General features: G+C 34.0%; 1 protein-coding gene and 3 long non-coding RNA genes across 5 annotated transcripts; 1 reads left to right on the top strand and 3 right to left on the bottom strand.

Moving 5' to 3' along the window:
• Positions 1-51,294: 51,294 nt before the first annotated feature.
• On the bottom strand, positions 51,295-57,423 carry LOC118203596 (uncharacterized). Its single transcript, XR_015043941.1, has 3 exons — positions 57,274-57,423; positions 57,083-57,129; positions 51,295-51,939 (listed from the first exon to the last, which is right to left on the bottom strand). It is a non-coding gene; the product is annotated as an uncharacterized LOC118203596 (long non-coding RNA).
• A 5,642-nt stretch (positions 57,424-63,065) lies between these two features.
• On the top strand, positions 63,066-140,104 carry LOC118187478 (uncharacterized). Its single transcript, XM_085826282.1, has 2 exons — positions 63,066-65,356; positions 138,626-140,104. Exons 1-2 carry the CDS (start codon positions 64,058-64,060, stop codon positions 139,922-139,924), a joined length of 2,598 nt encoding a protein of 865 aa, XP_085682408.1. The 5' UTR covers positions 63,066-64,057; the 3' UTR covers positions 139,925-140,104.
• LOC146993944 (uncharacterized) lies at positions 85,580-87,077 on the bottom strand. Its single transcript, XR_015043940.1, has 2 exons — positions 86,701-87,077; positions 85,580-86,578 (listed from the first exon to the last, which is right to left on the bottom strand). It is a non-coding gene; the product is annotated as an uncharacterized LOC146993944 (long non-coding RNA).
• Positions 93,394-105,507, bottom strand: LOC118188816 (uncharacterized). Of its 2 annotated transcripts, XR_015043938.1 has the most exons (4): positions 104,906-105,507; positions 104,741-104,808; positions 103,343-103,420; positions 93,394-93,568 (listed from the first exon to the last, which is right to left on the bottom strand). It is a non-coding gene; the product is annotated as an uncharacterized LOC118188816 (long non-coding RNA). The 2 variants fall into 2 exon arrangements; XR_015043939.1 differs by lacking the exons at positions 103,343-103,420; positions 104,741-104,808; positions 104,906-105,507 and adding an exon at positions 103,040-103,115.
• Positions 140,105-144,179: the final 4,075 nt, after the last annotated feature.

The raw sequence follows: 144,179 nt of genomic DNA, 5'->3' as shown, positions 1-144,179 counted from the left end.
AAAAAACCTGACTCAAACGAAACTAAACAAGAAATAGAAATTATTGACAAATCAATTAACAAGAAGATCCGGACCGAAGAAAATGCCAAAGATACTGAAATTATTGACAAATCCATTACCAAGAAGATCCGTACCGATGCAAATGCCAAAGAATCTACTGATTGTCCGCGCTTTGTTGTTGTTTCCAGTGCCTCTGGAGAATTGCAAAATATGTCTCCTTTCCTGGTCAGCAAATACATTCATTCCTGCGTAGGTGAGCCAAGGAACATAAAGCGTCTCCGTTCTGGAGACTTGCTTATTGATAGATACCCTTTCAGCCACCCAGTCTGCTTCACTTTTACGTCAAACCAAACTTGGACAAGTAGCTGTAACTGTGTCAGCACACAAAACACTTAATACCTGTAGAGGTGTGATCTCTGAGATCGACCTTCTGTGTGTTTCAGAAGAAGAGTTCTTCTCCGAGTTAGCTGACCAAAATGTCTGTGGTGCTAGGCGGATCAAGATGCGAAAGGAAGGCCAGTTGATTGACACGAAACACGTGATCCTGACCTTCAAATCGCCTGATCTGCCGAAGAATATAAAGGCTGGGTATCTTAACTGTCCCGTAAGACCATATATTCCCAACCCAATGCGATGCTTCCAATGCCAGCGGTTTGGTCGCTCTAAGACATCCTGTCGTGGCACTCTTACGTGCGCCAGATGCTCGTTGGTTGGCCACGATAGTGAGAATTGCACCGCTGCGCCATTGTGTGTTAACTGCAAAGCTGATCACCCAGCATTTTCTCGCTCTCGTCCAAAATGGAAATCTGAAAAGGAAGTGCAGGCGACAAAAGTAAATGTGTCTGTAATAGTAAGTAAATGTAAAAGACACCGAAATGTGTCTTATGCTGAAGCCCGGAAAATAGTATAAAGCTCACAAGTGCGCCCAAATTTATCTTTTGCCAATGCTGTTAAGTCCACAAGATCAGTTGCTATCCAAACATCTTTCATTTCATCAACAAAAAGCCAAGAGCCTCAAACTAATAAATAACAAAAACAAGAAAGACCCACATCACACAATCCAGAAGAAAGAAATAGAAATTCAAAAAAATCCAAAAACAAGCCTACAAAACACAGCTAACAAAAACCGAAATCTGAGCAGTAGTTCAATTGACGATTTAATATCTGACACCCCGGACTCGGATAATATGGAAATAGAAGAAGGAATGGAAATCCCGAAACACCTTCCTAGAAATACAAAAAAGGAGCACCGAAAAATAAACAGGAGACATAATGGCCACTCTTATCTCTTGGAATTGTCGCGGTTTCCACCACAATTTGCTTGACATCAAAGCTATAATCAATACCTATAATCCCGTGTACTTAGCAATACAAGAAACAAATCTGAAACAGGAACAACAAGCAAAACTTCGGAGGTTTTCTATTGTCAGGAAGGATAACCTTGCAGGTGCAGGTGAGCGTGCCAGTGGTGGTGTAGGCCTCCTCACCTCACTGGATTATCCATCAAATGCACTTCCTTTGACGACATCCATCCAAGTTTTCGCAACTCAAGCAAAATTTCATACTGCTGTCTCAGTCGTTTCTCTGTATTTGCCTCCAAATGAGCGCATTGATCAGCAAGATTTAAATGGTCTCATAGAGCAGCTGCCTCACCCCTTTATCATAATAGGAGACTTTAACGGCCATAGTCTGCTCTGGGGTAGTAAAGATACAAACTGCCGAGGAAGACAAATTCAGCAGATGATCGAAGATTCATTGTTCAGCCTTTGTCTCCTGAACAATGGGCAGGATACGTACTTCCATGAGCCTTCAAGAACATTCCACGCTCTCGACCTTGCCATCTGTTCACAATCTCTGTTGCCATTTTCACTTTTAGTGTGGGAAATGATCTTTACAACAGCGATCACTATCCCATTCTTATATCTCTTGCACAAAGAGGAGCAAACCCCATGTCCAGATCCCCTCGATTCATACTCGATAGGGCAGACTGGGAACTCTTCTCTTCCACAGCAGAGGTCACAGAGAACATGGTAGAAGATGAGCACATCGATGATGCTGTTGAAGCTGTTACTAATAATATTATTGCGGCAGCTATGCTTTCCATTCCTAGAACATCAGGAAAAATAAGAAAATATACGAAACCATCCCGACTGTCATGAAGCACTGAAAAAACAGAAAAAAGCAGTGGGAATTTTTCGTAGAGCCAAAGCGAATGCGTGAAAAGTAAGAAGCCAGTGGGATTCCTGGATTTCATATGTGTCATCAATAACATCCTCTACGCCTAGTAAACGGGTTTGGGAAAGAGTTAAAAAAGCATGTGGAAAATACAAAAACCACTCACTTTCCTTTCTGGAAAAAGATGGCCGAGTGATTAGCTCCATAGAAGAAATTGCGAATACTATTGGTGAGACATTTGCTGCCGTTTCTTCCAGCAGAAATTACTCTCCTGCATTTCTTTCTATCAAGCAGCGCTCTGAGAGAAATCCAATCGCTTTTAACACTTCCAACCTTGAGCCTTATAATAGAGACTTTACTGTGCTAGAGCTAAAGAGAGCTTTGTTACAGACTCATAGGTCTTGTCCGGGTCTGGATGGCGTGTATTATGAAATGCTGAAGCATCTGTCCTGTAAGTCACTGACTGCCCTTCTCACTCTTTACAATAGGGTGTGGAAGGAGCGTTCCTTCCCCAGTGCATGGAGGAGAGCTGTTGTCATTCCTATTGTTAAGCCAGGGAAAGACCCGAGGAATCCCTGCAACTATCGGCCAATTGCCCTTACCAGTTGTGTTTGCAAACTGTTTGAAAAGATGGTAAACAGCCGCTTAGTCTACTTGTTGGAAAAGAATAATATTATGTCGCCTTTTCAAAGCGGTTTTCGAAAGGGAAGAATGACTGTAGATAATATTCTTCTTTTAGAGACATTTATTCGAAAAGCCTTTGTCAGAAGAAGTCACCTTGTCTCAATATTCTTTGACATTGAGAAAGCTTACGATAAGGCATGGAGATACGGTATACGTACTTCGCGATCTTCACGAGAGTGGCTTGCGCGGCAACCTACCAATTTTCATTCAGAACTTCTTGAATACTAGGAGTTTTCAGGTAAGAATTTTCTCTGTTTTGTCAGATGTTTTTGAACAGGAAGAGGGTGTGCCTCAAGGCTGTGTGCTAAGTGTAACCCTGTTCATTTTAAAAATAAACTCTGTACTAAAAGAACTTCCTCGCACCATCTTAGGATCTCTATATGTTAATGATTTGCAGATTAGCTCTCGAGGGGCAGACATGAGATACGTAGAGAAGCAAATGCGATGGCTCTGAATAAAATCTAGGACTGGTCAGACAAACAGGGATTTACTTTTTCCAAACAAAAACTTTGTACGTGCACTTTTGTAGAAAGCGAGGTCTCCATCCTGAGCCTGAATTATACCTCAATGGGTCTGTGATTCCAGTTTCGCCCGAAGTAAAATTTTTAGGAGTGACGTTCGACCAGAAATTGACTTTCCGTTCTCATGTTTTAACCTGAGAAAGAAGTGTTTAAAAACATTAAATATTTTAAAAGTGTTGGCGAACACCTCCTGGGGTGCAGAGCGTTGCTGTATGCTTCGCATTAACAGAGCGCTTGTTCGCTCTAGACTGGACTATGTCTCAGTTGTTTATGGATCCGCTCGGTCATCAGTTTTGTTAAAAGTAGATCCTGTTCACCATCACGCTCTGCGGATTTGTTCAGGAGCTTTCAGGACTTCTCCTGTTCAGAGCCTATATGTTGACTCTAAGGAACCATGACTTTATCTGAGGCGTGATCAATTGTCCCTTTTGCAATATTTTCATATTCTATCCCAACCTGAACATCCCAATAAGCTGTGCTTACTTGATAATGTGTGTAACACATTATTTGAAACACGTCCATCCTGTGTTCCTACCTTTCTTTTAAGAGTTTGCCCTGTCATTGAGGAACTTTCCCTCTCTGATACGCACCCCTAAGCAGTACAGAATTTTGAAATCCCACCTTGGGAAAATGTACGGATTCAGCTTCTTAAGGTTTTTAAGCATCATGCGAAGGCCAAACACTAACGAGATCATTTACAGACAACTCTTCGCTGAGCACAGGCACAAATATAACAGTTATCTTCCAGTCTTATACAGATGGTTCAAGTCAAAAGATCATGTCGGAATGGCATTTGTAATTGAAGATCACATGGAGGGCAGACGCTTGAACCATGCTTTCTCTGTCTTAACATCCGAACTAACTGCGATATATTATATTCTTTTGTACATCTCAAGGCTCTGTTACAAAAAGTTTATAGTTTATACAGACTCCTGTAGTGCGCTTAAATCATTAGAAGCTTTTTCCCATACTCAGAATCCAGTCATAGTGGATATTCTGAAGTTACATATAAACTTAACGAGTCGTGGATATGATATCCTGTACTGCTGGGTTCCCGGGCATGTGGGAATAAAAGGGAATGAGCTGGCAGATATCACAGCGAAATGTGCTGTTGATCTGTCCAGTCGCCTCATCCCTTTTGGAGACATCTGTTGTGTAGTCAAAGAGAAGATCCGAAAAAAATGGCAGCAACTTTGGGATGTTCAGCTTCAAAACAAGTTAAGACATGCAAAGCCTAGAATTGAGCATTGGGAATTAACTAGAAATCGTAAGGAGGATGTTCTTTTGACTCGCCTCAGAATTGGTCACACTAGAATGACACACAACTACCTTTTAAAAGCTGAGAATGAGTCTGTTTGTTCAAATTGTAATGTTTGTCTATCTGTTCGTCATATTTTAATTGAGTGTCCCTGTTTTAACAGTCTTCGTCGGAAATATTTATATAGCTGTGAATTACCTCTCGACCGTTTAATCGGAAGAGAGGTCAATTGTAATTTATTTTATTATTTAAATGAGACTGGCTTTTATTATTTAATGTAATCTGTTCAGCAGATTTTGTTTTGTATTTTAATGTGTACTTTTACCAGGTTATTTAAATGACTCCATCTTCTGGATTTGGTACATGTAGCTTTTTAATAATTTTTATTAATAAGTATTTTAGTTCTAAATTAGGTCATCCCAACATTTGTTTGGCGCATCATAATCATCATTGGTTTTTGCGCCAAGAAACTCACTCACTCACTCACTCTCTCACTCACTCTTAAATCTCAGCTGCTCACCAAAGATGACACGTAGATATTTAGCAAAGATTCAGTTTGAGAGAACTTTAAAAATTACTTTTAAAGACAGCATCAATGTTTTGCCCCCCCCCAAGTGTTTGAAGTTTTTTTTTTCCTTTATTGGACTTAATATCGTCATTTTTCCTATTGCAAAGATTTCTGAGCATGATATTTGTTGATATCCAAATTATCAGTTTGCTTATACTTTCACTTGTATGATCATTATCACAAATAATATCATCAAAGAGCATTTCTTTTAATTCTAAAATTTTAAAAGTTGAATTTGCTACAATTTTGCTCTGATTTTGTTGCAACAAAAATTCTTCATATTGGCTTATTTACAATTAAATAATACACACCTTATTTACAATTAAATGATTATACATGATTATATTTACAATAATTGTTTTGGCGACCTGAGTCCACCACGATCAAGATTCTTTATAAGATCATATATTTGATCATGATTAACTGTGGAATTTAGTGTAATGTTTTGTTTGCAGCTACAGCATTTCACTTCTTTTAAAACTGCATGACAACAGTAACCATTGAAATAAGTCAGAACTGGCAAATGGCTACTAATGCCCTTTACATGACGCTCCGTAATATTTAATGATGGGTAATATGCTGTATTATCTAATTCTATAATATCATGAAGATTATCATCATATTCAAATGATGTTAAAGGGACAGTAGTATTAACAATCAATTCTAACTTAATACTTGATTGTATTCTTAATTTTTTTTCACATTCTAATAACTGTCTCATTGAAATATGATACTGAGAACCAGAAAGTTGTCTGTATTTACCAAACCGGGCTTCAAGAGCATCAGTCTGAATTTTTCCTGGAAGTATATATTTCATTCCAAGCTCTTCAACACAATATCTAGTCATCTCCAGTATACCATAAGTAGTTTGTTTGAGAGCTGTATGAGTTTTTTTTTTTTTTTTTTTTTTTTTTTTTTTTTTTTTGTTGTTGTTGTTTTTGTAAGCATGCCTGTTGAACATTTCATTGATTCCCATGCATCCAATCAGTTAAGAAACTGATTGAGAAAAATAACTTTTGGATCAGAATCATCTGCTGTTAATGGATTCATAAATTCACTTTTTTGATGTATACCTATAAACATAGTTTTAACATTCTTAATATCCCACCATTTGCATATTATGGCTATAAACTCAGATGTATCTGAATAGTGTGGTATTTCATGCAAAGGACCCAAATGAGTCAGACCTTCAATAGTAAATTTATTGAAAATCTTAAGAACCAGTTTAATGTTTTGTTTCTCTAAATTAGAAGGTGAAAGACTTTCTAGAGTTAAACCATTAGAAAATGTACTCAGTTTGGTCATTTTTCAATTCCATGCAGCTTTCTTAAAGACATAAACGAAGCAGTGCTTCCTTGAAAGATCTTCAATATTTGGAAAAAACCATACATGTACCAGGAGTTTTCTGGTTCAGCCAATTTTGTTCTTTATATTTTTTTTAAAAATGAACTGCATCTATTATATAGAAAAGAGGCCTATTCCCATTCATTGGATGTTTGTAAATAAATGAATTACGTGGTGGATTTGAAAACAAACTCATGGCTTTTCTCTTTATTGCATTGTTGTCTGTAATAACACAAGTAACAATATTTCCATATTTTCAAGACCTCTAATCACTTTTTTTTATTACATAATGTAATGTTTCAAAATTTATCGTGTTAACAGGCATAATATGTACTACCTCTTTGAATGAAGATTCCAAACTGGATATCATGAAAGCAAATGCACTGGTTGCCGGACTGGAAGAATCAAATGCAACCCCAACGACAGAGCCTCTTTTATAATCAAAATATGGCTGAACATAAATTTGATCTACCAACAGAATTACTTTTCTTTCTCGATCCTCAAGGAAAGTTACACGATTTTTTATATATTTTTAAAAATTTTCATGAATAGTTTCATTACATGGTGACAATAATAAATTGCTACAAATTTTTTTAAAGTCGAAGGATGAGGCATAATAATACTGCCACTATCCCTTAAAAATTTATATGCATGTGGTGATATAGTATTTAACAAGCATGCTAACACTAGTACATCAGGATTGTATCTAAAATTATTTTTAGGGCAAAGTAAAAGATTCATCTGGTCTTGCAAAAATTTAATAATGCTCTCATTTTTGTCGTTAGAGATAGTTTGCAGTAATTCATTAATTATATCAATTGTTATGGTTAATTTTGAATTGAACTCTTTGGTTTGAAGATTAGCCAATTTATCTAAAACAGTCCTGATTTCATTAAAATTTGTAACTTTATGTGGGAATGTGTAAGGAGATAATTGCATAATAGATTTTTCTTTAATAAATACAGACATTTCTTGATTGTCATTCACAACTACAGAATAATCAATTGATGGCCCAAGACTAAAAACAATATGAATAAAGCAAACAGTTGAGGTATCTGGAACTGTGTATACATGCCAAAATGCTGATATTCCATAGCGATCAATACATGACAAAATATCATTAGAACAATTAATTTTCAAATCATTATTATACATTTCATATTCTTTAAGGCTTTCACGCAATGCTTTCTGTAAATTATGGCACTCGCGGGCAGTTTTTTTTTTGCATCAGGATCTTCTCGTACAATGGTACTACTTTTTGAACTGTATACAGATGGATAGTCCTTAAATATTGATGGCACTGTATTTTCTTTTAATCTACGCACCTGAAGTGGAGCAGAAATTAAAATTCCATTCTTAGAATCAAATGCTGAAGCTTCAACTTTAAAATCACTTTCCTTGAAATGCAATTCACAAACCTTTAGAGAAAATTAAAAAAAAAAAAAAAAAAAAAAAAACAACTTATGTTAATAGTAATAGTTTAAAAATCAGAGGGTTCATTCTGAGCATTTGTAGTAAAGAATATTCATTTCACAGATAGAACCAGAGAATATTTGCAGTGATTAAAGCTCTATTTCAATCCTTTATTTCTGTATATCCTGGTTTATGTAACAAAATATTATCATTTAAAAATTTCTGAATGAACCCTTATATGTAATTAGAATCTACACTGTTAATTAGTAACTCTACTTTACTTACCTTTGAACTCTTTTTGGGTGAAAAGTCTTTCCGTTGGATTGCAGAAAGCCACTCTCTCTTCAAATCTTCATTTTTAGGAAAGGAGAATACAGACACTTTTGGTCCTGTTGGGGTAGTTTTCTTTACATAATGGTACACAGCATCTACCCGGTGTTTTAATAACTGAAATGTTTCATATTTAAATTAATATATAAAAAGGAGTAAATAGTGTATAGTTAATGGCGTGTAAAATTTTAAGAATAAGCTGTGTTAGCTTGTATTTATAACATCAAATTTATACAGGTCCATAAAAAAAAACATTTATTTTGAAACAGATCAGGTTATATCATATAACTATTCAAAGCCCATTTGTTCTACGATGGGCTGACACAACATTATTCAAAAAGAAATTGTACATAGCACAGCAGCCTTGTCTCTACCAGAAATAACACATGTCTACTAGAATATACGCCTAAAAACGTTGATATAATTAGAAAAATAAAAATTTACAGAAGTAAAGTAATGTATTCTTACTTCTCTAAAACGCATCCAACCTTAAAACCACAAAAAATCAACGTATTCTGTTTCAGCGTTCGCACAACGTAAGAAGCTTCAGCAAAGAGCCACTTCATGCGTTCCGAAGTTTGTTATGACCAGAAGTCGTGATGTCACAGGAATTTTCGAACCACGCGCTTAGAGACATCTGCTGTGTACCGAAATAAATGGCAGCAAATTTGGGACGTTCAGCATTACAACAAGTTGAGGAATTTCAAGCCTAGAATTGAGCATTGGGATTTTGCTGGTAATCATAAAAAGAAAGTTCTTTTGACACGCCTCAGAATTGGTCACACTAGAGTGACACATAACTACCTTTTGAAAGCTGAGAATAAGCCTGTTTGTTCAAATTGTAATGTCTGTTTATCTGTTCGTCATATTTTAATTGAGTGTCCATATTTTAATAGTCTTCGTCGGAAATATTTTAATAGCTATGACTTACCTCTCGACCGTTTAATCGGAAGAGAGGCTAATTGTAATTTATTTTATTATTTAAAAGAGACTGCCTTTTACTACCTAATGTAATTTGTTTTGAAGATTGTGTCTTGGATTTTAACATGTGCCTTGTTTTTATATGACTTCATCCTCTGGATTTGGTACGTTTGTCCACCTGTTTTTTAGTTATTGTATTTTAATTTCAGAAATTTTGATCCTCTCACCTTGTGTTTGGCGCATCATAATCATCTTTGGTTTTGCGCCAAAAACCTCACTCACTCTTTTCTCGAACGTATCTTTCAGCATTTTTACGCAGTTGTCATAATTATCGTTAGGTAATTCGAATCCTAAAAGAACATTGACAGCTTGACCAGTTAAAAAGGTTTTAAAATACGCCAATTTTTCAACTTTAGAAATGCTTTCATTTTTATCAATCATACATTCGAAGCTATTCCAAAAATTTTGCCAATGTTTCGGATCTCCAGAAAATCTTTCATTTACTAACTTTGGCAATTTAACTGAACATTGATTTCTTAAATTCTTAAATTTTCACTTAAAGAGACATTCGTACTTTGATTATGCGAATCACTTGAAGCTGACTCAATCTTAGTTTTTCTTTCAAGGTAACGTAATATTCTACTTTAGTATTTCAAGCATTTCGCTTTATATTCCTGACTCGCCGTAACCTCTTTTTCCATTTGATCAACTGCAATGGAAGTTTCGATTTCACTGTAGAGAGCTTTCAGTTCGTTACTTCTTTCTATTAAGAGCTCGTAATCGTTTCTTAAATCTTGCTTATCGAGCTCCTCTCCTGACTTTAATTTAGCATCAATTTTGTTAATTAACTGGATTGTTAATTTTCAAACTGCTGTTCTTTTAGCTTTTGCTAGTTCTAACGCTGCCATTTTCTTAACACAGTACAACAGAAATACATCCAAGGATCGAAAATAAATACAAAATGAGAGCCTACCTTTTATTTCCTCCCGAGCGGGATTGGGTAATCCAAAATATAATGGCCTAATAGTCTCTGAATTCTCTCGCTGACGATTCACCATGTGGCGCTTTTTTCTAATCCAAAACTTGTAACTATCTTAGTGGTTCAGTTTGTACGTAATAGGCGATGAAAGGCTCAGTTTTGAACACAACAACAAATAAATTTATTTACAAGATTACTGAAATAAAGTGTAGTACTAATTGTGCCGTTAATTATTAGGGCCGGCGACTCCCTTACAAGCATTCTTACTCATTAATTAAGCAATTCTACACTGAAAAACCAGGCGGGTTACAGCGCCTTCTATAGGCGTTTCTCAACAAGAGTGCAGCATGTAAAAGTACGCAACAGCTGGACACTCAAGATACCATGATTAAATATTTTTAATTCATTGTACTTGCCATATGTAAATACTTTTTATACATTTTGTCAAAAAGCACTTAATGAATATGAAATAAAAATGTAACTAATCATTAAGAATTTTTAAAAAAAATTTGGGCGCTCCGATCTCAGGAAAGTACACGGGCAGCCAATGGCCTAGGGACAGGTTTGAAAATGTTAGACTATAGGAATCTGCAGGAAAGGGGGAAATGAACGCTTGCCTACTCCTCCAGAATTGAGTAAAAAATATATTTTTGCATTAATATAATGTATATTTCATAATCTGCTATAAAACTTTCAAATTAAGTAGTTAAATAACAATGTGTTGATTTGATTGTTGGAACAGGAATATGGCAAAGATCATGTGGGGGAAGAAATACCTTCATGGAAGACTTTTTAAGCAAAACTATTTGTTGGTTTGGTTTATTTTATTATTTCAAAGCACTTGATGGCTATATGCCTAAGGGGAGTGATGCCTTTGGGGAGAACATTTGAAGGGAAACTGGCTCGTACAAATTACACATGGAGAAAATAATGGAATTGCTCATGCAACCAGCCCGTTTGTGGAATTTGAAACTCTTACCAAACTACCAGTGTTCAGCGACTTTACCGCTCGGCTGATTGTGAGCCAAAACTAGCTTGTATTCATAAATACTTTGGGTGTTAACTGACATACTTTATCTTTCAGATGTGCAAAGAAAACAGACAAAACTTAATGGTCAGTTCTGTTTGTAATAATAAATGCATACGGAAAGCCGTGAAGCAAAGCATCAAGTACAAGCAGTGCGACTAGTTCAATTCCGTAAACTGTTCAACCTAAGTGTACCATTTATACATATACAGTTTGATCCCAACTTCTGTAGAAAGTGCCTCTGGGAGACATTCATTTTCATTAATACCAAATCATCATTTAAAATTCAGGATAACTTTCTAAAATTCTATTTTGAAGCTTGTAAAATAAAATACAGTTGTGTCCTCACTAGTCATTTCGTTAACCCCAGGCTCCTACATTTATACAATATTTTTTATGCCTTACAGCATTTGATTGTAGATTATAAGAATTTTCGGTACTTCTGTTACTCGGAACAGGTTCAGAAATGTATGTAAGTATGTATGTGCATATAGCATGTGTGTATACACACACACATACATTTATATATATATACACATATAGTATACGCATACATGAACACATCCATCAGCCATACATGCATACATTTCTGAATCTGGTTCTGATAAGAGAAGAGTACCGAATTTTCAATATTCCGTAAATCATTCTTTGTCAAAACATGTAATCTCTCAAGCCCAGTATCATATACAGAATCTTGAATTTTATCTAAAATTGCATCAAAAGGGGCTTTTCCAGCAATTTAAGTTACATAAATTACATTAGAACGGCATAACTGCCGTTCTAATTTTGTGAGAGACAGTGCCCTATACCCTTTCTATTGCCTACATGGGTTTTTCTATAAAAGAAGTACATTTTCCATTATTTAAACTGTCTTACTTTTATAGAGGCTGAGCAATAAGCATTAATTTTGTTACTCCCTTGTAATTTTTAAATGTCGCATACCTTCCACTTAAGTTATATAATGTTCTGAATGATGGCATAGAAAATAAATATCTTTTACATGTAATTGGTCATGTTCCTTTTATAAATTTAAAAGAAAAATTACATTATGTTTTTATTTTAAAATTCTCCTTCCAGAGCATAAAATCATTAAACACAGAGAATTCTCTCTCGCTCTGTTCTTTATCAATGGTTATTTCATGTTCCATTTGCAAATGTAATGAAAAGTTTACGTTTGGGAAACATTCATAATGGGCATTTATATAATTTTTTTTATGATGGCTCAAGGGCAGTGAATGCACTATCTGCTTGTGAAAATAGTTAATTTTTATTATTGTTGAACTGACGACTATATAAACTTCATTTAAATTGGAAATCTTTACTTTTACTGGCTTTGAGTACTGTTGCTTGTTGTGACATATGTAATTGCATGCAGTGACATTTTAGATTGCTGTTGTTTGAGAAATATTTTTTGGAATCAGGGCAGTTAAAAGTTTTTTAAAGTTATACTGGATTTTGAAGCAAAAGTATATGAAATCGAATTACCATTAACGACTTCATGAATGCACGATCTGAATAGGAGTTAGATATTTCAGCAGTAGAAATATGCTTTTTATTGGAAAGTATGTTCTTCAAATGATGCTATAAATTGGTGGCATTTGAAAAACACTTTTTGCAAATAAAACAGTTGAAAGACTTTGAAATTATAGTTTTCTGAAAGATGTTACCAATCGTAATCAAAGCGGAACTGTGAATTTCAGATCCATTGTTGTGAATGATCATTCGCATCATCATCCAGCTCATTTAAATTGGTGTTATATATTCTAATATTCAGAATCTTCACAATATTTCTAAGTATTTGGCCATGAGAAGGGCCTTATATTGAAAGATTCTTCACTCATTATAAATATATGATATTATCGAAGCATAAAATTCAGATATTATCGAAGCATAAAACGAAGTCAAGTAATGCAAAATGTAAACAGACACATTTCTGACATATCATGAACCTTATAAGACATAGACTAACCAAAACGTGTTTTGTCCCTCGTCCTGAGGCGTTGCCGGCTTTCAACTTGATCACATCCGAAGGAATAGGGACGACTTGCAAAAATTTAACAGTGGTTGCCTATTGCAGCGTGTATAATTGTCAAGAAAACGCTGGTTGTAGCGCCTCATTTCGCAAAATAGAATTTCTACATATTTTTATTTTTGAAATTGAGACTTATTTTTAAAAATTTAGCATATTTATGAAGCATAATTAACGTTCCAAATAAAGCTATTGCATGCTTTCAGGACTGGATATTTTTTAGCTTTCCCTATGCTGTAAGGAAATTTGTAACTACTTCTTTTAGAAAATAATATTTTAAATCTGAACTAATAGAAAATTTCAAACAAGCAATTTTCTCTTGCAATTTTTTGCTTTTTATTGGTGTAAATAAATAAAAAATACTAAATTATTTAAAAACGAATTTTCGAAAGTTTTGTTTAAAATTCTTAATTGTGATGATTTTTTAAAATATAGATGAGTATTATAGATTAATTTCTATAAAGGAACTTTATTTGAATTATATTTCATAATACATCATAGTGATAAAAACGTTTGACTTCTTAAAAATTTTTATACATTTAATTCTAATATTAAAATTGTATTTAACCGTAATAAATAATTTTCCTTGTATTTTATAGTGGTTATTTTTTTTAATTTAATTTTTAGTTCTGCATAAGATTTTTTTTTTATTTACTGTTAATTTAATTTATTAGCCCAAAGCGGCGGTATCCTAGAAAGGCTGTTAGTTTCGAAGCGGCATTTTGCGTTGTTTTACTATAAATGTCCGTGTCTCCTTGCAAATTGTTGTTACCAAATATTATCGCCCTGTATTATACGTAAAGAAATTAAATAATGAAGAATCTGCATGAATACATGTATGTTTCTCGCACTGTGACAAAAATGAGAGTATCTAGAGCCATCAAAATTTGAATAATGTAATCCTCCACCCGAACATGGGCAACTGGACGGCCGAATTTCGAATTTGTTTTAATCTATTTCATATTTTGTAAAACTTTAACGAATTTTTGATTAACAAACTCAACGAGTTCAGAGAGAGCACTGTACGGAAAATAACAGTTTTATCTCCAGTGCTGAAATTCTAAAGATATACTGTTTTCAAATGTATGTGGTTTACGGGCGAAAAACATGATATTCAATAAGTATAGGTAAAGCACAAAACGTTAAAAAAAAGGTTCCTTTTGGGCGTAATATAAAATCTGAGTGCTTCCATATTTTATTTTACCTTTTTTTCCTTTCATTACACTGAGAAAATTTTATAAATTACTAAAATAAATATTCCAATTTAATGTTAATAAGTTAATGATGATATAATCAAATAAATGATTGTTTTGTAATGTTATTATAGTTTTGAAAATCACTGCCTGAAAATGGCAATTATTAAATTAAATCAGATCTTCAAAATCGTAAAAAACAACCTTATATTTAGCGTAGGTATAATGAAACACTCAATCGATTTCGAGGGCAGCTAAAGGTCCCTCCTCATCAAGAGAAAGAAATACATAGAAAGAAGAAAATAGGAATCACAGAAACACGTGGTGCTTATCAGCACTGCACGTGGTTATAACTAGATTTTTAATCAGAGTTGCACTGGCCGCCTACTTTTACTGAGCCAGGCTGTCTGATCAAGCATAAAGAAATATTAGCGAAGTTAAAATAGGGAGCGAGGGGCAAATGCACATTACGCTCAAAATCTGAACTAAAAAAAAAAAAAGTTCAGATTTTGAGCGTAATGTGCATTTGCCCCTCGCTCCCTATTTTAACTTCGCTAATATTTCTTTATGCTTGATCAGACAGCCTGGCTCAGTAAAAGTAGGCGGCCAGTGCAACTCTGATTAAAAATCTAGTTATAACCACGTGCAGTGCTGATAAGCACCACGTGTTTCTGTGATTCCTATTTTCTTCTTTCTATGTATTTCTTTCTCCTGATGAGGAGGGACCTTTAGCTGCCCTCGAAATCGATTGAGTGTTTCATTATACCTACGCTAAATATAAGGTTGTTTTTTACGATTTTGATTGTCACATTAGCGTGTTTCTCTTCTAGTCTAAATCAGATCTTGTTTAATTTTACCTTATTTATTTCAAAGCATCACGTACTATCAATCGTATTTAATTTTACTTTATTTGTATGCAAAATTAAGTTCATAAATTTTGTGCTTAGAGTTTTTACCGTTTTACCAAGAATTACGCGTGAAAAGTAAAGATATGTGTACAAGAAATTACGCGTAAAAAAAAATGCGCGAAATGCAGTAAAAAATATTTAATGAGATATATTAAATCCTCTTTGGAAGAAATTGTGGCTTTCATAATCTCATCACTATACAACGTATCACATTTAATATTTAAAAACAGTTATGTGATACAAACGCCATAGGTTTCAGTGTTAAAGTAAACCAGATCGTCCCTACTCTTTCTTGCCGACATGAAGGTGACGCGCGCCCCGTCCACTGGGTTAGTTTATCTCTTATAAGGTCCATGGTGCTCATGACCCCTTCTACGCTTTAGCTATCTTGCACCGCCCAGCTCACGCATTTCTTTACTTTCAGCGCGCCTCGTATTATGACTGCCGGAACACAACACGTAATTCTAAGTGCTAATCGCGGCATAAAGTGGAACACGGAACTGCAAGAATCCCTGAACGGCAGATGCGCTACACCTGCTGTTTACTTCATGATTTCTCTGGACATTGAAATCTTACTGAGACAAAGTGTCTCAAATTTCTGGCATACACGTTCGCGTTTCGAGCGCGGGGTTCAACATTCTACTCGTATTTCTACACTTGTTGTAAAAAGGTCTTTTTCAATGTAAAATGACTTTTATTTACCATTGAATTTATCACAGGTTTGTCAACCTGCAACATTTGAAGTTGCAGGTAACCGTTAATTTTTATTTTGTATTTTTTTTTATCCACCACCTTTTAGAATAATATCTTCTTTAATTATATACTAAAACGCTCCTTCTGTCATAAATTCACATATTAAGGATCCCATTATTATAAACGCGACGCATACTGAAGAATGCAAGTTTTTCTGGCCGTTGCAAGCATCAAATTAAGCTCTGAGGTGGCACTGCAGTTCCTTTTTCTTTAGTGTGTATATACTTCTACCTGTATTGTCTAATAATACCGTCCATGAGTAACGAAAATCTTTTCGACAAAATTGAGATCATTGAATATAAGAAAGAGGTGTAATCCTCATGTATCTTCAAATTAAAAACCATTTCATTTATTTTCTGCTACGGATGAAACTCCGAATAGATAGATCATAACTCATTAAAAGGGAATCGGAATCATCACTTAGCAGTTGGTCTCTACCACCTATCTTATCTAATAATTTGACTCAGAAAAATATTCTTAGCTTTCGGATAACGCAAGAAAAGCGTTTTATTATTCAGTGTGGAAAACTCATGTGAAATCAACTTTTCTTAATTTTCATATCTCACCTTTAATTTCGAACAATCATGCTTTTGTTTATTTTGAAATACTATTATTGAACAACAAGTGCAAGAAACACTCCTCATTAAATTAAATGGAAAAAGCACAATCATTTGAAAAGTTTCAAATTATTTTTATCATTAAAATTTTATTATTACCATTAGAAAAGTTTCAAGTTATTTAAAATGTAGATAGCTATTCTTTTCCGTGGACAAACTAACTCTCGAAAGTGGATTCATTTTTCACTAAGACCTACCCCGTAGGGTTAGTAATCTCAGATTAAGACTAAAATACTCTCAATTCATCAATTCACGTATGTCTCATAAGGGGCGTGACTATGTGGATGATATGGAATATGAAAACGAAATCTGTTTTCAGTTTATTCATATTGATAGGCACAGTATTATTTAGTTTATTATTCAGTAATGATGCGTTTCTAACATTTTGGTCTGCATCTATAAGAAATTAGATAAATTTGATTTAAAATGAATATTTACTCTGAAAGGGGTGTGCGTAACCTGAAGACGGGGCGTGCCAAATCCGAACGAATGTAGATTATATACTATATATTTATAAAATCAACACATAATATTTTATTCTTACAAATTCTTTGCGATTCAATAACGGCTCTTATTATTAAAATACTAATTACTCAAGTTAGTATTCTTCGGTTATTTTACAGACCGCCATCTAAGAGATTCGAACAATTAAACTACGGTCAGTACCAGAAGAGGGTGGGCATTGCGTCCCAGAATAATTCCACCTCAATACTAATATTTAGAGTATTCTAACCTCTTGTTCTATTGCTGTATTTAATTATACATGCTGTTTTAAGCAGAAAAAAAAAAAAAAAAAAACTAGTGTTTCTATTTCATGAAGCCACATGCTTTTGTTTGCTGTTCCGAGCACCGTACGGAAAATAATAGTTTTATCTCCAGTGCGGAAATTCTAAAGATATGCTGTTTTCAAATGTATGTGGTTTACGGCGAGGAACATGATATTCAATAAATATAGGTAACACACAAAACTTTAAAAAAAGATTCCTTTTGGGCGTAATATAAAATCTGAGTGCTTCTAGATTTTATTTTACCTTTTTTCTTTCCCTTCATTACGCTCAGAAAATTTTATGCTCCGAAATTTATGAATTATTAAAATAACTAATCCACTTTAATGTTAATAATTTAATTATCATATAATCAAATAAATATGATCGTTTCGTAATGTTATTATAGTTTGGAAAATCACTGCCTGAAAATGTTCATTAAATTTTTTTAAAAAATTATCAGATCTTTTTTAATTTTACCTTATTTATTTCAAAGCATCACGTACTATCAATCTTATTTAATTTTAGTTTATTTGTACGCAAAATTAAGTTAAAAAATTTTGTGCTTAGAGGTTTTACCGTTTTACCAAAGTAAAGGTAAGAATTACTCTTGATAAAAATGTGCGAAATGCAGTAATTGCTCTTGAAATTTTGGAAAAGCTCTTGAAAGTTTCGAATCGGAATTGAAATCGGAAAGCTCTTGAAATTTTGGAAAGTCGAGCATATAAAAAATGAAATACTGTCATAAGTGAATGGAAGAATAAACTACTAGTCTAAAATCATAAAAACAGTTCATCTTATTTGTATCAACTTGACTATCAAAAGCAAATATTTAATATTGTGCACAATTTTGAAAAAAATGTATGCTGCTGATCTTTGAAATGTGATAACGGGTGATTTTTAGAATGGTTGTTATGTGGATTAAGACTGCAAATATGAATAATAGTAATCTGAAAATTTGGAGTAGTAATTTTATATCCAATAATCTCTGCCAAATAACTTCCATGTTTTAAGTAATTAAAATATATCTTTTTAACCACTTGTTATTAATTTTATAAAGTACATTCTATAATTTCAATTTTATTTACTTTCATCTATTTTAATGTTTGCCGTTATAAATTTCATACTACTTTTTAAGATTTCATAGTTGCTAATTAAACTTCCTTTACAATTTATTTAGTTATTTTATACATACATTCATATTTTATGTAAGAAAGGGATTTGTGTGCAATAGATATACAGCGAAAATCATTTAACACAAAACTGAGGGGACTGAAATATTTTTTCGTGTTAAAGAATATTGAAAAAAAAAAAAAAAAAAAAAAAAAAAAAAAAACATATATTCAACAAAATTAAGCTTACTAGAGTACATTTTATTTACATAGATATGTATATATGCATGTATTTCATAAAAATCAATGAAACAAAAACCTTCACAAGAATTAATTACAAAATTTTCAAGTTTTTTTAAATACAAAGCATTTATCGAGTTTTGGGAAAATAATCTGATATTTTTCTTTGCATTGTCTTTTTTAGCATCAAATTGTTAACAAATTGTTCAATGTCTAACATTTTGTTATTCATTTCACCATTGGAATGTGCGTCTAAATAACTGTCCATACTTTTTATGATGTTCCTCATTTCGGATGACGTGGGAACAGGAAATGCATTATTCATTTTACTTTCGTCATCAGAATCTGTATCAATGATATCTTTTTAGCTTTGAACAAACTCCAAAATAACTTTATCCGCCATAATTGGGCTGTACACACATTATCATAAACTACTCCAACGAATTCTTCCGATTGTACAGTAGGACAGTTCATTAATACAGAAACTTTCTCAACATTTTATTAATTGTCAGCTCAGTTTCAATATCCTACTTCTCTATTTCTTTTGCCATCAAAGAATCTGATACTTTTGAGAATCGTGTGTAATGAAAATAATTTTCATTCATCCTTGCAGTCACTGAATTCCATGCAGTGAAATGAGCCATTATGAGCCAAACTCACTAATTTTTACTCACACAGCCATGTATTCGTCACCGAATTCCAAAGCTAACTGATGAGAGATGAAATGTTTGTGTGGCGTTTGTAGAGGTGGAAATGCGAAAGTAGCGTAGATAAACAAAACTGGCTCGTGTCACAGGCTATTCCAAGGGTATTTCAAAGGCAAATTAGCCTCTTTTTTATGAAACATGTCAAACCACCTCTCTTTCATTTCACAACCCGCTTAAATCTCGCCTGCGATGCCAGCGTTCTTTGTATTTTGTTCATTTCCAGAAAGGATATCTTTTCGTGTTAAGAGAAACAAAATGCATGAAAATACATAGTAGTTTCTCGGGACCGTTGCATTATTTCGTGTTAACCGATATTTCACCTTAAAAGCTTTTGCGTTAACGTATTCCACTGCATACAGATGTGTTTGGACTATGTATATACAAATAATTTTTCAAAACAAAAATTTATAATCCTTCCAAAAATTTCTGTGCATTATGCTGTTAAAAATTGATCAGTAAATATATTGTAGAGTCGCGCGCCTCCAACCTGCACGCAACCAAGAGCTGACTGTTGAAACTGGAGTTTAGACAGAGTCTTGCTAAGGGTTTAAGTTCCTTTTTATTCAACTTAAGAAATTACAATTGCGTGCTCTTGACGCTCACAAACTACGCCGACCCGGCGGTAAAATAAAAATAAGAACCTGAAAAGAAATAATAACAAGACTCTAACTACGAGGCTCTCTAAACGTAACTAACCTCACCGCGTTTTACAATACCGCTGCTAACTCAGCAAACTTTGAATATCACGTTGAACGATTAACAATTCTCTGAGGCAAGCACACAGGCCGAAACGCGGGGTTCTTCAATTTCTGGCTAACTACCTCCGCGCTCGTGAAGTAAGAACAGCACACTTCGAACTCGTTTCCTTTCTATTTAACTCAGAATACTTCCGCTGATAATTTGAATCCTTGCGCGTTCTACTAAAATTTACATACTCTGGCATTGGCAGTTCCAGGGGAAAGTAAGGCTTGACAGGAAAGATAGTTTAAATTTAAAACAAATGTTAGTTAAAATAAATATAAACCCTACATTTGCCGCTGCCAGAATTTGGAAAACTTGGAAGCAGGTCCTACAAACGACCTGTTGTAAAGTTTCTACAATTCTGAACTAACTCTTAAGAGCCTCGTTTACACAAAAAAATCTTATGTAACAAAAGGTATACTAAATTTCTGCAGATACTTATATAAATCTCTATTCTTACAGCAACTTTTCCTGGACTTCAGCAATCAATCTTGTTCTTTTCCTTCCAGCATCTGGAAGGAATAAGTATCAGTATCTTTCTAAATACATTATAATTTACACTTTCTTGACACTGAATAAATTTTTGTTTTTAAATGATTCGTTTTCCTTAGTTACTGCTTACTTCACATTCATTCAATTATTCAAACATTAATTTAACTTTACCCTGGCTCTCCACCATGTGTGGTGTCAAACGGAAATATTCGTGTTTTTGTATTACAACACTTCCCCTAACCACCATGATTTGTTAGAATTCAACGACCTAATAGACACACCTTACTCGACATTCTACAACTCGATCAGCTATTTTAGCATTCTTAAAAATTCAAGTATAGGTGGAGAACCCTACAAAACACATTCATTCTAACTTCCCCCTCATTCATCTTTAGACATGCAGGCTTTCGCTCTAAAGCATGATTTTATCTACAGTTTAATACTTAAATTCGAATTCATTGCTTTTAAGCATTTACTTTTAGCATCTAAAATTTTATGCTTCTAGACTAAATTCTACTTTTACATAATTTTCAAGTATTTACGTATATTTACAAAATTTTAATACATATGATTTTTACAATTTACCATAAAATGAATAAGAGAAAATAAATTTTTACTTTACTCATTCTTCGCCAAGCTGGCGGCACTGAAACTAAAATTCTTATTAATACAAGAATACGAAGTTATTTTTATCTTCGGCCAAATTTTGGCTTTAACATAACAGAATTAGTCTTTCGACCAACAGAAAATGCTTGTTCTTAGATTTTGTACTTAAAGAAAATAATACTTTTGCCTTAGCTAAATAAAGTAAAACAAAACTAAGTCTCAACCGAAACATATTGACTTTCGTCAAAACATAGAACTTCGTACTTACGCATAACATTTCGGAACAAAAGAAAAAAATTTTTATAGAAGATTTTAACTTATCTTTGAGTTTTCGATGATTGAAACTCCGTCATTCTTTTCTGGCAAAACTGTTCCCACGTTATAGGTTTCATGGACGTCAATCTTCTCCTTACTGACCTCCGAGTGTCGACATTAGTTTTTCTTTTGCGTCCTCTGCATGCTAGCCTCTTGGCGTAGCAATCGTCGGGTTGCTGTCTTTTTCGTTTTTCCCTTGGACGGCTGGTCTTGACGTCCTCCGGTCTGGAGTCCTTCTTGAATTTCTTCTGTTGTTGCTGGTCTTTTCGTTCCTCCTGCTGTCTTTTTAGTTTCCGGAAAGGCGGCCTTGTTTGCACCTGACTCTCTGGCCCTGGGAGCGTTCTCCTTGATGTATAATTTCTACTGCGATACGTTGTAGGTGGTGTTTTCCTCTCTACCAAGGTTTCTTTACGCGGTGGCTTTGCATTCTTGTTTTCCTTAAATGCTGGAGTCTGAAAATTTTCGTTTTTTCTTTTCCGTACCGTCGCCTGGGTTGTAGAAGGGCTGTCTCTCAGTTCTCTGCTTCTTGGGTGGTGGAACGGTTGTCGTTATTTCTGGACCTTCTACTTCTTTTAGGCTTGAGTCCTGCAAGAAACTTTTAAGGATTTCAAAATCATTTTGATTATAGTATTTTTTCACCTGGTCGGGACTTGCTTTACAGATTTCCCCTTTCTCGTTCTTAAGGTACAATACGACTCCTTTGATTTCCTGAATTACATAGGGGCCTTCAAATTTTGGAGCTAACTTTGCAGTAAAATTGTCTGGGGCACTTGATAAAGAAAATTTCCGCTTCAATACTTTATCCCGAACTTTAAAATCTGCTTCACGGCGTTTTCTATTGTAATATATTGTTTGCTTATTTCTTGCCGTATCCGAGCTTTTAAGCGCCTGATCAATAAGTTTTTGCACATCTTTCTGTTTAAACTCTTGCTCTCTTTGTTGCACAAAGAATAATTTATCTAAAGGCGTAATTAACTTTCGGCCTAAAAGTAATTCTGCTGGGGTTTTTCCCGTAGTATCGTGATTTGCCGTTCTTAAAGCATAAGCTAATTCATTTATGTAGCCATCCCAGCGCTTGTGATGTGTGCTAACGTAACTGCGAATTATTTTTAGAATGTTTTTATTCACTCTTTCTGCTATGTTTGCCTGTGGTCTATACGGAACCATTCTGATATGGCGTATGCCAAGTCCAGTGCATATGTTTTCAAATATTTGACTAATGAATTGTTTTCCGTTATCGCTAATGACTTTTATCGGTGCACCGTATTTTAAAATGTATCTGTGTAAGAATGCATCTGCGACTGTTTTGGCTGACGCGAGTTTAAGTGGAACAATTTCTGTCCATTTTGAAAAGTGATCTACAATTACTAAAAGAAAACGATTTTTACCTAACTCGCTCTGGGGGAAGGGACCAAGAAGATCTATGCCTAAAATTTCATTCGGAAATGTAGCGCGAATGCTATTTAAGTACCCAGCCGGGCTGTAATTAATATAATTTATTAACTGACATTGATTGCAGGACCTGACATACGCAGTTACTATTTTGTATAATTGCGGGAAATATACCGCCTCGCGTACCCTTTTTAAAGTCTTTCTGACCCCTAAATGTCCCGCTGTTTTCGCGTCGTGTAATTCCTTCAAAATGCTTAATCGAAGCGAGGCTGGGATGACTGGTTTGTACTCGAGATTTTCGTTTGTTGTTTTCGTATAAAATAATAAATTATCTATTATTTCATAGTTTTCTGCTCTATTTCTTATCGCATCGATATCTGTGTGCTCAAAGCTTTCGGGATCTTTCAACAATGCATAGATATTTCCAAATTCAGGATCAGCTTTCAGTTCAGTGATAATTGTATCTCTAGAATCTAAAATTTTTGAAGTCAACACAGCGCATTTAAGTTCATTTCCTTCATCGTCCAGTTTTATACGAGAAAGTGCGTCAGCTACATTGTTTTCCTTACCCGGTTTATATTTTATTATTAGATTATATTCTTGGAGTTTTAAAGCCCATCTTATTAACCTGGGCGTTAGTTTTTACCCGAGTAAAGTCTACCAACAGCCGCATGATCCGAAAAGACTGTTACTGGCGCTTTGCCGAAATAAACTCGAAATTTGTGTACAGCCATTAATACGGCTAGTGTTTCTCTCTCTGTAGCTGTATAATTCCTTTGTGTCTGATTCAACGTTTTACTAAAAAATGCCAGAGGATGGCTATTTTGCATAAGAACCGCACTCACCGCATAGTCCGACGCATCTGCTGCAATTTCTAGGTTTTCGTCCCCCTCCGGGAATTTCAAAACAGGGGCATTGATGAGCGCTTCTTTTTATTTTCCAATGCGGTATTTGCTTCCGCTGTCCTCGTAAATTTACTTTTCTTTCTTTTAATTACTAACAGTGGTTCAACAATATTAGCGAAATCTTTTATGAAAGACCGATAGTAAGAACATAACCCAAGGAAAGAAGAAAGTTTCTTGGCAGTGTTGGGCGGTGGGAAATCCTTGATGGCTTTTATTTTTGAATCTTGCGTTTCTATACCCTTTTGCGAAATTTTATAACCGAGATATTTAAGTTCTTTAGTTGCGAACTTGCATTTTGAGGCGTTAATTGTAAGACCGGCCTCTTTTAATAATTTAAAAACTTGTTCTAGATCATTAATGTGTTGTTCCAACGTACTACTCGTTATAATTATATCATCTAGATAGATTAAAGTCGATTTTCCTAGGACAGGCTTTAGAACAATGTCCATAGCTCTCTGGAATGTTGATGGGGCCCCACACAACCCAAAAGGCATGCGTAAAAATGCATAAGTGCCCGATTTTGTTATAAACGCGGTTTTATGTATGTCTTCAGGTTTCATAGCTATTTGATAGTAGCCAGACGTTAAGTCCAAAGTAGTCATATATCTAGTAGATTTGATCTTTCTAATAATTTCCTCTATAACCGGCAAAGGGTAAACTGGGAATTTAGTAATACTATTCAGTTTTCTGTAATCGATAACAAACCTCCAAGCCCTTTTATCCGAAGGAGGAAACTCATTCTTTTTCCTACATAGTACGACTGGACTCGCGTACTCACTATTTATGGGCGTTATTATTTTATTCTTTAACATCTCCTGAATATGTTCTTCGATGATTAGGTCTTTTTGTTTATCATAACGATACGGTTTAGTCCTACAGGGTTTTTCGGCAGTCAACTGTATCTGATGCGTAACTATTTGACAGCTACCAGGCTTTTCTGAGAACAAGTTAGAAAAATTACTCACCACTTGCTGGATGGCTTGACTTTCATGGTCATTCAAATGGCTAAGGTCAACTTGCGGTTGTTCCACAGGTTCCACCACCCTCTAGTCCATCTCCAGCACAACAGAACTGTCTTGAAAATTCAGTTTGGCCCTCGCGGCCCTTAAAAACTCCATACCTAAAATAAGAGGATTTTGCAGATTCTTCACTACAAAAATTAATACTTTGAGGCTTTCGTCTTTTACCTGTATGCTTAATGATAATTTCCCGATGCAGTAATAGGTTATCCCTGCGCCGCTATAATTTCCGTATTTTTGTTTTTAAATAATCGTAACCTATAAAAATTCTTTTTGAAGAATGTTTCGCTCATAAAATTACCTTCTGCTCCTGTATCGATGAGGGCTTCTACTGGTACATCGCCAACCAGGACTTGTATAATTGGTAGATGTGAGTTTTTTACGATGACCGTATTTAAATGTCTTTTTGAGGGTTTTTTTAAAACTTCCGGGGTCTGGACCCTCGCTTTCACAGGCCCCTCTACTCGTTTAAAGCTTTCCTTTCAACTTCTGCCTTCTGGGTACACGGATGTTTGTTTTCGAATTTCCTTTTTGGGCCTTGACCTTCGGGGTTCGATGAGTTAGCTTGATAGCTCTTTCCCCCATAAGAGCGGTTTGCATTTCTGGTTTGCTCATTTGAAGATTGCCTTCGGGTACTTTGAGAATACGATGCCTCTCTAGCTTTTTCCGCTATTCTGCGATTTTGAAACTTCACCGCCAATTCGAAAAGCTCCTGCAATGTGCTTGGGTTTCTAATTTCGAAGTAGTCTTGAACAGCAGGTAACAATCTTGGTAAGATTATTTCAATAATCTCCACGTCGGGTTTCTTCCCATACAGCATATCCGTCAGCTTAATTTTTCGCAGAATAAAGTCCGTCAACTCTTCTATATACCGTTGATAGAAATTATATAGTTCGGCTTCCAGCCTTGCTCGATCTTTCACTATGGGAAAGGCCTATAATAACGATTTTTTGAAGTTTTCAAATGTATATATCTGGCTTCTAAATTTCCCTAATAAAAATTTGCCTATATTCTTCCACCATAGCGCGGCCTGTCCTCTTAGTGCATATGTGGCGATGGCAACTTTTTGTCTTTCAGGCACAGGGTAGAGCTGAAAGTGATTTTCTATGCCTTCTAGAAATATCGCCACCGAATTTTTTCCGTCGAAATTGACGTTTGGCTTGATTGACGCTCTCAAAGTCTGGACCAGGTATCCAAATCCTTCCAATTTGCTTGCCATTTCTAGTTGTTGTCCCGCGGCTTCCATCCGATTTTCGGCCATTTCAGTTCGACAAGTGTTCGGGCGCCAATGTAGAGTCGCGCGCCTCCAACCTGCACGCAACTAAGAGGTGACTGTTGAAACTCGAGTTTAGACAGAGTCATGCTAAGGGTTTAAGTCCCTTTTTATTCAACTTAAGAAATTACAATTGCGTGCTCTTGACGCTCACAAACTACGCCGACCCTGCGGTAAAATAAAAATAAGAACCTGAAAAGAAATAATAACAAGACTCTAACTACGAGGCTCTCTAAACGTAACTAACCTCACCGCGTTTTACAATACCGCTCCTAATTCAGCAAACTTTGAATATCACGTTGAACGATTAACAATTCTCCGAGGCAAGCACACAGGCCGAAACGCGGGGTTCTTCAATTTCTGGCTAACTACCTCCGCGCTCGTGAAGTAAGAACAGAACACTTCGAACTCGTTTCCTTTCTTTCTATTTAACTCAGAATACTTCCGCTGATAATTTGAATCCTTGCGCGTTCTACTAAAATTTACATACTCTGGCATTGGCAGTTCCAGGGGAAAGTAAGGCTTGACAGGAAAGATAGTTTAAACTTAAAATAAATGTTAGTTAAAATAAATATAAACCCTACAATATAAAGAAAGAAATTAGAACCAATTTTTCAGAAAGAATAAAAATTGAAATTAAAATGAACTTGATAAAATCCTGTAAATGTAGAATATCAAATATTTTTTTTAGACTAGTAAAATCTCTTTAAATTGGAAGATATTTTTAATGATTTTACTTCCCCCTCCTCATTTTCCTTTGCTACTGCTGTTTGATAAGAGGTTTCATTTTTTTTTAAAAGATTCTTTTTAGATTAGAAAAATATTTTTAAATTGGAAGATTATTTTTTCGTTCGCTTTAATGATTTTCCTTCGCTTTCAGGAGGACTAAAATTTTTGGATGAACTATTAAGATAAAAATATATTGAAATGGTTCATCATCTGATTCTGGATACAGAAGAGCAAGGATTTTGTTTTAGAAGGGGAAATGTAATTAAATTCGACATACCTCCTCTTGACGATATTATGTTGAAGTTGGTTGGATTCCCCGCCTTTTTTGTTCTTTTATACTATTTTTTGGTTTTTCTTGTGATGGTTTATTTTAACATGTTGACTGCCGTGGGGGTCACCGGTGACCAACACTCGACTTGGCTACAGCGCCGTGGGTGCCACCGGCAATGCGATCAATAGTAAAATACATAATTAGAATAAATATTGATATTGATAAATTTTTAAATAGTACCATTGTTACTATAATGATTTGAAGAATAACAAATCATAAAAAATTTTAATTACAAATCGCAAAAATGGTCTACAGATGTTTGGGGCTTGCCGGTGACCCCCAGCATGAAAAATGCATTAAGCACGATTATATATAACATTATGCTCTGCAGATAATATTTCAACATAATATATATCGCATAATAAAAATTTCGAGTTGGCGTCATGGGTCAAATCACGTAAAATGTGCACTGCAGTCAACGTGTTAATTTTTACATTTTAAAGTATTCTTATTCTACATTTAAAGGATTTTATGAAGATCATTTGAACTTCAATTTTTTAGTCTTTGTGAAAAGTTGGTTCTAAATTTCTTTATATATATATATATATATATATATAAACTCCTACACTCCTAGAAAAAACTAATTTATATATTTATTTATCTCACATTTTCATTTTGAAACATTTTAATACATGCTTTTCCTCAATATTTTAAAAGTTGATTTTTTGTTGAACTGAAATATGTAATATGGAAAAATTCTATCAAAAAACATAATTCAACTCAGAATTGAAAACAGGAGATAAATAGAGATATTAATAATGTGGGGTATTTGATCCTCTTCCCCTAATAGTCATTTGAAACATTTTAGCGTGTTTTTCCATTCAGCTGAAACAGTAAAAATATAGAAAAATTCTATCAAAAAACATAATTCGGCTGAGAAACAAAACAGGCAAAAAAAAAAAAGGGTTGGCGTCAAGAAAGTGATGGTCTAAAACAGGGCTTCTTAAACTTTTTTTTCAGTCGTGACCCTTTTTTATCATAGATTTTTTTTCACGACCCCAAAATATTTACGAAAATTTTGTGGGACCCCATAAGCATTGCGAAAATCCGACACGCGTGTGAGTGAAACTGTCAATTTTTTCACTTATACTGTACGATAATATTGCAGTTTTAAGTCATTATCTTTAATTTCTCATTTTAAGACATAAAACTATGTGAAAATTTTAAGTAACGGACGAAATGACAGCGTCACCTGCAAAGCAAATAAAATGAACATTTATATTATAAAAAGAATGCATTGAAACATTTTTTTTCTCTTTGTCTGTATTGTCTTATCTTTACCTATTTTCAGATACATTGTGTAAAAATATTGGGTAGTTGTAAAATTATATTAAGTTTACGAAATACCAAAACTAAAATTTTTTGCGACCCGCTGCTATAGATGGGGGTTGCGATCCAGAGTTTAAGAAAGTCTGGTCTATAATAACGTTACAATATTTGACTTTGCTAGAACATTTGATAACTGAGGCCATAGCCAGTGTGGTTATGGCAGGTGTGGAAAATTTTGGAATTTACAGAAATATCAAGTAGCAAAATTTTTGGAATTTAGGAGTGGAAAAGTTTTTAGAATTGAGGACCCACAGAGATTGTATAGCACAGCAAAATGTACCTGCTGAAGCTATGACTCTAGTGCATGGTTATAGTCTTAATAACCATGCATAATAAGGAGTGTATGCTTGAATGCAGAAATGCATTATGAGTCATCATCACTAGGTCACCAGCCTACACAGCATTGTGTGTTACGTCATTCATGTAAATAAGGAATAAAATTGAATGCACTTTAGTTAAATAACCTAACTCATTCCTTGTAAGTATTATGCGAGATAAATCATTATCTGTAATTGTTGAATAATAATACAACACTTGCTTTCTGTTCATCTGAAATGAGATAGATCTGATAGCAGTTATTCCGGCAGAAGCTTAAAAAAACGGATCATTCTGTATTTATTTAGATAATCAAAATACACAAGCTAAGGTCATAACATATTAAACCGTAATTCACTTTTCACATAAGACAGCCAATGTTTATCCATTTTCACATAAGTCGTAATTCTGAAAATACTCTATTGCATGCTGTTCTGTTGAAGACAAGTCTGAAATAATTTTTTTTTCAAAATGCAATTGATAATTTGTATTGATTTTTACAAAATTTAAACCTGGGAGTCATGAACAAATTTGTGTTGGGTCACCAAATTCAAAGAAATTTATTTGACAAATAAAAGATATACGGAATTTCAAGAGAATTTTGGATGTTTTTTAACATTTGCCAAGAACTTTAAATTAAACATTTCCATATTTTAATTTTGATTTTATTGCTTTCCACTTGATTTGTGTGTTATGATTGATGATTTCCAAACAGCTCGAATCGAATTTCAAAACAATTGCATACGCACAGCTAAGATGTAGTTTCTTTCGGCTATCTTAGTAGTATCTTGCATGCAATTTGTAATTGCAATACGCATCGTTTATAAACTATGTTTCTTATTTCTAATCAAATTTGTTGTCAAATAAGCACATAACATTTCCTAAGTATTGGAAAATTCAGTAGTGTCTCGAAGGATAATAAAACAAATTTTGTTTTATTTGCAATTTTGTTCATGATGGTTAAATGGCCCAAAATAGATACCCAATGTTCACAAGAGAAACGGGATGGATGGACCAACATCAAATAAAGAGAAAAACTATTTATGAAGAGTTTATTTGATATACTGTTTTACATGTTGCATTATCAATGGCAAATGAATATCCATTGTGTGTTAAATGCAGTGAAAACTTGGCACATGGAAAGTGTGAAAACTTGGCACATGGAAAGCATGAAACCTGTGAAATTAAAAATACATTTAGGAACAAACGGTACTTTTCTGTTTGGTCAGCACAATCGATAAAGTCGCCAACAATGATACAACTGATGCCAAACGGAATAGCTTCTCTGGTTACCTTTTACGCCTCATTTTCAAAACAAGTCACATCCATTTCTTATCAGATTGGTTGTTTCTTTCAATACTGGCATACAATTACATAGAACTTTTACAAGATAGTTAAGAACATTCGCAGTAATTAAGTCAATCAGAATGCAATCACACCGCTCACCCAAAGGTGAAAATATAGAAAAGGCAAAATCAAGGGTTAAATTCATCAATTCTAATGAGAATGCACTAGTGAAGTAAAGCACTGCGGTTTTACATAATTTCTGAGTAAGCTATTTGTACGAATTGAAATAATTCTTGCATTTAAACTTGTATTCCAAATTAAGATTTAAGTTGAAATTAATGTATATGTTACTGTGAAAGACCGAAATTGGAGAATGTCAACTATCACCGGAGAATGTCAACATTCACCAAATACGTCGGTGAAAGATCGAATATTTCTTTACATTCTTGTACATTCGGACCCTCACCGGTGTATGTCGACAATCACAGATATGCTCTGGTGTAGGTCGAAAAGAGAGGAGTATATGTACACGCTGCCATTCCAAAAGGAAGTGTTCCACAAATAAATGCAGTTGTAAAAGCAAGGGCCTCTAGTGCAATTCAAAGTGTCATAATAGTTTAAGTTGTTGCAATAAATAAGATTTGAATCACATAATTTGGTAAGTTTATAACTTCTATTATTTTCCTTTCTCATTTTGAATGTACTGTGTGTTTTAAGTTCTTATATTCTTATTCTGAGTCTCAAGTGCGTTTTTTCGCGAATGAATTACGGAGAAGGAAATATAATATTCTTATATGTTCAACATTCACCATTAGTGCATGGAGAATGTCGACATTCACCGGTGTAAGTGAGAAATAAGAGTATTTGGAAAATATTTCGGACATACACCAAGCGACTATGTGAATGTTGACACTCACTGGTGAAAATCGACATTCTCCAGATTTCGGTGTTTCACCGTAACATGTATAACTGCTGAGAGAATTAGATTTTTGTAGTGTAGTTTACGTGAGATGAGGTCACGTGATACGAACCGGCGAATCAGGATGTTGAACCATGAAAGCATAGTAAATTCTCAATGTCTTTTTACAAATTTATTGGCTTTTTACAAAATTTTAAACCATATTAAAATTTTTATGCCTTCAAAATAAAAAATTCTTAGAACTAATGTTTCTTAACATTTTTCATATGTATATTGTAGCCAACAAAGTCTGCTTGGTGAGATTTGCACCAGCCAAACAGAAAAGTAGCTCAGAAACTAAACATAAAGATTTAGTAAATAAACCAGAAGAATTTTTTGTAAGGAATGAGCTGAGAGCATGGAAAATTAAAATGTATTTTTGAAAAAATATACAACAGTTCCTGAGAAGGCTTTACAGGCATCCAAGTTTCATATTTAGCAAAAAATTTAAAACCTAATACAATTGGAGAATCGCTCCTTCTTCCTTCAGGAATTAAAATGACATCATTTATGCATTCAGAAAAATATAGTAATGATTTAAAAACAATAGAATTATTAAAAGATACCGTTTCTCACCAAATTTCTATCATATCCAACACTATAGAATACAAAATCCTGTCTTTACTATACAACTTGATGAAACTACCGACATTACTAAAATGTCTTAAGTCATCGTTTATCTGAGATACGTTTTTCAATACGATGCAGTAGAATATTTTTTATGTTATAATATTTGGGAAGGAAAAGCAACTGGAGAGAAAATGTTTGAAATTGTTAACAGATATTTTGAAACGCATAATCTTGCCTAGACACACTGTATCGCAGTTTGTGCTGATTATGCTGCAGGTAATTATAAAGGACTAAGAGGGTTAATAATAAAAATTGCTCCCCATATAATATTACATCTTTGTGAAGAATTGCACAATATATTGCTGGGTTATTACTGCAATTAATTACATTAAAAGACAAGATCCTAAACAGTTCTGTGTATTAGACATTATTACCAAAGTCAGTTGGCTTTCACAAAGAAAAATACTGAATCATATTTTCGATTTGAGAAATACAGTTTACATATTTTTGGAAGAAAAGAAACATACATCAGCAAGTTCATTCATTAATAATGATTAGTTAGGAAAACTTAGTTTCATAGCACACATTTTCTAAAAACTAAACATTTTAATACTGAGCACCAATATTGAAGCTTTTAAAACTAAGCCTAATACTTTGGCAAGAAGAAATGAACAAAAACAACAGAAACATGTTTTCAGAATTTACTAGAGAAAATAATACAGATTTCTTGTTTAAAACAATGTATAATAAAATTGACAGAAAACGTTTTGAAAAATTTCCAAATAAGGAATTAAATTGGATCCGTGACCCATTTTTCCTTTGGTATTTTCAATTCCAATGTATCTCTACATGAAAAAGAACAATTAATTGATATTTTAAGTGACGGAATACTGTGTGTTCAAGTTAAGTCTCTAACTTGCCAAAAATTTTAGTTACCTATTGGAAAAGAATATGCAAATTTAAAAGGAATGAAACTAAATTTTTTAGTTTCTCTCATAAAATTGTATAATAAACCTTTAACTTATATTTAAAACTTCCAAAGGCTTATGTTACATTTTTCCATCATATAAGCATTGAAAGCGGATTTCTCACTAAAATAGAAATAATTTTGCTATTGAATTAACATATAGAACTTTTTTATTGAAATATTTTTCCTCTGTGCCATTTAACTGCATCTACTACAAACTAAAGATTAAAGAATTGTTTTCAAAACATTTTGAATTTGTTTTCATATTGATCTACAAAGCACTAGATTAGTGAGTTTTTATTACATTATTGACAAATATAGTTTAAACAAACAAAAAATTTTCAGCGGAGATAAATATTTGTCATATATAAATGTGTTTTCAAAGCGAAAATAAATAATAAGTGATAAAAAGAGAACCCGGTTAGAACATTCATATCTCTAATTACTCTAAAACAAAGTAATTTGCTTTGATTTAATCTTTATAATATAATATATTTTATAATGATAAGGAAAAATCCAATGTGAAAGGTTATGTGAAGATTACAATAGTATCTACAGTATTCAGCATTTCGTATAATCCTATAACCAGATAATAATATTAAAATAAATTTTATCTGAATGAAGTTTTCTTATTACAGAAACAGTCAAATTGTGCCATTACATAAACGAATGCACTTTGAAACTATATCCTTTAATACTGTTTACAAACGCAAGCCAAAGTTCTGTTTACGTTACTCCTCGCCCTTCAGCGCATGCTCAAGAATTACCATCCAGGCGAAACTAGTCGATTTGTCCATGACGTCAAAAATTCGAAAAGTGGGGTAGGGTTGCATGTTCCTAAAACGTACTCGCCGTACCCCCTGCTGTGACAATGCTGAATGACTATTGGCTGACCGACTTGCTACGTAAAAAACGTTAGTTGTTTGGTCACGTGACAAGCCGATTGCATGGATTCTGAAGTGTTGTGAAAGTGTAATTTGTAGTTTGCTGTATAAAACGAAATAAATTTTGTATGCATATACAATTCTGAATTAATAATAAACCACTAAAAGGTACAGCTGGTAAAGAATATAGAACACAAACCTCTTCAAACATAACGCTTGAAGTATTTTATTTGGACGGCATAAGATATGTTTACTAGGAAGACAAATTTCGGCAAACAAAATATATAATTATGCAAAAGAAATTTCGTTACCGGAGCATAAAAGTATCTATTATTGTACTTTAGATTTTCAAATATCAGAGGTTGTGAAATAATGTAAGAGAATTTTGATTTAACATAAGAGATTCAATTTTGAGGGATTTGGAGCTTGGCATGAAGGGATTTTTTATTTATTTTATAATAAAACAAGATTAGTTTTGTATTTTTGAAAATTTTTGGCAGAAGAACAGTTTAATCTTTTAATATTTCATTGGTATGTTAATATTTTCTGGAACTAAAATAAAAAATGGAGGACTGTTAATATTTGCAGTAATAAATATAGAGCAACTTCTGACGATGTCCGTCTTTTAAAAAGGTACAAAAAGGCAAACTAGAACACTACTTTGTCATTGTCACCAGTTATGTATCAAAAAACATTGTTTCAGTTTTGGATGTGGGTATTCAGTTGAATACTAATTTATGTGAATCACAGCAAAGAAATAGGCATTCAAAAACTTAGAAACAGTCATTATGGTATTTCTAGGCAGAGTTTGGCATGATGAATTAATAATTTCAAAAAGTTGTGTAGTGGATTTGTCATTCGGAAAGCACTTTGTAAGGTTGGAATGTGCTCAGAATAGCATGGTATGCCTTGAATGATAATAAGAAATGCTTACCAGCAAGGGTCAGAATTCATTAGAGCCAGGATTGTTGCCTATAGAGAGTGTGGATAATCATTCTGTGATATCGCCCGTTGCACTAGTCGACATCCAACTACTGTTAAGCGAATATGGCATGTATGGAATGCTGAGGATTATACTGAACGGCATGCAGGATCTCAATGCCGTCCCATGATTAATACCCGAGACGACAGGCATATTGTGAGGTCAGCCCTCCAAATTTACAACCACATCACAGACCATTAGTCAGAAAATGGGCATGTTTGCAGCATGCTCAGTATCTGCTCGTACGGTGTGTCAACGTTTGCATCAGCATAAACTATCAGCACAGTGTCCATTACTTTAGCTTTCCTTGACAATGCAGCACATAGAGAGATGGCTACTGTGGTGTGTCCAACAACAAAGCTGGATATAGGAGGGGCACAATGTCGTCTTTTCAGACGAGTCCCGTTTCTGTGTGCATTATTCTAATGGTCGTATAAGTGTCTAGAGGCTCCAAGGAGACCGCACATCGCCTGGTTGCATTCAGTGATTAAATTGTTTTGGTTAACATTAATATAAATAACTGTTGTAATCATAAAACACTGACAGCCATTAGAAGCATAACATTACAGAAGACAGTAGGTAAAATCATATTTATTATACAGATAACTTTTAATACATGACTTAACTGTACATGTGTAAGCAAATCAGTTAGACTTGAAGTATATGGTTTAGAAAACAGACTTTGAATATACAACCTTGTACAGCCATTGCATAATACTGCTGCATGAAGATAAACAGATACTGGATGTGCACCTAGAATATGTGAGAAAATGAGATTTCAATTATTAGTGTTCAGCTGATGTAGCCATGGGTAGCCTGTGGTGTGCTAGTTTTCTATAATCATAGGCCTGATATATTCAGTACATAACAGATCTAATAAAATCATAGATCAAGGGAAAAATAGATAAATTAAAAAATGGTGGGAATTTAGGAGTTGTTCTCTGTTATGTGCCAGACATTCCTTGTTGATCACTAATTCTAGACAGCAGTAAGCTTGGAAAACCTCAGAGCAATAATAAATGATTCAGATTTTAAAACACTGCTTTTTTATTAGTATACATATAATAATCAATTTATGAAATGAACTAGAAACTAAAAAATTACCTTGTATGCTACAAACATTTTATGAATGTTGATCACATAGCACACTTTTAAATGGTTATTGATTTCACATTTTTTGTACCCTGAGTTTTCATACTGCATCATCTAATACATTTGAAGTCTTCCATTGGGCAAACGTTAAGGAGTTTTTGTGCATACCTGATGCTCGCATAACATACATAGCAAAACATTTGTTGTACGTAAAGAAAATCTGGATAACTTCTCATTCTTTACTTGGATTCAATCATTATAATATGTGTAATATTTTCAATATTAGAATTTTTAAATCTGATAAATCATTTACAGTAGCCCTAAACAATGGTGACTGTTCAACTGCACATTAAACATGGAGGCTCTTTTTTGGCGGGGACCGGGTTATTTGATTACAGTATTATTTGATTACAGTGTAGTAACTTGGCTAAGGGTATAGATACTTTCAAAGAGAAATTAGCTTATATCTATTTCATATATGACGAAAACTACGAAAACACACATGCAGCCAACCCGTTCGAAAGGATGGGAACCCACGTCGAATCATCAGTATTCAACTACTTTACTGCTTGGCTGTTAACGAAGCCAGAGCTAGACATTTTATTACCTAATGCAATAACTGCTGCTTGCAAATTATGCCGTCCAATGCCTGCCTAAATTCTAAAAATTTTGACGCTCCTATGTCCTGCCACCCATTGCAGTCATACAGGTTGCCATGGCTACCGATGAGCATTAAACATGAAGGCAACTGGAATGTAATGGCACCATACGATTACACTTGGTTTCATACCCGTATGGGGATGCATAATGCGTGACATAATGTGCCATTTTGTTGATGCAGGCCCATGGATGTGATCCTTGATGGTGTTGATGTATTAAGATTTATCTGGAAAAATGAATTTATATTATATATATCCTTCTATTTGCAAAGTTCTATGCATAACTATAGCTGTAGTCACTTATAATGTTCTAACAAGGGTTTGGTTAGGTTATTCGAATATGGCACAGCACACGAGGGCTGCTTATTTTTTCTAACAAAGGTAGCTGAAACAATGGTCACTTTAAAAAACTCCTTGATGATGCAGATAACAATGACCAGTACATATGACGACTAGTTGCTCTGTAGCACCCCCTTAGTTCTGAGCTGCAAAATAATATAACTGTAACAGCCATACATATAGATGTATGTTATCTTAATCAATGAGTCAAACTAGTAAGTTCATTGCTTAAGCATTCACCAGCTTTAGGAAAACAAGATCAAGTAGGGTAGTGCTATTTTTTTAATAAAGAATCAATGTGCTTTAAAAATGATACTTCAAATTGTCACTAAGGTATCTATTGATTATTTACTATATCTCAAATTTTTAGAAGTAGCTATTTCCCAGCAATACTGCCTACGTGTTTTTTTTGGTGGTAAAGTGCCAATAAATATTTAACTGTAACAGTCATGCATAATCATAACTGACTTCTGATAATTGTATACTTAGTTTTATATTTCATTTTTGTTAGCCATGTTCTCCTTTTATAAATATGGGTCTCTTTGATTTACTAAAATAATGAAAATAGAAAACTGTTCGTTTTTTCTGGTTTCAGATTGCTATGTCATCTGATCGTAAAAGTCTCATAGAATGAAATTATGATCATTCCAAAAGCATATTGCAATAGTAAAGTTCTGATATATGCAGCTAAATCATTATGTGGAAAAAGTAAAGTGGTTTGAGAGAAGCACAGCATATTAATTTTTTTTCATCACAATTCACAAAGTGTATTACTTACTCAAAATAATTCTAAAATGATGAATTTTGGTACTTTCTAATTATCTGAACCTAACCCAAATGCTGTGAAAAAGTACTGATGTCTACGCCATGTTGCGAAAAAGAATTTATGTGGCTACACATGTCACTAAAAAGCATTTATGTGGCAACTCAAGTATACACGTAACATTCTCTCAGATATCACTTCCCCAGATATTTTCACCAGTGTGGTTGCAAATTATGATACTTCCTATGGGAATTTCAGCATTGGGGTGGACCACATACTGCAGTTTCTGTTGTCTCAGGTGAAATCTTTGGCAACATAGCTTTCTCCATGCACACAGCATAAAAGGCATCACATGCGTCTCTTTCCTTTCTCATTTAGGATTCTAATGCTAAAATTTTGCAATTTCCTGATTTTTGTTTTAAGAAAAGTTTATACGGAGAACAACGGTGAAACAAACCCTAGAATTATGTGTATCTTGTATGGAAAAAGAAGAATGTAAAACAATAGGTGGTGGTGGATGCATCGTTGAAATAAATTTAAAGATTATGCGAACAAATATTCCTCTCCTAACTCACCAACGAGTTTGCAAATGCCCTTCAACATTGCCAATGAGTTCACAACTTTTCAGTGGGTCTGTAGTAAAAAATCTAAATTCCATATATCTTACAGCTCTTGTTAAAGATGGAATTAAACACAGTCATTTTAATTTAAACGTAGGAATTTAAATTTAATAACTTAATATATTTAAACACAAAAACCTATCGCTATGTTTCCATTAATGAAACAGCAATCATCACCAAACAAAAATATTGGTGCAAAATGTATTCTAAAATATTAATGGTAAATTTAAGATACATTCAAATTGCAATTTGTAACAGTTCCAGATAATCCCCATCTTAAAAAAAAAAATAATAAATAAATAAAAAAAAATAAATAAATAAAATAAAATAAAAATAAAAAAGAAGTAGAAATAGGTAATGGAAATGACCTGTATTTTAAAATATAAATGAAAATTTAGGATAATCCATGCCATGTTTATATGTCTAAAGAGTATATTCCTTACTACCTTATGCATACTAAAGGTTACTGACAGATTTAACTGACAACAGTTACTTTTGAAAGAAGAATATTATGAGAGATTCATAGGTTATATTTAATGGATAATAATTATATGCCTACATTGCTGTACCTATGAATGCATCCATTAAATCTAGGTTATTAATGGATACATTTTCATAGGTACATCAACGTAGGCATATATATTTTGCTGTAAATTGTTTGGCAAATGTTATCCAGTAAAGGAAAAGACCCCACGTGTGTTTTCTCTATATCACTACTTTGATCCTAGTCAATCATTAATAAAATCTTCGGATTCCCAGGGTGAAATCTAAGATAAATTTAGGTGTATAATTGTAAGCTTTGTAATCTTGTTCTAAAAAATGTAGTTGTATCATGATAAAACATTTAATAAACTATATTAAATATTGTTTTTCGAATATTCCATTAGCAAAATAGCTATAAAATATGGTATAACCTATAACCCATTTTCCTTCCTTTTTAATGATCCGCTATTTGTCATGTATGTATTGCATAAAGTATAAATATATATTAATATATGAATTAATTCAGGTGTACATAAAATCACCTCATGACTTCTTAACTGACTTTTTTAAAGGATTAAAATGTTACCGCTGTAGGCCATAAAGCGTTTTTTATTAGAAGGGTTAGACATGCTACTTTGAACGAGAATCTTAACATGTATGTAACCAAGGTTGGTTGATCTTTACAATATGGTAACTGGTAGTTTGGCGACATTTTGGAGGCGATAAAGGTTACTACCTGGGACTTTGGTAATAATGTGAGCAGTACTCAGTTCCGATTACGCATTATTTTGTGTGAGGGAAATGAGAGATCATGGGATATGTCATGTGATATTAATGGACGAATTACGGTTCTTGAATCGGAAAAGGGGGGGAATCGGGAAAAAATCTGGAAATTTTGTATTTGGCTTTATTCTGTGTTGTGTGAAACAGTGTTCGTGAATTTTTGGATCCCATGGCCGTAACTAAAGTGAATTCTAAATGGGTATTTATGTATGTATTAATTTAATGTATGTCCTCATTTATATTTTAAGTAGTGTTTTTGAATTTAATTATATTTTAATTAAATGATAGTTATTTTGTGAATTTTATGTTTGTAGGAATTTGGTATACGTTTTAGTTGAAGTAAACGTGCATGGAAATAATTTAAATATCTGACACTAAGTACGTATTTGTAATGGTTGCAGTATGAATTCGTTGGTGACGTGTATAATGTAATAGATGATTTAGAGGTAAAAGTTTTTGGATACTTTATTTATTTTATATGTGGAAATGTTCATTACTTTTTCGCGATCAGGTAATTTCATATATGTTCTTTTTACCGGGTTTAAAGATTGAGAAAATTGTTATGTATTTTCGTGAAATTTTTCTAATTTATGAGAAAAAAGCAGTGTACATGGATATAGTGAAGAGTGTGCGCAATGCCATTTTTGTGCAATTCTGGGATGTTTTTTTAAGTAAAAATAAGTCGGCGTGCACATGGTTTAATGATATTTTAATTAAATGATAGTTATTTTGTGAATTTTATGTTTGTAGGAATTTGGTATACGTTTAAGTTGAAGTAAACGTGCATGGAAATAATTTAAATATTTGATACTATGTATTTGTAATGCTTGCGGTATGAATTCGTTGGTGACGTGTACAATGTAATAGATGATTTAGAGGTAAAAGTTTTTGGATATTTTATTTATTTTATATGTGGAAATGTTCATATTTGGAAAGGGTAAATACTTTTTCGCGATCAGGTAATTTCATATATGTTCTTTTTACCGGATTTAAAGATTGAGAAAATTGTCATGTATTTTCGTGAAATTTTTCTAATTTATGAGAAAAAAGCAGTGTACATGGATATAGTGAAGAGTGTGCGCAATGCCATTTTTGTGCAATTCTGGGATGTTTTTTTAAGTAAAAATAAGTCGGCGTGTATATGGTTTATGTGTATGTGTTATTTTGAAAAACGCGTAAGGAGTATGGTATTGTGCACTTTTTCCCAATTTTGCAGTGAATATTTGTCATGATTAAGCAGTTTTGTTAGATAAAATTTCTAGCATAAGTGTAATTCAGCTAGTAGATTGTTGGAAGAAGTGTTCAGTAGATAAAAAGAAAAGAAACATGTCTTTACTTCGTGAAGACAAAATGGCGGCGGGAAAAAAAAATAGAGGGTTGCTGTAGGAGAGTTGGTCGCTAAATTTTTGCCAAAAAACGCCAAGTTACCATAATGTAAAGATCAACCCCTAGGTTCTTTAATATACTAAGATTAGGCCAGGAACGGAAAAAGAGTGCCATTTGTTGCTGGTAGTTTCCTGCTCATTTTCTGAGAGCTACGTAATTTTCTACGAGAAGCAGCAAGTTCAGTAAAAATAATTTTCTTTTGCATTTTCAATTGACTGCACAACATATTTAATCTCTTATTTTCCTTTTCTAAGATTTGCACACGCTCAACTAAATGAGATGTGTCACTGGATGTAAACTGAGTTGCACAGTCTATCTTATCAGCTTGTAGCTTTTTTTTGGGGGGGGAAGGGAAGCTAAATTTTCCAATGCTCGTTTCCTTGTTCCCCGAGCCTGACATCTGCTTGCTCTATCCCTTTTTAGCATAAATTTAGATGACTCATTCATGTTAGAAAACGTTCTCTCCAGGTTAGGTTCAGTTTTTGAAGCACAACATATATACTTTATTGATGAGTTATTTTCACACGTCAATCACATATATTTATGTTTGTTTACATTTGTGTTGATTATCGGAAGGGTGAATTGCTTTTCCGTGTAGTGCCAGAATGACAAGAAAAAGTTATTTTTTATTTCGTTCATTACTATCATTCTTTGATAGATATCTAAAACTTTATATAAAATAAAGAACTTTAAATATATCTGAATATTATTCTTGTTTTAAATTGCTAATGTTTGACCATTTTATACAGATACGGAGTTTACACAAATAATCAGAATTTCTTGTAATTTTTATCAACAGATTTAGATAAATCATGCATGCAAGCAGTAAAATCACATTCTTATGAAACGAAATTGAAAAATCGTCTTAAATAAATTTAGATGACTCATTCATGTTAGAAACCTTGTGTAACTTTTCTTATCATGCGTAGATAAATATTTCTATAAAATTGCATACAGAAGCATTTATATGCATAAAGATTGTGGGCTTTAGTGTACAATTGGGTGCCCCTTCGTTTGGCGACATTTTGTTTTTAAATTTTGGCGATGAAACCTCACTTCTGATTACCACGATAATTTTAAATTTGTTTTAGCCTCCCGATTTTATTTAAATGAAAATAGATTGATGTGTATATGGACATATTTAAGGCAGTGCGCAATGCCTAGTTTGTGCAATTCTAGGATGTTTTTTTAAGTAAAAACAGATCGATGTGTACATGGACACAGATCTTATGCAATTCTTTGACTTCTTATTTTGGTTTTGTGTAGCGGCCATCTTGAAATTGTGACTTCCTGGCGCCGATCTTGGCGTCAAGAAAGAATCGCCAATAAACAAGGGGCACCCAATTGTAAACTTTTAGTGTGTACAAACGTTTGTGTGTGTGTGCACAGATATACATGCATACATACATTTTTGAGTCTGGTCTCGAAAAAAGTCTTGCTGAAAAAGAATGTAAACAAACCACCCAGCTCCTTAAAAAAAATTTAGAAATTTTTTATCATAATTTTGGTTTCTACAGCAAATTTTTGTGTGTGGGTTTGTTTTAAACTCTTAGAAGAACTCAAATTTTAATATAAAGACGTGAAAATTTTTGACCTTTTGATAGTGTACCTGATGATTTATTAAAAATACAATTGACTCTCTTATATTTAATATTACAAAATTATAATAAAGATAATTCTAAGGTATTTTTTATAAATATATGTGACTGATTACACACTCTGAATATAGAAAATAATTGCTTACAAATGACTTATGCAGTATTTGTTTTATTATCATATCCTGCCCCCATAAGCTCAAAAATAAAACTTTATACAGGAAAGTCATTTTACCTCCAAATATATTTTATGGTATTGAAGTATGATAACGGATGATTATTTTTGTTAGAAAAATTATAATGTTATGAATATTTTCTAAAAAATATTTTCCTGAAAATAATTATACATTATATTCAAGCATATTTATATATTAATATATATATATATATATTATATTCAAGTAATAGATGACATATTTATATATTCTATTTAAGAAATAAATGGCAGCACTATGTCTTGTCATTAACTTTATCAAAAGAACTTATAGGTTCAAAGCACCTACTTTCTAGTATAAGAACTGTACTTCGAATGTCCTTTTCTTTCCTCCTTCTTCTTTTTTTTTTTTTTTTTTCTTCCCTGTAAGATTTTTGCTTTATACTATTTATAGATGTGACATCTAAAAATGCTTGGCCCTTTTTATCCAAATACCTAAATATGGAAGTCTGAAATAATGCAATATATTTGTATGTATATAGAGTAAAATATTAGTAAATTCTTCATAAGTACATTATTATTATAAGATAATGTATTTAAAAATATTCAGTTTAATGCAAATATGTGAATCAATTTATACATATAAATTTTAAGTGCATGACTTCTGTTGGATGTTTTAAGTAAACAATCAAAAAAATTAACCTTTTTATCAACTTATCTTGCACATATATACATTATTACTCTTTTTTCCTATAAGAATAAGCTTAATCTAATATAATAATCTAAAAATAAATAATACACAACATCTATTAAGGCAGACCATTTTTAGTACAGTAACAAATAATACAAGCAATATAATTTAATACTTCCAGTCGTCAGAGAATGAAGTGAGTTTTGTGAAGCTATTTAATGAACAAATCTGAAAACAATTTTTGATGGTTCTAAAATACAAGTTCTAAAAGAATTAAAATATGTACATGAGAAAAATGCCGTTCTTTTTGTTTTGACCCCTTTGAATAAATTTTAACCAATTTTATACATTTTTTACTTCTTTTCAAAACCTTGAAATACACGAGAAACTGATTTCAGGACCAACACATTTCAAGAAATATTGCTAACTTCAATGAATCAGCACACATGTATGACTTCATCAGAACCATCAGAATGTCTTGTATTACCTTTATTTATTTATTTAAATTTACTAATGGATTTATATCTAGAAGAGCTGAGATTTCTAATACAGTTAACACACTGGCATTTTTAATGATCTTTCCACTAATAATTTGAAATATATATATATATATATTTATTATTATTCAAATGAAAAGTTTTTGTTCATTTGTTTCCAAAATAAAAGCTACTTCCTTAGTTCAATTATTATTTTTTTAACTGGTTTGTCTGGTGAACTCCTGTGAATTTTTTTTTTTTTTTTTTTTTTTTTTTTTTTTTTTTTGTGTGTGTGTGTGTGTGTGTGTGTGTGAATACCTTAATTCTGTAATTTTTTGTTTTCAGTTTTTAATTTCTCTTTTGAAAATTTTTCTGCAGTTTAACTTAATAGCCTTGAAACTTATGATCAACATTCAAAATCTAACTTTCATTTTAAATTTCAATGTTTACCTGGATTCATAACAAGTGTATTATTTTTAAATTATTCAGACAACTTAAGAGCTCTGTGTCTTACATCTTCATAATGGTAGAAAATTTCATTGTACAGCCTATGTACATTTTAGTTATGTCATGTCATGCCATTTGTGAAATATTCCTTCTCTCTGCTTAATTTTATTCCATATATAGAGATATTCAGTAAGTTTAAGCATAATAAATTTGTAGAAGATAAATGTCTAAAATTCCATTCTCAGTTTCCTATGCAGACTTAAATGCATTTAGTATAGCAATCAATTACGCATTGAATTCCAATATAAAAATATTTTTTATCACAGCCTTCAGATCATTCCTGAACATCATTCAAATCATCATCAGACTGCAGAATGAAATATACAAATACTTCTTCTGTTTTTGAAACAAAAAAAGAAATCATTTGATGACAAGGTCTGGTGAACCTTGTGCATAGGGTATAAGCTGAAATTATCATTCCTGGAACAGCAATCTGGCAAATTTTAGTCTTGTGTGCGAAGCGTTTTTATGCAAAGCGGAATTTTACTGCTGAGTTTGCTACACAGTTTTATAGTTAATAGGAATTGTATTGTATTATTAAGTCAAAAAAATGTGAGAACTATCTGTCTAAGAGAAGATATGCCTTTTCAAAGAAATAATATAAGGGAAACTGGCTCTGATTCACTTTATACACGAGGAAAACAGCAAAATCTCCTCTGCAGCCAACCTATTCGTCAAGATTAAACTCTGAGCGAATTACTAGCATTCAGCGGATTTCCCTCTCAGCCGCTGGTGGGCTTTGTACAAGTTGAGTCAACAGGTTAGCGTAATAAACACCTCTTATCATGATATTATGTGACCTATAATCTATAAGCAATGCTCTTCATAAAAAATGTTAATTCTGTTTGCTTTCTGGATTCTGAAATTAGCTCTGGTTTATCTATTCTCTTGTTTTGAGATCTGCTCATCAAAACAGAGCAGCAGGTCAATTAAAAAGGATATGCATGCAGTGCAATCATCTTCAGTGCAATCTCAAGTCATAGTCACGTCTTTAATCCACCTAAAGTCCAGTCCCAGTACTTTTCACTCTTTGAGCAAAAGTATAATTCCAGTTGGTGTCTAAATTAAGATGAGTTCCGGTATTTCAATTTTCTACTGAACTATTTTCATTAATTAAATTGAATTATCTAATTTTATTTATTAATTTACATTTTATTTTTATTTTTTTCTTTATTTTATCTTTGCTGACGACAAAATTGAACAGGCACTCGTATAATCCTATGGCAAACATTCCACACTTGCTAGATAATGTGTTTCACATTGAGGACATCGAAGCAACTGAGCCTACGCAGGCCAGATAGAGCTTAAGTCACATTATTTTGATCACTGCAAAGCACGCAAGGGCTTTCTGCCTAAAAACAGGGATGCTTTTGTGGAGCACTTTTTAAAGGTTCGATTTGGTTTGTTTGATTTTAGAAAAGCAATTGAGGGCTATTTGCCTAAGAAGAGCAAAGATTCTTGATGGCATCATGATGGACTTTTCGAAGAAAACTTGCTAGCATTCACATTGCAGAAGAGAAAACATCAAAAACTCCCATGCGATCAGCCCATTCGCTGGAATTTCAAACCAGTCGAACTAACAGTATTCACCAAACCAATTTTACTGGTAGGTTTATGCTCAATAGGGAACATATTTGTGGAGCAGGTAGGTCATATAAGTGTCAGCAAATGACGTAGCCAGTCTTGGGCAATAAGCTATGAGTGGCGTTCATTATCCTACTGAAATATCGTACTTGGATTCTTTGTCAGGTATTGGTGTATATTGGTAGAGACAGACAGATTTTCACATGTTAAGTCTCGTGTTCAATCAGTAATTAGAATAGTGCAAAGCATAGTATAACATCGTCAACGTATTAGACAATGAGAAATGTGACAACACTGACTAAGAAAGGAATGCAAAGGATACAAAAGCAGATTCGAAGTACATCTGTATTCTGCTCAAATCAGAAGGTGAAAGCTCATATGATAAGGGTAACACAAATGCAATTATCACTAGGGGTATGCTACTTAATTATGATCCAGTCTCTCTACTGTACATTCATGTTCTGTACGAGATCGTCCATGAATTTCTGAGAAATTATGTTCAATTCTTCTTGCAGGGCTGATTACAGCTATGAAAGCATTGAAAGGCACTGGCGACGGGCTGTCAAAAGTCCCCAGACCATACACCATATATTAAGCTGGAGCATACGACAGCCTTCAGAATGCCTACGCTAAGACAGGTGCTATATCTTCACTCCTTAACAAGCTAGCGACAGTTTGTATATCATGAGGTGTAGCACTATTTTTCGCGAAGAATCTTGGAAAAGATGCACGTGAGGAGAAGAACATTAGCACAAACGCAGTCAGTAGTGAATTAATCTTCTTCAGATGTATGGAGCTTCACATAGCGACCAAGCATTTCACTTCCACAAACGAAAATTTGAGCACTTCAAAACTGTTTCCCTTCGATGATGTTAGAGGGACGACTGCGTAATCTCTGCTTTATCTAGATATTTAGACGTCCAGAATAGCTAGATAATCTAAATATTGGAAGATTAAAGCTGTTATCTTATTCTTGAACCTGGATGATAACCCCTCATATAATATTGCAGCGGCTGCTCTATTGTCCTAGAAAACTGGATGACACCCCCTTTCCCTGTTTAGTCTTGCCAGCGACTGATGCTATCCTTAAAACTCAACTTCATTGCTGAGCTACTCAGTGGCGTAAAGGGGGTGTATGATGCCCCGGGCACCGTTCGCAGAGGGGCGCCAAATGGTCTCCAAACAAGATTTTCATCATATCACTGTGTTTGTTTCGGGGAAGGGGGCCGCCAAAAAGGTATTTTGCTCCGGGCGCCAGTTATGCTCGCCACTCCACTGGAGCTACTCAGATCTTTTGTTTGCAACACTACAGAAGACACTGCCTCCGACGAGAAGGCATGAAAGTCCGCAAAGCGATCAAAACACCATCAGATTGTTTCGTAGTGATATCAGAGGTATAGCTAGAGACGGGCGAGGGTGGACAACTGTCCCTGGGAGTAGTATCAAGGAAATACCATATTGACGAAGTTTTAGAATGAAACAGTTTCCATACTTAGAAAACAGAAGGGTGTACGGAATCTGCAGTTGTCTTTAGGCGCTGAAAACTGTAGCCAAGTCTTTAGCCATATTGGATGTCCAGTAATAGACTGCATGCATCTTAGGAATTCACCCACTGTCACCACCACCAGATGATGGGGGTAATTAGCATAGATCTCGCATCATCTAAAGACGGCTCTCTAGTGGTCGAGTGGTAAAGCCGATGAACTCGGGCCGGGGTTCGAATCCCGGTGAGCAGATTGGCTGCTAATTAAGCGTTTTTATTGTTTCCATATGTGTAACCTATATACAGTCCAATTTCCCTTGGAAAGTCTTTCACGAAGGCATCCCTTCCCTTAGATAGGTAGCCCTCGAATGCTTTGCCATAACTAAATAAACTGAACCCAACTCATCATCTGTAAGAGAAGATATCAGTTCTTCATATCCTGCCGTGGTTCTTTGTAGAAAACCACTACCAGAGTTGGATTAGCCATCAAGGAACGTAAGCACGTGCTTAAGGCATCAGGTAAAGGCGGCGTTACAAAAAGGTGCTTCAATATTCAAAGAAAGAGTGTAAAGGCACCACAAAAAAATATCACTGCAGGTTTTAGATGGGAATACGTAGTGCAGTTAATCCAAGGCCGGAAGGAGGGAATGATGAGAAAGAGGCGTTATACTGTAGATGTATGTGGAGGCAGTAAAATCTTTGAAGTGCTACGGGCTTATAAAAGTCTAATTTGGCAATGAGCATTACTAAACCTTCAGATAGCTGCTCCCTTTGTTCGAAACGTAATCCAAACTACTGACATGATGTGTATAGTCGCACTCTGGCCTTCTTTCAAACTTCCAGACAAGGTCGTCCAGATATTGTCTATAGAACTGTCACACTGAGACCACAAATCGATGTTGTTAAAATCGAATGTACCGTGCAGTAGCTTCCGTTTATGTTTTGAGCATACACCATTATCATGCTTTATATCCTCTCCTACACCCCATAGATGTCGTGCTACGTACATGTACATGCTGTACAATACCGGACCCTAAGTGATCTTTTTGTTACATCTTCTTGTTTGTACTACCGTTACATTAATTTCTCCATTTCATTTTTAATTTTTATTATTTATATAATTGTAGAACTGATTAGCTATTGTGGATGACTTCTTAAATCGCAATATTTTACAGGAGCGGAAGCACGCTGTCCACTAGGAAGGTTAGGATTTATGCTACTGACCGGGAAATTCGCCTAGCCACAGATGGGAACTGTGTGTAGCCAAAATTAAATAAGATATTAAGTCACTAATTTTCTCTTTCTTTACCGCTTGCCTTCGTGTTCTAATTAGAAGCACATTCGGCTGGCAATTGGGAAGTCTAGAATGCAAATCCTGGGGCGGTCATTCGCTGATATTTTCTGTTCCAAATAAATACCTAAAGGCTCAACCAACTAACCAAGTGGTTCCCAAACTAAAATGTGGTAGACGATAATTCTTCACCACCAGCAGGTGGTGATTAGGTTACCACTTCCCCAACTGCCCTTTAAATGGGGAAGAATGTACGAAATTTTCTTTTTTCTCAACGCATGCTTTCATGTTGTAATTGGAAGCACTTCTGGATGGCAGTTTTTAAGCCCAGGTTTCGAATCCGGAATAGGTCATTTCTAATTTTTTTTCTCCTAAACAAACCTAATACTATATATCACCATTCTATGGTGTTCTATACTCATCTACAGTAGCACAATCGCAGATAGAGCTACCAGTGCTTTAATATCGAGATTGGCGTACATCGTGACTCTGAAATTGCAGTTTCGATGGTAATGGTTCAGAGGCACACGTTCTACTGTAACGTGGATTAGGTTAACATAATCCATATATAACTGGCTCACAATCGTATAATTTTTAGAGATGTCTTTCTGGAGCTGTTTCCAAAGCAGAAGGGTGCTGACCATTCTACAGATTTAAGGCGAATGATAAGACCTTTACCGAAGCTTATAAGTTGGGTAAATCAATGTCTACCTGATATTTTTCTGATTACATACTTTTTGTTTTGTGTCATATGGGGATAAACTGTATACTAGTTTTTATACCTGCTTTGAATCAGACACTAATTTATGGTGTCAGCACCACTATAGGGTTTGCAGTCATACCCTGTTACGCGACACTTGAACCATTAGCATCTATGTTCACATATTGCTCAATTGTTTTATTAGTTATAGTATATACGCATACATTTCTTTGTCATATGTGTATGTATTTTAATATGAATCTTTTGTAAAAAATAAATTATACTTGCATATATGCATAGGCAAGCTAGTTTGCTATACGAAAAGAAAATAAAATTAAAAACCCTGTTCCTTACGACCATTTCAACTGGCTGTTTACCCAAGTCACATATATTTCTATAGCACCTGAGGTGAAATTTAAATCGACCACTTCATTTGAAAGTTATAAAATGGACATCTGTATACTATGTTATCTTTTAGTACATGCTCAGCTGTTGAATTTTTATGGCAAAGGTCCTGAGGGCTATCTGCTTAAAAGAAGAGATGCCCTTTTTTGAGCACTTTTTGAATGAAACTGACTTGTATTCGTATTAAACATAGGGAAAACTGTAAAAACAGAGATGCAGCTAACCCATTTGATAGAATTCTAACCTAAATTGTATCACCAGTATTCTGTGGTCTTATTTATTCGAGAACCAAAACCGGTGGGATTCTTCTAAAGCAAGATGTTTATGTTTGCATATAGATATCACTTATGCAGCAGATCATTATCAGACATATAAAATATAGTGATATCAGTGAATGAAATTTAAAAAATAATAAGAATTCCATTTTGCTACAAACTTCATACACAGAAAACAAGAGAAATAATGCTTTGAATTTTGCTCATCAGAAGAAGCATTAAATAATACAGCACTTTTGATGCGCACAGTTAATTGGTGTGTATATGTATTTTAATCAGTGAGCTGTTCTAAAAGATTTTTCTTGGAATGGTCAGACTTTCTTAATTTCTCAATCAGATTAGCAGCGTTGTTCATCTGACATGAGACAAGCTTAAATTAAGCTATACATAATTTTTAAATTTCTATATAAATTATATTTTATGTTAGCCACTATATAGAAAACTGGCTAAATAAACCGAAAATCTGTAAAAAATACAGCCTCCTATTTCACAAACAAAAAAAGGACAAATAATCTTAAAATGAACTCAATGATTGCAGACTATAATAGTAATTTATTCAAAATGAATGTAGATGCAATATTTTACTTTCAAATATGTCAAGAAACTCATAGTGATCATCCAGCTAATTCAGTTTTCTTTTAAAAAAGTGTGAACTGAAATAAAAAAATAAAATAAAATAAAAAAACAAGAATTTAAAGAAAAAAGAACAAGAGCTTTTCATTATTAAAAACTGTTATGACCTAGAAGAAATCTAATCACATCCTTTCACATTACCATCCATGCACACCAATCACATAATCATCCAGCTAGTTGGAGAAAAATGGTTTTAGGTAATGAATGTATTTTGCTTTTTTAATTCCCCTGATATGAAACTCAGCCAGATCAGATTCGTGAATTTAATTGTAAAATACGGGTAATGAGAAGCAACTGTCATTGTCGAAGGGCTTGGGCATATTGTAGATGACAGTAGGAATCTGCCCATGAGCTGGCCCATAGTTATCCCTAAGGGACGGATGGATAGAGAACTAATGTCAATTTCAAAAATATGTCTCTGCAATAATATTTTATTAAATTAATTATGTGAGGTTTGTTTGTTGCATTATGAAAAATAAGCACTATTTATGAACAACTTAAGATACTTAACAGTAATTTATCATCACATACATCACAAAAAAGAAATGTATCTCTTTGAGTGTGCATATAGTGAGCTTGGATATATATATATATATATATATAAGTATATTTTATTTAGTATTATAATATATTATTCTTTTTCTTATTTTTATGTTAAATGATAATTCTTAAATAGATAAGAATGAATGAATTTACAAAAACAATCATCTCAACCTTCATAATTAATGACACCTAAAGGTTTTCTCAAAATTTAATACAGTTATTCCCATACATGTTGATTTGGCATCCATAGTTGTTATGGCCAAACTATTATAATGCAAATAACAGAAGAAAAAAATACAAAATGCATTTTAAATGAAAACAGGCCACATTATGCCAAAATAATTTGTACTAAAATTCCAATGATAAGCACAAATATACAAGTATAAAATAAAAAAATAAAAAATATTGTTCTGACATCAAATACAATACTGCTTACTTTGCTTATAGTACTTAACATTTTATTCAGGGTTAAATTAAAACATCAAAATTCTCCACATTAGAGATACAGAAAATATATTAAAAATGTATATGATATAGTATACAATCCCAGCATGCACAATTTATCAATTAAATTTGACTTCATTTATATATATTTTTCAAATCATGAGAAACAGTTTTTGACTGATTTTTGTGATGAAACACTAGAAGATATTTTCCAGGAAGGGATGCTTTAAGGCAAATTGGCTTGCATTCATATTACACGTGGAAAAATCATGACGACGCTTATGCAGGCAGTCCATTCACCAGGATTCAAGCTATTGGTGTTCTGCTTCTCACCAGCTTGTCCACTGGCACACAACAGCCTCTTGTAATACATTATCTGCAGACATGAAATCCTTCTGTATTTATATGAAAAGAAAAAGTTATACATTCAATATTAATTACAAAACCCATTTTCATACATGCCTACTGACAAATTATAAGTAATCCTCAACTCATGATGAGTATTGTTCCAATAGTTCCATCATAAGTTCATACTGATGTAACTCAGGGTCTTAATAAAATTATACCTTGGTATGTTTGATTATATTGTTATGAATAAGGCTTGTGTTTCACATGAAAATGGTTTAAGGAGGTATAAACTTATGTGACATTTATAAACAATTTATTTGCATACATTCACATGAATTTTATAAAATTAATACATATACATCCCTTTCATTACTTGACAAGAACAAAAATATATACAAAATTCTTTTAATTAAAATAATGGATGAGTAACTGTTACTCATTCGAGAGAATTATTTACAACTTAGTGAAAAATTATTATTCAGGTATGATCAGAATCCTATAAAAACAATGCATGCATGCATAAGCTGTTTATATTTTTCTGTAAAATAAACATTTGATCTGGACAACTGCATACTTTTATTTCAAGATGCTTTTTTAGTTAGGACTACCTAATATACACTAATGTTTGCGAAAATCACAACCATGAAGGAATTATGCACTTTGAACCAAACTTACATGAAATGTAAAGTGAGGTAAGACATACAAATAATTAGAATTACAAAGGGATTACGCATGCATGAAATGAGAACTGGCAGTTGTAAAGGACTGTAAAGTTGTGCTGAAATCTTTTTATCATCCTCTGTCTGCAGTGAACATTTAATTTATGCTCAGTATGCCTCGTCAACAGCGGAGGATGCCATACCAACAAGTTTGAACAAGGCCACATCGTCTGTATGCAAGAGGGTGGACTTTCATATCAAACAATCACAGCCCGCAAGCAGCACAATGCCACAACAGTGATGCATGTTTGGAAGAAATGGACAGCGAGAACCAAACAAGGTGAAATCCTGGCAATGGGGCACACAATAGCACAGGACGACAAACACCTCATCTGCATGGCTGTGATGGATAATAGAGCATCCTCTCGTATGTTAGCACAATATTGGAGCACGGTTACAAGTGTTCGTCGCTGTCTGCTGCAACATGAACTGCATGCAAGGATTCCTCTACACATGATTGCCCTGTCGTTGAGTAACATATGCCTCCGACTTCAGTGAGCACTGCAACGCAGTGCGTGGCGTGCTCTATGGCAACAAGTTGGTTTCTCCGACAAATCTTGCTACAATCTGGAGTATAATGATGACAGAGTATGCATTATTCGATGCATTCCAGGCACTATATTTTAGAAAAAAAAAAGCCCATGCACAAGACTTCTCTAGGGTACAGCAGGTTTTGCTTCCAGATATGTTGCTCAATCAGCATGCCTAGGATTTCATCGGTCAGCGACTCGCATGTACAACTAGTGGGGCACACACTGAAACTGAACTTTCACATCAAGTCAAAGCCATTCCCCAGGATTACATTCAGAACCTATACGATTCAATGCCACGATGTGTACAGGTTCTCGCTCAGCATGACAGAAACCCAAAGTACTGATTTTCCAACTTTCGTTTTTTTTCCTTTGTAAATGCGATCGTTTACTTGTATCGCTATTGGTAATATGTGGAATAAATTTCATTCATTTCCGCCAATTCCTTCATGGTGTTGCATTTTTCACAAACATTAGTGTGTCTACAGCTTCCAGTGCCTGTTCAGCATCCTCTCGTATGTTACTGAAGATAAATGACTAACTGAAGACAATTTAATCCCATATGATCTTTAAATTCTTTCAAAGCTTTCCTCATGCCTAGTCTTGTACAATGCAATCATAAAATGCTTGTTGAAATTCTACTCAGTATCAAATATAATCTCCAAATGGGGCTTTATGAATTTGTGTCTATCATCTATACAAATTACACTGACCAAAAAAGAAAAGCATTATCTAATGTCCCAATCACATTATCTTTCGGCTATGCAAGGAAAGGGGCAATTCTCAGAACCTGCACATTTCCAGGAAACCCACGTAGCTAGGTTAGCATTTTCACTTACTAGAAAGACAACGCCAAACAATAATCGATTATCGCTCAGATTGGGATCACGTGATTCTTCAGAAGCAGAACTTTCATCTCATTGGTTGATTTCTACCCGGGACAGAGTTTCAGATGAGACATTTTTGGCGAGGTTTGAAAAATATCACATAGCCGCTACATTGTTTCTGTAGCTAGGTGGGATTCTTTTTTTCCTAAGAATCCTCCCATTTAAACCAGTGCTACCAAAATCTTGTTTCTCAGGAAAGTCCCGTCTAGCAGGGGCTGTTGCTAAGAAGTAATAACCGCTTTAATCAACACTCACCAATAGTATAGTAAAATCACGATGACCAAAATTAGCCTCGATCCACTACGTCTAATCCGTTTTCAAAACACGTTTCGCTTTTATGATAAGAGGAGAGTGGAATGTGAAAATTAACATGAGCTCAGCATAAGAGCGTATAGGTAGTGATCACTTTAGGTTTTCTACAAACGACATTCAGTGGATGAGTTGAATGTTGTCTTTTTTTCCCTCCGAGATAGCTAGATGGTGTTACTAGGCGGCTTAAAGTACAGTCAAAAGTCTTTAATCCGAAATGATCTATAATCCGGACCTCAAAGCTACAAACTTTCTGTACATGCTTAAATGCATAATGCGTTTACGAATGTATAATGTATAACGCATGTTTAATGTATAATGGATGGTATAAGCTAAGCTAAAATTATCTATTTCAGTTAATGTTGCATATTGCGTTGTTCCTTAATCTTCTAATTGGATTCGGCTTATTATTTTTTGCAGACTGTTAGAGCAATTTAATAAAAAGTAAGCTTGAACTTTCAATTATGTCAAAAAGAGTTTCCGATTCTAGAGATACCAAAGGATTTACAAAGCAAAAGCATGTTTCGATGTCAAACAAAAGTGGAATTGCTGCAAAAAATGGTTAAAGGCATGAGGAAAGTGACAGAGAGGTGATTTGTTTCTCTAACCATTCCGAAATCTGTTTATCAATTTCGCGCTGCTCTGCGGGAAGGGGGTACGTCACTGCGCGCAATGAACTTAAAGTTGATCTGTCAGCACTATCCTCATCTTCAGGCCAGATGTTTTTATTTTATTCGGCTTATAATTCTTTACTAAATGTAGTATTTCATCTCGATGTATTCCGTCTTTGATATGATTTAAATCAAATCCCTCGTCATTATAAATATCACGAATACACATCAAATAGTTTTCTGGTTGCAATTTTCTAATTTCGACTATGCGTAATGTATGCTTTACGCATGTGCACATTGAAAGAAATGTTTAATAAAGTAAACAAATAAATATTAAGCTTTTTTTGTAAATTTTGATACCCTTATATCATAATTGTTCTTTATTTCATAAATTACGGTTTCATATTTTTAATTTTACGATTTCTGCATGCCATCTTACCAGATTTAAGCTGATGATCTATAATCCGGAATCGCCGAAGTCCCGACGAGTCCAGATTAAAGACTTTTCACTGTTTATGATAACCAAATGAGCAACACAACATTTAATGGGTTAATATATGATATAATTACACAGATTAGGATTTGCTAGCAAGTTTGCCCTTGAAACTGAAAAGCAAATTTAAAATCCTGCTCCAGAGGACATTCCAGCTGGCAACTTTACCAAATTTATATACTACTGTTACAAAATAATTTGATCCAGTCTTGTGAAATTAACATAATATATGGCATTAATGAACTACACAATCATCTGATGCATATTTTAACTTTGAATGTCAAAACAGAATGAGCAAGGTTTTTTTTGCACTGCGACTGATTCTTACCTTTAGTTATAAAGATGATGTGATCTCTTATTACTATGCATGTTGCTTTATCCAAGACCTGCCAATGATGGATTACTATATTCGCCCCACTTTACAGTGCTGAAATTTATTAAAAATATTCCCCTCATTTTCCACTTTTTTCAATACATTATTAGAACGAGCTTTCCTAGAGTTTAAAATGTATTTGTTGACGTGGTAATCATTGTCTTACTTATAAAGACAAAATCCCATAAATACATACAAAGGTTACATTGAACCTTTCTTCTCCTTGTAATTTTTTACCTTAATGCCAACTTAACACAAGAACTGTTGAACCACAGTGAAGCAAACACAAAACTGACTTTCATTCTATGATTTCAGCTGCATACTCAACTTCTCGCATACGACTCTGCATTTGGGAGACAAATGATGATGTTAGGCATGTCCACATTGACTTACACACTACACCAACAATGTTGTGAATTACATGCATAACTAACTACCTGTAGTTCCACACACATGCAATTACAAAAATGCAACTATAATATTTGACATGGCATTGTGTCAAGAGATGGCAAAATCTCTCGCCACACTATCTTATTTAAACTGAAAATAATCACAGCTGCAAATGGAATTTTGTTGTATAACTTTTTCAGGAGATAATTTAATGATCTCGTCTAACATTTCTCTATCTTCAGTCATTAAAAAATTAGCAGTCTACGTATGAAGCAATAAAAAATGCAGCAATCATACAAAATTCATTAATTTGTATTAATACTGACAGAACAAGCACATCGCAGTGAAAGCCACTGTTTTTTGCCTCAATTTTGTGCATTCGTCACTTAATTTCGTTACAAATAACAGAATAATAATACTAGCATTGTTTACAACAAAACATACAACATTTCTGATTTTAATATTACACGCTCTGGCTCGGTTGAGGACACAATGTTGATGTTTCTGGGTAAACATGCTCAATTAGAAGCATTATTAAAGGTGATATCTAATAATAAATGGTGCATGCTGAGCAGGATAGTTTACAGAATATTTTATTTATGTGCTCAGCCAGATAATTAACATTACTGTTCCTCTGATACAACAGAAATCATACAAAAAAATAGGTGTATATTTGTTCAAGAGAGCACAGAAATACAAAGATATATCACATTTCGCAATATTTAATAAGAAAATTGGGTGCATAAGTACATAAACGACACGATTTTTTTCCCCTTTCAACTGCCCACACAAACCGATAAATTATATAAAATTTAATAAATAATTTTGTATTCAAAGTTAATTAAATATCTACAAAATCAAAAATTATTCTTACCTACACATTCAGAAATTTAGCAGAGAACGATTTATGGCGAATAATTGCCCTCTGTGCAAGAAAAAAAAATAATATTGATTAAAATTAATTGAAAAGACTATTAAATTAAAACAAGCTATTTATTTAAGTGGAAAAGAATTAGAATTTTAACTTCAAATTAAAATTAGGAACAATAGATATCGGTCGTATACTCACCGCCACACCATCCGACCACGTTCGAGAACAAAATGGCGCTGGATTCGCATGGCACATTGAAGGCATGATCATGCGCAGATGGTCTCTCCGCAACTAGTCGTACGTTTAGCATTTTTACCATGTTTGAGCTAACCGTCCGACGTAAGGCTCCTCTAAACCAGGCTGAATCACCAACGTTTCTCTCTTGGCGAGGGAGTGAACGCGCTGCCAATTTTGGCGCGTTTATCGCACACGCTGGCTGAATGTCTGCTGTTTTTTTAAAGATTTATTTTATAGACGCGCGGTATTCAGCGCATATAAACTTTTCGGATAATTTATTAATTCTCGAATAGTATATAGACGTTTTCACTTAAATAAAAATTTCGCGTATATTTTGTAAACATATTCAAAATAACTTATTCTTTAGATGTTTCAGTTTCGTTAGCAGACTATAATAAATAAGATATGAATAAAAACTTTCAATAGTGTCAAATGGGGAAATAGTTAAAGCGTAGAGTGTGCAAATAAATTTATCTTAATGACATTTTAACAAAAATTTCCATAAAAACACTGTAAATTCATACTAAAAAAATAACTTAAGAATATGTTGTCATTTAAGTCTGAGGTACATGGAAATAATTGTGCAAGATTCTGAAGAAACACTTTCTTTTAAATGTGGGAAATATTTCATAACATAATATGGAAGAAGAAAGTACAGCATTCTGTGTTTTGGATGCTTTTCATCAAATGTAATATAAATACGAACTAGAAACCGTAATAAAAAGTCCTTCCTCTTCAATCAGATCACCTTTGTGTTGCATTGTATTTGTAATACTTCTAAAAATCCAGTTTTTACCTAAATTAAAAAAACAGTTATTCCATAAAAGATAATAACTTTGAACGTATATAGAATGAATTTTGTAATTTGAGTTATATTACAAAATAATTCATAGTTTATATATTTTATACTAATAATTTAGATAAAACCTGTCCAATTTAAGAATGTGTGTTAACCACATTCTTAAATTGTAAAAGGACGACTTAACCACATGTAATTCATTTCAAAGCATAAAAGAAAGCTTATTTTTTATTTTACACAGCAACAGCATTTTCATGCAGTCAAGTTTTTTTAACTGCTAGTTATTATACATAATACTTAATTTTAAACCCATTCTTATTAGAAAGCATAACTAAGAAACTTCTTTTTAAAGCACCACAGTGATTGCAAAGAATGTCGTTAAATTTACAAAAGTATTGAAGATATATTGAACAGCATTATAACAAGAAAGTACTGTACAAAATATGTAAATTTAGCATAACTTCTTTTTTAATATTTGCATAGTTTCCTTCAAATGAACCTTAATGGGAAGTTATCTTGCGAAAATTTAAAAGTATTAAAATGGCCTCTATTTAAGATGTAACTGCATTTATAATTATTTTGTAATTGCGAATAGATTATATTATTGCAATTAGATTATGCACTTACAACATAATTGCATAAAGTAATGAAATTAAGAGTTCACAGATACAATGTAATATAATTACAATGCAATTACCTAAATTGTAATTATAATCACTTATTTCATACCACAATATTATTACAATCACAATGTAATTTAAATTGGGTACTATATTTGCATACCCTCCACTCAAAAGGAGGTACTGATAAGCCTGGAAGTTATTATCAACAAAAAGCCTGTTCAGGACAGTTTGATGACAATTTCCACCGGGCGAAAAGTACATTCTTAAGCCCAGGCAAATCATGACAATAAAAATCATTTAGTCGAATTCTGCACCAAATTATTTACCTATATTTTAACATACTTTATGAATTATTAGAAGCGATATGGCAAATATCTTCTAAAAATAACTGTAAAATATTTGTATCCATTAATTGATTCAGATAGACACTTTTATTATTTAAGTATATCAAAATAACAGTTTCATGTTCCTGAAATACAAAAATTATGGAAAAAGTTAAAGTAATATTCTTAGAAGCATATGATATTAGTCACCAGATGCAAAATTATAGTTAATTTTTTGCCCTAAATACAATTTTATTACACAGTAGTCAAATGTGTAACTTAATAACATGTTATATAAAAAATTAATGATAATAAGTTTATCAGAAATGAATTAATTCTGCAAATAAACTTTCTGCACTTGAAAATTTTCTACACCTGAGGGGAGGGAGAGATCTAGTAAAATTAGATTTATTATAACTTCAGTTGGACCAAACACCTTCTCTCTATATATATGCATCACTAAAGAAATAAATAAAATTATCATGCTTAAAAAACAGATATACCATACCAGTTTTTTTTCCCCTTGTTACACTTTACATTGAGAAATAACAAACCGTACAACACTGAAAAATACTATCCTTGAAATTTTGTTTAAATGAAGAAACACACACCATCTTTTTATTTAAGCATTACACTTCAAAAACAGATACACATACCAATTTATTTTCACTAGCCTTTATACTGATAACATGCCATATAAAAATGAAAAGAATTATCCTTGAAATTTAGATAAAATGAAGTAACACAATGGGAAAATTTATGCACACGGACATCTTTTTTCTATTGCATGTTGTCTGACATGATCCACAAGTGCCTAAAAATGTACCCAAAGAAACGCATTTCAATATTAACAAAAAATTGTTTACAGATTAAAATTCATTCATTTCATACCAGTATTATAAAGATCATGCATGAAACAAATCTGCTTTCCCATACTTTTAAGTAAAACTTTTATACTGGAAAATAGACTATATTTCTATAATTAGAAACAAGAAAATACTAATTTGAATGTTCTGCATTCATTTCTAAATCTTTACTCCATTGCCAAATTGTATGATACTGTGATTATAAATAAACTTGCACAATCCTTGCAATTATTGAAGTCAGATTATATATATTTTGTCTCACACTATTCAATTTATTCTATTGACTTCAGATGTCAATGTCAAAATTCTGGAAGTTATTTTAACCAAGAAACAGTAGTGGGCACCGTGCATAAACAACTCATCTAACTTTTTAACAATAGTGATTATAAAATAAAGAAAAAATTATATATCATTCCAACGATATTGCAACTATAGTATAATGTTACATATATCTTTAGCAAACATTGAGATTTTATCTTGACTTTCCAAATTATTATTTATTTTTTAATAAATTTCAATATGCTAATGATTTTCATGTTACATTAGTATAAATTCCACAATTAGCACAGGAAAACAAAATCCGCGCTTTATATTAGAAGAGAAATTTCTTTTCCGTATTCAAAACATCTACATTGGCGATGTTTGGCGACGGGTACATTAACCCTAGACTAATTTAATTATAGCTATTATTACAGAAATTAGCAGATACTCAGGTTATTGTACACAAGAATTTCACTTTACTTGCACATTATAAACATCAGAGAAGATATAAACTCTAAATGAAGGCGTAATTAACATTATACTTACTAAGCAAAGTTCAGCGCCTGGACCAGGTTTCCAATTGTCTCTTCGGCAATTATTTACCCATATTTTTCTTCTTTCTTCATTTTTAGGAAATTTTACCAATGTATGACCTTTCCGTGAATGATTTGAACAATTAATAGCTGTACATCCGCCCATTTTACACAAAAAATTGTTGCACCTTAACCACTCAGCCGCCATTAAATCTCCCACTTGGGAGCGCGAATGCCTAATGATTCAGCCTGGTTTATAGGAGCCTTAGTCCGACGTCGTACGGGTAGACACTTCCGAAAGTCTGGGCCACAGAGTATAAAGAAGGAGGGAAAACTGGTATTACAACTTTTCCCAAAAATGTTCCACTTTTGTCGCATTATTTATAGAGGGCGCTGCAATCGTTAGCTTTTCTACCTTTCGTAGGATTTGACATACGCAGCAATACAGAAAATATTGATTTGATATCAATTTCCATCATGAGTAATTCTTGTAATGCAACCTGCTTCGTCCCTGGATACTACAGTGGTTATACATCTGTTAGGCAGAAGAATAAAAGCTTGGGAATCAAGAATCCAAGTATATTTAGAGCTCCAAAGGTGAGCAACACTTATATCATGCCTGATCACAGTCAGACGAATTTATATAACTTTACAGAACGTCTGGATTGCTAGTAAATAAGAGGGTATTTAAAAGGTAATAGATTGGAAATTAGTTAAGTATTTCACAGAACTTTAAATTGGAAATTAGTTAAATATTTCACATAACTTATGTGCATTTGCATTTCGTGCATGAAAGCAGGCGATCCTGAGATTTTAACGTTAAATAAATTTCTGGAATTACTCAAGAATGATGGAATATTTGCTTCTTTATTTCATTTACAGAAAAGAAGATTAACTCATTTCCCCTTTTTTTCCGTTTGAAGTAGGTTTTTATAATAAATGGAAATGAACACTGTGCTGCTTAAAATTAACTTTACTTGCATGGTTAAGTGAAAACATAACAGCAGATAAGTGTAATGAAAAATTGATTTTCCATGAGATAAATTCAGCATATTAAATAAGTTATGAATATTATAAAATCATGCCACCTAATCACATAATTGAATGGCTGACCATGTAGCCAGCCTGTTGGCGGTATTCGAACCCAGGACCAAACTAGCAGTATATGGTGACTTTTGCTGTTCAGCTTCTGGTGGGAAAGAACAAGGTTCTTGCAAATTGAACATTGAACACAAATTTAACGAATCACTCTAGCCTCCTATAGCTCACCCTTGTGTAACAATATAAAACAATACTGCTGAGATTGTTTCGGGATTATATAATTACTGTTACATTTTTATTAAATTTTTGTTATTTAATTGAACTTGTTTCTTTCACTGCGAGTCTTTAATCGTTGAAAAAGGGATATTAAATTGAGAATAAAAAAAGTAAATAATTACTGCAAGAGAAAACAGACTTTAGTTTTATATACTTAATGATATTTTTTAAATACCGCAGCAAGCATACATTAGATGTTCTGGTATTAAACTGGTAGTTTTGCAACAAATGTAATTAGAGTCTATTAGTAAATGATCAGTTCAATAAATGAAAATAAAAAATAGGGGGTCTTTTCCAGTAAAACATAACACATGCAAAGCATTTTTTTCAAGAAAGCTACATGTATCAATTTGAAACTTAACAGCGAGAAAATATCATCTCATTATAACTGTGATAAAATTTTTCTGAAGATAAGAAACTCATTTTTTAGGCTATTGAATGGGATAGAATTTTTCTCCTTTGGAAAGAAAAGAGGACATGTAATTTTAAAATAAGAAAGATCTGCATTATATTTTTAGTTAAAATACTGCATTTATTGGTTAGAAGTTAGTTCAAGTAGGACAAAATTAAAGATAGATTGAATTAGTCAATATTTTTTACTCTTTATATTTAATTATGAATAATATAGTTCAACATAACCAAGCGTTTAGAATACTTAACTGAATTCAAATTCAAATTCTATTTTAAAATCTTTTGAAATCAATTTGAAACATACTTCTCAAATAACAAAGATATGGAAATTTTTAACAGAAAACTATAAAAATATCAAAATCAAAACTGACATCTGATTCATAAAAAAGAATAACTTATTATGATAGTAAAGAACATTTACTGACTGAAGCAAAAAATTCTATAAGCTTCATTATAATTTCGCCACAGTTTATATCAAGCTGTGTATCTAAGCATTTTACAAAATGAGAGACGCGAAGAAACTATCTTCTAATTAAATTTAACATATATACAGCAAGTATTATTACTAGTAATATAATTATTTTTCTAAGGGGGAGGGCCTGAAAAATAATCATTCATAAATCTTCATTCATAAATAATTCTTAATCATTCATAAAAAGTACTACAAGCCTTACAGCATGAAAGCTGTAAATTAATTTTATAATTTGAGGAATAAAATACAATCATTAGTGAGCAGAATATTATAACGTTGATAATAACGCAGTCCATGACATTAAAAACATAAACATTTTCTCATTCGGTAGTAAGCTTTGCCGCCTGGCTACTCAATAAATGTTTACATTTGAAACTACTAAGATGGAACAACAGCGCCATCTAGTGAACACGACATTTTAGAACCGTTTTTCTACTAGACAGTTTCACCTCCTTCATTATACTCCGTCGTCTGGGCCGTCTGAAAAAGCGGCGACCTCAGATCATGATCCCAAAAGTCGCCTTTTCTCTGTAGGCGCATGTTTTTGTAACGTCCATGCCTTTCTGAGTATACCAGGTTTCATCCTGAAATTGTAACATCGTAAAATGCCATGAATAAGTGTTCAGTTCTAGATTATATTTCCAAAGTGACTCTCTCAGGTTTTCCAATATATGTGAGTACAAAGTGTATTGGAAAATGTCTTGCGGAGAAAGAAACTTCTTAAAAGAACGCGAATTACCGAAAAGAAAATTCTCCTGTATTCGAGGTGCGTAAACCTCATTTAGACGGAAGCATGAAATAAATCTGCATTTGCTTCTTATTGCAGGATGTGATGTTATCATAATGTGAGGTTTTATAATAAATGATTTGCCGACAACTCCAGTTTCAATGTACATATGCTTGACAAATGTTCCGTGTATTTATCTTGTGTATGCCGTGTGTAACAAGTCATTTAGACTAAAGAATTATTTAAACAAATGTATAGTTATTGCCACAAGAAACAAACCTCGTGTATCAGGTATGCAAGAAGTCATTTAGATAGTATGGTTTTTTATACAAACATCTGCATATACATACAGGAGAAAATAACTTGTGTGTAACGCATGTAAGAATTCATTTGGACGAAAGAGCACCTTAAACATGAATATCTTTATACATGCAGGAAAGAAACCTTATGTGTGTGTGATATGTAATAAGTCATTTGCTGTAAAAGGTCATTTAAAGAAACATGTGCTACTTCACACAGGAGAGAGACCTCATGTGTGTGAGGTATGTAACAAGTCATTTGCTGAAAAATATTGTTTAAACAGACATATACTTATTCATACAGGAAAGAAACCTTATGTGTGTGAGGTATGTGCAAAGTCATTTACTCAAAAATGTGATTTAAACAGACATATACTTCTTCATACAGGAAAGAAACCTCATGTGTGTGAGGTATGTAACAAGTCATTTGCTCAAAAATGTGATTTAAGCAGACATATACTTATTCATACAGGAAAGAAACCTTATGTGTGTGTGATATGTAATAAGTCATTTGCTGCAAAAGGAAATTTAAAGAAGCATATGCTACTTCACACAGGAGAGAGACCTCATGTGTGTGAGGTATGTAACAAGTCATTTCCTCAAAAATGTGGTTTAAACAGACATATACTTATTCATACAGGAAAGAAATCTTATGTGTGTGAGGTATGTGCAAAGTCATTTACTCAAAAATCTTATTTAAAGAAGCATATACTTAATCATACAGGAGAGAAACTTCATATGTGTGAGGTATGTAGCAAGTCATTTGCTCGAAAAAGTCATTTAAACAGGCATATGCTACTTCACACAGGAGAGAAACCTCATGTATGCAAGGTATGTAACATGTCATTTGCTCGAAAAAGTAATTTAAATGGGCATATGCTACTTTACACAGGAGAGAAACCTCATGTGTGTGAGGTATGTAACAAATCATTTGCTCGAAAAAGTAATTTAAACGGGCATATGCTACTTTACACAAGAGAGAAACCTCATGTGTGTGAGGTATGTAACAAGTCATTTGCTCAAAAATATGGTTTAAACAGACATATACGTATTCATACAGAAAATAAAACTTATGTGTGTGAGGTATGTGCAGAGTCATTTACTCAAAAATCTGATTTAAAGAAGCATGTACTTAATCACAGAGGAGAGAAACCTCATGTGTGTGAGGTATGTAACAAGTCATTTGCTCAAAAATGTGATTTAAACAGACATATACGTATTCATACAGGAGAGAAACCTCATGTGTGTGAAGTATGTAACATGTCATTTGCTCAAAAATGTCATTTAAATGAGCATATGCTACTTCACACAGGAGAGAAACCTCATGTATGCGAGGTATGTAACAAGTCATTTGCTCAAAAATCTAGTTTAAGAAAGCATCTACTTATTCACACCAGAGAGAAATTCCATAAGGTACATGTGTAACCACTTGGGATATAGAAAAATTCGAAATCTGATGTCAAACATAAGAAGGCTATTGTTTTTTGTGGAAAATTTAGATTAATAAGAACCTTTGTTTGTGTGTGCAATAAAGACCTGTCCGTGCTATAAAGAAATGTCTTTGGTGTGTTCAACTTGTCATTTCATTTTCAATTCTAATTAAATCATTTATTTGTTTCCATAAGAGAAAAACCTGATGATTGCAAGATAAGTCACAAGTAATTTTACAGTGCTCCTGATTTAAAGCAACATTTTCTTATATCAATGAGTAATGTATGTGTGTGATTATGGCAAAGCCTCGAGGGCTATCTGCCTAAGAGGAGGGATGCCTTTTGGAGGACTTTCTAAGGGAAACTGGCTCGTATACACATTACACATGGGGAAAACCACAAAAACGCCCATGCAGCCAGCCCGTTCGCGGGACTCGAACCTTGGACTGAACACCAGTGTTCAGCGACTTTACCGCTCGGCCGCTGGTGGGCCCCAATGAGTAATGAAAGTTTCAAACAGCATATTTGAACATTGAAAAATTAGACACTGATTATACTGTTCTGAATAAGAAAACTTTATTGATGTCGCATTCCTCCCTTTCAGGTAATGTCATGCATTGTTTAAAACCTTGTAATCTTGGAACATTTTCATTTAAATGGAAATTTGATTCACATTTTGCACTGTAATCAACTTTTCAATACATTTTTCTAAAAAGTATAAAATATATATTTTTGTGGTATCTGTAGTGGATTTAAGTATTTTTCTACATCTCATTAGTTTTTTTTAATGTTGAGAATGCTTAGAATTTAGATTTTTGCAACCTTATGTGTTCCGTATCGGATGTTTAAAAAATTATTTGTGAACTATTTTCTTGATGCCACTCTGCAGCTTGTAGTGTCTTTGAAAGAAATTGAAATTTCATTAGGAAGTAAAGTTTCATTTTGGGCTATTGACAAGTTGATGCAGACTCATTGATACAAGTAGCTGTATTTTCAGTATATGCCCAACTCTGGCAACATTGTGCATATCCACCCTTCTAGCAATCATGCTTATAATAATTCTTCAATCAAGCACTTCTGCCATTTTTGTTGTATTCCAAAGTCCATCTGTTTTTAGAAACATATCATGATATTTTTCGCCGTACTTTTAAAATATGGCCTTGCAGAATTTGCGAGCAGTTTTTTCATAATTTTGCAAAAACACAGAATTTTGATGAAAATTTTATAAATGAAATGCTTTTTCTCATTACCCGAGTGCTGCATGAACTCGATTTTTCCATTTGTTTTGGCAAAAGCAGATAGCTCTGTATGTGGCATTGAAAAAAGTGTAAAATTATAACAGAAAGATTTGAAAAAGAATGCATTTTTTTTTTTTTTTAAATTCATTACATAATCTTTATTTTGTAATTCAAATATCTATTCTCGAGTATATTTTCTTATGATATATTGATAATTTTTACCAATTTATAATAAATACCAACAGTTTGGGAATTTTTCTGAAATAAAGGCTTGAAAACCACCAATTTACACCTGATAAGTAACTTTTCATCTGTAAGAAATCAAAGAATTGTGTTAAGGCTTTCACATAGATATACAAATATATATACTTTTTTTCTTCCTCATGGGTCCATGCAAGTGTTTCAGATACGTTTTAGTTATATGTCCCTGTCTATTGTCTGTTATTAAGTATTCAGCTTTGACATCTGGTTCCTGTGGAGTATGCTGACTTTCATGTAACCACCTTCAATTTCTTCTTGCTGTGAAATTCTGAAGTATGCTTAAATAGTTCATCACCATATGCATGCTGTAGCTTGCAAGTGCATTTTATTTCATTTAAATCCGGGCGCCTAAGTCAGAGCACTATCCCATTGTAACATTTTACTCTATTTTACGAGCGTTGAGTATGGCATGGGAATAGCAGAAGTAGTAGAAAAACTTGTGAGGAGGTTGAAGACAATAGAAGTTCGAATGATTGTAAGGAGTTAGCAGAGGTGATAGGCAGAACTTGTGAAGAGTGAGGGCGAAAAAATGAAGGAGTGCGAGACAAGATGTATCAATAAAAATTCCGGAGTGTAGCAAATTACATGTGTCCCTATCTAGTGAGTGCCATGAGAACTTCAGAGTAAAAATGCATTATGGCTTAGTTTTCAGTTTCCGCAAATTCAAGAGTTAACTTCACGCTTTCGAAGGCTATGGCTAATTTTTCGGTGCTGGGTTTTGAGTGTTTGATTCTTTCGGCTATATTGTTCATCTCTCTAATGAAATTAAAAACTTCAGGGTCTATAACGATTTGGAAAATATTCTCAACTTCTTTATCTGGAATTTTCTGCTGGTTAAAGACGTCGCTGAACGGGATGTTTTTTTTAATTTTTTGAATTTCTGCTTCATTTTTAGATTTTAGGGGTGGAAAATCTTCTTGAGTGGGTAGTTGCTGAATTTTTTTTACTTGGGGGGGGGGCTAAAATCTCTTTTTGTAGAACGGACGTCCACGGTAAGAAATTGCGTGTTCACCTCGGCAAAGGTAACAGATGGGCTTTTCTTCTAGTTTTAGAGGACATGATTTTGAACAATGGTTCTTGAAGCACTTGCAGCAAATATCTTTCTTAAAACAATTGGTTTGGCAATGTCCATGGGCTTGACACTTAACACTGTACAGGTCTTCTGGTTTTCTGAGCATATTTCTCTATTGTAACGTTAAAGTTAAAAAATATTGCTAACATTATGGGTCGCTTCTCCAGCTTTGTTTCTTTCGAGTTCTATGAAATAAATTGGCAGTTTGATGTAATCATTCTCTATTTTCTTTATAAACTGTTTGACTTTTATCATGGGGAATTTTCTATTTCTGAGATCTTCAAGGATTGTATTTTTCGGGAATATTTCTTGCCATATTTTTTAGTGTAACTTTAATAGTTGGGTTAATCTTTGGATTATGGTAACTTGGCGAAAATTTGGCGACCAAGAATGCTACAGCAACCTGCTAGTTTTGTTATGGGCACCATTTTGTTTCCACTTGTGAAGTAAAGGCATGTTTTTTTTTTTAACTCAACATTTTTGGCTAATCTTTGGAATATGGTAACAGGTAGTTTGGCGACATTTTAGTAAGGCGATAAAGGTTACTACCTAGGACTTGGATATAGCTAGCAGTGTACGTGGATATAGTCAAGAGTGTGCACAATGCCATTTTTGTGCAATTCTGGGATGTTTTTTTAAGTGAAAATAGGTCGACGTGTACATGGATGATACCATGTATGTGCAATTCGTAAAAACGTGGCAAGCAGTGGGCGATTCTGCACTTTGTCATAACTTCACACCTAATCTTCATCATGATTAAGCACTTTTATTCCATAAAAGTTCTAGCATAAGCGTAATTTGGCTAGCAGATTGTTGGAAAAAAATGTTCGAAATGTTGAGTAAAAAAAAACATCCCTTTACTTCGTGAAAACAAAATGGCGTCCAAACAAAAACTAGCAGGGTTGGTCGCCAAATATTTGGCAAAAAATCACCAAGTTACCATAATCCAAAGATTAACCACATTTTTTTCCAACAATCTGCTAGCGGAATTATGCTTATGCTAGAACTTTTATGGAACAAAAGTGCTTAATCATGACAAATATTAGGTGCGAAATTGGGAGAAAGTGCAGAATCGCCCACTGCTTGCCACGTTTTTAAGAATTGCACATACTCGGTATCATACATGTACACATCGACCTATTTTCGCTTAAACAAACATCCCAGAATGGCACAAAAATGGCATTGCGCACACTCTTGACTTTATCCATGTACACTGCTAAAGTCCTAGCTAGTAACCTTTATCGCATTACCAAAATGTCGCCAAACTACTTGTTACCATATTCCAAAGATTAGCCATAGATTGATAATTAAATTGATAGGTATGAAATTCAATGCTCGCCTTTTTTAGGAATTCTGCTGCATTTGCATGGTTCTCTTCAGTGCTGGTAATTAGATAAACTTTGCGTGCCTTCATCTGTGTTTCATACTCATGCTTTAAAATTTGGGCACTCAAGACTTTTTGTAGATCGATCCAGTCTAAGTCTGCTTGGGTGATTACAATTGGGGGAATTTTGTTCTCAATGTTTTCATTCTTTTCTGCTGCGTTATTTATGGGTTCATAAAGATTTGCCTGTTTTATTTCTTTTATATCTGTAGAGTATCTTTTATATCGGGTTTACAGGTTTTATAGGGGAGTTTCCATTCTGGTTCCTTATTATTTTTAGCTGCATCTGCGACTATTTTCTTTTAGAGTTCTTTCCTAGCTTCGCTGATGATTTTAGAAATTCTGTTATGGTCTGCTATGCTATCTAAATAATATTGCTCGTTTTCTTTTCTGAAGCGAAAGATATTGCTTTGTTCTACCATTCCATCATGGGAGCTACCTAAAATTTCCTCGAAAAGTGCCTCTCGTTTTTCTTAATTGATTTTGGCTAATCTTTGGAATATGGTAACAGGTAGTTTGGTGACATTTCGGTAAGGCGATAAAGGTTACTAGCTAGGACTTTAGCAGTGTACATGGATAAAGTCAATGCCATTTTTGTGCAATTTTAGAATGTTTTTTTAAGTGAAAATAGGTTGATGTGTACATGGATGCCGTGTATGTGCAATTCTTAAAAACGCGGCAAGCAGTTTGCGATTCTGCACTTTCTCCCAATTTGGCACCTAATCTTCATCATGATTAAGCACTTTCGTTCTATAAAAGTTTTAGCATAAGCGTAATTCGGCTAGCACATTGTTGGAAAAAAACGTTGAGTAAAAAAAAAAAAAAAAAAAAAATGCCTTTACTCTGTGAAAACAAAATGGTGTCCAAACAAACCTAGCAGTTTGCTGTAGCAGGATTTGTCACCAAATTTTCGCCAAAAAATCGTCAAGTTACCATAATCCAAAGATTAACCTTGATTTTATAATTTTCTTCTTCCATTATTCCTTGAAATAAGTTAGGCAAAATGTTTTTATATTTTTCCATAATGGCTTCAAATTTTTTAGTCCTGGGGGTCCCTTTCTCAATTTTCTCTGTGCCGGTTTTAGCTCTTTTGCTGGGTTTTACTATTTTCGGCTGGGCTGGTTTTGTTAGCTGTTCTCAGAGGACGTCGAGCAATCCGATTCATGGTCCATTTCACTATTGCTATCAGGCCTACTCCAAAGACGGTCAGGTGGATTTTTGGCTGACATAATGCAAAAAGTAAAGGATACTTACGAGAGTTCAAGAAGCACGACCTTCACATATGAAAGCTCACCTTGGAATCTAAATATAGTTCTGTGCAGGGCCGTACGTAGCGGGCCGTGTAGCACGTAAAATTATGCGGGCAGCCGGACTCTGCCAACAACACATTTCAATATTATTAATTCATTCTAAATATTTTTCATATGTAAGTACTTTCTATACACTTTCTCATATATAAGTACGTAGTGAGTATGAAATATAAATTTATTTTAATGATTGAGCTTTTTTGCTTTAAATTTGGGGACAGCAACCTTGAGAAAGTATGTGAAGAAAGTGGCAGAGAAGTTATTGAAAATGAAAAAAGTTCGATTGACTAGTTAGTCGGTATTCTCAAGACAGCAATCACAGGATTTGAACAGTAGAACTTTGTAACTTAACAAGAAATTATGTCTGTTTATAGAAGAGAGAATTAAAGAGAAAGTATTAGCACAAGAAACGAAGCAACTTAAACAACTTACATTGAGAGAAATATTTAATAAAGTAAACAAATCAATATTAAACTTTTTTTTTTGTGTGTAAATTTTGATACCCTGATCATAATTGCTCTTTATTTCATAAATTACGGTTGCATATTTTTAATTGTATAATTTCTGCATGCCATTTTACCAGATTTAAATTGATGATCTATAATCCTGAAAAACCCTAATCCGGAATCACCGAAGTCCCAAAGAGTCTGGATTATGGACTTTGTACTGTATTTCCTGCTTTGTTTTGGAGGTACTTGTGCGGATCTACATTAAGAGAAATGAGAGCCTAAATTTATGTAGAAATTCACTGAGGGAGCATGATAAAATATTTCTTTTATAATGCAACTTAAGAATAGAAAAGAATCTGAAAAATTTCATACTTTATTGTCTCTATTGTTATTGTTAAGAGATATTCTGTGTAAAAATTATATTCTATTGATGTTTGCAAACAGAACTCCGATTCATGGTCCATTTCACTATTGCTATCAGGCCTAGTCCAAAGATGGTCAGGTGGTTTTTTGGCTGACATAATACAAAATGTAAAGGATACTTATGAGAGTTCAAGAAGCACAACCTTCATGTATGAAAGCTCACCTCAGAATCTAAATATAGTTCTGTGCAGGGCCGTACCTGGGGGGGGGGGGCGTGTAGCACGTAAAATCATGCGGGCGGCCGGACTCTGCCGATAACACATTTCAATATTATTAATTCATTCTAAGTATTTTTCATATGTAAGTACTTTCTATACAATTTCTCATATATAAGTACTTAGTGAGTATGAAATATAAATTTATTTTAATGATTGAGCTTTTTTGCTTTAAATTTGGGGACGGCAACTTTGAGAAAGTATGTGGACAGTCAATGGTCTAGGAATGGTCCTGGTTCTGTGATTAGGCATAAAAAAATATGTTTTTTAACTTCAATAATCTTTCAATCACTTTTTGCATATATCAGTGCTGTAGAAAACCCATGTGCATAAATATGTAAAAAGGCATTTGGAAAATATCTTTTCCATAAATGTAAGAAACAGTTATTTACTAAATATGTCTTTGTGAAACATTTTGTTTTTATATTGCCAGAAGAAAAATATAATTTTAAATTTCCAAGCACACAAACTGGCTTTCCATATGCATTAACCCTGTATGGATGTACCAAAGTAGAGTCTCATATTTATATTATACAGTACAAAGTCCGTAATCCGGACGTCCATTATCCGGAATGATCTATAATCTGGACCTCAAAGCCACAAACTTGCGCATGGACGTAAAGTGTTTACACATGTGAACTTCTGATATTGAAGAAAGTGGCAGAGAGGTTATTGAAAATGAAAAAGTTTCGATCATAATTTCTCTTTATTTCATAAATTACGGTTGCATATTTTTAATTGTATAATTTCTGCATGCCATTATACCAGATTTAAATTGATGATCTATAATCTGGGATTGCTGAAGTCCCAACGAGTCTGGATTATGGATTTCCTGCTTTGTTTTGGAGGTACTTGTGCAGATCTATATTAAGAGAAACGAGAGCCTAAATTTATTTTGAAATTCACTGAGGGAGCTGTGTTGTATTTTATATGTATTGGGTATGTGCTCAGTGATGATTACAAGATGTACACAAACATCGTTTATTCTACATTGCTCATCCACTATTCTATATTACAGTTATGATTAAAGATAATAATAGATACAGTTACAGTTACATATATAACATCTCCCTTTTTTATAAAAAATAATAATAGTAGTAAAATTAAACATATTCTTTTAAATAATAAGGTTTCTTAACAGTCCTACCAGATTGAGTAACGTAGTTATGTTTATTTGAAAAATCTGATGATACTATAATACCTCTTTTGCTATTTGGTGACACAACACTTCTGTTAGGTTTTGAAGGACTTACAGGCACATCTAAATTTGTAGTGCTCCTACTATTTTCATGTATCTCAGGTTCATCTATAACTTCATTCTCATAGTTGTTTTGTATTGCAAACTTTCCTGATTAGTTCCTTTAAGAAGGTCTCTTCTGTTTCTTTCTACAATTCTTCCATCTGTTCTTATAATCCTATATGAACGCGGTCTTTCTGCTTCTTCTATAATTTTCCCTCTTTCATTTAGTTTTCTCCCTTTCTGTTTTATGTAAACATGATCTCCTGTTTTCAGTGGTTTTAACGGTCTTGCATTCCTATCATAATAACTTTTTTGTAAGGTTTGTCTCTTCAGTAAATGTTGTTTATGGTCTTCATATCGTTTAGCTTGGACAAAATTCTCTTTTATAGGCATCAATCCATTTACTTTTCTTCCAAACATCAATTCTGAAGGTGACTTAATTTCATCTGAAATAGGAGAGTTAAGATATTCCAGTAATACTAAATATGGATCCTTGTTGTCAACTACAGCTTTTTTTAACATTCGCTTGACAGTTTGAATATGTTTTCCAATCATTCCATTAGACTGTGGGCAATTTGGACTTGAAATTCTGGTTTCAAAATTCCATCTTCTTGCAAAATCTTTAAATTTTCTGCAATTATACTGTGGACCATTATCCGAATATACTATTTTCGGAATATCATGTCTTGCAAAAATTGATTTCAATTGCTTTATCACTGCTACACTTGACAAATCTTCCAAATGTCCAATTTCAACATATTTGCTAAAATAATCTATAACCATTAGATAATCCCTTCCTTGAAAGTAAAAGAGGTCTGTTCCCAATACTTCCCATGGATCATTAGGTATTTCTTTAGATATCATTGGTTCTTTAGTATTAGCTTTTTGTAAACTTAAACATGTTTGACAATTCAGTACCAAATCTTCAATTTCTTTCAACATTCCTGGCCAATATAATATTTCTCTTGCTTTGATCTTGCATTTTACTACTCCTAAATAACCATAATGAATTCTGCTTAACATATCTTTTCGTAAACTTCTTGGTACAACAACACAGGAACTTTTAAATATTAATAATCCATTTGTTTCTGATAGTTCTTCTCTGAAGTTAAAATATGGTTTTGCCAATTCTGGAACCATTTTTCATCTGGCCATCCAGTTTTAATTAATTTTTTTAAAACTTGTAGTTCTTCATCCTTTTCTGTTTCCAGTTGAAAAACTTCTATTTTACCATTACACATTGGTATACATTCTACAACTAGTCCCACATGACCTTCTATACAGTCAAAGGTCTTTAATCCGGACTCGTCGGGACTTCGGCGATTCCGGATTATCGATTTTTCCGGATTATAGATCATCAGTTTAAATCTGGTAAGATGGCATGCAGAAATTATAAAATTAAAAATATGAAACTGTAATTTATAAAATAATGAGCAATAAGATCTAAAGGGTATCAAAATTTACCAAAAAAGAAGCCTAATATTTATTTGTTTACTTTATTAAACATTTCTTTTAACGCGCGAATGCGTAAAGCATACCTTACGCATAGCCGAAATTAGAAAATTGCAACCAGAAAACTATTTGATTTGTATTCGTGATATTTATAATGAATTTGATTTAAATCATATCAAAGACGAAGTACATCGAAATTAAATACTACATTTAGTAAGGAATTATAAGCCGAATAAAATAAAAACATCTGCCCTGAAGATAACGATAGTGTTGACAAATCAACTTCCAGTTCATTGCGCGCCGTGACGTCCCCCCCCCCCGCAGAGCTGCGTGAAATTGATAAACAGATTTCGGAACGGTTAGATAAACAAAGGATATGCCTTTATCTATTTTTTGTAGCAATTCGTTTTTTGTTTGATGGACATCGAAACATACTTTCGTTTTCTAGATCCTTTGGGAGCTCCAGCATCGGAAATTCTATTTGACATAATCGAAAGTTCCAACTTACTTTTATGAAATTGCTCTAACAATCTGCAAAAAATAATAAGCCGGATCCAATTCGAAGATTAAGGAACAACGCAATCATCAACATTAACTGAAATAGATAATTAGATAATTTTAGCTTATACCGTCCGTTATACATTAAACGCGCACGCGAAAACGTATTCTGCATTTGCGCAGACGCATATGCGCAGTCGTAAATGTCTTGGGCGCACGATTAAAACGCCTATGCTCATGCGTCAATGTGGCGCATGCGCAGAAAGATTTTAGCTTTGAGGTCCGGATTATGGGTGTCCGAATTAATGACTTTTGACTGTATCTCCTTCAAAGAAATCAGATACTTCATCATTGAATGATCTTGATAATGCATCTGCTATAAAAAGTTCTTTTCCTGGTTTATATTTTATCTCAAACTGATATGTCTGTAATCTTATACGCATTCTTTGTAGTCTTACAGGGCATTTATTTAATGGCTTTTTAAAAATTGATTCCAGTGGTTTATGATCACTTTCCACAGTAATATTTTTTCCAAATATATACTAGTGAAATTTCTCACACACAATTACAATAGCTAAAGTTTCCTTTTCAATTTGAGCATAATTCTTCTGTGTATCTGTTAATGCCTTAGATGCATATGCCACTGATAAATTATTCTGCAGTAAGACTGCTCCTAGTCCTTCTTGAGATGCATCTACAGATAAAACTACTGGCATGTTTATATCATAATACTGTAAAACTGGTTAATTTACTAAGACATCTTTTAGTCTTCTAAATGCTTTTTCATGTGTTGCATTCCAGTTGCAGATAACTTGTTTTTTCAACAAATATCTTAAGCATGATGTCAATTCTGATACATTAGGTATAAATCTAGAAACATATGTAATCATTCCTAGGAAAGTTTCTAATTCTTTTACATTTTTTGGTGGTTTTATACCTAGAATAGCCTTAATTTTGTCTTCATCTGGTTTTAAACCATCTTTAGAAAATATATGTCCCATATATTTCACTTAATTCAGCCCAAATTTACATTTATTTAAATTAAATTTAACATTCTTTTCTCTGGCTCTGTCCAACAACTTCTTTAATCTTGAATCATGTTCTTTTTTATCTTTACCCCAAACTAATAAGTCATCTATATATATTTGAACTCCTTCTAAATCACTAAAAATTTCAGAAAAACTTCTGTGGAAAACTTCTGGTGATGAACTCAGTCCATATGGCAACCTTAAAAAACAATATCTACCAAACAGAGTGTTAAATGTAGTAAATTCACAACTTGAATCTGACAGTTTAATTTGCCAAAATGCTTTGTTTGCATCTAAAATACTAAAGACCTTTGCATTTGTCATTTGAGATGAAATTTCTTCAAAAGTTGGTATGTGATAATGTTCTCTCAGTATATTTTGGTTAAGGTGCTGAGGATCTAAACACACTCTTAAATTTCCATCCTTTTTCCTTACTACCACTAATGAATTCACAAATTCTGTTGGTTGGTTACCTTTCTTTATAATACCATCTTTTTCCATTCTTGCTAATTCCTTTTTTAATAGATTTAATAAGTTATGTGGAATTTTCCTGCAGGGTTCTATTTTACCAACAGCTCCTGGTTTTAATTTAATATGATATGTATATCCAGTTAAATTCCCAGTTCCTTTAAACAAATTTTGATATCCTTTTAAAGATTCTGGTAACTTTTCATTGGAATCAGGATTTACTGTACAAATCCTTTGTATTAGGTTTAATTTTTGCAATGTAGGTAAACCTAAAATAGCTGGAACAGTTTTATCACATGCTACAACTTGAAATTCTATTTCATCCTTGTCCCCTTTCGATGTTTCACATAATAATTTACATTTTCCAACTACATCAATTGTAGTACCATTGTAATTATTTAAAGTGACTTTTGATTCAGCCAAACATTTATCTCTTAAATTTAATTGTTTAAATTTAGGCAATGGTAGCACATTACACTGAGCTTCAGTATCCAACTTAACAAATAACTATTTAGATATGTTTACTTTTAGTTTTTCAAACCATTCGGTTTTATTTTTAGAAAATGAATTTGTATCTTCTACTGAACCTAAAATATATTCATTACCATTATTATGTAACTCATGCTCTAAATTATTCTGTATAACATTAACATTTTTATAAGTGCACATTTTGGAAAAGTGATTTTTCTTTTTACAGTACAAGCAAATCTTATTATAAGCAGGACAGTTGTATAACTTATGAAAAGTTGCACATTTTCTACATGGTTTTGGATTATTGTACTTATTTCCTTGATAGTTTGAAGAAGATTTAGTACTTTGTTGCTTTTGTTTTACATGATAGTCTTTCTTACAAGGCTGACTTTTTTCCTCTGAAGGTCGAAATTTATTACGTTTGATCGCTTCTATTTTATTTTCTTCAGTTAAAGTTTTCAGCTGAAGTTCTGCTAATTCAGAAGCTTTACACATTCTTCTCCAATGTTAACTGATCTTCCCTTTTTTATTTAGAATTCCACTTACTATTCTATCTCTTATTAAACTATGTTTTAATTCTCCAAATCCACAGTTGCTACTTAATTTCCTTAAATCGGTTAAAAAATCATCAAACGATTCACCTACATGTTGTGTTCGACAGGAAAATATATGTCTATCAACACTTTCGTTTGCTTTCGGTATGCAAAAATTTTCGAAAGCTTCAATTACTTTGTCAACATCCTTGTTATCTTCTTCACTTAAATTAAAAGTATTAAATTTTTCAAGTGCTTCTTCACCAAAAATATGCAATAAAATAGCTACTTTAATTTCAGGTGATTTAGTAATACCACCAGACGCTAACATATAAATTTGGAATTTTTGTTTCCATTTCTTCCAATTTTCGCGTATATTACCTTCGAAACTTAGATTACTTGGTGGCTTTAATCCATCCATATTTAATTTAGTACTTTAAATAGTTTATATATACGTATTTTTAGCCACTTCCAATAAAAATAAACAACGCACTTACCAGCGATATAAGTTTGGATTTCACAGTAAACAACTTCCCATGATGTTTTTGTTTAGGATATCGTTACGGAAGCTGCATGGTTCTTGAAAAAAGATTTTCTTGGAAGCACTTCCGCAGAGAACCCGGTAAATGTAAACATCGCCAACTTTGGCGATAATAGTTCAAAACTGGTAACCCAGCGGATTTATCTTATTCGCTTGTACGAAGTTTGCAACCATTCCTCTTGCGTTCATTTTGTTGAATTATCACTGTTGTTGTTCGCATTTGCAGATTTATGTTATTCTTCTCTTATTTATTATTATTTTTTCTGAATTTTTTAACCACGAATAGATAGAAATATTTTCGTAGAGAGATGCCGGTTCTCGGTTCGAGATGAAAGGAAGAAAATACGGGGGAAGGGGTGAATGCTAATTTGTAACACGGCCGTTCACGTTGTGTTCTTAATTATTAACAGCTCTAAGAATCAGCAATTTAAATAATTAAGTAATGCTTTTATTTTTATTATTGGTTATTGTCATCTAAAATTATGAGAATAAATCAATTTTTGTGGCGTAAATTTTAACAAGGTAATATATTGTTAATGCTTTTCTAACAATAACCTTTCAGAGGATGGCAGGTGTGACATAAATAGATGATTAAATTGAAATAAAGAATATTATTGATTATCTAAGATGACAGAATAGTTTGATGCATCACCATGGTCATCAAAATCAGCAAACCACTGCTGGTGTAAGGAATATATTGTTTTCTGTGTTAACTGGAATTTAAGACAAATTTTTTTCGTTTATCACGTTTAACCGGTTAATTTCAGTACATTAATACTAATTTCTATTTTTTAAATGAATTTTTTTGCGTTATAAATGCTTATAATATTGTCTTATACTTAATATATTCTTTTCTGTGCTAACTTGAATTTAATACAAATTAATTTTCGTATATCACGTTTAACCAGTTAGTTTTACATCTACATGCTTATTCTCTGTGAATTTTTACTACCATATGCTTAATATATTGTTTTGTCTGCTAACTTGAATTTACATGCACTAAAAATAACGTTTACAAAATCTCACGTTTGCGGCTCGGCTCACCGTCGATGAACCGCGAGCTTGGCGAGTAAAAATGCAACGGCGCCAACAGGTTCTCTGCGGATGAAAACCCATTTTCTTTTTTAATCAACGACGGGCTGCGCCATGTGTTGTATTTTATATGTGTTGGGTACGTGCTCAGTGATGATTACAAGATTTACACAAACATCGTTTATTCTACATTGCTCATCCACTACAGTTATGATTAAAGATAATAATAGATACAGTTACAGTTACATATATAACAGGAGCATGATAAAATATTTCTTTTATAATACAACTTAAGAATAAGAAAGAATCTGAAAAATTTCATACTTTATTGTCTCTATTGTTATTGTTAACTCAAGAGATATTCTGTGTAAAAATTATATTCTATTGATGTTCGCAAACAGAACTCCTCTAACAGAAATAAGAATTCTGATCTCCGATCATTATAATTTTATTTCATGGGATTAATTGAAGTAACTTTGCATCTGCTTTACTCTGCTTGTTTTATTTAATAAATCTTTTACTTATTGCAATAAGTGGGTTTTTTTTTTTTTTTTTTTAATTATTTACAGCCTAAGCTATAGAATCAAATGTACTGAATTTAAGGAGATATTTAAATATAAGAATTCTAAAATATGTATTGTGAAAGTTTGCAAATGTGTGTTTTAAATATGTTTTCCATATTATCCGAAAAGATTTTTAACTTAAATCAAATAAATATTAACTAATATGTGCATAAGAGGTAAAGTATGAAATGAGTGTTGGCAGTGCCACTTGATACTTAAAAATTAACTTTTCCTGAAATAGCTTTATATTATTAATTTTTTTAATACATAGAACATCAAGCATAAGTGTAAAAGTACAGAATTTAGTGGTAATCTCTAAAGGGAATAATGAGTTTGGTAGATAGCCAGTGTTACACTATGGTGAGTCTATGATGTCTTTCTGAGGCAACACAGATTGCTGTATTGCTTGGGGCGTAAAATAGCAGAAAAGAATTCCAGAAGGATTTGGAGACAAATGTAAATGTTTCATTCTCTTAATGTATCACGTCATCTTTATTTGATAATTGAAATTTATATTTTCATTTGCTGAGGTATATTCTTTTTTTGTGTGTTTTTTTGCGAACTTACGAGAAATATTGCTAATTTCAGAATATTTCTAAAAAAAATGTATGAAAACCCCCACCTTCCAGCTGATAAGTGATGTTTACCTTTTAAGCTATTAAAAAGAAAGTGCACCAAAGTGGTGTTGTTTATATGGGAGTACCAAAATTTGTTTAAATGTCTTGTGTATTTCTTAAGTAATCATAGTTTAATAATCATACAGCATTCACTGGAATTAATGTGTGTTGCTATGCAATAAGCTTTTTTGTAGAAATGTCCATGCCTTTGATACTCAAAATAATACATAAAAGTTTGTCAACAAATGCTTACAGTGCAGGTTTATTCATATGCAAATATATAGTAGAACAAAGATGTGAACATGCTATCTCCTTCAGACAAACACAATATTTATATTTATGTATGAATTTTTGCAACAGTATTTAAGTATTTAATGTTATTTGGAAGATAAACCTAACCATGCAATTAAAAATAACTCATTGCTAATGTTAATTACATATTTCATTATTTTTGTTAGTTCTAATAGAGACTGTAATACTGAACAGCTACCTTTAATACCTTTAAGACTTTTAAGACCTTTAAGCTTAATGTCTACCAGATAAATTACTTTAGTGCAAATACATCAATTTGACATAGGTAGAAAATACTTGTATTAGAATGTGTTTTATATTTAAAGTAGCAAGTTAATCACAAAATTATAAAAAGTTTGAATATTAATTATAAAATTTATTGGTCATGCTGGTTATATTCACTAATTAAATGTAACAAAATAACTATCAGATAAATATGTTTGCGTATAGAATTGTGAATGCATATCTAATTATGAATTTAAATATTTAATTTGCCATTTGATTAAGTATTTGTGTGAGATAAAATTAATGTACATGGTACATGATTTCTTCCACATCCTATGCTTTAAAACAAATTTTCCTAACATCCTATGCTAAAGTCAAAATTTGCCACCTTTTCCCCTTTTTCTTTACAGGTATAATAACAACTTGGTTAAGATTCCAGTCCCTAAACATACTTTTCTCATTTCCATTTATAGCTAGTAGTTAATGGATCGAAAATGATGTGAAGTATCATCTCAAATGAAGAGGAGAAAATTACTTTAGTTAAGGTGCACTTCAAGGAAGAATCTTGATAAACTGTTACTTCGAGATCCATTTCTATGGTTAAAAAATATGTCACTTACTGGGACAGATATCAAGTTCATACCAAATATCAGTTTTGGATGTTGGCATGTAACATGCCCAAAGAACCAGGCAAATAAAAGAGATACATGCAAGTACATAATTTTCATCTACTAAATATATATTACATATAAATTAATAAATTTAAATCTAAATAAATGATTTAAATACTACATGTAAATATAAATTACAGTTTACAAAATAGTTAATCGAAATATTGTATGTGATTTTATTTATGATTCCTAGCAGTTTCATTCTAAGCTGCTACGGAATTATACTAAATACGAGGGCTATCCAGAAAGTAGATTACGTTTTGGAATAAAAAAATAAACAAAGTATAGGAAACAAATTTTATTATATACAGATGAAAGCCACACTCAAATACTACTTTTCTACATAGTCACCATACAAATTAAGGCATTTATCGTAGCGATGTACGAGCTTGGAAATTCCTTCGTCGAAAAATTCGGCCGCCTGCGCCTTCAACCACTTCTTCTTGCAGCTGTGCGTCGTCATCAAAACGCTGCATAGCCAGCCACTTCTTCATTGCTGGGAATAGGGAATAGGTCACCCATGTTTCGTCACCAGTAACGATGCGATCGAGTAAAGAGTCACCATCCTTATGGTAAGCGTCCAAAAAGTTCAACGCTGCAGCCATTCGCTGATTTTTGTGGTCCTCTGTCAAGATTTTTGGAACCCATCTTGCACAAAACTTGTGGTAACCAAGCTTTTCGCTGATGATTTCGTGCAACAAACTTCGCGAAATTTGTGGAAAACTCAAAGAAAGTTCCGTTATTGTGAAATTTCGATTTTCACGGACTTTAGCATCGACCTTTTTCGAGAAGTTCGGCGGTCACTATGCTGGGTCTCCCACTTCGATCTTCGTCGTGAACATTGGTTCGGCCATTTTGAAATCTTATGACCCACTGACGCACTCCACCTTCAGTGATAATGTTGTCCCCATACACTTCACGAAGCTGCCGATAGATTTCTATCGGTTTACAGTTTTTTGCAGTCAGAAACCTTATTACTGAGCGCACCTCGCAGCTCGCGGGATTTTCAATTAACGCAGACATTTCAAACCGTCACAGTATCTGAACGGAGCACAGCACGAACCTCTCACTAGCACGGCTAGATGCCGACTGAGCTGCGCAACGCTCTGACCCCAAGATGGCCGCGCTAGCCCCGCCCCTAGCGGACACAGACGGAAACGTAATCTACTTCCTGGATGGCCCTCGTAGAAATGCTCACTGGCAATAAAGGCAACCTAAAACATATAGTAGAAATGAAATATGTGTAAAGAAGTTATAGCTTGTATTCATACCATTATATTATTATATGCAACGAATTAACATGGGTAAGATATCGACTTGTTTTGTTCTTTTTTACATTAAAAAAGTGTGTGTAAACTGTGTATAAAGTGATATTATTGCATTTTTTTCACAGTAATAATATTATACAGTTCTAAAATTAGCATTATGTCATAATAAAATTGATATATTCCAACTAAATTTCAACCTCAGTGGCGATGAAAGTAACAAGTTGTATATGGTTTTTCTGATTTAAAAGCAGGAGAGAAAATTTATAAAACAAGCATGGCTGAACTGAGTCTCAGAATTCATAATTATTCACTTTGTAATGGAGTCAGAGTTTATATTGTGTTGGAGCCCATTGCTGTGCGGCTCCAGTACTTCTCAGTTTTTGAGATAAATTACAATTTCAGCTGAAGCGCACCGGAGCCGTAAATATAAGGGCTGAGGCACTTCTTTTGTCCAAGTGAGCCACCATTTAAGCATATAAATTTTGTTTTAACAGTAAACATGTCTTAATCAAATTCTAATTTCTGAATGCAGGCCTGTCTATCCTTCGCACTCAAGCCTTACACAGAGGTTGAGACTTTTAAGGAAAGAAAACCCCCTAATTATAGTATGTCAAAGGCTTATTCTCCAGCATATGCAATGAATTTATCAGAGCGGGTAAATTTTGTATTCCTTTAAAGAACTAAAAGAGATACCCTGGTCATTCATGTTCCATGTTAGTGACTGTCTACTGCAGAGCGGCCCACCAGCGGCCGAGCGATAAAGTCGCTGAACACTGGTAGTTTGGTCTGAGGTTCGAATCCCGCAAACGGGCTGGCTGCATGGGCTTTTTCATGATTTTCCCCATTTCACGAGCCAGTTTCCCTTAGAAAGTCCTCCAAGAAGGCATCCCTCCCTTTAGGCAGATAGTCCTCGAGGCTTTGCCATAATCACACACACACTCTACTACAGAGCTCCTGTAGATTTCCTGAATGATGTAACTAAATGGGGAAGGGGGTAACATTTATACAGAGATGTCTTATGTTTATTCTCATGTTGTATTCAGGAAAAGTGGTCAGAGAAAATTTCTGCTTCACTGCTAGAATTATATCAACTGGGTATCGCGATCAGAAAGTCCCTCTTTATTTTCAAAGCTACACTTTTTGGATAAATCTCTTGCAATATCCTCATATTGTTTCTAGAATTCTCCCTATTCTTCTTAGTGGAGCTTTAAGCTTTAATCTTTTTATCTTTTTTTCCTTGGTGTGGTAAAAAAAAAAAAAAAAAAAAAAAAAAAAAAAAAAAAAAACTAATACCTGTCATCTGTTGGAATAGTACTTTATATATATATTGAGAGCTTCAACTGAGACAGAGCTGCTTTTTGGCATCAAAGTGGAATTGTAATTCCAGACAATGCAACAAATAATCAGTATTGGTCCGGTACATTTTTTTGCTATGTAACTATTAAAAATTAATTTAATAATTTATTAGATTTCTCTTTACATTTTTCTTAAATAAAATTTATTGTTTAATTAATTAATTAAATTAATATTAATTTAAAATTATTATTTAATTATTAGCTATTTTATTTATATATTTTTTTTAATTCTTTCCTTCCTCGCAATCTTCCATAGGGCTCCTGCAAATCTAATTTTAGAAATTAAGCGTAGTTCTAATTCTGAAACATAATTGTCATTTGAAACAGAATTTGTGTTACATCTTTTTAATAATCAGTAATTTCATTTTTTGAAATCACGTGTATAGTTATTTCAAACTATGCCTTATTTGCTAATCTGGGAAAAGTAAAAACAAAAGGCAAATAATTCCATCTCTGTAACTACCATGTTAATATTACTCTTCAAATGTGTTGTGGTTATAAAGGCAGCAGAAAAGATAAATATATTGTACCGTATTAACACCTGCATTCATAATGAACCTCAAATCTTACCCAATGCCCTATGAATAAGTGTTGTGATTTGTATGTGGAAAAACTTAACATGTCTAATGGTGTAAATTTCCAATGAATTAGTTATATGATACAGTAGTGAGTTTTGATTTCAGTATTGGTCTGAAGTTATCCTGAAGTGGCTGAATATCCTGTGTAGGCTGAATGCCCACATAATAGCAAAATAATTTTTTTAGCTCCGATAGTTTGAAAGCTTACAGTCTCATTCCCTCCTTTTTTTTTTTTTTTTTTTTACATTTTCATGTTTTTTACCATTTCTATGAGGAGTTTGTATAGGTTAAGAGTCAAGAAAAATTCCTATTTCTATGTTTTGAAGTTACTGCATTATTTGTATGTTATTGTAAACAGCAGTATATCGTGTTTATTTTCAATTTACTGCTATTAACATCTGTGTTTAATTATAACTGAGAAAAAAATTGAAAACCTGAAGAAAAAGCTGTATTTATTATATGAGAAAATAAAATGTAGAAGAGTTCATAGTTTGTGAGTTTACAAGGATTATTCTTCCTTAAATACAGACGAAAAGCAAGAACTGTTAAATGTTTATGTTTGTAAATAAGCATAAATGCCAAAATACAAAACTCTTGTTTATTTATATTAATTTACGTGGTGCTACTTTGAACGGATTTTTGGCGATTTACGTTGGCGCGATTTTTACAACTTCAGCCATCTTGAAAAACGCTGTTTTTACGCATAGTGAAGTATTCGAAACTTTAAAAAAAAATAAATATCGTTGGAAGTAATGGATTAATTTTTTGTTGAAAATGTCGTTTTTTAAGATGGCAGTCAAGTGTAAATAAATACATTTACTATGAGTATAAAATACTAAAGTAAGGTTATTATTACTTTCATATAGCAAAGAAGAGAATAAAAACACCACTATAAAAACATTGTGCCAACGTTTAATGAGATTAAAATATTACTGAAATTGAATATCGAATTAAAAACCATCATCCAACATTTAAAAGAATTAGAATATTGTTAAATTCAAATACTTTAAAATACGTTATATAGAATATAATTAACATTAAAACATATGTGACAATAATTATCTCAGCAATTTTTGAAAATAATGTATTAATTTTTTTAACAAAAATTGAAGTATATAATTATAAAATAAAAGAAAAATGGGTTAATCTTTACATTATGGTAACTTGGCGTTTTTTGGCGAAAATTTGGCGACCGAAATTACAAAATTTCCAGATTTCCCCCCTTTTCCGATTAAAGAACCGTAATTCGTCCATTAATATCACATGACATATCCCATGATCTCTCATTTCTCTCACACAAAATAATGCGTAATCGGAACTGAGTACTGCTCACATTATTACCAAAGTCCCAGGTATTAACCTTTATCGCCTCCAAAATGTCGCCAAACAACCAGTTACCATATTGTAAAGATCAACCGAAAAATGTGTACTTACATTTTTTTTAATCATTTAATCTGTTGTTTATTGATAAGTACCACAAAAAAAAATCGGAATCATAATTTAGATATCAATGAAAAAAATTTGAAAAATGTAATAATAATAATAAATAAAGGAATAAAAAAAAATTTATGGAACTACTCTGATATGCGCCCTCAAGTCGCCAAATTTCTCGCCAAATATTTTTGGCGAGAAACTTCACGCTGCCATATTACTATCTAAATTTTTTGTCTACATTTCGAACTTTAAGCCAAAAATGTCTCCAAAAACACGGTTTTCGCACATGCAAGAACTACGTTTTGAACACACGATTTAAGCTAAAAATCCGAAAAACAAAAACAAAAAATTTAGATAGCAAAAACGTAAAGTTTCTAACCAAAAATATTTGACAAGAATCCATGTACACAGCGACATGTTTTAACTTAAAAAAACATCTACGAATGGCACACTGTAGGCAACGAACGAATCTACGAACTTTAATAAATTAACTTTAATAAATTAACATAACAACAATAAATTTGAAAGAATACCATGTACACAGTCTTCTGTTTCAACTTTAAAAAACATCTACGAATTGCACAATCTACACTAAAAACAAATCAAGAAAATAAACTAAAATAAATTTCAGACAATTCAAAAAACAACAATAAAAACGGAAATTCATACAAAAAACAATGAATATAACATTCTACAAAATAAAACGCACTTACCATAATGAAAGCTTCTTTTAAAAGCTGAAATATCTTTCCCCCTATCTTCTCAGATACAGAGCATACAAAGTCCAAAATGCATTCGTTAATAAAATTTCGCCAGTCACACAACGTCTGTGAAGAAAACTTCCACGATTTTGCTATATCACATGCCTTCCTACGATTCAAAATTTCGAAAGTAACAATAAAAACTTCCTCCAATGTTAACTTGCTACACGAAAGCCAAGATCCAAACCTTAAACTCCGCTGACACCCACATACTTTATTAGCAACAATTTTATTGCAAACCCACACAAGTCTATCAGAAACACCATTTTTCGTCCGAGTTCCCATATCAGCTCCGCATTTCGGACACGTCAAACTCCGTTTTAAGAGCGTTTAATACCCCTTTCTCATGTCGATTTTTAATAACAGATGGCGCTACGAACGTTGAGCGATAAAGACTCAAATCTGTAAGACTACCTACAGCCTGGTTACTATGGCAACGACGCTTCCTTCCTCTGTACTTGTTTGGCGGGAAAGTGAGTAAGCCATAAAACACATCCCCTCAGTTGAACAAAAGACCTGCTGTCATTTCTTCCGTCTGTGACTCAGACTGCAGGGTATGTTTTGAACAGGAATAGAACTTTTTCACCTTTGTGTTGAATGAAAGATATCTGTGAGATACGTGCAGCAGTCGCTATTTCTTTTCGCAAAATTTGTTCATCACGCTTTTCAATGTTGCGTAATGTTTCATAATTTGCCGTTATTTTGCGGAAGAAAACAAATTTCATCGCGACATAAAAATTATATATAAATGATTTTATACTTGATGATATGTGTATACATATATAGCACGCACATAATATTCCATTTACTCATCCATCCATAATATTCCATAAATATGTGTTAGCACTTTCCAGAGCTTTATATATATTTTTTACTTGTATTATAAAATTGTATAACACTCCTAACTATTATTTTTTTACTTCAAAAGTGGATAAATCATTATCAAATTTTTCTAGTACACGGAGAAATGGTCTATGTATCCACACACATAAACGTAGTAAAAGATACTATTGTTGATTGAATATCTTTTGGCAGCAATATCAAGATGCAACGAAAATCCGAAATCAATTAATAACATGCATTTTATTACAAAAACACTAGCAGGACGTATTATTTGCACAAAAAACTTAGTGTGGAAATAATTTGCGGCACATTATCTGAGATCCGCTTTGAATGAATACATAAAGTGTTATAATGAACAATCAGTTTTAATATTTCACTTGATACTGAAATGCATAAAATCAAATTGCGTTTCTATGTTTCAGGTTTATAAAATACAGCTGATAATTGAAGGGGTATCAGGTTTATAAAGTACAAGCTGATAATACATGATAAGGGAGAAGAAATTCCTAAATTACAAAATTGAATATTATATTTTAATAAAGTAAAATGATACATATTATAGATACATCCTAAAAAACGATAATATATATATATATTGTATATCGTTGTATACCGTATATATATATTATGTATTTATATGTATATCTACTCTTTTTCGGATGTAACTGTAATTACGTACTGTGCTGGTTTATCATCTTCCTGTAGCGATGCATTTGGATTTGCTGTGTATGAATCTGTTTCATTGAACAGGAACAAATAGGAAACAGAATATTGAAAATTGAATTTTTTTAAAGCATTAGTAATTTATATATATTAGATTGACTAAAAAGAGTATATTCATGCATAACGTATAAATATGCGAAGTGAATACTTTTTGGCAATCACCTTTCTAGGATGATCATTTTTAAAAATAACCAGTACTGTTGATAAAATAAACACCGGTACGATCTATCTGCCTAAGGGAAAGGATGCCTTCGTGGAAGACTTTCTAAGGGAAATTGGCTCCTAGACACGTTACACAGGGTAAAACCACGAAAGCGCAACCAGTCCCTTCGCGGGATTCGAAACTCGGACCGAAATACTGGTGTTCAGCTACTTTACAGCTTCGTGCCTTATTTCAGAGCGGATTCGCTATATATGAAACAGAGTAATGTGCTGTTACCGTATTTAGCAGCCTGCCTTTTTCCTTGACCTACCATAAAAAAATAAAATAGCAAAATTATAACAGCGTCTCTAAAAAGATGCTTTGCTATATTCTCATTAAATCTTTATCATTCTGCGCTACTAAAAACGAAGTACGATTATTTCAAATTCAAAATTTTATAACATTACTTTACAGAAAGCGATCTCATGTCTTCTAAAAATAAAACCCAACATCTGTTTCTACTCAAGCGCTTACTTTCTAGACAAAGTAATTTCAGTGTAACGTACGTTCAGTTTTATCTAACTTTGAACGGGAAAAAAAAAAAAAAAAAAAAAAAAAAAAAACTATGTACATAACAGGCAAAGATATTAACAGCACATAAATTTAATCAATTATATTGGATTACCAGAGGAGAAAAAAATAATTCGATGAGATAATTCTCTGAGAATTCATAAACGCTAAATTAAGAATAAATTTTATAAAATGTTTACTAATGAATACATGTATTTGCATAGTAAGTTTCCTTTTTTAAAAAATTTTTCATCTTTATCACGTTTATCGGAGTGTCGTATTTAACTTCACAATTATGCTCCGAAATTTCATTGCTGTAGATTGGATTATTACCAATATATAATTCTACTAGTAACCAGAGCCAGTATTAGAGGTTTTTGCTGCTCACTACAATATCTGTGGCTCTTACTTCTGCCACGCGCCGCCAGTGGCTGAGTGGTTAAGAATACTGATTACTGGAAGTTCGACCTGGTTTCGGTTCGATCCCAGGCGAACCAGCTGGCTGCATGGTTTGTTTTCCTGTTGTGCAACATGAATACGACCCAGTTTCCTTCAGCAATTAGGCTCACCCGCGGCCGAGCGGTTAAATCGCTGAACACTGGTAGTTCCGACCTGGGTTCGAATCAAGGCGAACGGGCTGGCTACATGGGCGTTTTCATAATCTTCCCCGTGTGTAACGTGTATGGGGAGCTTTGCTATAAACTAAACTATGCCTTCAGAAACTTCCTCCACGAAAGCATCTGCTATCTGCCACCTCGTGGCTTTGCTATATTCAAAGAGCCTAACCCAATTCTAGCACTCAGTTCCTCTCTAAATTCTAGCGGGCGAGCGCTAAAGTCGCCTATTACTGGTAGTTCAACCTCGGCACATTATCTGAGTTCAGCTTTGAATGAAAACAACATAAAGTGTTATAATGAACGATTAGTTTAAAGATTTCACTTGATACTGAAATGCATAAAATCAAATTGCGTTTCTACATATCAGATTTATAAAGTACAGCTGATAATTGTAGGAATATCAGGTTCATAAAGAACAGTTGATAAATACATGAGAAGTGGGAAGGAATTCATAAATTACAGAATTTAATGGTTGTAACGAAAATTTTAAGCACGAACGTTCTTCATAAAGTTATGAAAAAAAAAAGCAGTCAGTACCTTTAGTGCGGATAGTAATCACTACCAAAAATCTATGCTTTTCTGCCAATTTTTTGGTAGTTTTTCAAAACCTTCGGCTCGGAAACTTGGTGGCCCGAGTCCAAACACAGGTCAACCTCATTTCGGACGTCTTGTGCAGAAGTGAAGATAGGACCAGCAAGATGTAGCTGAAAGTCCGAACGTGCGATGTCGGGGTTATATGGTGGATGTGGTGAAAGATCCCTTTCGAGTCCGTACAGAGGCTAGCCGGTGAATGCAGACACGTAATGGTATTATCTTGATGGAACGTTACCTTTCTGCGCCGGAACTCAGTTCGACTCTTTTCCTTGATAGCAGCGTCAACATGCACTAGCATCTCGTTGTATCCTTTACTGTCAAGGGTTTTACCTTTTTCCATATACAATTTGTGATTAATACCACGGCAATCCCACCAAATACAAAAGAATGATCTTTTTGTTAGTCAAATTACGCTTTACGATGCTGCCGACGGACTCACGGGCGCAGATCAACTAAATTTTTGGCCTATGTTGTTGAAATAAATTTATTTTTCAACACAAGTGACTATCCAGATCACCAGATCCAAAGCATGATCTTTTCGTTAGTCAAATTACGCTTTGCGACGCTGCCGACAGGCTCACCGGGCGCAGACCAGCTCCCTTTTCGACCTATATTGTTTGTGTAAACTTGTCTAACTTTGAAAGAAAAAAAAAAAAAAAAAAAAAAAAAAAAAACTATGTATATAACACGCAAAGATATTACAGAACATAAATTTACTCAATTTTATTGGATTACCAAAGGAGGAAAAAATACTCAGATAACTCTCTTAGAATTCTTAAACGCTAAATTAAGAATAAATTTTATAAAATGTTTACTAATAAATACAAGTATTTTAAATAATAAATTTTTCCATCTCTACATATACCACGTTTATCGGAGTGTCGCATTTGACTTTACAATTAAGCTCCAAAATTTCCTTGCTGTAGATTGGATGATTACCAATATACTTACAATCCTACTAGTAACCAGGGCCACTATTAGGGATTTTTGCTACTCAGTACATTATCTGTGGCTCCTACCACACGCCACCAGTGGCCGAGTGGTTAAAACTACTGAATACTGGAAGTTCGAACTGGTTTGGGTTCGATGCCAGACGAATCAGCTGGTTGCATTGTTTGTTTTCACCGTGTGTAACATGAATACAAGCCAGTTCCCTTCAGCAATTAGGCCCTCCCGCGGTAGAGGAATTAAATCGCTGAACACTGGTAGTTTCGACCTGGATTCGAATAAAGGCTAACGGGCCGGCTGCGTGGACGTTTTCATAATTTTCTGTATGTGTAACGTGTATGGGTTGTCAATTTCTCTAAGAAAGTTCAACATGAAGGCATCCTACTGTGCTTTGCCATAATAACCTAATCTAAGCCTTCAGAAAATGACTCCACGAAGGCCTGCCATCTTAAGAAGGTAACCCTCGTGGCTTTGCTACATTCAAAGAGCCTAACGCAGTTCTAGCAAGCGAGCCGCCGAACACTGGTAGTTCATCCGGAGTTCAAGCCTCGATAACGAGTTGGATGCATGACCGATTTTGGTGTTTTCCAAATTCACCTGCTTTGGCGTAATCAAACTCTATAATTCTAAACAAACTGACGTTCGGTTCGGCTCCAACGGCTCTAGCACCACGTTCCAAATTATAACTACAGTTCAACAAATAAATGTCTGGCGTATACATTCGAATAACCTAAGTAAAAAAAAAAAAAAAAAAAAGGGGGCTTTTTAATTTCTTCCACAACCAAGCATGCATGCATGCACATAAAGCGAATAAAGAAAAACTTATGGAGTGCAATAGGGTTCTAATCCATAACATATTTAGTTAGTGATCGCCATCATTGGGAGCTATAAATATGCTATATTGACGGGAAGGAGAAAATTTTACTTCCTGAGTGAGCTAATTCAGAACTAGTCATTATTTCATCTGTCATCTTAAATTTAGGATGTCAAATTACGTGACTAACAAAAACCTAGTATTTATATGAAGCTTGATAAAAATCAAAGTTTTGAAGACGGTATATGTGATCATGTTCGGTTGATTACCATTATGATCAGCAAATAACAACAGCAATTTACTGATGTCTTTCTTATCTTTATATTCAGATGTAGTTTTCAGGGCAACTAGAGAAAATTTATTAATTACTTTTATTATTTTTGATACTTTATACGTACGAAGATACATACTTGTAGGAAGAGAGATATAAATATCATATTCGAACAAATAAAAACAAATCGTGACTTGAAGACCCTAGAGATACGGCTTCTGATTGCTTTTCAAATTTTTACCATATTAGTAACGATATAATCGAATAATCTTTCAAAGATTATTGTTTACCGATTTTAGGTAACAACTAGAAAACATTTTTTCGAACTTATCCTCAAACAAGTTTGCTATTGGTAATGAATACTGCTGTATCATGAATCAGGTACGGCGCTATGCATTTTGCTGACTTTGTACGCAATAAATTCTGTTGTCAAGTGCCCTTCCCACAAAATTCTAAAATTTTATTGCTTGATGCTTCGCTGAATTTTACAATTTTGCTGTACGTAAATTCTGCCGTACCGGCAGTGATCATGATTTCAAATTCCCCCTCCCCGAGATTTACTGTGTTATCTGAAAAACAGCTCACAAGTTGCTAAAAATAGCTATAAAACTGGTTCCACAGCTTTTAGCAACGGCCTCCCGTTGTGCGTTTGGAAACTCAGCTTTTGAAAGAAAAGGAAGGGGAATAATTTCTCTCTGACTACAGTATAGATGAGGTCCGTGACTTTGTTTGAGCTACTGCAGAATGTTCTGAAGTACACTTTTTTCTGTTTCGGCAACATTCATCTTGAGAATTCAACACTTGTTCATTAGCCCTTAGTAATTGACAGAAATGCTTTTAGAAAGTAGTGGGTTCATTGATACCAACAAAATGGTTGGTATCAATAAACTGGGGATACGTTAGTTTCAGTTGTTGGGTTCAAATGAACCTTTCAAATACTAAAAAAATCCTTTTGCATAATCGAATCCTTTTGCATAAAGAATTTCATCTGAGAATAATTTTTCGACTTAAAAATGAGTTTTGCAGTACTTTTTAAATACTACTTGTATTTTTATTTTCGAAAATTTTCATAAATATTGTAATTAATTATTTCCAATTTTAATAACTCGCAGAAAAAACACAATTTTCAAGAAATTTTTTTATTATGGTTATTCAAACTTATACTAATATACAGCATCTTTTATATTCCTTATACATTTGACACTGCATGCTTCAACCTGCATGTAAGTTTCTCTTCCTTAGTAACTCCTGACCCAGAGACGTCTCAATGAAAGCCAAATCATGCACAAAATTTTCACCTGAAAAGAAAAAAAAAAAGAAAATGATAAAATATTTTTAACACCATATTCTCGACCCCCCCCCAAAAAAAGAAATTGCAAGAAATACAAATTTCTAACAGAAAAATGCATTTTCAAGCAGCTGAAATTGTTTCACAAATTAATAATGCAGATAGCAAATGTAACATATGGCACTATTGCCACTCAGTGCAATCTCTGCATATCCTAAATTCTGCTGGCTGATGTCTTCGTAAGTTCTGAACATTTTTTTGCCTCTAAATTTTGCTGCTCAGTGCCCTCTGCTAAATTATAAAATTTTGACTACCACTGGTTGCACAGGCCCTGATCAAAGCAAAGAGGCAAGATGCTACCTGCTATTGATAAACTGCCTTATAAATACCACAAATGTAAATAAATATCAGTTTTATTTCCAAAACAGAATTATCTCACAGCTAAAGCATTGCCTTTGCAGAAAATCTTCTAAATGGAAATAGAATTGCATCCACATTACATGTGCAGAATCCCAATAATTCATTATAAACAGTTCCAAACCATAGTTAGGCTTAGAACTCACAACAGTATTCTTCTTGGAAGTCTTCCTAAGGAAATGGTAGTATATTCAGGGAACATGTGGGCAAAATCATGACAGTATATCACAAGCCTAATTCTTGACCATACATACTAGAAAGATCACAGAAATTCCTCACAGGAAGCTAGATTCATATAACAAAATTTCATGCAACATATGGCATATGGGAAAAAGCAAGGACATTATAATCACTAGCATAGTTTATACCCAAATGAGTCGCAGATGGTGCACTATGTGCTCACAGCTGATTATCACTAATGCAGATATATATTTACTAATATTTAGAAGATGATGAAGTATAGCAAAATATACAAAACATTAGTCCTTAAATCCAACACATTTTCTGATTTTCATACCATCTAGAATAATAGATTTGACGTTAGGTACAATATCAGAATTTTGGGTACATGAAATGTGAAATGGTTTTTTATTTTTAGTCACTGTTTCTAGTAATTTGTTCGAAAGTAACAAATAAGCTGGTTTCAGTCTGTCAATGAAATGTTAACTTGTCTGTCCTTAATTAAGACTCGGAAATATTTATCATATTTTTTCACCACAAAAAAATGGTCCCTCAATAAGCAAATTCAAGTGCCTTTTTCACACGATCAGTTCTCACAAACACATGAGAACTTGATCTCAAGTCTTTATGCATAAATATTTTATGTTTGTTAGCAGTTGATAAACTGGTGCTGATCCATAAAAGACAGTAAATTTGTTACAAATGGTTCAGGTTTAGTTTTAGTGGTAGGTAGTCGAAAAACTCACATGGTAACCTTATTTGCATAAAATATACCATTTGAGCTACAGAGTGATTAGTATCAGGACATATTGCAACTCTGAATCCTAGAAGGATTTCTGTCCATCTGATGTTGCTGTGAGCCTTTATTGCATTTTTTTAAGTTCTGAGAAACTGGTCAATTTTCCCACTGCAATGTGGGTGGTATGGAGTGGAACGTAAAACTTTAGCACCACATACTTTTGCAAGGCTCTTGAAAGGCTGCGACTCAAACTGTCTTCCTTGATCTGAGATTATGGAACTAGGCACAACAAATCTGCTAATCCAATGATTGTAAAATGCTTTGACAACCATTTCTCTTGTGATATCTGGTAAAGAAACTACTTTTCCCTAACAGGAAAAATGGTCAATAAATGTCAGATAATACGTCCTACCAGCAGATGGTGGTAATGGCCCAATCAGGTCAACTTGCACAATACTTAATCTAGCATGAGGTGCTTGGAACTCGGCTATTTTAGATTTTGTATGCCTGTTGACTTTGCTCCTTTGACAATTAACAGGACTTTTAAGTCCTACCAGTCGCTTGGGCGAGCCCGTCGCAGCGGGACATTACCCAGCGAACCTGGGGGAAAACCCCCGGGCTACTAGTACCATGCCGCACTAGGACGTGCCAGACTCCGAGGCCGGCCAATAAGTGACCTTTCCCAGAGCCTTCAGAACCACTAAGTTCATAAATTTTATACCCCCGTGGCCGAGACTGCCTAGATACAGATCCTAGCCAGTAGCTTCGCAGAGTTCTCTACGTCAACCCCCGGGGGGGGAATGTCAGGCTGGGTACTGGCATTTCTATTTCCATCAGCTTTTTTGCAGCATCAAAAACCTTCATTCTCATGTTAGCAGACACTTTCCTTACTCTTTCTGGCTGGTGACAAATAGTTTTATTTCTTCTTGGCTCATTGCCGGAATCTGAACTTCCGCCGATCGGCTTATAGCAGCTATCATCATTTAAATTTTCTTGCCTGTCGGGTCACCAGATTTTATGACTTTCATCATCCCCAGGTTGCTGTTCAATGCTATCCGCTTGCTTTGAAGAGTTTGGAAACTTTCATCTCTGGATGCTCATTTTTGCTTCTGCAGGAAATCGTTATGAGCAAGCATTTTAAGGTGTTTGAAGAAATCAAGGTCACATTCTTCAGCAGCAGTGAGAGGAACCACTACTTTCGAATATATATTCCAAGTTTGTGATCTCAGAAACAATAAACTGGAAAAAATTGCTCATTAATAATGCAGAAATCAGTAAAAAATTCAATAAAACCATATGGCATGCTAGGCCTTCCTACAGTGCTCCTAACTGAAGTTGGCGCACCAAACTACTATAGCAGTATCAGGCGAAACACAAAGCGAGGGGAACTAGCAACTTAACGCTCACTGTCTCGGAGTCCTCTCCGCAAACGATATCTATACCCTCTTAAGCAATGTCCTTGCCTTATAAAGCACATGTTGTAGCATACAGGAAAGTCCCTCATGTCCAATAGAATTCCTGTAAATCCAACGTATCTTTTTGCTTTATAAAGCACATGTTGTAGCATACAGGAAATACCCAATGTCCAATAGAATTCCTGTAAATAAAACGTGTCTTTTTACTCAGTACAATTGTAATTTCACTTTCGATGCCAAGTTATTAATTTCCAATACTTTCAAAAATTTCTAAAGCCTATCAGAATACACAATGTAAATAATTGTATTGGAGATCTTTCTTTGTGGAGCTTTTCCTTGGAGAACTGGAGTTATACTGAAATTATTGATGAATAAAAACAAAATATTTCATTGCAGACAATGTTTACATTGAAAAGTATAACACTTGGTGCAGAAAATGCTCACAACAAGTTAGCAGCTATAAATGAAAGCACACAGGAATATTTGGAAGCATAACTGGATGAGGAAACATTCGGAAAGAGATATCTTCTGCAATGGGAATGAGCACAGGATATGTAATCTTCAAAAGTTGATTACTGAAATAAGGCAGAGTTCATCAGATACATTTTTTTACAGAAACAGTGACTTTGTGGAGGTCATTACAGAAATGTGGTTATACTTAAATTACTGATGAATAAAACCAAAATACTTCATTGTAGGCACTGTTTACTCTGAGAAAAACATGGTGCAGAAAATGTTCAAGTTAGCAGCTACGGGAAAAGCACACAGGAATATTTAGAAGCAGAAGTGGATGACAAAACATTTGGAAATGAGATCAATTTAATTTTCTGCAATAGCAGTGCAGCACTGGAGATGCTCTCTTCAAACATTGATTACTGAATTATGGTACAGTTATCAGACACATTTTTCTACAGAAGCAGTGACTTTGTGGAGGTCTTTCTTGGAGAAATGGAGTTATACTGGAATTACAGAAGAATGAAACCAAAATACTTCACTGCAGGCATTGTTTTACATTGTGAAGTATAACACGTGGTGAAGAAAATGTTCACATGTTAGCAGCTATGGAGAAAGCACACAGGAATATTTAGAAGCAGAAGTGGATGTGGAAACATTCGGAAAAGAGATCAATTTAATTTTCAGCAATCGCGTGCAGCACTGGAGATGCTATCTCCAAAAATTGATTACTGAATTAGGGCAGAGTTCATCAGACATATATTTATTTCTTGTATTCAAATTAAGTATATGTAGATGTACATCACTTAATGGCTATCACTGTTTACAAGCAGGTGTATACAGTATGGTGGAGAAAATGTTCATAAAAAGTTAGCAGCTGCACAGAAAATATACAGGAATGTTTAGAGAACAAGCATATCAGGCCACATGAGTACTAGAACAAATTCAGAAAAGAAAAGATTTTCATTTTCTGCAACGGTAGGGCAAAAGAAACGATGTTATCTTTAATAATTAGTGGCAGTGCAGCACAGGAGATTATCTTCAAAAAATGACTGCTGAATTATGGCAGAGTTTATCAGACTTGTTTTGCTTTCTACAGAGGCAGTGACTTTATGGAGGTTTTCTTTACAGACATGTGGTTATTCAGAAGTTACTGATGATTGAAACCGAAAAACATCATTACAGGTATTGTTTACATAGCGAAGTATAATATGTGGCGCAGAAAATGTTCACAAGTTAGCAGCTATGGATCAAAGCACACAAGAATACTTAGAAACAGAAGTGGATTCGGAAACGAGATGACTTTAATTTGCTGCAATAGCAGTGCAGCACAGAAGATGTAATCTTCAAAAATTGATTACTGAATTGTCAGAATTCATCAGGCTTATTTTTCTACAGAAGCAGTGACTTTGTGGAGGTTTTCCTTGGAGAAATGGACTTATATTGGAGTTACACATGATTCAAACCAAAATACTTCTTTACCGCAAGTATTTAAGTTCAGAGGTGTAACATGTTGTGCAGAAAATATTCTCAACAAGTTATCAGCTATGGATCAAAGCACACAAGAATACTTAGAAACAGAAGTGCATGAGGAAACATTCAGAAAAGAGATGACTTTAATTTTTTCCAATGTTAGTGCAGCACATGTGATGCTATTTTAAAAAATTATTTATTGAATTATGACAGAGGTCATCAAACTTATTTTCTTTTTCACAGAAACTGTGACTTTATGGAAGTCTTCTTTGCATAAATGTAGTTTTACCAAAGTTACTGATGATTAAAACCAAAATATATGATTGCACGCATTATTTACACTGCAAAATATAACATGTGGTGCAGAAAATGTTCACAACAAGTTAGCAGCTATAAATGAAAGCACACAGGAATATTTAGAATGAGAAGTGGATGATGAAACATTCAGAAAAGAGATGCAATGGCAGTGCAGCACAGGAGATTCTAGCTTCAAGTATTGATTACAGAATTATGGCAGAATTGATCAGACGTATCTATTACTGAAAGCAGAGACTTTTTGAACATATTTTTTTAGAGAAATGGGGTAATATTCTAATTAGGTATGGATTTAATCATAATGCTTTGTTGCAGGCATAGTTTTTATTCAGACGTAGAAAATGTTACGGTGTGCTGGCTTGGCTTGTTACTGATTACAAATCAAAAATAATTTTTGGTTTCCTGATTCTTTTCTCTCCTGCATTCTTTCTAGGAGATGAAATAATTTTATCTGCTTCTGAAATTTCAATTTCTCTTTTTTCTTGTGTTTGTTTTACAGAAGCAGTGGCCTGTTTTTGTTTCTCATTCTGTGCTCTAGCATCAACAATATACTTCGGTTCTCTAAGAGACATTTTTCTTGGTGCTCTTGGATCAACAAGCTCAGGAAGAATACAATTCACGTAAAATTTTTCGAGTTTTGGAACTAAACTGATCCAGAAAGTTTTGTCTTCGGGTATTCTTAATGTGATTGCATCTTCTCTGCACCATATATATAAATCACACCAATTCCTCTCTGTTATGGTTAACTGCCCTTGAATTTGAAAATAATATTTGTGGCTTTTCGGTAAATAAAGATTATTATCAGCATCCATCCGAAGACCAACAGAATTAGGCTTGCTGAAAAAGTCTGACAAGTCTGCTGAGAATCTGGCTGTATAAGGACATTTTAGTTCAAGTAATCCATCTTCGTCTATCAATCCTTCGTCTATCATCTGGCGAAGTACAAAGAAAGGGATATTTAGGATCAATAAAAAGGCCACAACGTCTGATGTTTTTTCCCATGTGCTTTTCCTTGTATTGATTTAAGGCTACTGCTTCGTTAGCCAAGCCATACTTTAATGCTTTAGTTGAAACGTTATCATTATATATGATACGTTTCACTAAAGCAGCACTGAGTGTTGTTGGACGCCTATCAGCAACATCTTTGAAAAAGGATGATGATATTCTTCTTGATCTTTCATGACGCCATCTTTCAGATGATGACTGTCCACGTGTTACGGCCTCAAGAGAATCTTTTTTGGAACTTCAATTGATATAAAAAAATTTTTAGCTGCCAATTCATATGCTTCATCTGATAGGTCTGGTTTCTCAGGAAAATCACCATAAGAAATATCCCCACCTTGCTGAATATGTCCTGCTTTCCTCATATTTCTCTTTTTCTTCTCAGTGTCAAAAAGTCTACGTCTCTCAAGACGTTTTACATGGCGCTTATTTCTGGAAGCTAAGAATTTCAAAGTTGGAGTCCTGGGGCTACTTCCTGTTACAGCTTTTTGTGCATTTTTTTGCCACTGCTGTGCTGGATTTTGATAGGCCATGACAGCAATACTCGCACGCCTGTTCATGCCACCAGCTTTGGAAAAATCAACTCTTTTTCCACCAGATGTTTTACACAGTTGACTCATGAAGCTTTCAGCAGGATTATTTGTGGCATTCCAAATAAGAGTACTGCTACACGATATCAGTACTCTTCCCACTTCTGCTTCAATAGCTTGCAACATACCCGAGGAAAAAATTTCATTGTATGTGCTGTCCAACTCTGCACCTTTCTTTGCACAAAAAGCACTACAAGCATCATGCTTGCCAAATATATGATGTGGCCCATTTCTCAAGTCAGATACTAATGCATCAATAGCTTCTTGTGTGTGCTGATAATGGCTAGGTAAAGCATGAGCTTTTATAGCTACTCTAGCACCTCTGACTAACAGTGGCATTTTAATTTTCAGCAATTTACGGGCAGCAATTCCCTTAGCCCCGGGGAAGCGCGCAGTATTTTGCTGAAGTTTCTCAAGAGCTCTGCGATATCTTCGAACAGCATGGTTAGCACATTCTACTTTGATCACCCGTCCTCCATATGAAACGCTTTCTTTCACTTTGGCCATTGCGTTAGCATCTCCATCTCCAACAAGTCGAGTACAACGTATTTTGTGAACACACTGGAGATAATTCAGACCTTCCACAATGGCACTGCTTTCCATACCTGTAGAAGGCCCATTCCAATTTCGCCAACAAAGGTGCACTTTATTTGGCATCTTGCCATCTTCAATAGCACTGCATATAAGGCACACTTTGTTGCGAATTCCAACAAACAAAATTTTCTGGGTGACCATGCCTATAATAACAGATATGCCACTTGAAGCATTGTAACCATGCCCATAGCTTCTTTTACACCAACCTCCATCAACAATGACAGTTATACAGTGATAACCATCATTATCTTTATCATTGCGAAGTTCTGCCTGCCTTTTCTCCTCTTCTATAGCAGCACACATAGTTTCCTGTGCACATCCCTGTATTATTTTGCCAGTAGTTCGCTCACAAGAAGCAAAGGTCGAGTTGCTCATATACGGAATTTCCATGATGCTAAACTTTTCCTCTTCTTGTGAAAATCCACTGCCAGTAGATAACGCACCTAATACTGCAAGCTGATTTAGGCTGCTTTTCTCCATATCAGAACAAATTGTTGCCATTTCCCCACATAAAATTTTATCACATACATAGTTATATGTAGTGACAAGACCACGTCGAATCACTTTGTTAAAAATAAATGATCCTCCAAATTTACAATTTAGGGAATGTTGCTCTAATGTCCTAGCCTGCACTATTACAAAAGACATATTGCAAATTGTTCTGCCAGATGGTAATGGATTTGCCTTTCGTCGATCTTCCCTTTCGATAATTAAAGGTGAATCAGGACACAGAAATTCATCATTAAGGTTCTCCTGAAGAGGCTCAGACTCCAAGCTAAAATATATATATATACAATATATATACATATATATAATTAATATATATAAATATTACAAATTAGGTTTAAATTTGGCTTATTTGATGACAGCAAAGCACTTGATCTTCCTAAGAGGAGGAATGCTTTCATGGAGGACTTTCTAAGGGAAATGGCTCATATACACGGGGAAAACCATGAAAACGCCCATGCAGGCAGCCCATTCGCAATTAGGTTTAGGAAATTTAGGCAACAGATAGCAAATAAATTAACAATAATAATACACTGGATTACCAGTATATTACTACAAGAAGATGAGTCATCTTCACAACTGCTGCTTCCATGCTCGCAGTGTCATTTGCTCGTGCAATATTAGTCACTACTTTGTGTGCCGGAGGTTTCACATGAAGGGCCTCTACACCTGAGTATAAAATGTTCGTGTTCCAGTAAACACTGAATTCAGAGGGGCAAGAATAACTCTTTCATGGTGGATAACTCAGTTACCAAATGGCTTTCTAAGGCTCTATTCAAGCCGTTGTATAAATGTCATAATTCCCACCTAACAACGCTTTGTAGTCAGACCTTGCTATGTCACAAAAACTAGTTTGGGCATTAAGCTTGAAGTTTTCAACTTTGTGCCGACTTGATATAAGAGTCGGCCAATCAGAGCATATACATAAAACCTATTGAGAGAGAAAGCTGTAGACACATACATGCATGCACAAATTTAGCTTCTCTAATTGGCTATGGCTTAGACCCTCTCTCGCAGGTGTGAATGGAACTCCCACATTTTGTGCCTTATGATTATGCGTCTATGACATTTATACCATCATGTGAACGGAGCCTTAGGATGGCATACTAAGAAGATGCACTGTCTTGTGGGGATAAGCAATTTATACTCCTAAGCCTAAAAAAAAAACTTGGAAAAAAAAGATCACGACTTAAATTTGTTGTCTAATTGCTCTAATTTGAGGCACATTATGAGAGGAAAGCAAAGGTAGTAATCAGAATTATTTAAAAAATTTTATCCTTATATTTTTCTTAAAAATTCTGTAAAATAATAAAATTTGTGGTTTTCCTCAAATAAATATATATGGAAAAAATAACAGCCACATAATCACGGATTTCATTTTGTTATATTTTATTAACAAAATTTAAATTATTAAAAATCTCTTTCATGAAGGGAACATAAAACATCATGAAAACAATGAAAAAGAAGCAATATTTAAAAAAGATAGTAGGCTTATTGATGAGGCTCCCATCAAAAGAATCAAACCCCAAAATATTTTCATTTGCTTCAGTGTCCCGACTGAAAATTTCACTGATTTCAATGAATATATTTAAAAAAAAATCTTTTATTTTCAAGTTCTTTCATGCAAAACGTCCAAATTTGGTACAAATCAAATTCATCCCCCTCTTTTTGATAGCTACAATATTATATTTAACAGTTTTAATAGCTATCAGTATGTAAACAACATAATGTAACACCATAAAAGAAAAACATAAATGATGACATTTTAATTTTGGCATAGAGAAATACATATTTACCCCAAAAGAGAGCTTGTATTTCTACCTTCTACGTCAGAGTCAATAACTGAAATGTCCAGATCAGAACCGAGAAGAAAAGAACCATAATTAGTTTAATTAAGATACAATAACACACCGACCAAGTATTAATTTGAGAGTCAAGCAACAAAAATCAGCATCATATTTTGAAATATTCACTATTTGAAAATATAACGCTGATTTTGGTTGCTTGACTTCTAAATTAATACATAATTCGTTAACCATAATTAAGTAACTGTAATATCATGCACAGCTAATATCTATTTTAAAAATAAACCAACTTACCTCAGGAAAGCCTGGTTTGTCTTAGGAACATTAGCTGTAACTTCTGGCGTAGAAAAGTCAAATTTTTCACTTCCGGACCTAAGAATGAAAGAAATAAACTGCTATAACATAATTAAAAAAAAAAAAAAAACATGAATAAATAAATAACACATAACAAATTTAAGCATTAAGCTATGTATGACTACCACCCATCTCAGACAGTGCGACAGATATTGCTGTATACTGTTTCGCCATACCCTGTGTAGCTATTATATCATGCTGTATAACCACAGTTTAGAAAAATTACAAAATGTGTTATTTATATCTATCTAAAATGGTACATTACTACATGATTTGTAAGAATAAATTAGAGGGCTCTGCGAATGAAATTCCTTCCAATTAAAAAATGTAGGAATAAAGAAAATGCAGGAATTGCAAATGCAGAAATGAAAAAGGGGATTATATTTTTTGTACAGTAATTTCAATATTAATTTTAGGGGCATAAAATATTAGGCCCCTAAAAGCAGAATATAGTTTTTAAATGTTCAGATAATCTTCCTATGAGAAGAATTCCTTTGAGAAGTACACATCTGAACCACAATTAAAAAACATGTACAAGAACAGAGCTGAGGACTTCTGTTTGCAGAAAGTCTGTCACATAACATATGAAAAGTTTCTTATTGGTAGATTTTTGATCAGACGGATATTTTAATGTTATACAGAGAAAGCATTCACTCCCTTTATACTGGAGATAATTCAATTTGGACAATGGCAAAAAGGCTAAGCAAGCCTGAGCGTATTGGTCCCATTCTTGGCACTAGTTTGGTTTACGCTCAAAATACACAGCAGATATTTTCTAATTACCTGCATCCCAATATCAATTCAATTCAGCTTTTGGTGGAATTTACCATTTGTGACATATTTTTCAAAAACTACACTTCACAACATGCATACATGACAAATACACAGAACCATAAATAAACAAGCAATAATATATATTTATATATAAATTTTACTAAATGATCATAAAATGTTCCAACGCTAAAAGAAAGTTTTAACATCCAAGTAAATGACATAATAAAAAAAAGCAAGTTGAACAGCGAGCACATGAATAAATGTGCATACGCCTGTAAAAATATACCATAGGTAACTGACAAAGCATTTCGTAGCAAACATATGACTATAAAATTTCCAATAATACATGTAACGATGGTGAATTCAATTTAGATCGCAAGAACATGCTCATACTTTTGAAAAGATTCAATTATTTCAGCAATTCCTTGTGAATTGGAATTTACCCTTTCAATATTTCCCAACAATTTAGTGTGAATGGAGGAATAAATTCTTATAACAGAATTGAACAATTATTAGCATCCCCTCATACACACACATACAAAAAAAAAAAAAAAAAAAACTTACTTTGTAAAAAAATCATCCGGGCAATGATTCTCCTTTGACAAGATGCAGTTGTATCAATAATTTCTGACCTTCAATAAAAAAAATACGCATATTTTACTTCGGAATTAACTTACTACGAAATCATAAACACGGGGTAGTCGATATAAAGAATAAATTATTTCTCACCTTTCGAAAACATCCGCTTGTTCGGAATCTTCCACATCTCGGGAATTTAATTTCATATTTTTTTCTTGAGCTCGACGTTTACGCTGAATTCTGGATCTTTTATTAAAACCAGGATGTTTTTTCGGTCGTCCTTGATATTTTCGCATATTTTTTGCAAACTGACCACAGTACAAATAAATGTAAACAAAACGAGTGCGGAATAGCAATGCAATAGGGTTGCCGTAAACGTCATTCTGCTGACAGCTGACAATGTTTAGTGAAAACTGTGTATAAAGGAATATATGAAACGCTTCTAAATATTATTTAGAAAAAAATATGATTTATAACTGATATCAAAATCAATTACTTCGTGAATTTTTGCAGAAATAAGATTACAATGTTAAATTTTAACTCGTAGCGCCATCTATTGATGGCTTTCCAAACTACACATTAAAATTACGTATTTCAAACTAATTTTTTTAAAATATAATATTTAAGTAAATTTCATTTCAAACCTGATTCTAACATTGTGATTCGAAAACTGACCTATTGCTTTATATTTCTGCCAAATTGCACGCAACATAGTTTCTTAATTAGCGATTCTGCGTGTAAAAAAATTTTTAGTATTGAAATGCTGCTGTAGTAGACCACCTTAAAAGTCCCGACTCCCACAGAATTTCCAAAAATACACTACGATCCCCATAAATACATCCGTGAACAAAAGACTCCTTAACAACTCCGACATCGTGCCTTTTCGTACTAAATTTACTTTGCACACAATCTAAAATACGCGGCTGAAACCTTCCCAACACGTCTTTCATCGCAACATAGGCCATTTCAAAAATACACGCGACACGAACCAACTAGCAATTATTAAACTACTCCACCAAAAGATTTTTCAACATCGACATGGTTGCCATACAACACGCAATCGCGCCAAAACCAGCGCAAAACACATATCGCCACATTTGGTGAAATTAGGGCGTTTATCAGAGTTGTACAAATTTATAAATAGATAAAACAATTTAGAGCCAAATTAATGGATCATGAAGATTAAAAATAAGAAAAAAATTTGAAAAAAATCCAATAATAGGTATTGTTTTTAAGATTTCGAACGTCCTTTAACCGCCCCTCCCTGAAGTACATGCCAATCATCCCAGTTTACGTCTCTAATAATTTCGAGAAATTTAACATATGGATGCAAATTTTCCTAAACAAATACCAGGCTATGTATCCTTCAAAACCTCCTCGACGATTGTAAACCGGCAAAGAATTTTTGAAGTCACGCCATTGTCTTTCATATACTGTGTTAGTATGAGCTTCGGTTTCAGGATCTACGAAATGGAGCGAATGGTTAACTTGCAAGTGATTAAAACCTTCTTCGCTCAAATGGTCATAAGCTTTCCAGCAGTGCGAAATAATCAGGGTTTCCGGTTCGATCCAATCCTTAATTAAAGCGAGAAGAGTATCCACTGTTCTGTCTGGCGCAGCAACTAATAAACAGCGACCTGAATCGCCCTCTATTCGCCCCCAAAACCCACTGCCCTTCAACGAATCGACCCTTGTTAAACTTTCGTTTCCCGATTTTGGACTCATCAATCTCCACGATTTTCCCTGGCCCTCCGATCTTCTCCATTTTAGTTTCTACAAAATTAATTAAAACGTCGGTTATATAACTGCGCCAGTCGGCTACAGCTTCTGAAAAAATACCGAGCTCACACTGATTTCTATCGTACGAAGAACCCATGAATATTTCGTACACTAGAGCTAAAATGACAGCAATTGGAAGTTTACTGCCGGTAAAAAAGGAGGAATGTCTAATAATTTTCTTACCGTTACAGCGGTTATTTCTTCCAACATGACCACAATATCATATACGGCCGTCTCAGAATCGGCTCTTCTAACGGTCTTCATCTGTGATCTACATTTTCGCACTTCATTGAAGAAACAATTAACGACGTTTCCTCGAAAAATTTAAAATAAATTTCCTCTGACCCTTATAAGAAATTATAAATAAATCTTTGATTAGGAAAGCCAGGCTGGCGAAAATAAGGTCTCAAAGGACAATTTTTTTATTCCGAAACCAAAAATTCTTGGTACTTATCAAAAACAACATTCATCTTTGAAGGAGACATTTTTGAAGGAATTCGAAGATATGAATTAAATTTTAAAATGGCGCGGTAATGCACAAATTTTCAGCAACCTATCAGGGAGCTTATTACAGCTCATTAATGCACATATATTCTATAACCAATCAGAGAGCTTATTACATCACGCCTAGAATTAAATTTATTTAAAAATTCATACATAATAAAATCATTTTAAAAAAGAAATGCAAAATTAAATTGTATTTTAATATTTAACAGCCATAAATAATGTTTAAAACATTAGATTAAATTTATAGATATTAAAACCAATTACTTTTAAAGTAAGGTGACGTCACTGATTACATCATCCACAGCATAAAATTTCATAAAATATGATAAAGAATAAAATTTTTATTTCAAATAAAAATGCAAAATTAAATTGATTTTTAATATTTAGAAGCCATAAATAATATTTAAAACACGGAATTTATGCATAATAACACGCATTATTTTTTAAATAAAATGTCAACAAAGTATCGGTTACCATAAATAACTTATCCAGCAATGGGTTTACCATAAGTCGTATTACTCGCCAAAAGAAAAATTGCCAAAAACTCGCCAAAATCCGTGCAACCGTTTACCAAAGTAGCACCAAAATTGATACTAATTTTTATAAGTGCATGCTTTTTGTTAAAATTTTTATAGCTCACCACTGCCCATATAATTTCGCACTTCATTAAGAAAATGAATACATGTCTTATATGGCTATCTTAAGGTAATAATAATACACATACTTTTAATACTTTTCTAATGAATTTCATTTTTTTAAACAATGAATAAAAAATAACTGAAAGTACTGTAATTGTAGACTATTTTTTAAGTATTCTTTTTTTTTTTTTTTTTTTTTTTTTTTTTTTTTTTTTGTATTTAATGATTCCGTATTTTTTATGTATTAATTATTTGTATTTAGCGAGAATCCATCTTGGCAAGATAAAAAGGCGCCAAAAACAGGTATTTTGCTTGGCGAGAAAAAAAGTCGCCAAATTTCCGATTTGGGAGGTATATCAAAGTAGTTCCTATAATTTTTATTCACCAGCTCAGTAGTCAAAAATCTCATCTTCTATCTTTTAATAAACAAATCGAATTCTAAAGATAAAAACTGTTGCCAAAAACGATTATGCAATAATATGCAAAGTAAACATTTATAATTATTATAGTATTATGAGTATTAAATTATTGTGAGTTACTTTCAAACTAATTATTTATATTTTATGCCGTTACAAAAGTATAAAACATGACATAACGAGTTTGTAAAGAATACAAACTCTGAGAAGCATACATTTATTAAAATAAAGTTACAGTGACAAAGATGCGATTTGTAAAATCAGATATAATTAAAGAAGTTTCGATAAAAATAATGAGAATGCTAATGTAATAATAATGAATGCTATGTACAATATATACAACTATATACAGGAAGATTCTGCTTTATGTAGGAAAATTCAGATCTCTAGCTAAGTGGGCTGCAAGCGGACGTAACTCTTTATCTTTAGGTAGTGGAATGTAATCAAATACTTTTAATTTCATCATGTGAGGGCATGTAACTGCTTTCTGGAAAAAGCTGGAATTTAAACGATGAAGATGTTCTATGACTGTTTCAATTTTCAAATCTTTGTGTAATGTCTTATTTGATGTAAAATAATGCGCGTTCGTGAAGGTGCGCAGCAGCTTGTTTTGAGTAATTTGCAATTTAGATATATCCCTGTCTCTAACTGATGCCTACGCGGGGGATGCGTATGTGTAGATTGGCCGTATAAAAGAGATGTATAAGTGCCGCTTTCTTCTTAAGTCCAGTTTAGAGTGCTCGATAAAAATTGGGGTAAGACTCTGAATAACTCCTAGTGTTTTTTCGCTTACATGAGTCAGATGATCCTTCCAAGAGAATGAGAATTTATCATTGATAATGACGTCAAGCTAATTCACTTGCGTGCTCTGGGAACTTCTGTGTCGAAGAGCTTCAGCTTTTCTGTGATTTCCGTAGCACAGTTTTTCTTTCTTATAATAAGTAGCTTGGATTTATCTGCAATAATTGAGATGCGTCATTTAGTGCACCCGAATTCTATTTGCGGCATGACTTGTTGAAGTTTCCTGACAGCTAGATTCGGACACATAGATTTGACAGCAAGCACCGTATCATCGGCATAGCAGCCAATGAAGTAAATGTAGTTTATGCCTGTTTTAGGGAAGTCTGTCACAAAGAAAAGATATAAAACTGACCCTTGTGGGATGCCCGCGTGAATTCTTTTGACTTCAGAGATCTCATTTCCAATAGAAACGCGAATACTTCTGCCTTTAAGGAATGAGTAGATGAGACACGTTAAAGTTTTAGTGAATCCGAGGGAGCGGAGCTTGAATATTAGACCCTCATGCCAGACGCGGTCGAACGCTTTGGCCACGTCTAGCATGAGTAAAGCCACATTTTGTCTGTTATGTAGTGCACTGCCGATGTACTCTGAAAGTCTGACCAATTGTTTCGCAGTGGAAAGTGTTTTTAGGAATCTAAACTGTTCTTCTGGGAGTTTCTCAAAATACGGTTGCATTCTGTGGTGTATAATACGTTCAAATATTTTCCCCAAAACAGGAAGCAGACTAATTGGTCTAAATCTTTCTGAGCGGGAGGTATCCTTGCCAGCTTTAGGTAAGACAATCATTTTGGCTCTTTTCCAGGCATAGAAGCGAAAACCTGTACCAGGTGCCGATTTATAGCCTCATTGGAATCATGGATAAATAAAAGGGCTAGTTCATTCCTTTGTTCGACTCTTCGTCGACGCGAGTCTAATGGGTCTGATGAGACCGACACCGACTCTACCACAAGTCAGATGGCGGTTTTGTGACGCCACAAGTTGTGGTCATCGGAGATCTGATGCGTCGTCCGTTTTAACCAACGAAGCGAGGTTGTTAACTATTGCTATTGGATCAGTGTTCTTTTGTTGACATATTTGTTGGTCGATTCCGACTTAATTTTGAGAAATATGGGTGGATGTGTTGCATCAAATTGTTCCAATCATTCAAAAAATAAGTTTAGGACGTTTCCCCCAAAAATGAAGAAAGACGAAGAAAATGGATAATTAATTCTCGTCAAAATCAATAGATTCCGGTCTCAGGAGCCTGTTTTTCAGGTAAGTTCAGCTTCGAATTTTTCCATACAATATTAGAATAAATTACTCTTCGTATTTCTTCAAAATGTGCATTTTCGTTTAACTCTCATGTATTCATGATCAAATGATTTTATAAATACAAAATAAACTTTAAAATGTGTGTGTGTTTGTGCGGTAAATTATAGCCAATACTGTTTGTGATGTTGTTTCTTTTAGTATCGAAAATAGTTTATGCTATTTGTAAAATTGTACACTACATTTCATGTAAATTTTGTGCTTGGTTAGAAATGTGATATGCCTTTCCTTGTTTCAATTTTACTCTACGCGTGGTAATTTAAAGTCGCATGCTATATTTTGATGTATTGTCACCAAACCTGTTAGTTTGCACCTTTGTTAAAAATTGTATAGACAGTATGATCTAAATTATAAATTATTTAGATTTTTCGTTATATTAAGATAAATAAATTGCGTATTTTTTAGGCATTTTGAAGAAGTATTAATTTAAATATTCTCTGCATCATTTTGATCCTATTATCATGCTATTATGTTATAGTAAACCTTCATGTTGTATTTCTAACTATAGTTACTTTAAATTTATTTTCAATGTGTGAACAGGAAATATGTTTTAATTAGCAGTATTAATTAATTAATTTTGCAAATTTAGGTGGTGTTTAAAAGTCCTCCTGAAATTTTTAAATTATGCTTTCTATGTGAAAAATAATTCAAAATTTTCGAGACAAAATAATAATGGAAATATGACTATGGATGAAGAATTTATAAATATGCAAAGCAGATGCGGTAAATATTCCCTCCTGTTGCAATATCTAAGCAAAGATCATGTAATGTTTGACTGCACGTGGAATTTTTTTCAAGAAGCTTATTCAAAATAAAAAGCGGCATGAGCAAAGTTTTGAACTCCTGCTTTTAAAAGAAAGAAACTAAATAATTTTTTACTGTTCAGTTCTGTCTGTGAAAAAGTACAATAGTTATTGCTGAAAAATTGTTGCTTGTCTCTTTGACCAATAGTTAGGCCCACGAGTAGCTGAATGGTTAAGGTCACTGAATGCTAAGAGTAAATTTTGTGTTCATTTTCCGAACATGTTACCTGCATGGTTGTTTTTTTTTTTACGTATAATATGAATGCAAGCCAGTTCTCAATAGAAAGTCCTTCGCTATGAGCATATAGTACTTTTGAGCTTTGTGATAGTCAACTAACCACTGTTATGAATATTAGATAATAAGCTTAACATTGGTGAAGATCTTTCTCATAAATTTGACATGGAATATTTCTTGGTCTTCTAAATCAAATTTACTTTTGTGTGACCTTAAATCTGATGCACCAATCATAAATCTGCTTTGGCGTGTTATTAAGAATTGTGAATGAAAAATGTATCGCTACTGTGAAAGAATGCTCAACTAATTTTTACCTTACTACTAATAAATTCTTATAGTATTGTAATGGCTTGCTCTGTTGTAAATTTTTCGCTAATGAGAAACTTTCAGTAGTGTGTTTCTTTTAATTGTGTTATTGTTTATGCCCTTTCATTTGTAATTCTTAGAATAAGGATAATGAAAGTATTTAATTACTTTATATTTAAGAAATAATTAAGTTTTTTATTTATGTTATTATTTTGCACAGATTATAAAGTAAACATTTTACACAAGAGAGCACATATTTTTCGGGAATATTGTTTAAAGTAAAAATGAGTCTTAATTATTCAGTTTTAAAGAATATAAATAATAATAAGAAAATAAAGTGAGGCTCTAGCGTAGGATTGAGTGCCCCTTTGATTAGCGACAATTTTTTTTTTTTTTTTTTAATTTTGGCGATGAAACCTCACTTTTGGTTACTATGATAGTTTTAACTTTGTTTTAGCTTTCTTATTTAAATGGAAATAGATTGATGTGCACATGGACGAATTTAAGGCAGTGCGCAATGCCTAGTTTGTGCAAGTCTAGGAAGCATTTTTAAGTGAAAACAAATCGATGTGTACATGGACACAGAGTTTGTGCAATTCTTTTTTTTTTTTTTTTTTCTTTTGCTTATTACGTGCTCCGCCCTTAGGCACTACATGGAAAAGGAGGAATGCCCCGTGGAGGTCTTTTTAAGGGAAACTGGCTTGTATCCACGTTACACATGCGGAAAATAACGAAAACGCCCATGCAGCCAGCCCATTTGCCGGGATTCGAACCCCGGACCGAACTACCAGTGTTCAGCGGCTTTTACCGCTTGCCCGCTGGTAGGCTTGTGCAATTATTTGACTTCTTATTTTGGTTTTGTTTAGCGCCCATCTTGAAATTGTGCCTTCCTGGCGCCGATCTTAGCGTCAAAAAAGAATCGCCAAAAAACAAAGGGCACCCAACTGTAAACGTTTACCTAAAATCACTACTCATCATGACATCAAATTTTTTTAGATGAATTTAGATCAGTAAAATATTCAAGACTCTGCAAATTGTAAAAAAAAATAAATAAATAAATAAATAAATAAATAAATAAATAAATAAATAAATAAATAAATAAAAAAAACCACCACTGCACGTATAAAGAATTCTTTACTTGATTGCAGTCTTAATGTGATATGTCAGAACACTTTCATATTTCACAATGTATTTATTCATTAAAAATTATTATGCATTCAAGTTTGTTTTCATTTTAATCCTAGTTTTGGAAAGGCATAATAAATTATTTTCCAGAATATAATGTCTGTTGTAATGTCCATAGATGGATTTATATTAAAATATAAAATTTTGTTTGTTAGAAAGTAATACCAATTTTCATAAATTCAACTGCTAAAGAAAAATACACAACAGCACATTTATAACCAATTTTATTACAGCATCTTTACACATATCATTATAACTGAAATCTGATACATATTATTATGTGTTGACACAAGAGAAATACAATGCAAGAATATAAAATTAGATCATTTTAACAAATGAACGTTCATAATATGAAGCATTTATTACAGTAAGACCCCGCTTAACGCTGTTTCGTTTAGCGCTGTTTCGGTTTAGCGCTCTTTTATTTCAACCCGAGATTCCTCGAAATTGCTCGCAGAGCTACGGGGATTCCCCGAAATTGTGCGCAGCGCTAAGTTTCCAAATAACATATCTGAAACAGTGTAGTTGTGTTTCTTGTTTGGTGCGGTGCTGTACGGAGGCATTTTTATCATTTGAAACATTTGTTGACATTAATGTAAGTATAAATTTCTATAATACTATAACGATTAATACAGTGACAAATATTATGATCTTTGTTTTTATCATGGGTGATAATACGAGTAAAACACAAGAAAAGAAAGCAACCAGAAAAAGCATTTCACTGGAAACTAAAATGCAAGTGATTAGAAGAATGGATTCTGCTGAACGTCAATCTCAAATTAGTGCTGCATTGAATTTGGCAACTTCAACAATAAGGACAATTCTTAAGAATAAAGAAAAAAATACTGTCATCGGCAACTGCAACTACGTCAAGCTTTGCAACTATAATTACCCGTTCTAGAAATAACGTGATAGAGGAAATGGGAAAACGACTGTTTATATGGATTGACGACGAAATTGAACGCAAGATGCCATTAAGCCAATCTATTATAATGCCTTCTTGACAAAAGGCAGAAAATTGGAAACACTGAATAGACTGAATGATCTGACTGACTGAGAATTTTATTTGTTTTTATAAGTATATTCCTTTATATTATTTTTATTTTTGTAAGAAATAAATGTTTGATTTTATTTTTATTTAAAAATTATTAAATTTAATACCTTGTAAGATTTTCACTAGTGTAATTCTCAGTTACTGTAGAAAGTGACGAATCTTAAGAACTAGTTAGCGAATAATCGCTTAAGTTCGTGTCACAAGAAACAACAAGATGGAAGGATAACTAACCCCTTATTATTCCAACAAGATTTAACGAAACTCCGTCTTGGAGTGTACAATCAAAGCCGACACTCGGGCTTGAACTTAAGAGACTAAAAATTTAACTAAAACTAAGATTAACTAAAGAAATATAGCCGAAGCTATCAAGATTCTAATCGAGTTGGCCCCTTAACTCTATCGACTCTATCTGAGTAAGTCCGAGCGTAACAACAGCTTTGAGAGAGAGAGAGTAGCCAAAAAGCAGACGCGCGTAAATCAGAAACTCTGATTCTCTCTAACTCTGTAAGTAACTTCGCGGTTTAAATACCTCTCCTTCTCATTAAATATTCAGAAAGATTACGAAACTACGTTCTGGCCGGAAGTAGTGTGAGGAAAGGAACTTAAAATTTAACTGTTAATAAAATTATCATAATCCTTATAACCTAACCAATTTTCTATCCATCCTTCCCTAACCCCATGTTTTGCATGTTAAGATAGCCTCGTTTAGCGCTGTTTCGCATTACGCTCTACTTTGATGGAACTTATCCCCCGCGTTAAGCGGGGTCTTACTGTATGTTTATAATAAATGGTTTTCTCTCTTTTTAATGAAATATTCAGATATGGAATCCGGTACTGTTCTGTTATGGGGAAGTCATCGGCAAATTTTTGCTAAATTTGCCAAGTGACTGGTTCATATGAAGTCGCCAATGTTTACTTCTAAAGTCGCTATAATGTTAACTTTTTTTAAGAAAATGTAAAAGAATGTCTTTTCAAAATTGGCAATGAGAATGCAAATTCCAAAGGCGTAACGGTCACTTGTGTTTCAATCAACAGGCTTTCAACACAAGTTTCCATATTCTATTATAAAATATTTGATTTCATTGATAATTATAAGAGAATACATGTCAATATAGAATAATGACAATACACCAATGGCATTTTAGAAAAAAAAAAAAAAGTTGCTTATTATCAATAATTAAATTCAGAATTTTATGAAATAAAATGAACATACCCATTACGTACATGCATCACAAGGTAATTTGTTTCAGAAATATTTTTCCAGTCTTATGATACTCAGTTTCATAATATCCGCAATTATCTTTAATGTTTTTTTACTTCTTCAGCACGTAAAGCTCTTGCAATAACCAAATATCTTTCCATTTATTTCATAATACTGACGATTTTTTACACAAGACACCACACCGATAAGCACAAATGTATATTATCAAATGAAGAGTTTTTGTTGAAAATAAGGAGGATGAATTATTCCAATACTAATATTTGGAATTAAATCATGCACACTATCAAGTTCTAGATCTTCCTTAGTTAATCATTTTCTTTATCATTCAGGACTGATCGATATTCTTAAACAGAGGGGTGTGACAATGGATATTGCACATATTTTTTAGTCCACGAAGCACCCATTCTTAACTTCAATAAACTAAGGTATATCCTATGCATTTTTACACCTGAGAGCCATTTTTCTTGATAAAAACACTCCTTTCTTTGTTATGAATACCTGAAACAAACAAAGAAAAAACAGAACAAATTTATTTTTTAGTCTTTAAAATCATATATCATATAACTATTATACAGGTGAAATGTTATAAAGACTTTGTAAAGACTAACTTTGTAAAGACTTATAAATTAATATCATAATATATTTATAGAGCTTGGGTCAAAATTATTATTATGAAATATAATAATTGGTGCATGTCTCTTTTATTTTTAATAAACAACAAGGTGTTAGCCGGGGTTTCCAAGCCTCGTTACCAAAGTGTACGTGGTAGAGCCTTGTCATGTCAGGAAATGTGCAATGACAGAAAAGGATACCGGACGTCCCTTGCAGTCATTCTTTATGTTCATTGTAGTGTCGCTTCAGTTCCGTTAAGTTTCTAATTAAATTTAGTTAAAGCGGAATGGCAACACCTTCTAGTCTCTGCGAAGAATGAAGTAAGCAAACTTCGGTTTTCTGTCACGCGATTGAACGTGCATGTAAAATGTAAATAAATCTTATGAATAAGAATCTATAACTTCGTAAGAAATAAAATATTGGTTCCATTGGAGTCAGAGAAGTGTTATTTTTCTATATTTGCACACTACACACTTCACTGGTGTATCCCGGCGTGATCGAATTCTAGAATAGCTGACGAAGACGAAACCGAAATTAAAGCAACAACTGCATCTGTCGCCAAGGTAAGCGTTAAAGTTCCTCCTTTTTGGAAGCCAGATCCTAAAATATGGTTTATTCAACTAGAAGCACAATTTAGAAATGTAAAAATAAATGCAGATCAAACAAAATATGATTATGTTATAAGTTCCATTGAACCCGATATTTTGTCACAGGTATCTGATATTTTGCTAAGTCCACCACAAGATAATAAATATGAGGCAATTAAAAATAGACTAATTTCATTATATGCTGATTCAGAGACTCAAAAAACCCAAAAATTACTGAGTGAGTTAGAACTGGGTGACAAAAAGCCATCTCAATTACTGTGTGAGGTGCGTAATTTGGCTGGCGATAAAGTAACAGGTACTTTCCTAAAAACATTGTGGCTACAACGTTTACTCGTTAATATGCGTAGCATTATATGTGTTAGTAGTGAAGATTTGTCAAAAGTGGCTACAATGGCCGATAAGATTTGCGAATTAAACCCTGTTACTCCCCAAATAGCTGCTGCATCATCCATAACAGTAAAAACGGAAGTGATTGAAAGTTTACAAAAACAGGTTAGTGAACTTAGCTTACAAGTTTCTGCTTTAAACAAACAACGCCACAGTCGTCCCTATTGTCGTAACCGATCCAAATCACGAGATAGGAGTTACAGTGGTAACAGATCTAGTGATATTTGTTACTATCATAAAAAATTCGGTGATAACTCATTTAAGTGTAAACAACCCTGCAATTACTCATTAACATCACAGACAAATAGTCCGGAAAACCAGCTCCCCGTCTCTCATTGACGACGGAGGGACAAGGGGTGCAGCTGAGTCGTCTTTTCATCAGCGACAAAGAATCGGCTACCCAATTTTTAATAGATACCGGAGCAGAAATTTCTGTCATTCCTCCCTTACCTGCAGATTAAAAAAACATCTCAAAATAAGAACTCTTTGCTGCAAATGGTACGAAAATTAAAACATATGGCCAAAAATTACTCAAGCTTGATCTTGGACTCAGACGATCATTCACATGGCCTTTTGTAATTGCGGAGGTAAACAAACCGATAATAGGCATGGATTTTCTTGCAAATTTTAACCTTTTGGTATATTCTAAAAATCGCAAGTTGATTGATGGTACTACATTCTTAACAACCAATGGAACTCCTTGTTTTCAAAATAACAATAATAATATTACGAATTTAAATGCCTTAAATGATCCATATAAACGTATCATTAACGATTTTCCGGATTTGTTAAAACTGAATGTAGTTAATGATAAAGTTAAAAATCATAACATCGAACATTATATCGAAACCAGAGGTCCACCAGTTTTCGCTAAAGCCAGGAGACTATCAGCTGAGAAACTTAAAGCGGCTAAACAGGAGTTTGAATTTATGCTCCAAATGGGTTTATGCAGACCATCCAAAAGTAACTGGTCGAGCCCACTACATCTCGCTATGAAGAAATCAGGTGATTGGAGACCTTGTGGAGACTATCGAGCGTTAAACAACGTCACGATTCCTGATAGATACCCTCTCCCATTTTTAACAGATTGCAGTTCCATTTTAGCTGGAAAAAAAGTTTTCTCATCGATAGACCTCATTAGAGCGTACCAACAAATTCCAGTTCGCGAAGAAGATATACCGAAAATGGCCATTCTCACTCCCTTTGGCTTATTCGAATTCCCATTCATGACGTTCGGCCTACGAAATGCGGCCCAACGTTCCAACGTTTCATGAACAGTGTGTTGAATGGACTAGAATTCGTGTTTTGCTATTTGGATGACATTCTAATAGCCTCTCCAGATGAAGAAACTCACCGAAAACATCTACGAGCAGTCCTCGAGAGACTAAACGAATATGGCCTGTATATTAATGCGGCAAAGTGTAAATTTTGTCAAACAAAACTTGCATTCCTGGGATACGAAGTGTCAGCTGAAGGACTTAAACCTCTTTCAACGAAAGTTGGTGCCATCAAAAATTTCCCAGAACCAAAGTCATTTACTATTTTAAAACGATTTTTAGGTATGGTGAATTTTTATCACAGATTTATACCAAATTGTGCGAAACTGCAACAACCTTTAACAACATTGCTCAGTGGTATTAAGAAGAACTGCAGAAAAGAAATAACCTGGACGGCAGAAACAAGAAACGCCTTCCAGATCTTAAAAGATGCACTTATTCATGCCACAAACTTAACTCACCCATCCGAAAAGGCTGAAATATTGCTAACAACTGATGTTTCCAATACTGCCATTGGAGCCGTTTTACATCAAATTGTGAATAATGAAAAACAACCCTTGAGTTTCTTTTCCTGAAATTTGACATCAGCACAACAAAAATCTAGTGCCTACGACAAAGAAGTATACAGCAGTAAAACATTTCAAATACATCTTAGAAGGGCGAACTTTTGCAATATACACGGATCACAAACCACATTTGCCTTACAACAAAATTTGGAAAAAGCTTCGCCACGACAAGTTAGACAACTATCATATATAGGCCAGTTCTCAACCGATATCCGATTCATACAAGGGCATGACAATACCGTCGCAGACGCTCTCTCTCGCATAGACACCATTTCTGTACCATCTGCAATAGACTTACAAACTATAGTCGACTGTCAAGAAGATGACGACTTGGAGATACTAAAAAATAACCCAAACTTAAAAATCCTGCAGATCCCTATACCGGACAGCGACAAGAAAATTTACTGTGATACTTCTACAAATTATAATCGACCATAGATCCCTGCAAAGTTTCGGCAGAAAATATTTTCTTCAATCCATAATTTATCTCATCCTGGAATAAGATCCACGATAAAATTGATAACACGACGTTTCATATGGCCCAATATGAATAAAGACTGCCAACTATGGACTAGAGCATGTTTATCTTGCCAGAGATCTAAAGTTCACAGACATACACATTCATCTTTGGGAGAATTCAAAGTACCTCCACACAGATTCCAGCATTTAAACATAGATCTGGTGGGGACGCTACCTCCTTGGAAAGGATTCAAATATCTTCTAACCATCATCGATCGTTATACACGATGGATCGAAGCGGTACCGTTAGAAGATCAATCAGCAGAATCTATTGCTAAAGCTTTTATTTATACTTTGTTTTCACGCTTTGGAATTACGAATCGCATAACATCTGACCAAGATCGGCAATTTGATAGCCAACTTTTTCAAGCTTTAGGAAAATATCTTGGTTTTCATACAAACTACAACTGCGTAACATCCACAGGCAAATGGCCTGATCGAAAGACAACACCGAACTTTAAAAGCAAGTCTCAAATGTCATCTACTCAAATCAAAATCATGGCTGGAAGCATTGCCTTTCGTTCTTTTAGGCATAAGATCTGCCATCAAGGAAGACTTAGGTTGCTCATCCGCAGAAGTTGTATACGGAACCTCTTTAGCATTACCTGGTGAATTCTTTTCAACAGTACCTCATATGAAACAGTCTGAATTTTCTCAAAACCTTCAGAAAATAATAAGAGCTATGAAACCAAGTTCTACCACCACCCATGGAAATAGAAAAGTCTTTGTTTCTAAACATCTTTCCAACTGTTCTCACGTATTCCTATACAACAACATTAATAATTAGTCGCTACAGCCTTTCTATCTTGGACCATATTCTGTAAGAGCAAGAAAGGATAAGTACTTCGATATTGAAATCCAAGGAAAAGTTAAAAGAGTTTCAATAGACAGACTAAAGCCATGTTTCCTAGTGCAAGATTCTGATATTCCTTTTCAAAACTCCCATTCCAAGAAAGCGGAACTTGGGGAAACAACTGCACTCAAGAACACTGAAGAAAATTCAGAAACTCATCATGAAACCAAGACTATTAGAACCGGCAGACATGTGAAGTTCCCCAGTCACTTTAAAGATTATCTTCCATAATCGCTGTCACTAGGGAGGGGGTGTGTAGTGTCGCTTCAGTTCCGTTAAGTTTCTAATTAAATTTAGTTAAAGCGGAATGGCAACACCTTCTACTCTCCGCGAAGAATGAAGTAAACAAACTTCGGTCTTCTGTCACGCGATTGAACGTCCATGTAAAATGTAAATAAATCTTATGAATAAGAATCTATAACTTCGTAAGGAATAAAATATTGGTTCCACTGGAGTCAGAGAAGTGTTATTTTTCTATATTTGCACACTAGACACTTCATTCATCATTCTTTACGTAATTATTTCAATAACTTTTCAAATTTTTAGTCTCTTTGCTTTACCTATCAAAATATTAAGCTACTTGCTTGAAGATTTTGCTTTGAGACATTGATATTAGTGGATTCGTCTTCAATGGCCAGACAGCCCAGGATGGGCCCTTGCCTTTCTCAGAATCGAATTCCAAGCTCTTCTATCCCTGGCCATGGACATCCAATTGGTTATTTTTAAAATTCTTAAGTCTGTTTCCAAACAGTCGAGCCACCTAAGTTTATGTCTCCCTCTTTTTCGGGTGCCGAATGGTCTGGCCGAGAAGATCTTTTTATAGAGCATTTATAGAGTTCAGAGTTAGTTTTTCTTCTCCATATATTGTTACATTTTATGCCACCAAAAATACTTTCCAAAATTTTTCTTTCGAAGACAGAAATAATACTTTTAGCATTTTCCGTCATCGCCCAGGTCTCAGCAGAGTATGTAAGAATGAGTTCGATTAAGCTTTTGTAAATTAAAATCTTCGTTTTTCTGCTAATGAAGTTAGACTTCAAGTATTTTTTTTAGACCGAAAAAATATCGATTAGCATCCGTGACTCTACTACGGATCTCGGGCATTATCATTGAGAGTATTAACCTCTGATCCTAAATATTTAAATTTGCTAACAGTTTCAAAATTGTAGTTCCCAATTTCAAAATAGGGATTGCTGTTATTACCACATGGCATGTATTTAGTTTTATTTTGGTTGATTGCTAGATGTATTTTGCTGGCTGCAGCCTCTAGAGATGTAAATCAACAAAAAGGTGGTACGTTGCAATGCCATATTCATTAGCATTTTCCAAAATTTGCCTAATGTTAAAGATTTGTTCTGCTGTAGATCTCCTTTGCAGAAACCACATTGGTAATCACCCCCAATATTTTCTGTATAAATTACAAGTCTACTAAAAAGTATATTGGAAAATAGTTTGTAGAAAACACAAAGGATACTGATTCCCCTGTAGTTGGTACATTCCAAAATGTCTCCTTTTTTATATATAGGACAGATGAAGCTCAGTTTCGAATTTTCGGGTAAAACTTCTTGGTTCCAAACTGATTCGATGAAGTGGTGTATTTCCTCAATGTTTTGACCTGCAGCTCTTTTAATGAGTTCTGAAGTAATTAAGTCACGGCCTGGGGCATTGTAATTTTTGAGCTTTTTAATTGCTTCTCTGACTTCTCCCACAGATGGTAGCGGGATACTATTGGTGTTTGCAGAGGTATTTGGGTAGGTTGAAGACCCATCCCGTGTATGGTCATTCAACAAATTACTTAAGTGCTCATTTTACCTGTGGAGTACTTCTTTTCTGTCATTTAGGGTGATGTTGCTTTTATCTCTACAGGCAGTAGTTCTAGGTTTAAAATTTTTTGCGGCCAAGATTAATTTCACGATAGAAAGCACGGCTTTCATTGGACACCCTCAGATGTTCAACATCCTTAAATAGATCGTCGTGAAAAAGTCTTTTCTTAAGCCGGTGGATCTTCTCCTGTTTTCTAGATCTCTTATATTCCTCAACAGAGTGTCATGAATGTCGCTTTTGGGCCATATTTCTATAAGCAGCTCTTTTTGCCTGTGTTATAACGAAGCATTCATTATCAAATCAATCCCTTGGTTTGGGTTTTTCCATATGTACCAGTGTGTTGTCAGCTGATTGTATGATCGAGTCTTTAAGTAAGCTCCACTTATTTTCCAAGGTTTCCAATTCAATCATGTTTTTAGATCTTAGTTCTCCCCTGAGTGAGGACTGGAAATTTCGTTCAATTGCCTCAACTTTCAGCTTTTCACAATCAAACTCTGTCTGCCTTTCTCCCCGTATCTTTCGAGCGTTTCAAATTTTAGCAATTAGTTGAGCAATAACCAACAAGTGGTCGGAATAACAGGTGGCACCTCGATAAGTTCTAACATCCTGGATATCCGAAGAATCCTAGAATCGATGAGTACGGGATCAATCACGTACTCGTCGATGTGAGTCATCTTGTGTATTGTCTTGTGGCTGAACATAGTGCTTGAAATTATCATGTTGTGTTCAGCAGAGAAAAGTACTAGTCGTTGTCCATTGTCATTAGTACTATCATGTAAGTCATGCTTTCCAATTGTTGGTCTAAATTCCTCCTCTTTACCCAATTTAGCATTCATATCTGCCATGACAGTTTTAATGTCATGCTTGGGACAAGATCTGTATAACATAGAAAGTTCCTCATAAAAAATTTCCTTCTCTTCCTCTTCCTTGTCCTCTGTAGGTGCATGTCCATTGATAATACTATAACTAAAAAACGTTCCCCTTAACCGAATTTTGCAAAGTCGGGGTGATTTAGGAACAAAATCAAACACTAAGTGTTTTAAACTTTTGTTCAATAAGAAACCGCTACCAAAAACATGTTTTTCGAATCACAGCTATAATAAACCGTGTGGTTTCTTTTCTCAATGGTACCTTCCCCAAGCCATCGCATTTCCTGAATGGCATGTACATCCCTATTATATTTCTCAAATTCTTCTATAAGAAACTGCAGTTCCCTACTGTAATACAGTGTTCGGACATTCCAAGTTCCAATACGAAAAGTCCCTAGGCCATTTCCAAGTCGTTTTCGAGTAGAAGCAGTCCGGCTAATTCTGTCTTTGGATTTCTTAACAGTGAGATTTTTTACGGGTTGGGGTAGTACCCAACCTAGAGGACCAGTCCCCTGATATAATACCCAGGGGTAGGCTGCTCGGCTATAACCCAGACGCTGGGTACCCATTTTAGTTGCCTTTTACGACATGCATGAGCTACATTGGGACTATTCTTTCACACCCTGTCACCATATTAGTGGTATATTAGTGGATTGATTTGTGCTTATTCACTGTGAATAATGTGAAGAGCAAATATTACTTGAGCTGGCCAGTTGAACATGTAGTACTATCCAGAAAGAGTCCATACGATTATTGCATAAATAGAAATATTAGAGTTAGATTGTGCAGAAAGAAGACATTATGGAATTTGTTTTCTTTCTACACTACACCATGTAATATGTTCTTTCTACACTACTACACTATGATTACAATATGCATTGTAATTGCAGGATACAAATCTTAAATAATGACAAACATTTTAAGAAACACACACTTGAAATACAAAATAGAAACGTTGGAAACTTGAAAAATAACTGAGTATAAAGAAAATTTAAAATAACATAAAATCTTGAGTAATACCGAAAACTTGGTTAAATAACTAAATAAGCAAAGAATAATATTTACAAGTCCAGAATAAATTATGGTATTTAGCATGTAAATGTATAATAAATATGCTTCTTAAATCTCAGCTGCACAGCTACGATGACACGTAGATATTTAGCAAAGGCGCTTGTAAATACAAAATAGAAATTTCAGGAACTTGAGAAGTAACTGAGTATAAAACAAATTAAAAATAATATAAAATCTTGAGTAATACTGAAAACTTGGTTAAATAAGCAAAGAATAATATATAAAAGTCCAAAATAAATTTTGGTATTTAGCAATTTAAATGTATCACAAACATGCTTCTTAAATCTGAGCTGCTCACCAAAGATGACACGTAGATATTTAGCAAAGATGCAGTTTGAGAGAACTTTAAAAATTACTTTTAAAGACAGCATCAATGTTACTTTGCAAGTGTTTAAAGTTTTCTTTTTTTTTTTCTTTATTGGACTTTCGGGCCCACCAGCGGCCGAGCGGTAAAGTCGCTAAACACTGGTAGTTCGGTCCGAGGTTCGAATCCCGCGAACGGGCTGGCTGCCTGGTCGTTTTCGTGGTTTTCCCCATGTGTAACGTGTATACGAGCCAGTTTCCCTTAGAAAGTATTCCACGAAGGCATCCATGCCCTTAGGCATATAGCCCTCGTGTGCTTTGCCATAATTAAATAAACCAACACCTTTATTGGACTTTCTTCATGCCATGCGTGCGTTGTTATAAAACAATTTCAAATTAACTAGAAGTGGACTGTACTAAATATTTTATTTGACAACTTTAATCAAAAGCGTGCCATCTTTCAAGCGATGACTTACTACTAACAACAACAGCAATAAAAAAAATTAAGTAAGCGTTTACAGGGTTGCTGTAATGAACATCTGCGCCATGCAAGGCGCCAAGAAGAGAAAAAATGACGTAAACTTACAGTTAAATAGTCCTAATGACTTAACATACACCCGGCATTGAAGGGTTACTTCAATAATTTCGTTCGATAAGACTCATAATAACCTACGAAATTGTACAATTACAACCTTATACAATAAAGCAATACGAATAACATCTCTTAATTCAATATAATAATATTCAGTTTTCAATGCAAAATTTTATACACAATACAAGTTACTGTACAAGTTTTATAATAATAAGCTAACACTTCACTAACTTCGGAGGGACGTTCGATCGAAAATTGACTTTCCTTTTTCATGTTTTAAACCTGAGAAAGAAGTGTCGAGAAACACTAAATATTTTAAAAGTGTTGGCGAACACCTCCTGGGGTGCAGAGCGTTGCTCTATGCTTTTCTTCGCATTAACAGAGCGCTTGTTCGCTCTAGACTGGACTATGTCTCAGTTGTTTATGGATCCGCTCGCTCATCTGTTTTGTTAAAACTGGATCCTGTTCACCATCAAGCTCTGCGGATTTGTTCAGGAGCTTTCAGAACCTCTCCCGTCCAGAGCCTGTACGTTGACTATAACGAACCATCACTTTATCTCAGGCGTGAGCAATTGTCCCTCTCGCTATATTTTAATATTCTATCCCAACCTGAACATCCCAATAAGCTGTACTTTCTCGATAATGTGTCTAACACTTTATTTGAAATGCGTCCATCCTGCGTTCCTACCTTTCCTTTAAGAGTTCGCCCTGTCATTGAGGAACGTTCCCTCTCTGATATGCGCCCCCAAGCAGTACAGAATTTTGAAATCCCACCTTGGGAAAATTCACGGATTCAGCTTCTTGATATTTTCAAGCATCACGTGAAGGCAAGCACTAACGAGATCATTGAGACAACTCTTTGTTGAGCACAGGCACAAATATAGCAGTTACCTTCCAGTATACACAGATGGATCCAAGTCAAAAGATCATGTCGGGATGGCATTTGTAATTAAAGATCACATGGCGGTCAGACGCTTGCATCATGCTTTCTCTGTCTTAATATCTGAACTTGCTGCAATATATTAGTCTTTTGTACATCTCAAGGCTCAGTCACAAAAAGTTTATAGTTTATACAGACTCCTATAGTGTGTTTAAATCTCGTATAGTGCTCTCAAATCTTTCGAAGCTTTTCCCAACACTCAAAATCCTGTGGCAGCGGATGTTCTCAAAATTCATATAAACTTAAAGATTCGAGGATATGAAATCCTGTACTGCTGGGTTCCCGGGCATACGGAAATAAAGGGAAACGAGCTTGCAGACATCGTGGCAAAATCTGTTGAACTGTCCAGTCGCCTTATCCCTTTTAGAGACAGCTGCTGTGTCATAAAGGGCACAATCCGAAAAAAATGGCAGCAACTTTGGGATGTTCAGCTTCAAAAAAAGTTAAGACATGTAAAGGCTCGAATTGAGCATTTGGAATTTACAAAAAATCGTAAGGAGGAAGTTCTTTTGACTCGCCTCAGAATGGATCACACTAGAGTGACAGGTGACAGGTGACGGAGGACGGGGACGCCTGGTGTTTAACGGAGGTAAACAGGCATATGTCCCACGCCCTCCCCTATATAGATACAAGAACTCCCTGGGGTCCCACAAGGGCGCACCGGGAGTTACTGAGCCTTCATGAAAAAGTTTACATGGCCATACAAGGGCTATTCCAGTTTGACATTGGTTCTGTACAGATTCTTATGTTAATGGTTGACCTGGGTGTTCGTAGGCTATAATGCATACATGAAACATAACATTACATACATGATATGACATGACATTAAACTTATACATAATACTTGCATGAATTAGTACATACATACTTACACTTCACATGACTACACATACATAATGCATGACATTAATCTACACTTATTAGAGTTATAACCTGACTGTATACTACGTTAAGCTAATGGTATTGCGAACTTGCTAAGTTACTTTATAACTGGATTACTTATAGTTTACATTATTGCTATTACTTCTTAAATGACATTATGATATATAACAAGATAGGCACACATACTTTGCTTTATAATCATATATGCGTTACTTAAAATAATACACATGGGGCACGCGCTAATGACTACATTACCGATTACGTAATGTTAAAAGTACACATAGTATGACGTATTACACTCATTGATTAAATTACTTACATTACACTATTACTTACATTACACTAGAGTGACAGACACATAACTACCTTTTAAAAAGCTGAGAATGAGCCTGTTTGTTCAAATTGTAATGTTTGTTTATCTGTCCGTCATATTTTAATTGAGGCCCACCAGCGGCCGAGCGGTAAAGTCGCTGAACACTGATAGTTCGGTCCGAGGTTCGAATCCCACGAATGGGCTGGCTGCATGGGTGTTTTCGTGGTTTTCCTCATGTGTAACGTGTATACGAGCCAGTTTCCCTTAGAAGGTCCTCCACGAAGGCATCCCTCCCTTTAGGCAGATAGCCGCAGTGTGCTTTGCCATAATTAAATACACCACACCACACACCATATTTTAATTGAGTGTCCATGTTTTAATAGTCTTCGTCAGAAACATTTTAATAGCTGTGACTTACCTCTCGACCGTTTAATCGGAAGAGAGGCTGATTGTAATTTATTTTATTATTTAAAAGAGACTGGCTTTTACTACCTAATTTAATTTCTTTTGAGGATTGTGACTTGGATTTTAATGTGTGCTTTTACCTTGTTTTTATATGACTGCATCCTCTGGATTTAGTACATTTGTCCACTTGTTTTTATTTATTGTATTTTAATTTCATCATTTGTAATCATCCCATCCTGTGTCTGGCGCATTTTAATCACCCTTGGTTTTGCGCCAATAAATTCTCACTCACTCAGTCACTCAACATTCATAATATCCTACCATTTGCATATTATAGGATATAAACTCAGATGTATCTGAATAGTGTGGTATTTCAGGCAAAAGACCCAAATAACTCAGACCTTCAATAGTAAATTTATTGAAAATCTTAAGAACCAGTTTAATGTTTTGTTTCTATAAATTAGATGGTGAAAGACTTTTTAAGAGTTAAACTATTAGAAAATGTTATCAGTTGGCCATTTTCAATTTCATGCCAGCTTCCTCAAAGACATAAACGAAGCAGTGCTTCTTCGAAAGATCTTCAATATTTGGAAAAAACCATACATGTGCCAGGATTTTTCTGGTTCAGCCAATTGTTCTTTATATTTTTTAAGAAATGAACTGCATCTATTATGTAGAAAAGAGGCCTATTCCCATTCATTGGATGTTTGTATAAAATGAATTACGTGGTGGATTTGAGAACAAACTCATGGCTTTTCTACTTATTGCATTGTTGTGTGTAATAACACAAGTAACAATATTTTCCATACTTTCAAGACCTCTAATCACCTTTTTAATTACATAATGTAATGTTTCAAAATTTATCGTCTTAACAGGCATAATATGTACTCCCTTTTTGAATGAAGATTCTAAACTAAGGAAATGCACTGGTTGCCAGACTGAAAGAATCAAATGCAGCCCCAACGACAGAGCCTTCTTTATAATCAAAATATGGCTGAACATGAATTTCGAACCGCGCGCTTAGAGACATCTGCTGTGTCATCAAGGGAAAGATCCGAAAAAAATGGCAGCAGATTTGGGACGTTCAGCATCACAACAAGTTGAGAAATATGAGCCTAGAATTGAGCATTGGGATTTTGCTGGAAATCGTAAGGAGGAAGTTCTTTTGACTCCCTAGAGTGACACATAACTACCTTTTAAAAGCTGAGAATGAGCCTGTTTGCTTAAATTGCAATGTTTGTTTATCTGTCCGTCATATTTTAATTGAGTGTCCATATTTTAATTGTCTTCGTCGGAAATATTTTAATAGCTATAACTTACCTCGCGACCGTTTAATTGGAAGAGAGGTTAATTGTAATTTATTTTATTAGTTAAAAGAGACTGGGTTTTACTACCTAGTGTAATTTGTTTTGAAGATTGTGTCTTGGATTTTAACATGTGCTTTTACCTTGTTTTTATATGACTTCATCCTCTGGATTTGGTACATTTGTCCACCTGTATTTAGTTATTGTATTTTAATTTCATAAATTTTGATCATCTCACCTTGTGTTTGGCGCATCATAATAATCTTTGGTTTTGCGCCAAAAACCTCACTCACTCTTTTCCCGAAGGTATCTTTCAGCAATTTTACGCAGTTGTCATAATTATCGTTAGGTAATTCGAATCCTAAAACAACATTGGCAGCTTGACCAGTTAAAAAGTTTTTAAGATACGCCAATTTTTCAACTTTAGAAATGCTTTCATTTTTATCAATCATACTTTCGAAGCTATTCCAAAAATTTTGCCAATGTTTCGGATCTCCAGAAAATTTTTCATTTACTAACTTTGGCAATTTAACTGAACATTGATTTCTTAAATTCTTAAATTTTCACTTAAAGAGACATTCGTACTTTGATTATGCGAATCACTTGAAGCTGACTTAATCTTAGTTTTTCTTTCAAGGTAACGTAATATTCTACTTAACGTAATAGTATTTCAAGCATTTCGCTTTATATTCCTGACTTGCCGTAACGTCTTTTTCCATTTGATCAACTGCAATGGAAGTTTCGATTTCACTGTAGAGAGTTTTCAGTTCGTTACTTCTTTCTATTAAGAGCTCGTAATCGTCTCTTAAATCTTGCTCATCAAGCTCCTCTCCTGACTTTAATTTAGCATCAATTTGATTAATTAACTGGATTGTTAATTTTCAAACTGCTGTTCTTTCAGCTTTTGCTAGTTCTAACGCTGCCATTTTCTTAACACAGTACAAAAGAAATACATCGAAGGATAAAAAATAAATACAAAATGAGAGCCTACCTTTTATTTCCTCCCGAGCGTGATTGGGTAATCCAAAATATAATGGCCTAATAGTCTTTGAATTCTCTCGCTGACGATGCACCATGTGGCGTTTTTACTAATCCAAAACTTGTAACTATCTTAGCGGTTCAGGTTTGAACACAACAACAAATAAATTTATTTACATGATTACTGAAATAAAGTGTAGTACTAATTGTGCCGTTAATTATTAGGGCCGGCGACTCTCTTACAAGCATTCTTACTCATTAATTAAGCAATTCTACACTGAAAAACCAGGCGGGGTACAGCGCCCTCTATAGGCGTTTCTCAACAAGGGTGCAGCATGTAAAAGTACGCAACAGCTGGACACTCGCGATTCGATGATTAAATATTTTAAATTCATTGTACTTGTCATATGTAAATACTTTTTATACATTTTGTCAAAAAGTACTTAATGAATATGAAGTAAAAATTTAACTAATCATTAAGAATTTTTTTAAAAAATTTGGGCGCTCCGATCTCAGGAAAGTACACGGGCAGCCAATGGCCTAGGGACAGGTTTGAAAATGCTAGACTATAGGAATCTGCAGGAAAGGGGAAAATGAACGCTTGCCTACTCCTCCAGAATTGAGTAAAAAATATATTTTTGCATTAATATAATGTATATTTCATAATCTGCTATAAAACTTTCAAATTAAGTAGTTAAATAACAATGTGTTGATTTGATTGTTGGAACAGGAATATGGCAAAGATCATGTGAGGGAAGAAATACCTTCATGGAGCACTTTTTAAGCAAAACTATTTGTTCGTTTGGTTTATTTTACTATGGCAAAGCACTTGATAGCTATCTGCCTGAGGGATGCTTTTGTGGAGAACATTCTAAGGGAAACTGGCTCGTACACATTACACATGGAGAAAAGCAGGGAAATGCTCATGCAGCCAGCCCGTTTGTGAAATTTGAACCTCGAACCAAACTATCAGTGTTCAGCGACTTTACCACTCGGCTGCTTGTGAGCCAAAACTAGCTTGTATTCATAAATACTTCGGGTGTTAACTGACATACTTTATCTTTCAGATGTGCAAAGAAAACAGACAAAACTTAAAGATCAGTTCTGTTTGTAATAATAAATGCAGAGGAAAGCCGTGAAGTAAAGCATCAAGTACAAGCAGTGCGACTAGTTCAATTCCGTAACTGTTCAACCTAAGTGTACCATTCATACATATACAGTCTGATCCCATTTTCTGTAGAAAGTGCCTCTGGGAGACATTCATTTTCATTAATACGAAATCATCATTCTAAAATCCCCTCAGGGGGCTCACTTTTGTGAGTACGGGTGTGGCAATCCCGAGGTACCCTAGACCTTCAGGGGATCATCTTCTTGATGAGACGGGTGTCACGATATTGGAGCCCCAGTGATCTATCCTCTTTTCCGTCTCCTCTCCTCTTGGCTGGAATTTTTTCCCTTCCCTTCTCCTTTGTGGTTTCTCTCTATGCAGTTTGGGGCTCGTCACGAGAGGCTGGAACAGACCTTGTTTCTAGTTTTCGAGTGCCAAGAAAACTGCCCACGTGTTTGCCGTGCGTGGAGACCCGTGTCTCTGGAAAGGAGGGTCCTGGTAGTTGAGGGGCGAGGTACTGTCCCCAACACACTGCTTTGATCTCTGCTTCAGCTAAACGGGAGGCACCTTAGTCGCCCTCACGGGTGTCAATCGGCTGGTCACTAGTCCTTGTGTCAGTGGCTTGGGGTCAAGCTCTCGGGAGTACCTGCTTTCGGGAAAGCCGACTGTGGGGCTTCAGTTTGCGTATAGGTCCGGCTAGCGCTAACACAGGAATCTGTGTACCCTTGTTGGGCTCCGTGGTGGGCGGGGCCGTCGGACCCGAATCTTTATTCTTTCACTATGGCTTCTCATATCTACTTAATTAAAGATTTCGAGGTAACTCCAGTCACTCAAGTCACTCCTGTCACTCAACCTAGTTCTGAAACATCTACTGCTAAACCAGTCACTCAACCTAGTTTTGAAACGTCTACTGCTAAACCAGTCACTCAACCTAGTTCTGAAAAGTCTACTGCAAAAAAATTACGTACAGATACAAATGAAAAAAAATCATAACAATAGTCCCCGTTTCCTAGTCATCTCGAGTCCTTCTGGCGAAATGCATAAGATGTCTCCTTTCGTTATAAACAAATATATCCAGTCTTGTATTGGTGAGCCGAGAAATATAAAGCGTCTCCGCTCCGGAGACTTGCTTATTGATACAACCTCAGCCACCCAGTCTGCTTCTTTACTTCAGTTAACTAAACTTGGGCAAGCGAACGTCACTGTAACACCACATAAATCACTGAACTATTGTCGTGGTGTAATCTCAGAATTCGACCTTCTGTATGTTTCTGAAGAAGAGATCGCTTCTGAGCTATCCGAACAAAATGTTTGCGGTGTAAGGCGGATCAAGATGCGTAAAGAAGGTAAGTTGATAGACACGAAACACGTGATCCTTACCTTCAACACGCCTGATCTGCCTAAAATATTAAGGCCGGATATCTAAATATTCCTGTAAGACCTTATATTCCAAACCCTATGCGATGTTTCCAATGCCAGCGTTTCGGCCATTCTGAGACGTCTTGTCGTGGCAGCCTCACATGCGGCCGATGCTCACAGATTGGCAACGATTCTGATATTTGTACCGCTGCGCCTTTGTGTGTAAATTGTAAGGGAGACCACCCAGCATTTTCTCGCTTGTGCCCAAAATGGAAATCGGAAAAAGAAATCCAGACTACAAAAGTTACTAGGGACATCTCTTACGCCGAAGCCAGAAGATTAGTCGAGAGCACACAGCTTCGACCAAATACATCATACGCCAGTGCTGTAAAATCACCTCGTACAGTCGCCACCCAAACACCAATAGGCACACAGACCCTACCAAATAAATCCCAACCGTCTACATCCAACAAGAAAAAAGAAAATGCAACCCATATAGTACAAAAGAAAGAAACAGTTATTCAAAGTAAGCCCAAAACTACTACACATAAAATATCCAATAAAAATAGAAGTCACAGCAATAGCTCTTTTGATGAGATGATTTCTGAATGTGCGGATTCAGATTTTACGGACGTAGAAGAGGGTCTGGAAGTTCCCAGGCATCTACTTCCACGAAAAACAAAAGAACAGCACAGAAAAAACAAAAACCTTTCATAATGGCCACCCTCATGTCATGGAACTGTCGCGGTTTCCACCGAAATTTGCTTGACATCAAATCTATAATAAATGTGTATCATCCTGTGTGCTTAGCAATACAGGAAACAAATCTGAAACCAGAACAGCATGCAAAACTTCGGAGGTTTTCTATCGTCAGGAAGGATAACCTTGCAGGTGAGCCTGCCAGTGGAGGTAGGTCTCCTCTCCTCACTGGATTATCCGTCAAATGTACTTTCTTTGACGACATCCAAGTTGTCGCTACTCAAATAAATTTTGATATTGTAGTTTCATTTGTTTCTATGTATTTGCCTCCAAATGAGCACATTTATCAGCAAGATTTAAATAATCTAATAGAGCAGCTGCCTGAGCCTTTTATCATAATAGGAGATTTTAACGGCCATAGTCCACTTTGGGGTAGTAAAGATACAAATTGCCGAGGAAGACAAATTGAGCGATTGATTGAAAATCATAGCCTATGTCTCCTAAATAATGGGCAGGATACGTACTTCCATAAGTCTTCAAGGACATTCCACGCTCTCGACCTTGCCATCTGTTCACCATCTCTTTTGCCATTTTGCACTTTTAGTGTCGGAAATGACCTGTACAACAGCGATCATTATCCCATTTTTATGTCTCTTGCACGAAGAGGAGCAAACCCCGTGTCGAGAGTCCCTCGGTTTATCCTGGACAGGGCAGACTGGGAACTCTTCTCTTCCGTTGCAGAGCTGACAGAGAAAATGGTAGAAGATGTGCATATCGATGAAGATGTTGAAGCTGTTACTAATACTATTATTCAGGCAGCTACGCTTTCGATTCCTAGAACATCAGGAAAAATACTAAAATATTCGAAACCGTGGTGGAATCGCGACTGTCATGAAGCACTGAAAAAACAGAAAAAAGCATGGGGTATTTTTCGTAGATATCCTTCTCTGCGAAACCTCATAGCCTTTAAAAGAGCCAAAGCAAATGCACGAAAAGTAAGAAGGCAGAGCCAGAGGGATTCCTGGATTTCATATGTGTCATTAATAACACCTTCTACGTCTAGTAAGCGGGTTTGGGAAAGAGTTCGAAAAGCATGCGATATATATAAAGACCACTCACTTGCCTTTTTGGAAAAAGATGGCCGAGTGATTAGCTCCATAGAAGAAATTGCAAATACTATAGGTGAGACATTTGCTGCCGTTTCTTCCAGCAGAAACTATTCACCTGCATTTCTCTCTATCAAGCAGCACTCTGAAATAAATCCCATCGCATTCAACTCTACCAAATCTGAGTCTTACAATAGAGTATTTACTATGCTGGAATTAAAGAGAACTTTATTGCAGACACATAGGTCTTCTCCGGGTTTTGATGGCATAAATTACGAAATACTAAAACATCTGTCCTATAAGTCACTGAATGCCCTTCTCATTCTTTATAATAGAGTGTGGAACGAGCATATTTTCCCCAGTGCATGGAGGAGAGCTATTGTAATTCCTGTTGCTAAGCCAGGGAAAGACCCAAAAAATCCCTCCAACTATCGGCCAATTGCCCTTACCAGTTGTGTATGCAAATTGTTTGAAAAGATGGTAAACAGCCGCCTAGTCTACGTCTTGGAAAAGAATAATATTATTTCGCCTTATCAAAGTGGTTTTCGAAAGGGGAGAACAACAGTAGATAACATGCTCCTTTTAGAGACATCCATTCGGAAAGCATTTGTAAGAAGAAGCCACCTTGTCTCAGTATTCTTCGACATTGAGAAAGCTTATGATAAGGCATGGAGATACGGTATACTTCGCGATCTTCATGAGAGTGGCTTGCGCGGCAACCTACCAATTTTCATTCAGAATTTCTTGAACACTAGAACTTTTAAAGTAAGAATTGGCTCTGTTTATTCGGATGTTTTTCAACAGGAACAGGGTGTGCCTCAAGGCTGTGTGCTTAGTGTAACCCTGTTTAGTTTAAAAATAAACTCAGTACTAAAAGAACTTCTTTCCACCATCTTGCGATCTCCATATGTTGATGATCTACGGATTAGCCGTCGAGGGACAGACATGAGATAAGTAGAGAGGCAATTGCAGATAGCTCTGAATGGTCGAACAAACAGGGATTTACTTTTTCCGAACAGAAAACCGTGTGTGTTCACTTTTGTAGGAAGCGAGGTCTCCATCCTGAGCCTCAGTTATATCTGAATAGTACAATTATTCCAGTTATGCCCGAAGTAAAATTTTTAGGAGTGTCGTTCGACCGAAAATTGACCTTCCTTTCTCATGTTTTAACCCTGAGAAAGAGGTGTCTCAAAACACTAAATATTTTAAAAGTGTTATAGAACACCTCCTGGGGTGCAGAGCGTTGCTCCATGCTTCGCATTTACAGAGCGCTTGTCCGCTCTAAACTGGACTATGGCTCAGTTGTTTATGGATCCGCTCGCTCATCTGTTTTGTTAAAACTGGATCCTGTCCACCATCAAGCTCTGCGGATTTGTTCAGGAGCTTTCATAACCTCTCCCGTCCAGAGCCTGTACGTTGACTATAACGAACCATCACTTTATCTCAGGCGTGAGCAATTGTCCCTCTCGCTATATTTTAATATTCTATCCCAACCTGAACATCCCAATAAGCTGTACTTTCTCGATAATGTGTCTAACACTTTATTTGAAATGCGTCCATCCTGCGTTCCTACCTTTCCTTTAAGAGTTCGCCCTGTCATTGAGGAACATTCCCTCGCTGATATGCGCCCCCAAGCAGTACAGAATTTTGAAATTCCACCTTGGTAAAATTCACGGCTTCAGCTTCTTTATGTTTTAAAACATCACTTGAAGGCAAGCACTAACGAGATCCTTTACAGACAACTCTTCGCTGAACACAGGCACAAATATAGCAGTTATTATCCGATATATACAGATGGATCAAAGTCAAAAGATCATGTCGGGATGGCATTTGTATTTGAAGATTACATAGAGGGCAGATGGTTGCACCATGCTTTCTCAGTCCTAACATCTGAACTAACTGCAATTTATTATGCTCTTTTGTACATCTCGAAGCTCTTCCACAAAAAGTTCATAGTTTATACAGACTCGTATAGTGCTCTTAAATCTTTGGAAACTTTTCCCGGCACTCAGAATCCTGTGGTAGTGGATGTTCTGAAAATTCATATAAATTTAACGATTCGAGGATATGAAGTCCTGTACTGCTGGGTTCCTGGACATGCTGGAATAAAGGGAAATGAACTTGCAGATATTGCAGTCAAATCTGCTGTTGAACTGTCTAGTCGCATTATCCCTTTTAGAGATATCTACTGTGTCATCAAGGGAAAGGTCCGGAAAAAATGGCAGCAAATTTGGGATGTTCAGCTTCAAAACAAGCAAGACATGTAAAACCTAGAATTGAGCATTGGGAATCAACCAAAAATCGTAAGGAGGAAGATCTTTTGACTCGCCTCAGAATTGGTCACACTAGAGTGACACATAACTACCTTTTAAAAGCTGAAAATGAGCCTGTTTGTTCAAATTGTAAAGTTTGTCTATCTGTCCGTCATATTTTAATTGAGTGTCCCTGTTTTAACAGTCTTCGTCAGAAATATTTTAATAGCTGTGACTTACCTCTCGACCGTTTAATCGGAAGAGAGGTCAATTGTAATTTATTTTATTATTTAAAAGAGACTGGCTTTTATTATTTAATGTAATCTGTTCAGCAGATTTTGTTTTGTATTTTAATGAGCTTTTAACACGTTATCTATATGACTCCATCCTCTAGATTTGGTACATGTACCTTTTTAATAATTTTATTAATAAGTATTTCATTTCTAAATTAGGTCATCCCACCATTTGTTTGGCGCATCATAATCATCATTGGTTTTTGCGCCAAAAAACTCACTCACTGACTCATCATTTTAAAATACAGGATAACTTTCTAAAATTCTATTTTGAGGCTTGTAAAATAAAATACAGTTGTGTCCTCACTAGTCATTTCGTTAACTCCAGGCTTCTACATTTATACAATATTTTTTATGCCTTACAGCATTTGACTGTAGATTATAAAAATTTTCGGTACTCTCCTGTTACTCGGCCCAGGTTCAGAAATGTATGTAAGTATGTATGTGCATATATCTATGTGTGTACACACACACATACATTCATATATATACACGTATATGCATACATGAACACATCCATCAGCCATACATTCATACATTTCTGAATCTGGTTCTGATAACAGAAGAGTACCAAATTTTCAATATTCCATATATCATTCCTTCTCAAAAGATGTAATCTCTCAAGCCCAGTATCATATACAGAATCTTGAATTTTATCTAAAATTCCATCAAAAGGGACTTTTCCAGCAATGTGAGAGACAGATTCCCTATACCCATTCTGTGGCATACAATGGGTTTTTCTATATAAGAATTACATTTTCCATTATTTAAACTGGCTTACTTTTATAGAGGCTCAGCAATAAGCATTAATTTTGTTACTCCCTTGTAATTTTTAAATCTCGCATACCTTGCACTTTAGATATATAATGTCCTGAATGATGGCATACAAAATAAATGTCTTTTACATGTAATTGGTATTGTTCCTTTGTAAATTAAAAAAAAATATATAGATTACGTTTTCATTTCAAAATTCTCCTTCCACGTCATAAAATCATTAAACACAGAGAATTCTCTCTCTTTCTGTTCTTTATCAATGGTTATTTCATGTTTCATTTGCAAATATAATAAAAAGTTTACGTTTGGGAAATATTCATTACATAATGGGCATTTATATAATTTTTTTATGATGAACACTCAAGGGCAATGAATGCAGTAGCTGCTTGTGAAAATAGTAAATTTTTATTATTCTTGAACTGACGACTATATAAACTGCATTTAAATTGGAACACTTTACTTTTACTTGCTTTGAGTAATGTTGTTTGTTGTGAAATATGCATGCAATTTCATGGTGACATTTTAGATTGCTGTTATTTGACAAACATTTTTTGGAATCAGGGCAGTTAAAAGTTTTTTTTGAAGTTATACTGGATTTTGAAGCAAAAGTATATGAAATCGAATTACTATTGACGACTTCATAGAATCGATCTGAATTGGAGTTAGATATTTCAGCAGTAGAAATATGCTTTTTATTGGAATGTATGTTTTTCAAATGATGCTATAAATTGCTGGCATTTGAAAAAAACTTTTTGCAAATAGAACAGTTGAAAGACTTTGAAATTATAGTTTTTTTTTGAACGATGTTACGAATAGTAATCAAAGCGGAACTGTGAATTTCAGATCCATTGTCTTGAATGATCATTGGTATCATCATCCAGCTCATTTAAATTGGTGTTATATATTCTAATATTCAGAATCCTCACAATATTCCTAAGTATTTGGCCGTGAGAAGGGCCTTATATTGAAAGATTCTTCACTCATTATAAATATGCGAAAGCAAAATTCTCATATTATCGAAGCATAAAACGCACGAAGTCAAATAATGCAAAATGTAAACAGACACATTTCTGACATATCTGTTAACGTCACAAGATGCGCAAACTGAGATGCGCGTAAAACGGAACGAACAGATCATGATACCAAAAGTTGCCTTCTCTCTCTAGACGCATGTTTTAGGAACATGCTTCCCTGTGTGAGTAAACCAAGTTTCATCCTGAAATTGTAACATCTCGTAAAATGCCATGAATAAGTGTTCATTTCTAGATTATATTTCCAAAGTGACTCTCTCCGGTTTTCCAATATATCTGAGTACAAAGTGTATTGGAAAATGTCATGCGGTGAAAGAAACTTCTTAAAAGAACGCGAATTACCGAACAGAAAAACCTCGTGTATTCGAGGTATGTAAACCTCATTTAGACAGAAGCATGAAATAAATCTGCATTTGCTTCTTATTGCAGGATGTGATGTTATCATAATGTGAGGTATACAATAAATGATTTGCTGACAACTCCAGTTTCATTGTTCATATGCTTGACAAATGTTCTGTGTATTTATCTTTTGTATGCCGCGTGCAATAAGTCATTTAGACTAAAGAATTATTTAAACAATTGTATAGTTATTGCCATAGGAAACAAACCTCATGTGTCAGGTATGCAAGAAGTCATTTAGACAGTATGGTTTTTTATACAGACATCTGCATATACATACAGGAGAAAATAACTTGTGTGTAAGGCATGTAAGAATTCATTTGGACGAAAGAGCACCTTAAACATGAATATTTTTATACATGCAGGAAAGAAACCTTATGTGTGTGTGATATGTAATAAGTCATTTGCTTTGAAAGGTCATTTAAATAAACATATGCTACTTCACACAGGAGAGAGACCTCATGTGTGTGAGGTATGTAACATGTCATTTTCTCAAAAATGTCGTTTAAACAGACATATACTTATTCATACAGGAAGGAAACCTTATGTGTGTGAGGCATGTGCAAAGTCATTTACTCAAAAATCTGATTTAAAAAAGCATATACTTAATCACACAGGAGAGAAACCTCATGTGTGTGAGGCATGTGCAAAGTCATTTACTCAAAAATCTGATTTAAAGAAGCATATACTTAATCACACAGGAGAGAAACCTCATGTGTGTGAGGTATGTAACAAGTCATTTGCTCAAAATTGTGATTTAAACAGACATATAATTATTCATACAGGAAAGAAACCTTATGTGTGTGTGATATGTAATAAGTCATTTGCTGGAAAAGGTGATTTAAAGAAGCATATGCTACTTCACACAGGAGAGAGACCTCATGTGTGTGAGGTATGTAACAAGTCATTTGCTCTAAAAGGTCATTTAAACAGGCATATGCTACTTCACACAGGAGAGAGACCTCATGTGTGTGAGGTATGTAGCAAGTCATTTGCTGTAAAAGATCATTTAAACAGGCATATGCTACTTCACACAGGAGAGAAACCTCATGTGTGTGAGGTATGTAACAAGTCATTTTCTCGAAAAAGTCATTTAAACAGGCATATGCTACTTCACACAGAAGAGAGGCCTCATGTGTGTGAGGTATGTAACATGTCATATGCTCAAATAAGTAATTTAAAGAGGCATATGCTACTTCACACAGAAGAGAGACCTCATGTGTGTGAAGTATGTAACATGTCATTTGCTCGAAAAAGTAATTTAAACAGTCATATCCTAGTTCATACAGGAAAGAGACCTCATGTGTGTGAGGTATGTAGTAAGTCATTTGCTCAAAAATGTGATTTAAACAGACATATACTTATTCACGCAGGAAAGAAACCTCATGTGTGTGAGGTATGTGCAAAGTCATTTACTCAAAAATCTGATTTAAACAGACATATACGTATTCATACAGGAGAGAAACCTCATGTGTGTGAAGTATGTAACATGTCATTTGCTCAAAAATGTCATTTAAATGAGCGTATGCTACTTCACACAGGACAGAAACCTCATGTGTGTGAAAGTCCTTTACTGAAAAATCTAATTTAAAAAAGCATCTACTTATTCACACCAGAGGGAAATTCCATAAGGTACATGTGTAACCACTTGGTATATAGAAAAATTCGAACTCTCATGTCAAACATAAGAAGGTTAATGTTTTTTGCGGAAAATTTAGGTTAATGAGAACCTTTGTTTATGTGTGCAATAAAGACCTGTCCATGCTATAAAGAAATGTCTTTGGTGTGTTCAACTTGTCATTTCATATTCAATTCTAAATGAATCATTTGTTTGTTTCCACAAGAGAAAAACCTGATGATTGCAAGATAAGTCGCAAGTAATATTACACTGCTCCTGATTTAAAGCAACATTTTCTTTTATCAATGAGTAATGAAAGTTTAAAACAGCATATTTGAAAATTGAAAAGTTAGACACTGATTATACTGTTCTGAATAAGAAATTTGGTTAATCTTTGGATTATGGTAACTGGGTGAAAATTTGGCGACTAACTCTGCTACAGCAACCCTCTACTTTTTTTTTCGCTGGCCAATTTCTCTTCACGAAGTAAAGACCTGTTTCTTTTCTTTTTATTTACTCAACACTTTTCCAACAATCTGCTAGCCGAATTACACTTATGCTAGAAATTTTATGGAACAAAACTGCTTAATCATGACATATATTAACTGCAAAATTGGGGAAAAGTGCAGAATCGCAAACTCCTTGCCACGTTTTTCGCAATCGCACATAGACAGTAACCATGTACATGTCGACTTATTTTTACTTAGAAAAACATCCCAGAATTGCACAAAAATGGCATTGTGCACATTCTTGACTTTATCCATCTACACTGCTATTTTCTCATAAATTACAAAAATTTGCACGAAAATGTATGAAAATTTTGGGAATCTTTAAATTCGGGAAAAAGGACATATATGAAATTACATGATCGCGAAAAAGTATATACCCTTTCCAAGGATGAATGTTTGCACGTATAAAATAAATAAAATATCCAAAAACTTTTCCCTCTAAATTATCTATTATAAACCTCACCTGCCAATTTATAACGCAAAATTAAATTATAATTAAATTAAAAAACACTACTTAAAATATAAATAAGCACATACATTAAATTAATAAAAATTAGCTTACAATCCTAATTACTTTAAACAAAATCATTGCTAATAACAATTTTCCAATAATACCATATTAATATATTTACTGCTTACATTTAGAACAATGTATAAAAATAATATCCTCAAATAATTAAAAATACTAACTTACCTAATCTTTAACAGAATCTTGAGTGCATGGCAGATCACAAAATGTGCATTTTCATAAGATTTCTTGCACCGCCATTCAAACTTCTCTGTAATATCCTTCCTTTCACACAATCTCATTTCATTCTCACATGTTGGACATTCATACTTATCCGCAATTAAGCAATTCTTTTCAATTACACATAATCGCAATAAAAATTTCGGATTTACTTTATATAGGGCCATGGGATCCAAATATTAAACAACACTGTTTCACAGAACATAGAATGAAACTAATGCTATAAAGTACAGCAGATATTTTTACAAATTTACCCCCTTTTTCCGATTAAAGAACGGTGGTTCGTCCATTAATGTCACATGAAATATCTCATGATCTCTCATTTCCCTCACACGAAGTAATGCGTAATCGGAACTGAGTACTTCTCACATTATTCCCAAAGTCCTAGGTAGTAACCTTTATTGCCTACCAAAATGTCGCCAAACTACCTGTTACCATATTCCAAAGATTAGACGAAAATTTTATTGATGTCCCATTCCTCCTTTTCAGGTAATGTCATGCATTGTTTAAAACCTTGTAATCTTGGAACATTTTCATTTAAATGGAAATTTGATTCACATTTTGCACTGTAATCGACTTTTCAATACATTTTTCTAAAAAGTATAAAATATATATTTTTGTGGTATCTGTAGTGGATTTTATTTTTCTACATCTCATTAGTTTTTTTTAATGTTGAGAATGCTTAGAATTTAGATTTTTGCAAGCGTATGTGTTCAGTATCGAATGTTTAAAAAATTGTTTGTGAACTATTTTTTTGATACCACTCTGCAGCTTGTAGTGTCTTTGAAAGAAATTGAAATTTCATTAGGAAGTAAGGTTTTATTTTGGGCTATTTACATGTTGATGCAGCCTCCTTGATACAAGTAGCCGTATTTTCAGTATATGCCCAACTCTGGCAACATTGTGCATATCCATCCTTCCAGCAATCATGCTTATAATAATTCTTCACTCAAGCACTTCTGCCATTTTTGTTGTATTCCAAAGTCCAACTGTTTTTAGAAACATATCATGATATTTTTCGCTGTAGTTTTAAAATATGGCCTTGGAGAATTTGCGAGTGGTTTTTTCATAATTCTGCAAAAACACAGAATTTGGATGAAAATTTTATAAAGGAAATGCTTTTTCTCATTAGCAGAGTGCTGCATGAACTCAATTTTCCCATTTGTTTCGGCAAAAACAGATAGCTCTGTATGTGGCATATAAAAAAGTGTAAAATTATAACAAAGAGATTTGAAAAAGAATGCGTCCTTATTTTGGAATTCAAATTTCTATTCTTAAGTATATTTTCTTATGATATATTGATAATTTTTACCAATTTATAATAAATACCAACAGTTTGGGAATTTTCTGAAATAAAGGCGTGAAAACCACCAATTTGCACCTGATAAGTAACTTTTAACTTTTCATCTGTAAAAAATCAAAGAATTGTGCTAAGGCTTTCACATAGATATACAAATATATATACTTTTTTTTCTTTCTCATAGGTCCATGCAAGTGTTTCAGATATGTTTTAGTTATATGTCCCTGTGTATTGTCTGATATTAAGTATTCAGGTTTGACATCTGGTTCCTGTGGAGTATGCTGGCTTTCATGTAACCACCTTCAAATTCTTTTTGCTGTGAAATTCTGAAGAATGCTTAAATAGTTCATTACCATATGCATGCTGTAGCTTGCAAGTGCATTTTATTTATTTAAATCTGGGTGCCTGGGTCAGACCACTCTCCCAATGTAACGTTTTACTGTATTTTGCGAGCGTTGAGTATAGCATGGGAATGGTAGAAGTAGTAGAAGAACTTGTGAGGAGGTTGAAGACAATAGAAGTTCAAATGATTGTAAGGAGTTAGCAGAGGTGATGGGCAGAACTTGTGAAGAGTGAAGTCGAAAAAATGAAGGAGTGCGAGACAAGACGTATCGATAAAAATTCCGGAGTGTAGCAAATTACATGTGCCGCTATCTAGTGAGTGCCACGAGAACTTCAGAGTAAAAATGCATTAACCCATTAGCTGCTGGTGTTGCGTTGATGCAACGGTAAATAAATATGTATATAAATATAACTACCTAAGATATTTTATAGCAGCAGATGATTTTGTGTAGGGAATATTATGAAGATTATTTCTGTAAAAAAATATTTGCCTTCAACAATCATTTTGTTTATAATAACTAATCTCATAGTTTAAGCAAAATTTTCAACCTGGTATTTTTGATGAAAATATTTAACGAAAGAATTGCCGTCTTTATGAGTGATCTATTTTTAGTCAAGGTCACCGTTTATCAGAACATTACATCAGTCAGATGTTTATATTTGTGTTGGGAAGGAATGGAAAACAGGTGTTGCGTTGACGCAACGTCAGCAGGAAATGGGTAGTTAATCTCCTTTTTCACTCATTCCTTTCGATGTTCTGGTTCATGTTCTGGTTGTTTAAAAATACCTAGAATGAGGTGTCTTGCATTAGAAGAATCCCTTCAAAGATTTTTTGATAAAGAAACAGATGATGTTAATGTTAATAATGACAAGAATGAAACTGATATTGTTGTTGTTCCCCCAGAAATTGCAGAAACTAGTGACGAAGAAGAAAGGAATGGCAATGTTTTAAGTAATGATAATGATATTTTACCAAATGATACTGCTGGGGAAGTTGAAATTCACGTAAGAAATACGTTTCAGCCTTCTAAAAGCTGTTATAGTCATACTAAAAAGTTTAAAAAGCAGAATATTGAAATCTTGGAAGTGGATAAAAAAGGAACCATTAGTTATGTCTCAGGAAGAACATGAAGAAAGAGATAGAAGAGAAATTATAAAAGACAAAACACAAGGTAAAACTAGTGCACATATTTTCGATTTTCTTTTTGATTTAGACATTTACTCTCTTCTCGTTGAACAGACAAATATATACGCTCAGGGAAAAAATGTCGAGAATTTATTGGAATATTATTGCTTACAGGATATCATTCTTTACCTCAAGAAAAAATG

Source organism: Stegodyphus dumicola, chromosome 11, assembly GCF_044657685.1.
Source record: "Stegodyphus dumicola isolate Sdum_Otavi_A_Nest chromosome 11, ASM4465768v1".
Classification (NCBI taxonomy): domain Eukaryota; kingdom Metazoa; phylum Arthropoda; class Arachnida; order Araneae; family Eresidae; genus Stegodyphus; species Stegodyphus dumicola.
This window is presented reverse-complemented; position numbering and strand designations above follow the sequence as displayed.

Coding starts and splice junctions, on each gene's coding strand:
- LOC118187478 (XM_085826282.1), top strand. CDS start 64,058: ATGAATATCTTTATACATGCAGGAAAGAAACCTTATGTGTGTGTGATA. Junction 65,357..138,625: donor CCAGAGAGAAATTCCATAAG/GTACATGTGTAA, acceptor AGGAGAAAATAA/CTTGTGTGTAAGGCATGTAA.